Source organism: Pipra filicauda, unplaced genomic scaffold, assembly GCF_003945595.2.
Source record: "Pipra filicauda isolate LSUMZ 115617 unplaced genomic scaffold, ASM394559v2 scaffold471_size599564_pilon, whole genome shotgun sequence".
Taxonomy (NCBI): domain Eukaryota; kingdom Metazoa; phylum Chordata; class Aves; order Passeriformes; family Pipridae; genus Pipra; species Pipra filicauda.
In genome coordinates, this window is record NW_024104611.1 from 345,336 (window position 1) to 489,514 (window position 144,179).

At 45.0% G+C, this 144,179-nt stretch overlaps 1 protein-coding gene across 2 annotated transcripts; it reads right to left on the reverse strand.

The window, feature by feature from the left end:
- Window positions 1-8,537: 8,537 nt before the first annotated feature.
- On the reverse strand, window positions 8,538-82,896 carry PRR5 (proline rich 5). 2 transcript variants are annotated; one of them, XM_039386206.1, is made up of 10 exons: window positions 82,756-82,896; window positions 65,152-65,290; window positions 50,766-50,879; window positions 41,766-41,846; window positions 36,267-36,315; window positions 35,562-35,619; window positions 31,504-31,595; window positions 29,146-29,286; window positions 12,570-12,708; window positions 8,538-9,901 (listed from the first exon to the last, which is right to left on the reverse strand). In XM_039386206.1, the coding sequence occupies exons 3-10, from the start codon at window positions 50,867-50,869 to the stop codon at window positions 9,351-9,353; spliced, it is 1,215 nt and encodes a 404-aa protein (XP_039242140.1). In that variant the 5' UTR covers window positions 50,870-50,879; window positions 65,152-65,290; window positions 82,756-82,896; the 3' UTR covers window positions 8,538-9,350. The 2 variants fall into 2 exon arrangements, with proteins under 2 accessions (XP_039242140.1, XP_039242139.1); XM_039386205.1 differs by having other exon boundaries at window positions 50,766-51,003.
- Between the last annotated feature and the right edge of the window lie 61,283 nt (window positions 82,897-144,179).

The window sequence follows — 144,179 nt, forward strand, 5'->3', positions numbered from 1 at the left end:
GGAAAACACCTTTAAGATGATCCCTCAGCACTGCCAAGCCCACCACTAAACCCACGTCTCCAAGTGCCACATCCACAGGGTTTTGAAATCCCTCCAGGGATGGGGACTTAACCATTTCCTTGGGCTTAACCACCCTATTTTCCAATGCTTAACCACCCTTTCTGTGAAGAAATTCTTCTTACAATGCTCAGGTTTTCCTCATCATTAAGGTTTTGCTCAGCATAACAAGAATGTCATTGTCAAAAAGGTTCACAGAGTTAATATCAGAAGAGGTTTTAGGCACAAGCAATCAAGTTAATACCCATGAGAGGAGCAGTGTCACCAGAGGAAATAGAAATACCTGAACTGTGGCTTTAAGGTGATGGGCTAAATATCAAATGAACTGGAACTTCTGGGCAGTCAATCCAAAGTCACAATAGAGAATTAGGGTCCACTGAGGCATCTGACAACACAAAGAAGAATCTGACTGACTGAGCAGAGACCTGCAATGTAAGCACAAGCTGTGGCAGGTCAGGTTTGGGGAAACTCCCCCAAAAACCTCAGAGGAGACCCACTGGAGGATCTGAACACCAATTATAGGGTTTCCCTGCCTTGCACAAGGCCTGAGGCAGAGGATCTATATGTGGGAACCCTGGTCCAAACCTGTAGGAGGGTCAGCTGGCCTCTCTGTATTAATGGATGTGTCACCGAGCTCCAGCAGCCCTGCAGCAGCCCGTGCCTCAGGCTGCTGGATCCTGGAGTGGGGGACAGGGACCACAGCAGCAGCTCCAGGCACACCTGGGCTGAGAGAGGTGATGTCTGGGGTGGAAGCAAGACAGTTATTGCAAGAGCCATTTGCTCCAGTTCATTAAAAGGCCTTTCCACACCCCAATTCTCCACATCCCAGAGACGGCCCCGCCGTGATGGATACGTTGTGCAGCCTGGACCCTGCCTTTCTGTGCTGCTGTTTCTTCCTCTCACCAGGGTCTTTCAAAAGAGCAGTTGGTTCTCTAAGCTGCTCAGCCTTCTCACCTTCACCATGAGATGAGAGACCACGGACAGGATGTTCTTCTGAAGCAGCTCTTGCCCAGCTCTTCACCAGACCGTGTGTGTGGCTGAGTACACCACAGGAACCAGGGCCTGAGGGAATCAAAGGTGGTTGTGTTTCTCATCCCCACCAGCCCACAAAGATCGACCAGAAGCTGATTTTCTTGTAGCAGGCTCAGCATGTTGGTGCTGTTCTCTCAGAGGGACCCTGGGAAGCAAGAACACAGAAGGTGTTTCACACACAGAGCTGGCTCTGCTCTCAGGAGCTGCGCTGCTTTCAGATGCATTATTTGGAGCAATGGTGCAATCCAGTGGCCAGTTTGGATAGTAACACAGAGATACTGCACAAACTCACCCACTGCAAACCCAGGAAGCACCTAAAGGGAGCTGCAATACCCCTCAGCCTGCAGAGCAGCAGTGATATCTGTCAGTGAGTGACCTGAAAGAGCCACAGAGGAGCTCCATGTTTCCTGAGCAGAGAGGCCCAGGACTGAGTTGCTGGAATCCATAAATGGGGCAGCTCTTCTGAGTCCTCACAGGACTGTACAACCCCCACTGACATTTTTCTGAGTGTAGATAACAGAGGTGATCCTGTAGATTCACTTTTTTACCTTGCTCCATGTGCTCTCGAGGCCTCTCATCCCAACAGAAAACGGTGTAGGCTTGTAACCACTGCTCAGGCAAGGAATCACAGAGGTTAGGCCATAGAAAGGGATTTCTGTGACAAAGACAGTGGAAAATCTTAGTCTGAAGCTTAACTGCTATACCCAGCCAGTTGTGAGGAAGGATCTCCCCTCTGAGAATTACCTTTGGACTCCTGAACTGTGAAAACATCATCTGGTGGCAGTGACTTGGGCAAGCCTTACATGGTGCTCCTGAAAAGCCTCTGCTGGAAGGGGAAGCATCTATGCTGAGTAGATTCCTGTTACTCTCCACACTCCTACTACTCTGTGTGCTTTTTACATATGCTTCAGTCTGGAGAAAAGAGAGAGGAAGGGCTGCTGAAGGAAGCTGATCATCAGTTTTTAGACCACATGAGATGAGGAACTGTCTTCTGCAATTGGGCTGCAACACGAGCACCTCCAAGGAAACAGACCCTGCACCCCAACGAGATTATTGTGGTGTCTTTCTCTGTAGCTTGTAGATTCAACCAGCTTGGTCAGAAAGGCAACAGCAGCTGGATTGGTGATGGAAAGAGGAATCCCAGTGGAAAGAGCAATCAGCAAAGCCATTCTGAGCCAGTCCTGTGTCTCAGCTGGCATGGAGCCTGGCCACTGGCACACTGCTGAGGGAGCATCTCCTTACATGAAGCCAGTGGTCTGCTTTTGTCACAGTGTCCCAGAGAAGTAGCTGGCAGGGTTACTGTACAGCAGAAGAAATAATGACACTACAGCCATCTGTATTAGAAAAAACAGAGGGATAACCCCAGCATGTGCCAAGAGAAGAGGAGGAGGACTACAGGTTTGGTTTAAAGAATCCTCTTGGAAAACAACAAACGAGTAAAAAAAAAAATCCCACACCACACATGTAAATCTCTGAACTCTACTTAACAAGTAAGTGGAAAATACATGACAGTTCCAAGAATAAGGAGAAAAACAACTTTATCTTCCTATGTATGGGACTGTTTAGCAGTGATTTGGGGCTATATTTTAACTCTCCTACAACCTGAACCAAGACTACACATCCGCTGGGAGCATTTGAAACGAAGCACTGAATTGCAGCATTACCAAGAACCCTCACCCACACACAGCATTTAAGAAACAACTTTTGGAAGATGCAAAAGGTGAAATATCAAATTTGTGCTTCAATGTGAGCAAGTCTTTAGGTGATACTTGCTGACAGAAGGTCGGATTTGCTCAAGTCTGCAGAGTAACCACGTGCGTGGTCCTCGAGACTGCACATGCAAAGAGGAGGAATCCACGTGTGGCTTCTTTCCCTGCTCGGTGTGGCACCAGCTTTACTCTCCTCCTTCATCATTTGACAATTCCAGACTGACAGGACCAGATCCTGAGCTGTGCAGAGGCTGCAGTCTCCAATTGCAGAAGGCTCCCTGATGCTCCATGGATGAGCCCAGTGGAACTATCTGGATGGATCCCCACACTGTGGATGCATCTATAGTACCTTCCAGGGCTTGACCCATGCAAGACCACTTCCAAAATACTAAAGCTGTTTGTCAATAATCAGCAATTACTTGTTTATAGGAGGTTGAAGAAAAGGAGGGACTAGTGCTGCCATGGATATGTTTGGCTCTGACAGAGTAAAAATTCAAATGCCACCTTGGGCCTTGGCACCCAAATCCCATTTTGTGCAGGAACAGAGTCCTTGGTGTTTAGTCCAAGTAGGGGAGAAGTCAATCTGGAAAATAATTAATGTCTGGAGCTTGTTTTTCTTGGCACTGTTCCTCATATCCCGGAGAGAGCAGCTGATCCCCTTCCCCCTGGCTGTGCACGGCAGCAGCTGGGGAGCTGCAGGAATGTTTGTGCAACAAAGCCCTTTCTTCCTCCTCTCAGTCAACATGCCCTGGGAATCTGGAGTTTTCTTCAGAAAGCTTTTATCCACTTGAGCCCTGCCTGGTTTGCTTGTGGTGCCACGTACCCGGCTGCCACCACTCCTCACTTCGGGAGTGGATGACACAAAAAGCTGTCGAAAATAAATTTAAAAGCCAATTTTGCCAGAGATTGAGAACATTTTGTATGACAAATCAGGGTTTATACTGAACCAGTGAAACTGAAAATGCTTTCCACCCTTACCCTGAGAAATTCCTCCCCTCATAAGCCTTACAAAATTCTCCATTTGGGAGCTGTGTACAACCTTTTCCTTCAGAATAATTTCTGCTCACCTTCCTCCCCTGGGAGGCTTGACCAAGATTTAAGAACAGGGCCATTACGAAGGTGCTGGCCAAGATGTGGGGTGAGATATCAGAATTATAGAATCCCAGAACAGCCTGGGTTGGAAGGGATCTTGAAGATCATCTCATTCACCCCCTGCCCTGGGCAGGGGCACCTTCCACCAGCCCAGGTTGCTCCAAGCCCTGTCCAACCTGGCCTTGGGCACTTCCAGGGATGGGGCAGCCACAGCTTCTCTGGGCAACCTGTGCCAGGGGCTCCCCACCCTCCCAGGGAAGAATTTCTTTTCTAATATCTAATCTAAACTGCATTTGAAGTCAGTTGAGTTTTACCTCAAATGATTTGCATCTTTTGTCTGCTCTGGCACCCACATCCCATTCTGCTTCCAATTTTTAGGTGCAGCATTTCCATTTCTACTTTTCCTCCTCCATCTTACCACTTAAAGGGATTGCCTGTGGATACCCCAAGGGTTGCCAACTTTCTCCAGCTTCCTGTAGTACGTTGCCATCCCAGATGATTCCGTACCCACGAGGTTTAAGAGTGAACTGGCTTAATAATTCACAGCCAAGGGAGCATTTCTGACAGACAGGCATTGCCGTAGAGAACTGGAGAGCACAAATACTATATCTGTATTTAAACATATGCCTGAGGCTATGATCCAAAAGCTCACAAACTAGCAACCTTTACATCTATATCTGGGAAAAAGCCCAGTTTGAGTGATCATGAAGAACAGAATATTATGAGCTCAATTTTCCACAAAACTACTGCAAGTGGGAAGATAAATTTTCGTCTTTGGAAATCAATTCTAATGCCTTCCAGTTTTTTTGATTGGAAGAGATGAATGAAGTATGAGCAGAGATATTTGATCCTGGGGGTTACAGACCATGAGGAATTGCAGAGGGAACTATTTAGAGTAATGGGCAAGAAGAAGCTCAAAGCTGGTAAGACAAAAGTAAAAAAAAGAGGAAAAAAAAAGTCATGGAAGTGGTCAGAGCTCACAGGGTATTACAAAGGTAACATCAGCTAAAGAAAGAGAGCTTAGTGACATTGTAAATGTGTCAGTGAAGATCACAATTAGGAGGAAAGACAAAGACATGTAGATAGATAGGGAATGCGTGATAAATAAGAATTAATTAGCATGTACAGACCTAAATTAGGGATGTGGTTACATTAAAAGAATATGATGGCACCACAATTAAATACAGAAATGTTAGGGGTGCACTGCTAATTTACAATTCCCCAATCCACAGCCTCCTTTCCTCACTGTGGACGCTTTATCAGAAAACCTTTAAGCAACAGACAATCCACTAAACAATTTGAAACGAAGAAAGACAGGTAAGAACATTATCCCCATGTTCTGAAGAGGTATAGAGCTATTAAGTGACTTAAATCTATGCAAAAAGCCCATGGAGGACATGGGATTAAGGCATCTCAGCCTCTGAGTTCCAGCCCAGCAATCTGATCCTGACTAATCTTCATGGTAAAGACAACAGCGCCCTCAGAATTCTCTTCAAATCCTGGTTTCCAAACCCAGAGTTCAGAGGGCGAGGATTTATAAAGCTAAAACTCTGCCTAAGACTATTTGCTTTTGCAAGGGAGAAAAATATTTCATCAAAAACCAATCAGGAAATAAATACACTTGGGAAGAGTTTGCAATCTTAAGGTGAAAATGCTGATGCAGACCCTCAGAAACACAAGCTTAGCCCGCAGTACCTCATTTTACAAAGACAACTAATAAACTTCTGGCAGGTTTATTAGCCCAGCACTTCCACGGCTGTTCACACCCCCAGTTTTCCTTTCCCTCTCTCCTGTGGCTTTGGCAGAGCATCCTGGCAGCTCCTGTCCCAGGTAGGCAATCCAGCTGCAGGCAGGAGAGCTGTCAGCTCCTAACCCAAGGATGCAACACAAGACCCGAGGGGGCACTGTTTGTGAAAGAACAGGCTGTGCTCATTATTTAATTACCAGTCAAGTTACCTGCCTGGAGAATATTAAAATGCCAGAATAATTGTGACACTGAGACTCGGTCAGAGCCAGGTCCTCTCTGCTGATCACCCCAAGAGGTGCCTTCTGAGGGTGGCACAGAGAAGGAGCACTTTAAGAGAGGCAGGGAGATGACTCATTAGCTTAATTTATGAAACCAGTCAAGTTCAACCCCTGGTTTTGATGGATCAACCAGGCCAACATGCAGCATCTGGGGGAGTTCATATCTGCTTTTCTGTGGTATCCTGGGACCACACAAAACATTTCAACCACTTTCAGGGACTTCTCTCAGTAGCTCAGGGAGTTCAATCATTTGGTGTCACCTCCACCCCCCAGAGATCCCTCATGTGTCAGTAACATCAGAGAACAGCCCTGAGGTCCTCCAGGCCAGATGGAGTGACCACCTTGGATGCCTCCAGCTGCTCTTCTCCAGTGGGCTGGAAACTGTGCCAGTGCAGCCCGAGAACCATCAGGCAGCCTGTGGTTTTCTGCAGTTCAGGCAAACTGCCTCGAGCAGCTCTGAGCTGGATTTCAGGGGACACAGTGGCCCAGCTGCTTTCCTGGCACCCATCACCCTGCCCCCAGCTCGAGGTGCTGGCCAGCTCCTCCAGTCCCAAGTACCATCTCCTCCCTTCTCACAGAAGAAAGAGTCTAGCACCTCTGAAACCACTGAGCACAGCAAGCTGCTGCTGCTGCTACCACACCACATGAAGAGAAAGGGATGCTGGAAGGTTCTCTGACACAAAATACATTTATTCTCCTTTTAGAAGTGTGTTTTTTCCTTTGGGGAAAGGTGCAAGTAAGACTTCAGCTGCACACCAAGCATTTTGTTCTCCTGGAGAGCACAGTAGCACTGATTTATGTATTATTAAAATGGCTACATATGTTCTTTGCAGCACTGCTGGCTCGACTGGTATCTGGGTTTCTGCTCCCTGCCTCCAAATTTTGGTGCTATTCTCAAAGTTCTGGAATGACAGTCACATTTTTGTAGAACAGAGCTCAAAAATAACACTAAAGGCTTTCTGACATCATCATTTCCAAGGTGTTCTTTGAGCATATAATCATAATAAAGGGGCAATCCGTACATGTCCAACAGAACTGTAGAGAGATCAGTTATTTTCACACCCTCACATGTCTGTATGGTGGCCCTGGAAGGTGGCCCATAGCTCTCCTGTCACCACAGCTCAGTTGTTCAGGTGTTTTGTTTTAGTCAAAAGCCCCATCAAAACCAGGTGCCAGCAGCTAACTGAATAATGGGAAAGTCATTTTCCCCGTTTCTCTGACAGAAAAGGCCTCTGTTTGGGCAGCATTATCTGCAGCCAATTATTCTGCTCTTTCCAGCAGTGCTCCAGGGAGCTGTAGCACTTCTCACAGGGCTCAGCAGCTGTTCATTAGGTTGGTCTCCCAGTTCCCCTTGCTTGCTTAATGCTCACCCTGCAGTGCCAGATGACAGGAGCTGTACCTGCTATCTGTTGCTCTGTCTTATCCCCAGCAGGGCTCTGGAACCTGTCCCAGCCAGGGAAAGAGCAGAGAGCTTCGATTCTTGGATTAGGATACAAAATGCCACAATTTATCACAACGAAGGAAAGGTGGCCAGGAGTAACTGGCACACTGAGAATGCCCCCTTGGGGCAAAGCTCCAGTACCACTTGTGCACTGGGACACTGCAGCTGGAAGCCAAAAAACATCACTTCATTAATATATTTTGGCAAGAACCTGCACTATTCTCTTTGATACACATCTTTCCTTCGTAAAGACTCCCTGGTTTGTCTCTGAAACCACCACACCCCTGACCTGCCTGCACTGCGATTACCAGCAGGAGCATCACAAATTTGGGTGGTCTCTCTCATCTGTGAAACATTTACAGCCAAGGAACACTCCTCAGAGGAGGATTTTGACTGTGCAAGGTGGGAGAAGTCAGTTCATTGCCAGCATTCTCTTCCATCAGAGGGGAGGGCACTAACCATGCAAAAGCTCAGGTGGGAAGGGTCCCAGCAGTCCTCTTCTCCCTTGAAACTGTGCTTAAATATTCCCCAATAATTAAATAAGCTTATGACTCTTAATACATTTGTAGTTCCTTGAAGGAAAAAGGTGTGCAGAGGCCTTGATCCACTGGATTTTTTTATGTTTTCCTGTAGAGGTCTGAATCTTATCTTTGGATTTTCCTCAGAACACGGCTGTGGATACCCTTTTCCTCCGAGTTAAATAATAATTCAGAGGGGTAGTTCGGTGCCTGCTTCCTAAACCATTACATCTGTTGGACCCCAAAGATCCTCCCAGGCACCAGAGCTGGTCCCACTGAGCGCATGTTCTGCTGCCTGTTGGTGTTAAGCTCCCCCCTCCTCACTGATTCTGCCCCACATTGTGTGTTCCCTGGCTGTTTGAGACTGCTGGGATGTAGGAGAGATTATTTATCAATTATTTATCTCTGCCTAAGAGAAACCTTTCAGTATGACTTAAGGATTTGACAGGATTTCTATTTCACCTCAGTACCCTGTGCATCAGCCCTCTGACACAGCTCTTACACCACGTTACTGCCAGGGGGAATCCCAGAGCTGGGAGTGCTCAGGAGGAGAGGGGCTGCAAGGTTCACGCTCCCCAAATATCTACACATAACTGACAGCACGTGCATTATGGCATTTCTTTAAGAATACAGATATATAATTAGGATTTCCCCCGAGAGGCCTTAATAAATTGTCATTTATTAAGGAAACGAGTACGTTGAATTGTCGTGGAATCTCTCTGCACAACGGATGCTCCAGGAGCTGACAGCGCAGATTTCTTGGAAGTGTCACATTCACAGCAAATTAACACACAATTAAAAGCCAGTTTTGAGACAACTCTCTCACAGACACCAAGCACTGGCTGTGACACAGGACATGAGACACGAGGCATCGCGTGACATCAGGAAGCACATTTCTGTTTATTTGCCTTTCTTCAAGAACTCTCACTCACCATCAGGCCAAGGAGTACAAGATGTACAAGAGAAAGAGTAAAAGAGACTTCTTTATCACTGTATTCTGTGGTATAAAGGCCCACAGCCTCTGGGGTTTGTTTGGTTGGTTTTCCTTTTTTTTTTAAAGGATACGTTTTTACCCTGGCTGAGGTGTTACAGTTCAGAGAACAACCCGTTGTCTGCAGGAAATCTCTTTAGAAAATTAGAAGTGAGCACAGCTATTTGCTGGGCTGTTTTACTGAACAAACACTGCCAGCTGCACTGAGAGCATTTTACCAGACACTTGCCAGCTCCTGAACGCCCCAAGTTCATAAAGACAAGAGGAAATCCGACTGCAGAGTGACAGGGAGAAGTGGTCGGAGCTTCTCCCCCCTCAGCACATTCCTGCCTGCTGCAAACTTGGGTTTCTTCACTTCAGCAGAGCTGTGGTGACCTACAGCAGAGGTTCTGCCCTGGAATAAACAGCTGGCCCACAGTCTGACTCCTCGTGTTAGTAACTTCCATATATAATACTAAAACCCAAGGTTTGTCTCCCAGTCTCCTTCACATGATGCTCTGCCTGTTCACGTCCACGTTGTACGCCGAGGAATTGGCGCAGCCCCGCCCGAAATCGATAAAAATGCCTTCGGGATCCGAGTCCATCGACTCCAAAATCTGATCCACTATGTTCTCGGGGCTGGAAGAGGGAACTGGAATCAAGGAAGGGTCTCTGTCCAGCTCAAAAGACCTGTGGGGGTCGTCCATGGGGTGGAAGAGTCCTTTCTGCTGCTCGGCCGTGCTGAGCTTGCCGGAGCACTGCCCCGACCCGGCGCTGGGCCGCTCCTGCTCCCCGCACAGGGAGCTCTTGGTGGTGGTCACGGAGCTCTTGGAGCCGTTGTCCATGATGGTGGTGAGGTTGGAGTAGCCCTGGAGCTCGAGGCAGGAGGTCATTTCGGACACGGAGTGCCTGCGGATGCCGGCGCCGTTGGAGGCCATGCCCTCGGTCTCGTACTCGGCCACGGGCGTCAGCAGAGGGTTGTTGTAGCTCTTGGACCTCACCACGGGGTTCTTGGCCAGCACGTCGCCCGACTTGGAGCGCCTGAAGAACCTCTTCTCTGTGAACACAGGAACACCCAGAGTCACACCCACAAACTCCGTCTGTATGGCTCTAACAACCACGAGTGCTCAAAACGCATGAGCTTTTCCTAAGTGACAGAAACTTTTACACAAGAGCACGCTTCACTGGTTTTGTAGGTCTGCAGGCTTCACATTTCCTGCTTTTCTTCAGCACGCTGAAGCCCCCAAACCTATCTTCACAAATAACAGCTGAAATTCACTTATATTTACACAACTTCAGCAGCTGGAGCAAAACAGTAAATATTGTGGGAGAGGTGACATAAAATTGTAAATATTTTCTTATACAAGAGCAGAAAGTGCAGTTCTGCTCTTGTTCAGGCTACAATCACTCTTTTCTAGCAGTTGAACTTTAAGTTTTCCACCTACCCCAGGAAAATCAAGTCTCTTTAAATGTGGGGCAACGAGGATTGAGACAGATAGTCTTCTATTAATTCTGGAAAAATTAGATTCAAAGCATCATTCAGAGATCACACGTGGGGACAGCACCAGGAGTGTTTGGAAATGTTAACTGGAGGGCAGTGCCCACAGGAACCTACTTTTGGGGAACAAACCTGCACTCAAGCCACTGATTGCCCGAACGCTGCTGTTAAGCAAGTGGGATTTTTCCAAAAAATAGGCAGCAGGTGGCAGCACGGGAGCACAGAGCTCCTTCTCCAGCAGTGGTTTAGGGCTGGAGTGCTCTAAAAATCACCACCAAGCAAGCAAACTCTGTGCTCAGACTCACTCGTGCTAACAAAAGAGAAAGTGGTGTGAATAACAGGTCTCACTTTGGAAGCTTTCTTCCTGCTCCTCTCATTTTGCCATCCATGGCTGGAGCAAGGGATCAAAACACCCTCTGGAAGTCAACCACAGGCACTGCAAATACACTGTCTGCTTTAAATCAGGATGCTGGTACATGTTCCCTGCAAACCAGGCAACTTCCTGTAACTATGTGCTTACCTGGACACAAATCCCAATCATATGCTGTACTACTTAAAAGCCAGTTTTTGTACTTAAAACTGTATTTTGCTGTTGTGCCTGTGACAGCAGTGAAACATCTGAACCAAGTTCACTTTTGGACTTTTTCTTTGTTAGGAGTCTGACCTGGCAAACAGAGAAGGTTTCCTGGGGCTGCCCTGCCACAGGAACTCGGGCTTTTGGTCACAACATGTCACGTGTTGCCAAAGCAGTTGGACAGAGGTGGATGCATCAGTTCAAAAGCAGCAGAGACTCCAGCACTCAGCTTCCTTGGATCCAGGCTCAGTGACTGCAGTCAGACCTATTCAGGGGTTCTGCTACAGTTCCACACCCCAGACCACAGCAAGAGGCCCACCAGAACCTTCCTATCTTCTGCAGTCATGTAATACAACATTTATTTTCTAACAGTTCATTTCACTGGTGTTTTATTCTCTTTGGGTGACTTTTTTTCCCCTCACATACAAAAGCTTGTATTGAGAAAACTGTCAATTTGGGGCTCCATTTAAATGCTTGTGGCATTTTAGTGGCAAGCAATGAATACAAAGTAGTAATTCTGAACCATTTTCCATAAATAACTGGCCTCTATTTATTCACCTAAAACTGATTTGTTTCTTAAACTGCAACACAACCACTTTTCCATTCAGCTTCAAGGGAAAATCAACTTCCTTACTGACCGTTTCTGACAAGCAAACAGATTAAATTGACTGCACAGAAAACACACAATTGAACTTATTTTCCCCTCTGTTTGCTCTATTCGAGCAGGCCATCACAGCATTTACATTAAAATGCTCAGGTGCTATCACATTTCCTATTTCATTTACACTGGTTGTATCCTTCTTGCATTTTCAACAGACTGAATTGCTATGGGGGATATTCAAAAGGCCTTCCTTCATCTTGGCCAAATCTTGCCTTCACAGAAGTCACAGGATGCTTCAGAGCTCAAAGAATCACAGAAAACAAGTTGGAGGGGACTCCAGAAGGTTCTGCCTCAGCCTCTGTCACCAGGCTGGCCCACTTTTACCCCCCCCTGCTCCTTATGGACGTTGATGTAGGTGACATGTACGAAGTGCCTCACAGTGAAGATTTAACAGCCTCCAGAGGCAGTTCATGTGACATTAGAGATTTTTCCTTCCATGTAACCTGAATTTCCCCTGCTACGTGTGGCTCGCTCTATTTTTCTTACCTCCACTGGGATGGAGAACACCTTATTACCTTCTACTCTGCAGAAAGCTTTTACCTGTTTGAAGGCTTATGTATTAGTCTGCTCTAAGATAAATTCCTGCTCTCTTCCCTAATTTTAACAGCCTTGTAGGATCTTTGTGTAGTAATGAACACTAATGAACCACCGAGCACTTCAGAGGTGGCTTCTTGCTTCTTTCTCTCCCTGTCCATAAAACACCCTGTGTTAAAGCTGTCTTGTTAAAAGGCAGAATGGAAATGCTAAACACACTCTAGATTCACTTTTACTGATTTTTATTACTGAGCACTGTTATGATGCTCTGTTTTCATCTTCTGCCACTGGCAAGTTTCACTGTGACTCTGCACACTGCAAAGAGCAGGGGCGCAGAAAAGGAGCCTGACTGCCTCCTGTGAGTACTGCAAGCTGTCTCTTGTGAGGATCCTGGCCCTGTACGGAGCAAGGTTTTGGGGAAGCCTCTGTGCTGTGCCAGACAGAGCCCAAATTCTTACCCAGGATGCAGGAAGAGTGCGTGAAGGGTCCGTCGCTGGAGTACAGACCGTACGTGCCCAGGTAAGGAGACACGACCTTCTGGATCAGGGATTCCAGCTTCAAGTAATCTTCAGTCACACCTTTCGACTCGTGAACCCCCTGAAAAAGAGAAAATACCCAGGATGAGCCCCCTCCAGCCACGAGCTTTCCTGGCTCACCAGGGCAAGCATTCTCACTGAGCCATGGCAAAGGTGCACTGTGGTGTGATCCAGGTTTGTTCCCACAGCTGATTCCTCTCACTGTAAAGCCAAGAGATGTGAGTCAGGCCAGAGCTACTTCCAGGGCATTTAAATCCAGGAAGGTGCATCCTCCTTAGTGCAAAGGAACTCAGGGATGATGGAGGGTCTGGTCCAGTGAAGAGGAATTAGAAACATCCCGGACTTTCTGCTCATTTACACTGGTTGTATCCTTCTTGCATTTTCAACAGACTGAATTGCTATGGGGGATATTCAAAAGGCCTTCCTTCATCTCGGCCAAATCCTGCCTTCACAGAAGTCACAGGATGCTTCAGAGCTCAAAGAATCACAGAAAATAAGCTGGAGGGGACTCAACTCCTGAACGACAGCATCTGGTACCACAGGGTGTCACTGCCACCTCAGCCATACCAGCAGCACTAAGGAAAAGGTGAAACTGAGACCCTCAGAAGTATTTCTTCCAGGGTATTTTCAACCATGAATATTTACAGTGAAGAAGCTTGTTCTCCTTCCTCACCCCTTCCCTGGCACTTGCCATTATTATCCAGGCAAAAGTCACATAATTAGCAGGGTAAGAGTCACCCACAGGGAAAATCTTTGGCCTTTAGCTGTTAACTCTGCACTTCCAGTCCTAAGTGGGCTTGTAAGGCTGCAGAGGTGATGGAAAAGCCCTGCAGAGCTGTTATTCTCCCCTTGTGTGCTCCTGCACTGTCTGAGCAGAGCCCTGCACACTCACGTGCAGGATTCCTCCTGCAACACAGAGCAAATTCACATTTTAGTGGGTTGCTATGTGGCCATATGCTTGACACACCACGTTGCAGAATTTAAGATCCTAAATGCCACGCTCAGCAAGAGCTCTGCTTGAATTTTGCAGAATCCCAGATTTCATAACGTGCCCCTGGAATTACTGTAAGAAGAAACACGTTGGGATGAAAGCCTCCAGAGAGCAATATGCAGATCAAGTGAGTAAAACTGCAACACTTCCTTCAGCATGTGAAAGGATCCTGACGTTCAGGATGTATTCAGAGCTCAGTATGACTCATTAACCAGAGTCTGGGGTGACTGTCAGAGGTGTTTGTGAATGGCTGACTTCACCCCTCGGCTGCTCGTCGCTTCAGAGAAGTTTATGAATGGAAAATGAATAATGGCCAGCAGAGAATCTGAATTTGGACAGAATTGGAATTTGGGTAGAATTTGAATTCCGTGTGGGTCACAGATTCACCTCATCCCCACCACTGCTGCCCTGCAGCTGCTGTGCCTGGAGAGCCCATCAGCTCCTTGCTCATGAGAAACACCCTCTTCTCTCAAAACCCCAAAATCACCTCAATCAGCTGCTTCTTTAGTCTTGCCCTCAACCTTCACCCCTGCTCTCCCCAGAGCAGTGCTAATCCCCACCCCCTTCTCCCTTCACCCTCTTTCAGTTCACACTTTTGCAGTGCAGAGGCCACAAAACACCACCTTTACAGTGTAAACCCACCAGCACTGACACAGCCTGCCACAAGCCTTTTTCCTCAGCTCTGCATCCACGGGATGCTTTTAAAAACGTCCTGAAAAGTCACAAAACAACAGCTGGTGTCTGCTGGAGCCGTGCTGACTTCTCTTCTGCTCTGCACATTGACACAAGTGCTGTATCCACCTGCAACATCCTTCCTGCTCTGGCCATTGTTCCAGCCTTTCCTGCAGTTCCCTTAAACCCTTTAATTGCTGTGGAGCTTCTGGGAGAGCAGGAGTGTAACAGGCTCCTGAACCTGTAAAACAGTGGTTTTCCTGCATTTCTTTCTGCTGTGCTATTTATTGACAAACGCCCCCTGGGCCTCTATTTAACCACACACAACTACATCCTAAAGTTCAGCAAGGACTATTTCAGCTTTCCAAACCCAAACTTTCCATATGATCTGAAGGACACCATCACTTATTTATGAACCAGCCCAGCCCAAGTACAAAGTTTAGGTTTGGAAAGCTGAAATAGTCCTTGCTGTATGGGGCAAAGGAGCTTCATGGGGAAGGACAGACACCCCCTAAAGCAGATCAGCTTTTAGGAGGTCAGGGAAAGCTGCTGTTTTGCTTTGTCTGCCAGCCCTGAGGGTGCACTTAAACTCTTATCTCTCCACCAGAGGTTTCTACCCCATCCACTGTGCCACAGGCAAAATGACTTGTTTGTGTGACACCAAATTCAGTGGGAAGGCACTTCTGGTGGAAGTTTAGGAGAGAGGAAAGCATGGTTATAACACTTCATATAAATATAAAAACATAAATATTTCATATATCTGTGTGTAAAGATAGATACATCTAGACATTTATACATCTATTCACATCGATATCAATATATACTTAAAGTTACATGAAGTCCTTTTTAGACCCTTCACCAAACTTGTAAGTGATTGTGCTTAGAAAGGCAAAATTAGCTTTAGAGTTAAGCCAGCTTGGAATAGTTATTAGTGCCAAAATAGTTTATGAAAAACTGATGACAGGACTTAAAAGTCACCAATAAAAAAAATAATAACAATAATAATAGTATTTTGCTGTTATTTTGGCAGCTCATGGTGCCTTACTGGTTTGGTATGTCACTACAGAGCAACAAAGCAAAAGTCATATCTAGCAGGCTGGCTGCTCAGCTGGCAGGAAGCTCTACCACAGTTTGGAGGAAAAAAGAAAACTTGGAGCATTATCAGCAAAACAGAGACTCTCCCCTTATCTTTAATGCAGTATTTGCTCTGCAGACATGCAAAAACTTGCTTTAAAAGATAACTGTGACCTTTCATGAACCCAATTTCATTTTAGCAGGAGAGTTTCATGCTTCTCTGTGACTGTGAGATGTATCTATTAAATTCCTTTCAAAGGCCTTGCCTGACCTATTTATTTCTCAATTGAGGGCCAAAATAGCTCAATATCAAATATCTGCAAGTACCTCAGCACTTTTGGAAGAGTGGAGCTGCTGGATCAAATCCTCATCTCAGTCACAGTGTTTTGAAACGCAACAAGAGTCACATCATTATCTTTGGAAGGATGACAATGTTATATTATGACAAGAGCCTGCCTTGCTCTCAAGGCACGGAAAATGAGGATTTGAGTCCTGAATAAGTGAATACCATTGCAAATGGAGAAGGTCTATCAAGAACAAAGACATGTATTTCTGCATTTAACACAGTATCCATGTCCCAAACTTCATTAACCTGTAATTAAATCATTTAGGACCAAAAAATTGTATACAGTAGTTCAAAAGCATTAAAAGGGCCCTATGCAAGATTATTTTTGATATGTAAATATATAAGTACTCCTTGAAGGGCCATATACCCTGAAGACTACAGGTTATTGATGCATCTACTTTATGAAGATGCTGCCCCATCTGCTGAACTGCTGGAACAAAACTTTTCTTCTGCTTGAGAACAAAACCAAAGTCAAACCTATAACTCATTCCAGGAGAATGGATCCTCTAAACTGCTCAGGTTTCTGTCCCTGTTAATTCTGTAAATTAACCACAAACTCCTACTGTGTTTTTAAAGGGCACAAGGGCTTCTTGCAAAAGCACAGAGGAAAGAACAAACACATCTGTTCAGAAGAACAGAGGGAGGGTTTTGCAACCCCACATAAGGTCACAGTCTCCTTTTTCCATGTGCAGAATCAGAGAATGGTTGGGGTTGGAAGGGACCTTAAAGATCATCCAGTTCCACCCCCCTGCCATGGGCAGGGACACTTTCCACTGTCCCAGGTTGTTCCAAGCCCTGTCCAACCCGGCCTTCAACACTTCCAGGGATCCAGAGGCAGCCACAGCTCCTCTGGGCAATCTGTGCCAGGGCCTCCCCACCCTCACAGGGAACAATTTCTTTCTAAAATAGGACTTCTCTACATGTCTCTATATGTCTCATATATGGCAAGAGACTAGAACCCAACCTCTGCTGGCTGTTCTCTCTGCTCCCTGGCTGCTTTTCCTTGCTGCCTGGCCGTGTAACTCCAGTTCAGTGGCTGAGCTGGATCTCCCCCTGGCCAGCACTCCCTCATGCCTGATTCCTTTCGTTTGAACCCTCGGCTTTGTCCCCTTCACATCTGCAGTTCCAAAACACCCCACATCCATCCTCAGCTCCTCTTTCAGGCCCTGGGCAAGCCCCCTGTCATCTGCTGATCTCCTGTGCCACATGAGCCTCTCTGCATTCATCTTTACTGCAGCTGCTTCAGCTCTGGCTGGACAACTGCCCATTGTCCCAGGTAACTCCTCACTCATCTGTGTCTGAAAACAATCATAAAGAACTCTTAAACACCAAACTGCTTTTAACTGACCAGCAGTAACTCAGTGTTTTGCTGAGTGTTTATAAAAACCACAGGCCCTCTGTGGTTTCCAGTTCTGACTAAAAGCACCCACCACCAGTAACATCTAGAAATGGTGGTACTGCTCAGTTGCTTTTCACTTCCCTCTTTAGCACAGAATACTTTAAGATCATTACCCTAATAAATCATACATTATAAAGTATCACCAGTGTCTAAGGTTTGTGCCCTAAAAACTGGCTGCAGTGGAGGAACCACTTCACACCCTCCTGCAGCTCATGGATGTGCTGAAGTGTGCACTGGCCATGGATTAAAGGATGCAGCACTCAGGCTGAGCTGAGCAGCTGAGCAGCACCTCTACATGAATGAGTGTCAGTGCAGAAGGCTGTCTTCTGTTTCAACTGGCAAACTGCTGCACAGCTTTTAAATTAAGAAAAAAAAAAGAATAAAATAAAACATAAACAAAACCTGCCTTTCTCCAGCCAGGGTGGGCAAAGCAGGGCTTCTGGAGCAAGTCCCACCCTCTGCCAGGAGCAGACATGGCACTGAGGGAGGCACAGCATGTCTTGGTCCTTGACAAAGGGGCAGCTTTACCCCAGGACACCAAGCAGGACCAGCTGTGAGCCAGTCCCTGGGTCACCAACTTCTGGACTCAGGAGAGAAAGGAGTGAAAAACAGACTTCTGGATTATTAATGATCATTTCAGCAATGATCACTTCTGGTACCTTGATGGACCAGAAGGGCAAAGCCCTCTGCCCATGGACAAGAAGTGACTGTGTACAGCTCAGCTCAGGGACAAATAACACCCCCTGACCCTCAGTCTGTGGGGCACCCTCGGTGTGGGTGCACAGGGGCACCCTTGGTGGCTGCACTCATCCTGCTCGGCCAACGAGGAGCTGGAGCAGTCCTGACCTGGTGCTGTGTGACAGGAAACACACTGCCAGAAGCATTTACAGGGTCAGGCCCCAGAGCAAAGTGAGGTCCTGGCCTCATGTCTTAACCACACAGGAAAACAGCTCAGAAATGTAACTGCTTTCTGCTCAAAAGCAGCAGATTCCTCTGAGGAAAGACAAACGCATCCAGAATCCCATTTCTTTCTCTAAGTGACGAGTCAGATCAATATGACTGAAAGAAACACTCATGCAGTGGTGATAATCTGACACATACTGGATAATAATAGTTGCCCAGCCACTCCCAGGGAAAACTGAAATTAGAAGTCACAAGACACACCGCAAGGCAGACACGGAATAATATCTGGAGTGAAAACACACGTTATCCAGCCAACATACTGGAGAACTGATAAGGGTGTGCAGGCTGCAGTGCACACCCTGCTGACCACAGGAACAGTGAGAGCTGCTGCTTGGTTGTGTCAAAGAGACAAGCCTTGCTTGTAAGAGCTTGGGAAAGCAGTGCTCTTAGAGGCTGTGACTGCTGGTTATCCCACTCTGGTGCAAGTAACAACTTTCACTGCATCACATCTGGAACCTGAGCAACACAGACCAACCCCACCTCAGGGCAGGCATGGGCATAAATGGGGCCCCAGTCCTTGCCACTTGCACCACTGGTGGCACAGCACAAGCCCCCAGTTATGCTTTGGGTCACATCCTGGACAGAGATCTGCAGCCCTCCCTCTGCCTTTGAACAGATGCATGCACACACTTAAAGGCTAATAATCCAATTTTTACTGATCTTGCAATGCTCTCAGACAAACCTAAGGCAGCAATGTTATGCTTTGGTTTACCTGGTTGAGAAGAGGCTTCAGGAGTCGTCCCCAGGTGTGTACAGTTGTTTTCTCTACAGCACTGTGGCCCTTTCATTGACTAAGCCCACCCAGCCCCATTTTCAGTGGACATGCACAGCACTCTACTGAAAAACAGTCCTTGCTCTTATACCCTCTGGGCTTCCACACAAATCAGAAAGCCCAAGCAGAAGGAGGTACCTGGCTCCTTCACCTCCAACTGCCCACCATGGTCCCTGGAAGTCAGCCCTGCAGAGCAAATCTCCCAGTATTACACAAACACAATTACTTCTGTGGAGCAGCATCTCCATTTACACATGGAGGTATCAGATGTGATAATGGATTCTTCTCAGCCTTTGCAATCTTGGCACTGAGGGTAACCCAGGGCACAGAATCAGCCGTGCAGTGTCAGACTAAAAGTTAACTTAATTCAATGTTTTCTTGCCAACAGTGGTAGCAGGACAAATGCACAAGCAAAGAAAAGAAATAAGTCATGCTCAGTGCAGGCTTTCTTGCAGAATCTGTTGGTGCTTCTGGCAAACAGGGATGTAAAAACCTGCTGCACGGGACTTTGTGGTAGCCCTTAAGCATAAACAATCTGTGCTAGAAATTATTTAACCATCAAGATGAAGATGTTCAATAATTGATAGAGTAACTAGTTTCCAGAAATAAAGAACCAGCTTAACTACTGAGTCCTCTGAACATGGAGAGGATGGACTGTTCTGCTACTTTTGCCAAGTGCTTTTCTTGACTCCTTCTGCTCAGTCACCTTCACAGTCACACAGTGTTTCCTGATGTTCAGAGGGACCCTCCTCTGTTTCAGTTTGTGCCCATTGCCTCTGGTCCTGTCACTGAGCACCACAAAAAGTCCTTGGCTTCATTTCCTGTACATTCCCCCTTCAGGTGTTTGTAACAATTGATAAGATGCCCCCAAGCCATCTTTTCTGCAGGCTGAGCAGTCCCAGCTCTCTCACTCTTTCCTCACACGAGAGATGCTCCTGTCCCTGTATCATCCTCGTGGTCCTTTGTTGGATTGTCTCCATTGTGTCCATGTCTCTGTCGTGCTGAGGAGCCCAGAACTGGACACAGCAGGTGTGGCCTCCAGAATTGCAGAGAAGAGGGGAAGGATCACCTCCTTCAACCTCCTTCTATCCCACTTGTCTGTGTTTGCCAGGCTAGAAAATGTCAGGTACTTCCTCCTGGGTTTCCCTGATGACTCAGGCCACTTTCATCCCAAGCAGACAACTCTGACATTTTTTAGCCTTTAGGAAACAGTTTCAGAACAGGAGCAAAACTGCTTCAAGCGAGGACTAAATTTTGCTTTGTCAAAGCCTGTGTTGACTAAGCTGAACCTGATCTGCTTGAACTGTGTGTGCCCTCCTCCCTGTGGGGGTTTCTCTGCTGCAGTCCAAAAGCAGAACACGAAAATGTGCCTGGGCTGGGAGGAAACAGAGGTCACACCTTTGCAGACTGCAACAAGCTGGAAGAAAGCAGTCTGCTCTCTGAGAGGGCTCTCTGAGCCCGGTGCAGGGGGCTGAGAATTCACAATGAACCCATTTTCAGTAAACCTCTGTTTTGTGTTCACAAACAGGTATTTACCTCACAGTAAAGAACAAAGCGGGAAAGGTAAGACTTACACATCAAATTCTCAAATGCTCTTAAATCAGAATAACCCCCATTGGGTGAATAATTTAATACCAGTTTACAACTGCCCTGGGCATTACATCCCCATTCCTGGCCACTGGTGTCCTTTCTGCACGTGCTGGACAGATGCAGTCATTATGAACCCATGAGAATGGTGCCTCACAATATCTTTTCCTCTCTCCATTTTATCCTAAGTCACTGGCAGACTGGTAAGGCCTCTGCCTTTCTCATAGCAACAGCAGTCAGGGCAGGGAGAGAAGCTTGCCACTGCCACATTGACAGGAGTCAGCACTTCAGGGCCCTGTGGCTGCCTCAGAAATAAAGATCTTGTCATACTCCCTCGACTCTCCAGCACGTGCCAAGTTGTGTCACTGTCAGGGGGAGAAGCTGCTCTGTCTCTCCCTTCCTTTCACTGGTGGCACTGAGACACAGACAAAAGATAAGGATCACTGAACACCCAGACAGGGTTTGTGTGCAGCTGGTGAGAGGTTTTCAAATGGCTTGGCTGCACAGGGAGAGCCAGCAACAGGATTCTGCTTCCCAGAAAGCACCAAACACTAATAGAGACAGGCCAGTCTTCCCCTGACTCCCCAAATCCTATGTGTTAATTTTCTTAACCTGTCACTAAACATTTCATATGAGACTGCAAAGGACAAAGCAGAGGATGAAGATTAATAAAAGATATGAAATGACTGGAAGCAAGGAAGTTACTTTTGAGGCTTTAAATACAGTGCTTAGAGTCCTGAAGCAGAGGCTGAACAGCTGGTTTGCTAATAAAGTTCCAATAGAAATAATGGTATGAATTTCTGCCTTTTAGAGGTTTAGGGTTAGAGGTTTCTGATTCCCAGCCGAGTGACTCCCCTGAGCACAGACCAGAGCACTCAAATAACCTCATGTGACTTTGAAACAACCCACCAAAGGAATCTGTACGAAGGTGAGTGTCTCTGAAGAGCTCCTTATGGAATAAAGTCGAGCTGGAGTCAGTTTGTGTGCATTTACAAGTGCTTCAGGACTGTCACATTACACTCCCAGGCAAGCACACATGTGCACAGAAGGGCACGTGCAGCCCCTGCAGAACCAGCCTGTGACTTACCAAATTAGATGTGATGTTTCATGTCCAAGAGAATAAATCTCTTTCTTTTTTTAGGCTCCCTCCTGAAGTTCTTGCTGATCTATACATGTTAAGCTCATCGAACCTTGCTGGGGAATTGCTGACTTTGAGCATTCAAGGCCTTTACCTACTCTTGGCTCTGACTGTTTTCTCATTTATTACAAGAAAATCCATCTCACATTTATTTTCAGGTGGATACTCAAAGACAAAAAGGATGGCAGAGCCCTCCTTCAGTGCATCCAGGCTGTTTTGATGCTTTTGTGGAGCCACAAACATTCACTTGGCTGCTTTGACCTGCTTGTGAGGATTTCTGACACTGCCTTTCAGAGTCACGCTCCCCTTTTAAACCATTCATGAGCATTCCTCCCTCAGCATCCTCCAAGCTGCTTCACCCTTCACAGGTGACTGAATCTACTCCAGGAATCATCTTCTTTTCTGAAACACACTTGAATAGACTGAGCAGATGAGCTCTGCCTTCTGGATTTTTAAAATTTTCGCTATTTCTGGTGGCCACACCGTTTCCATCACCAACACTCACCCCTGTGAGCCAGGAAGCAGCAGATCACCTGTTTATCCTGGCACATTGTGGTTATTCTCCTGCCCAAGGAGGCTGAGCTTCCATCAATCCCAGAAGGCAATAATTTAGGAGCCCAGGTGCCCAGGCCTGAAGGAGCCCTCCTGGCTTGTAGCTAAAGCTTTGTTGAAAGCAACACCTTTCTACATAACAGTTTAATTTCAATAAAAATGTCTTGACAAATTCAAAATACTTGGAAAGTAACTGATTGGCTCTAGAATGGATACCCTCCCTCAGCAATCCAGTGTGTAGGGAATAAGAGGAAACACAGAAACACAAGCACACAAAATCTGTCCACAGTCTCTGGGGGACATCAAGAGCAGCGAGGCCAACGATGTGTGATTTGTGTGGCTCACTGGAAACAGGAGGAGGCTCCCAGGAGATAATGGTTTAAATCAAATAATGTAATCTGAGTCCTGCTCTATCACATGAAGAACTGTTTACCTTTTAATTGCTTGTAGTAATTGGGTAGTTAATGAATTTCACAGTACATGTTGCACATCACCCTGTCACATAGTTGTTCCTTCTGCAGCTGCAGCAAAACTAAGGGTGAGACCGTGAAATTACTGATAGAAGACAATTAGCCCTGCCCACCCAGCAGGGGAGAAAGGATGCCTCCAAGAGACTCATTCCATCCTTCCCCTACCTTGAGCAAATTATAACAGATTAGCCTTTTTATTTTTGGGAGAAACACTCCACAAAGCAGCTGCCCTTTGCAGAAGTCCCTGTGCCACCAGCCTGGTACCCACTGCACCCACGGGCTGCTGGTTCTGGCACCTGCAACCACAAAGCAGGAGAGGAAAGGCCTGGGGATGGGGCTTAGGTGGTGTGGCAGAGCAGGAGCTTCCACACCTTCCACGACTCTTCCCCCTCTCAGTGCACCTTCTTGGGAAGAGACAGAAGCTGAGACATTTCATATAATTTGTTTTGATCACCCTGACAGTTTAAATGGAAACACGTCTTCCCATAAGAGTAAAATTCTATAGCAGAGAAGCAGGCAGGCAACAGGCTGCTACTGGGTCTTGACCCAATTTATGGGCATAACCAAAGCCAGCAGAGGGAAACTGAGATCAGAGAAGGAGCTGCCTGCAAGGATGAGCCTCCAAGCTGTGCTCTGTGTGACTGACATGCTGCCAGTCACTCCCCTCTCTGCCTCCCTCCCTTCTGCCCCAGGGGAGAGCAAGATGGGGATGGGGAGGAAAAGAGGCAGAAGGCAACATAGGTGATGAAGCAGCCAGGAAGATGATGGGAGAAGAGGCTGTTACCAGTGCTCAAAATGCAGAGAGCACGTGCAGCTGCAGGAAAGGTTTGAGGAGCAGCACAGGCACCTGGGCTGGCTCTGGAACCCCCTGGCAGGAAGTTTCTCTGCCAGGCCTGTGCTCAGACAGACAGCTCTAGGCAGTGAGAAGGCAGGGGCACAGTGGCACATGCACAGGGGACCAGCCAAGCTGCTCTGTGCCCAGCAGGTCTGACTGGAACCCACGGCCACTTGTCTCTGAAAACCACAGGAAAGCCCACGCTGGAGACACTGCAAAACAGCCCTGCACAGCCTCTCTGTTGGAAACTCCTGCTGTTCTTCCCGTGAGCAGGAGGTGCTGCACCAGTGACCCCAAACAGCACCAGCTGACCCTGTTACCTGCACAGACACAACCCAGCCCCCCTTCTGTGTCTGGTGCCACCACTGCCACAGCTGGGAGACACCACTCACGGTGCTGGTGGCACCTGGGATGGCTCCCAGCTCTGTGGTTGATCCTAAAAGTGAAGAAGTGAGAGCCACCTCCTGAGGACCTCACCTATAGTGCCCTGGGCAATTCAAAAGCCACTATTCCCTATTCCAATTTGCCTATCTGGAATTAAATTAAATTAAAATGGAATTACACTAACTGAATTAAGAACAGAAAGCTGTTAAGATAAACTGTGCTTAAAGCCTCTGATGTAGAACTGAAGTGCCATTAATTAAACTTCCCTCCCTTCCCACTCCCTTTAATTGTCAGAATAAGTGTCCATACAGAGTTGTAATGAGGTTTAATTAATCTTTTTTAAAAGGTAGCTTAGATTAACTTTCTTATGTTCCCCCTGTAGACAACCCATGAATTACAGTATTAAAGCACCCTGACTCAAAGGATTCTTGCACCGTGGGAACATTCCTTGCTCAGAGCTTTTCAATAGTCAAAATTTCTATGCCTTTATGCCAGTTTTAGTCTACTGGCCCAAACGGGTCCACAGAAGTGATTTGTACAGATTAATGCAATTAGTTAAAACCTTCTCCCTCTTACTCAACAAAATTATAGGTTCTGCAAGGACTAATTCAAGTTAAGAATAATTTTACTGATTTTGCTCTATTTTAAGGATTAAGGATTTGCCTACCAATGAACTTGCACTGGTTTAAATAGGCCACTTTTATTAACACAGGCAAACTCCAGGAGACATTTTATATTTTGACCAACTCCACCTGCAGCCATGCCCTTGATTAACTAACTGGTATCCTGCACAGAACTGACACTTTACTTGTTGCAAGGTACTCTTAAAATGCACTGTGAGCACACACCCAAAGGGAATCTGCACAATGCAAACTGCCTTGGAAAACCATCATATTTAATTGGTATGGACAAGGTTACAGTCATGTTCCCAAGAACTGTCCTTCTGCTAAAGATGAGGGACAAGATGCACGTTTAAATCACTGTGCCATGGTGTTCATGAGCCAGGGTCACACGTAACAAAGGAGAACTGTACCATTTTATGTTGTTTCCTTGTTTTTCCACTGCTTAAGGTTACAGAAGTGTTAACACACGGTGGTGTCAAGTATATTGAGAGCTAGTTTGGGAGAGCACTCGATCTCAAAATGAAATCTGTTCCCTCCACGTGGCAATGGCCTTCCACTGGCCTTGGCTCCAAGGGAGGGCCCCAGGAGTGCAGATCTATCCGTGTCTGTGGGGGTGAAGCCCAGGTCAGGTCACTGCTGCTGTCACTGCTCTGAGCTCTCTGGTCAGTTCCCAGCTTCTTGTCTCATTAACACAGCACATCCCAACCTGCCCCAGGCAAGATGCAGATGAAACAGTTCCAGCATTTCTGCTACTTCCATGCAGACCAGAAAACCACCACACTAATAGAGACCACACGAAGGAACTCAAAATCAAATGTGACAAGTACTCCTCACTGGCCAAAAGGTCAAGATTTTCTTTTAAAAATATCTTTTTCCTACAACAAATAAATGCTGTGCCTTGCTAAAAATCCCAGCAATACAAATTCACTCCAGGATAACAAACTCCTGTCAATTTAATTACTGCAAACTGCACTTGCTGATAGAGACAGTAAAGAAGACACAGCAAGAGAAAATATTGCACAGAAGCAAATGTATCCACAAAATACTCCCAAGTGTAAATCTTGAGGGCCAGATTCTCAGTTTTTGCATATGTCAACACAAAGCAACAAAGGACTCTTCCCTTTGTGTCAGGCCGTGTCCTGGCTGCAAGATTTCTTCCCTTTTGTGCCTGTGGAGCTGCTGGAAACACAGACAAGTCACCCCTCACCAGGAAGGAAGGAAGGAAGGAAGGAAACAAATTTATGCACAACCCAGGGGAAGCACAGGTTTTTTGATATGGTGATTTGCATTTAAATAAGGTCTGCAATACCTGGGTTTCTTCTTTTTGTGTCTTCTAAACCAGGAATTCAGAAAAAAGGGAAAGAGAAACTAAAAGCACGTGGAAACCTCACACCCAGACCACTTTGTTCAACCAATGCCTTCAGGTAGAAGAGACTTTACAGTAGGACAAGCTCTCAGAAGCAATCACCGAATTTGAAAACATATGGCCTTAAACAACTGATCCCAGCTGACACACACTGCAGTGCTACAGCAAATCTCAGGCTGCAGCTTTGTGATAGCAAAGGCTATTTTGTTTTTTAACCACTAGGCTGCCTTTGGTTTGCTGTGTGGCTGCTGAGATGAAAAAACAGCCCTCTTTGCATCTTGCTTTCAGATCTTGCAATGTACTTTTTCTGCCCCCTTTAAAGTGTAAGGAACTTTCCAGAGATAACAAATAGGTCCCACTGGGCAGTTTTATGTATTTATTTTGTCTTCCTTTACAGACAAAGACAACGGGCAAGGGAGTTCAAACGAAGCTCAGAGAGTCAGAAAGGAAACCACAGGTTTTATTTTTCTCTTCAGAGCTTATGTTTAGTGAGGCCTCATCCCTCAGCATGAGATATTGTTTTCTGTTCCGTGAGGCCTCATCCCTCAGCACGAGAGATATCATGTTGTGCTCTTCTTGGCTTTTTAAATACCCCAGGTCACCCAGAGAGGTTCTCTGAACTCAGATAATCTTGATGTCAACTGGAAGATGCAGATAAACACTCTTTAGTTCTTCTCTTCCAAATTTCTCAGACCTCAGGAGAGATACCTGGAGATCGGATGTTCCAGTTTCGGTGGCAATCTCTGACAACGCATCTTGGGAAATAAGTCAGATTGTTTATCCTCTGGTGGCAGTTTTGCTCTCTTTGGTTCACAGAGCACAAAGGAGATAGCTCTTTTCTAAACTCTTCTCCTGTCTATCCCTCTCCCTCCAGCTCCCTAATTTCACCCAAAGTGAAAGGTCATCAGGGTAAGACTTACAACTCACTGCAGTCTCAAGAGCTCTTGAGCATCGCTCACTGCTCAAAAGCAGTTTTACTTCTTTTACTTCCCTCTGCTCTTGAAGGCCCTGCAAGTGCAAGGGGAGCATCCTGGAGGCCTTACATTGCCTGTAAGCAGCCACAAAGGATGAACATTTCAGTGTGTGCTTCCTAACTGGGTCACGCTGCGCAGGCAACTCACACTTTGAGTGGTACAAGGCCCTTCTTCCAAACTGTGACAGAACTGCCACTGACTTTACCAGCACAGGAATATCCCTCCTCCCCCCAGTTCTGGGGACTGCCTCTTTCCTGGCAGATTGCTGGTTTGTCATTAGATCAGGTTATAGCACTGGTGACACTGAAGAACCCAAGTATAATGATTAACCAAGGACTGATTTCTCTCCTTTCAAAGGAAAGTATCTTCCAACAAAGCTTCAGATATACAAGCTGCTATTATAATACTCATCACAGCTTTATCCCAGAGATGAAGGTTCTTTTAGTCCTTCAGAAGGAGACATAGGGAAGATACATTTTCTTTCTCCAAGGCTTTTTAATAGTCTGAAACGGAGGTATTTGTCTCTCTGCACAAATTGTGAGATCTGTGTCAGGTTGATGACCCCATCTGTCTCAAAGTATATCCTCTCTCATGTGTGCCAGAGGACTGGTGTGGGTGCTGTGTCCCACACCAGGGTGTTCCATCCATGGCTGGCATGGAACTCCAGCAAACTGCTCACTGTGGACAGGAGAAAAGACGTGATGCAAAGAAGGGAAAACAACCCACCACACAACAGAGTAAGGGGTGCAACCTAGTTTCAGGTTCTTTTATTCAGAAGGTCTTTGGCAGGGATTGTTTTATTCTCCCTGCCAGGGCCCAGACAAGTGAGCAATGTGTGCACCTTGCAGTAGGTCAGCCAGGGACTTCCCAGAGGTCCCTGAAATCCCACACACGTCTTTTCCTGACAAACGGACAGAGCTCTTCCCCTACACTGTGACAAGCTGAAACATAATACCAGATGCATCAGTTACCACATCTGTGCCACTTTAATCCAGTCATGGTGGACACAAACAGGGATTAGACAACATCCACATCAGGACATCATCCCTCAGTCTGGGAAATACAAGCACCCAAGGCCACCACGTGCTCACTGGACAGCTGATTTTTTATGTCCCTTCCAGCCCTATTAACACATGGAGTTAAACTGAACCAAGAAAATTCCATTATTATGTCACAAATGTATAAAATTTGCTGTTGTTTAATGTGACATTTGAGTTAGGAAAAAAGCCTTTGTTCTGAAATCCAATTACTGACTAACACTGCTAAGCATGTAAATAGATAATTCCCAGATTTTCTTCTGACCTTTTCCCACAATTTCCATTAGACTTTAAACCACCAGTTTGGCAGAACAATTTCCGAGAAAGGACTTTCACCATCCCCACCACACAACCAGAGGTAACCTATGCAGAAATAAACACTCAGGGGCAAACTCCCTCTCACTTGGTTATTGATTTCCATCAACAGCTTTGCAACTAGAATGCATTTGGCCTTTTACCCTAAACAGGCAAAATGAGAAAACCAGGTTAAACACATCATTATACACTCCAAGAAATGGACACTGAGAAAATCCCACTTCTTGACCCAACAGAGAGAATCTTACTCCTTGCCTCCATTTTCATCACTGGCCTGATTAGATTATTGTGCTCTTCAAAAAAATTTCAGACACAGAACTAATTCATACTGTGAACAGCAAAGAAACATATTTATAAAAAAAATAAAATCACGAGCCAGGGACATCTCAATTTCCTCAACCTCTAAGAATCCACTGTTGATTCTCTGCCTCCCTTCTGCCTCATCCCCCTTCTTCTCGCATGCTCATGCTTTTCTTTAATTAAGCAAGTAAAAAAATCTTTGCCTGGAATTCCTCATTTTGTTTCTCCTCATTACTACTAAAAAATTAATCCAACACTGAAGGCAAATAGCACTATCTGGTCTTAATATTTTTGTATCACCAGCTTTGACAGAATTTGGTTCCAGTGACCAAATATGACCACGATTCAACCATAAATTGCATATTCACTTTGCTGCCTGCTCCAGATGTGAAGCTTCATATCCTCAACTGCCAGTGCAGCAAAACCCAGCATTTAATGGAAATCCTGCCATTACCACACACACGGCTCTGTTTGCAAAACCTGGTGTTTCAAGGCCCACAGTTTCAAAACAAGTCTGTGCACTCAGACCCTCTGGATCTCAAGGCATCTCTCCAGCCTCCTACTTTCAGACAGCAGGACCACAGCTGATTGTTCTGGAATTCTGGGTCAGGAGTCTTCAACGAACGAGCAAAGACTTCAGCAACGCAGCACAGAAAGACAGAGGGGAAAAAAACCAACCTGAGGAAAGTAACCAATTTACCTGGAGTATTAACAGCATCTGAATGATAGAGGGTGGAACTCTGGCTCTGGAACGGGACAGTGCATCTTCCAGCTTTATGTTGAGGGTGATGATGTTCCTGAAGTGCAGCAGAGCCAGCTGCCGGACCGAGGGCTCCTTCCCCTGGCACACACAAACACAGCAAGGCCCAGCACGGGCAGGGTGAAAAACAGCTTTCAAAAATCCCCTGTCAAAATTCCTTCCTCCCCTTCTGAGGGACTGCAGGAGTGGCAAACCCAAGTGAAAAGCCAAAGAAACATAACAAAGGCCGGGGAGCAGCCTACGAGTCTGCACAGTAAATCTGATTTGGCAGCAGTGAAGGCTACAGGCAATGACTGAGTGTGTGTGCAGATGAAGGGCTGGGGTGAGCACTGAATTACATATATATTCATATATATATGAATATTTTGTACTTAACAGTATATCACTAATGAAATGTATCATATGTTTGAAAAAAAACAATAAAAAGCAGGGTTGCAAACTGGTTGAATTTCCATTATTTCCTAAGATTTTCAGTACTGGTTGGCTACTGTTTTCAAATTATGGCTGGAATCCTGACTCAGCCCCACCTGTGGATCCTCTTTTCTCTCCAGTTTGAGAGACTTCACTACAAGGCAGGAGGAGCAGAGCTGAAGTTTCACAGTGCATTTTCAAAGACATCTTTTTGCAGTTCAGCATTACCATGCCATTGAAGGAACTCCCAGCTGAAGAACACAAAAGAATACACCACCACCTCTGTCTGCAGAGATTAACAGCTCCTGCCTTAGGAGGAGTTGTAAAACTGTTCCTCCTGCTGGCATTAGGGGTTTTTCCTTGGGTATACATGGCTGCACACATATATTTTTGCCCGCTGTTGTGAGAGTTGTGGGCCAAATATTAACACTTCTGGAAGGTCTGGTATTCAGGTGGTGTTGACTTACCTAAGTCTGGACTAAAGAAGCCTGACCCAACCCCACCCATTCCTTTTCACTTTGTTAATATTTATACTGAACACTTTGTTAATATTTATGCTGAAGAAGAGAAGACCCCAAACCTGCTTCAGTTGCTAATGAACAGAATTTAGAAGAGCACATAAGCACCAGTTGGGCTTTGTGAAGTAACCTCAGGACATCAGCAACTAGATCTACTTGAATTTACCCCTCAAGGTTCCTTTAAAAATTCAAGTAATTATTTCCATCTGATAGGGGAGGAGACTCGTGTTACTAAAATATTTTCAAAGGCCTCAGAAACACTACAGAGAAAAGGAGTGTTCAGTGCAATTTCCAAAACCTAATTTAGTTAAGTGCTTTGGAAAACCAGGCTGAGAGCCTGCTTATATCTCTAGGTGCCCAAATAACTTGGATTTAAATTATGAGGCACTTAGAAAAACCTCCCTTTGTGTTTCAGCATGTTTTTAATACCATCTTATTTCTGTTGTTTTGAAGTTTCTACTGGTAAGACACAAGCCTATGAGTGAAGTAGCCCTCTGTGTTTTTTGAGCTCTTCCCTTTCAGAATCAAATTCTGTGTGAAGTTACAGCTTTTCCACTGAAATCAGATTTCATGTATCTGTCACTATCTGCAGATGCAAATGGTAATATTGTGAATATCTGGGCATTCGTTTTAGGCATGAAGTTCACTTGAAAAATGGGAGAAGGTATCTGAAGTTTCCCCAAATATGTTCAGGCACCAAGCTCCCACTAAAATCTGAAGGCACCTATGAGCAGCCCCAAAAAGTCACTTGTACCTCTCTGGTACAGATTTCCTTGGGACCTCAGTGATAAACAACACTTTGTGGCCACCAGTAAATTAGAAGATTGAGCCTTCACCCAAAGCAGATCAAGTATCTGTGGTGGATTTAAAATTACTGGAGTCAAAATCTGTGCTCATCTAAACTGGTGTAACTCCACTGGCTATTGCTGTCCCCTTCCAGCAGCACAGGATTTGATCTCAGAAACATAATTCCTTTTCAAAAGTGGAAACACTACAGGAACAAATTCACAGTGCAGAGGAGGAAATGCATATACTGAAGTCCACACAGCTCCACTTATTTCACCGTGTGCATATCTCAGTTTATCAGTCACAACACTTTTTTTCACTTTTAGTGTGAATTGGCAGAAGGACTAACCAGCCTCCCTGCACTCCACTTTTGTTTGCAAAGTTCCCCTTCACGTTTTCCACCCAAGCACTTCAAACCCATTTGCATAAGGAACTTATTTGCATGACATGACTGCACAGAACAGCTGCACTGGGAGGTTGGCCCAAGGAGAGAGAATGAAGGATTGCATCAATCTGCTCATGAACCAGTAAAGTTGCTTTTTCCAGTTTTTCAAGATTCTATAGTAACAGAGTAATTTTTTACCTGCACAGGATAGAAAATAGCCTGGAGCATGGGCAGGACATCACTGAAGAAAAAATCCCAGGTTTCAGCTAAGGTATCCAATAGTTTCTGCCCTGCAAAAAACACAAAACAAACTCGTGAAGTATTTAGGTTGTAACCAGCTCACTGCCAAGAGTAAAACATGCAGGAAACAATGTGAATCTCCTATTAAACACTAAGATGAATCACGTAGCAGTTACTGGCAGCAGTGTGGAATTAGTACCCTTTTGGTGGCTTTTCTGGCTTTTCAGGTGACACATAAAATCAGTAAACTAATAGTAAACTAATTAGTAAATTGATAGTAAACTCTTAGTAAACTCAGAGATTCTGAGGTTACTCAGGAGCCCAGATCCACAGAGAGGAAACGTGGCTCAACAGCTGGATGCTGGCTTCAAATCCCTGCTCCCCAAAATGGCCCTGTGACTTTTTGGACAAGCTCTTTGCCATCCCTGTGCCCCAAAAACCAACTGTGAAAGGAGAGCAACGCCCCTGCACCTCCACCAGCGCTATGGAGATGAACACATCAATGATTAGGAGGCTTTCAGATGAGACAGTATGACTTATCAGGAAGCAAATTCAATGGCAATCAATCAATACTACTATTGGTGTCAGGATCAGATACTATTCTTAAGTTCTGTATTGCTCTGGGCCTCAGCCAGGGAACATTTTGCCCAGAATTACACACATATCACAAAGCAACTACGCATGAAAGCATCTCCAGTGCTAACTGCAAATTTAGCCAAGTGCCAATCTTGATTATGGGATACTTGATCCCCCTGCATTTTTAAGCACATGACCAACAGCATCAGCTCTGGCCCATCTGCAGCTCCTGAGTTATTCCTGGGCTGCTGACTTTAAGTGCTTTCAGTGACAAATGTGGATCACCAGGCTGTACTGCAGCTGCTGGCTCGTGCAGCACACCAAGGTCCTCGTTTCTGTACCACCAGGCAGGAGTTCTCTCTGTCCTACACACTGAAGAGGGTGTTCTCTGTTTCAGGTTTTTAAAACTTTCAAAAAACTTCTCTTCCAAATAGTTCTAATGAAACACAGCAGGGAACCAAGTCCAAAGTTTCCTGGGAGCTGTAGCAGTAATAATAATAATAATAATAATAAATACCTGTGCTGGTTTTGGTTGGGCTAAGGCAATTTTCTTCCCAGTAGCTGTAGGGGCCGTGCTTTGGGTTTGTGCTGGATCAGTGCTGGTAACACAGGGATCTTTTAGTTCTTGCTGAGCAGGGCCTGCACAGAGCCAAGGCCTTTTCTGCTCCCACCCACCCCACCAGCGAGGGGCTGGGGGGCACAAGGACTTGGGAGGGGACAGGACAGGAGATCCCAGCTGGCCACAGGGACATCCCAGACCACGTGGGGTGATGCTCAGCATACAGAGCTGGGGGAGAAGGAGGAAGGGGGGATGTTTGGAGTGATGGTGTTCAGCTTCCCAAGCCAGTGTTGTGTGTGATGGGGCCCTGCTCCCCCGGAGGTGCTGAACCACTGACCAACCACGGGAAGTGGGGAAGGAATTCCTTGTTTTGCTTTGCTTCCATGCACAAGTTTTGCTTTCCCTAATAAACTCTCTTTAGTGCAACCCATAAGTTTTCTCACTTTTACCCTTCCATCTCCTCCATCCCATCGGGGGGGTGGGACAGTGGCTGTGTGGGGCTGAGCTGCTGGCTGGGGTTCAACCACGACACCACCTTTGCATTTTAACACCCACCTAACCAGTGCCTGAAACACTGAAGTGTTTGCAAGACACCAATCTGATCATGAAGGAGAAGCCCAGCCACTCCATGCCTCCAGGGCAGGGTTTTAAAGAGTTAAACATGTTAGTTGCCCACAAGTTGAGGTTAAGTAGAAACGAAGCCCTTACAAATCTGGTCCTTTCCAAACCTTGCTGCTAGAATTTTATGAAGTCAAATTACCCTGGTGAGGGAAACATGCCTTTACTGTCACACACTTATTCCACCTTGTGGGCAGCTTGTTCTGTGAAGTGATGGATTTCTGTACAGCAGTGTTAAATGCCTTAGGCAGGCAGGCCTTTTATTGAGGGTCATGGAAGAATTCCTATGCTTTGCTGATGATTTCACATGAAGGAACAGGACTTACATGTCCTTTCAAAAATATATCTTTTTTTTTTACTATCAGGCAAAGGTCCCTACATTTACCATAAGCATTTGCTGGATTCCAGGAAACTGGGTTACTCTAAATGCTCATTTTAATGAAGCACAATATAATCAATATTGTATGACATAAAAAATGCATGCATCACTTTTCACGGGGCTTCTAAAAGTTAACTGAAACTCCTGAAAGAAATGTAAGAATAAATAATTAGGTATTAGGAAGAAATTCCTCCCTGTGAGGGTGGGGAGGCCCTGGCACAGGTTGCCCAGAGAAGCTGTGGCTGCCCCAGCCCTGGAAGTGTCCAAGGCCAGGTTGGACGGGGTTTGGAGCAACCTGGGCTAGTGGAAGGTGTCCCTGTTTAATCCCCACCTTACCAGAATTTCTGACCATATTTTAAGGGGGCACCCACAAAAGGACACACTAAATCAAAAAAACAACATAAGCTTAAAGTCAACAGTTTGCTAAAATTTTGTATTTCCTAAACACGTTCCTACATTTGAAAGCCCTTCAGTGGTCTCACATTTCAGTTTTTCATCTCAGCTTTGATCTCAAACACCAAATAAAGAATTTTTGATTTTCAAAATCAGTAAAATCAGAAAAAAATAGGGTTGGACCTTGCTAGGTCTCTCATTTGATGATCTGATCCTTAAAATCCAACTGTCTTTGTGATTTACAAAGCAGCTGTGAAGGCCCCGAGATCCTTACAGCTCCCCTTGTGCTCTCCAAGCTGTTATTTTATACCACTGAGGAATTTGGTGTTCAGCTTAAAGAGTTTCAGTACTCTTTTTGTGGGTTTTGGGGTTTTTAATGTGAAATTGGTTCTCTTTTTGTGGTGTCCAGGGCTGTTGTCTCTTCATCAGGAAAACTGGGTCCCACAGCACCATCTTAATCTGATCAGTGGTACTGTCAGCAATGAAAGGTCACATCCAGGATTTACAGAGAGCTGAGACTAATGGAAATGGTTGTCTCCAAGCTCCTGCTTGAGCAGTTTATTTAAACTAAGTGATATCATGGCTGCAGCTCTGAAAGAGGAGAGATGGATTTCTTTAAAATTGAACTTAACTTCCCAAAGGTCTTCAGGCTGTTTACATGGGCAATAATTCCTGAAGATACTCCCAAACCATTTCACACCTGATGATGTATAAAATCAGGAGAATCACTGAGGTTGGAAAAGACCTTGAAGATCATCAAGTCCAACCATTCCCCCAGCACTGCCCAGGCCACCACGAAACCACGTACCCAAGTGCCACATCTACACCCAGGGCTGGTAACTCAACCACTTCCCTGGGCAGCCCGTTCCAGTGCCTGAACAACCCTTTTGGGGAGGAGATTTTTCCCAATATCAGATCTAAGCTTCCCCTGGCACAACCTGGCATATTTAACAGCACATCTAAATGCACAGGACACAAAACAGGGGCGGCTGTAAAACAACCCATCAGGTGGAGGTTTATCCTTCACGTCCACTTCCATAAGGTGACACCTCCAGAGGGTGCAGACACTCAAATAAAGTGACTGCTGAGAAGAGACAGTGTCTTACCTCATTTATGGAAGCTCTTAAAACAACCTACTGCATTATTCTGGACTGAGATACTTTGACTAACTGGGATCTTCCTGCTCCTTTTTTTGTTTCCTAAGAGATCTCAGTCTATTTTTCCACTTTTCCTGAACATTAAGCAGGCTATAACTGAAGGAGGTGTCCATGGTGGAGGCAATCCTTCCTTTACCCCCTGGATGCTGCTCCAGGCAATCACCTCCCCTTGATGAAAGCTCACGAGAACACCAAGGCAGGATACAACAGGCTGTAGGAATGGATTCCTACACGCTAATCCATAGTCCCAGGAAGACAATGGAAAGCATCCCACTGCCTCCAGAATGCATTTGCTAGAACTCCTGTGACAGACACAGCTCAAAAGCCAAGTTACCTTCATAAAACCGGATCTTGTCCCTTAGGATCACCATGCCTTTTGTGAGCAGCTGATTCTGTAAATAAAATACAGACTACCTTTACTCAACTCTGCACTTCCCTGCAGCCATCACATTTCACATTTTGTTCATTCCTAACCTTTGACAATGAGGGGGATCTTTTATTTTATCTTAATGATCAATCATCAGAGGGCTCCTCCTGTGTCCATCCTGCTTAAATCACCTGGGACACTCGTCAAATGATGATGTTTTCAGGACACAGAATGTATTTTGTGCAGTACAAAGTGCTTCTCAAACTTCAAAACATGGACTCTATCTTAGAGAAGCAAAAAGAATATTGCTTCAAAAACAGACAGTGGTACTTACTGCTAAATGTCTTTCCTAGCAACTGTACTACAAGGAACTTCAGTGGTTTACTCAGGAACTTAAAATTTAAGTTAAAAAAGAGAATGTGTGAAATCTGCTGAAAGACAGCAATGTCATACAGAAATACAGGGGCAGCTCAGGCTTTCACTATCTAATTATATATATTTATATATAAAATCCAAATCTTACTAGCCCATAAATGACAAAAACTCAGAGAAGCCAGTGCACATCTCTGAATGGTTTCAAGGGTCTCCAGATCAGCATTTAGAGTGGGTGACATGATTTTGCTCAGTAGCACATAACAAAATTGGATTTAAATAAAGCAAGCACGTGCCTACCTGCAGATATTCAGTGAAAAAGGATCCCAGTTCTGTTTTCAGTAATTGCCTGTATTGAAAAGAGTAAGAAAAGAATCCGTGTGATCAGCTGTGCACTGCATGAGAGAGGGGAAGTCACTGACAGCAAAATATTTTTGTATGAGCACAGAGCCTGTCAATAATGACTAACTGCAAAAAGGGCCAACAGGATCAACAAATACCAAGACTCCCAACCAGCCTTTCTGTGTGTTGGAAAATATCTGCTGTGGTTTTGGATGGCTCAGTTGCACAAACACCCAGGAAAGGAAATTTAATATTTGATGAAAAGAGGACGCTTTCCATCCTGCATCCAACCCTTTTAAAAATGCTCCAGTTGTTCCCCTGCAGTGCCAGGGCTTCACTGGTGCCTGGTGACACGGGAGAACTCCTGGTGACCTCTGACCATCTGTGGCTCTGAGCCAAAAACTGGGCACGTGACTTGGCCGTCGTCTTCAAAGAGCCAAATCATCCCTGTCCTGCATAAGGGTGAAATACAGAGCTGTGAAAAAATACTTGGAGAGAAACCTGCAGGGGGATGATACTCTGTGTGTTTTGTTGCTGGTGTGAAACTTTTCACTGAAAGGGCCACAATTTTCCACTCAGGAGACTCAACAATTTAAGTTTTATATGCTTTCAGGGAAAAAGCAGGCAGGAATTGAACAGTTTAGCTCTGCCTTTCGTGATTCCTCCAGACTCAAACCTACAAAGCTACTCTGAAGAGCAAACAAAACTAAAAAAAAAATATATCCCACAAACAACCCTCAAATCCAGAAATTTAATTCAATTCAGTCCATGAGCTCACTGTTTGTATCCAGGGAAAACTCATTACATTGCTAAAAAGCTGTGTGTTATTTAAGTCTCACATATTAGTTCTCTGCAGCCAGGTCACTATTTAAATGCATAAATGACAGCTCAGGCCTCACAGAAATGCAGCCCCAGCTGGGTTTTCTGAACACGTGCAAGTCTGGCCTGGAGCTCTTTTGAAAACCTGTCTGTGTGACCACCTCAGGTCCCATGAAGAAATAAGGTCAAATTTGATTTAAAATCCAAACACCCACTGTAATTAGGGTAGTAATGAAATTCTACTTTCAGTAGCTTGTCATCTATCTCTTTGTGTTATGTCTTTGACTGACAAATAACTCCTTAATCAAATTATTTTACCAGTAAACAAAGAGACATCAAACCAATTCCATGAAAGTCTACAGGAGCTGGTTCTGATGTTTTTGCAACAGATGCTTTGGCACAGCCTCTCGAGAGCTCCTGAAAGTTCAGGGCAAAGAGGAGCAGGTCAGTCTCTAGCAGGCTGAAATAGAGTATCTGATTTATTTATCCTCAAGCACATGTCCACACTGACCCCACAGCACCCTGTGGAAACACTCCAGGCAGAAATGAAAGAAAAAATAAACAAAAAGAAGAGGGGTTTTTGGATGCTCACAGGCATCAAAATCCTTTTCAGCTTGAAACTTGATTGATTAAGACAAACTATCCACAGACAAGAATTCTAAAACCCAGCTCAGGCTTTACCCACAGGTCTCTCATTGCCATGAAGAGCCACTGGGTTGCCAGACCCTTTGGCATGTGGTTGCAATGGCACTAAAGGTTCATCTTGCTTTGAACATGGACACAGAAACTATTTTTAGGCTAAAATAACAAGGAAGTTGCAGTTTTGAATTCTCCTGCAAGAGAGAATTTATTCCCAGGCATCTCTTCATGCCACTGTCTCAAAACAATGCTGATACTCTCTGCTGACATTTCCTTAACTTCCTACCCTCTCCTCAAGCTGGCAGCTCCACCTGGATTCCTCACTGCCTTGAACACAGCCTTGCAAATACCTTCTCTTTTCATATTTTAGGTTCTACTGATAATTCCTGGCATTTAGGACAGGAAATTAAAAAAAAAAAGAAAGTTCTACTTATCCAGCAATAAGTAGACATAAACCAAATAGATAAACCAAACAGATAGACAGATAAAACAAAACCCCAGCACATTTCCATTCTTTCAGCTGTGAATGAACTAAACAACCTGTTTGAAGTTAATTACATGCACTGGACTGCACCACACCAAGCAGCACCACGGCCACACAACATCTCTGCTCACAGGGCAGGAGAACTGACAGCACAATTAATGCATCTTGCTTTTTGAATCCCTAATAATAAAGGTCCTTCAAGCTACTTAATTGATTTCTAGTGAAACAGTGAGGCCCTCAGGCCAGATCAGAACACTGGGGTTTGATGTTTTTTGTATGTATTCATTTAAAAGGGATCCCCAACAAAACTGGATCCAGGACATTGCTTGTGATTTCTTTTTCACCCTTGCTTCGTTTCATTTAACAGGAATCAGTCAGATCCTGGATAATTCCAATTACTGACCAACCTTAGACATGTGGACACCATGGCAGAATCCAGGGGAAAATCTGATTAAACCTGAAAGAGATCCCTGACCAGACTGCAGGGCTCATTTCAAATACATCTAATTTTTAAGCCACTCTTGTCTGCCACTGGCATCAGGTCTTCATTGCCTATCTAATGAATTAATAAATTAAGAAAATATAAATTCACATAAAACATGCTAAAGTAGCTCATGACTATTTTTCTTCCTGCTGCTGCTTTTTTGGTTCATTTTGAAATTAACTCTTGCAACATTACTCAGAATGGAAAGGTTAACACTGTGTAATAACTACTCAATACAGTTAAATGAAGCACATGGAAACAAGTGATTTGACTGGGTTTGAACTCTTGCTGCTGAAGAGGAAATGCCACTAAAATGTGCTTTGTTTGCATCAAATCAGTATCCTGAAACTCAGAAAAGAGGCAGCTATAAATATGTATTAGCTTTAATACAGGACATCCTGCTTCCACTGCATTTCCTTTTCCTTCCTCTTCTTCCTTGTTTTACAAGTGGTCAAAACAAACACTTTGAAATGGTACATGAAATAAAAAAGGACCACTATTGGATTACAAGCATCACACACTTGCACCAAGGGAAAACTAAACAGTACATATACAAATGTAGATTTCTACTGCCTGGCTTTTGGATCAAAAGTTACAGCAGCGTGAGAGAAACTCAAATCCCACGCTGGTTTTATTGGCAATAGGGATTCTGAGTGCTGTGAAACCGCATATTTAAGGCCACTTTCTAACACCAGAGGACTGCAAGAATAGTGTCAAAAGGTACAGACAAGTGGCAGCTCTTATGAGCCAAATCTGGAAGAAAAGTAAGTGGTACTGTATAGATTTGTACCCACTGATGTTTCCTTAAACCATCAGGGTTCAAAGCCTTGAGATGTGTGCTCAGAAAAGGAAGTTTTATGTATTTATTTGCATGTGTGTCATAACAATATAGGTGACACTCCTGAGCCAAAACAATGGTGAGCAAATATTGTTCAAATATTTACACTCGGGCTGGGAGTCAACTTGGACATTCAGGGGTTTATATTATGAAAAGTATTCCAGAATCCGTTGTAATTAAAGTGGTAAAATAAAATAACATCTTTTACTGTCCTGTAACTGTTAGAAAAAGTAACTAACTAATATTAACCGTTTACCTGAGTGCTGCCCAGTGGAAAATAATGGCTGTGTGTTTCTTTTTTCATTATGTAGTTGTGGGGAGAACGCACCTAGAACAATCATAAGGCAAGCATACACTTGTTCCACTTCTGAGGTCTTGCTAATGAATCTGATATTTTTGCACTCAATAATAACATGACCACAAAGAAAGTTATTTTGAAATAAACAGCAGTAGCAGTAGGACAGGTATTTTTGGCATGTGTCAGATCAGTAATTTCTTAGCTTAGTTTTGAGCTGAACTTAAGTGAGGCAAAAGGGCTTTGGGTACAAGTAGTCAGGTCCTAAAACATTGTGGACTAAAATGAGGTGCACAGCAGGAGTGCAGCAGCTTCTGGAAAGAGGTTGTGGCTGGATATGTGAAAAAAACCCCTAAAAATCAGTCTATTTGTAGTCAGCTGCCTGTTCAGCTGCATGGGGTGTTGCAATAAATTCAACACAACAGTTTTGTAAGGTGCAGGGTCTACACCCAGGTAAATTCAAGCAAAATATGGGCACAATTCTATCTGTCTTCTATTTGTTGGTTTGTACAAGATGCCATCAGCCTCTGTCACAGCAGCAGACAATCCTTCCTCTTTGTCCCTCACCAGGCAAATGCACTGGGCCAGGAAATCTCAGCCCAGAACTACTGCTTTTTGTCATTCAGATAAAGCTGAAGAATCCTAACTGCACTTACAGTAATGATGATTAACCATTATCCCAATAACTACCTCAGCATGATTGAAGGATCAGGCTAACTGACAGCCATCCTAGAGAAGCTATTCTCTGGATGTCATTTTCTCCCCAGAGAAGCAAGAAATAACTGAGTACGTTTCTTTTCATTTTAAAAAGACAAAGAGAGGGAAGAAGAGCGAACACAGGCCCAATGCCATTTGTCTGGACTTCTCTAAGGTATTCCCACAATTAAAGGCCAGCTACCCCAGACTGGGAACCAGACAGGGACAGATAAACCCAGAATATCTGGATATTTTGGGGATTTTGTCAGACTCCAGTGCCCAGACAGAGGAGGAATAAGCAGTAAGGGAAAGGGAATAACTGAGGCTCTTATCTGAAGACAGTCAGGGAATGAAATAAGCTGTCTGTCTTTTTGTAAGTGCAGATTCTTCTCCACCATTTATTTTACAAAGCACTAGGACAAATTTCTACAAGAAAATCTGCTGCCTTGCCCTCGCCAGCCAGAGAAGGTTTGGTGAGCAATACTAAGTGCTAAAAAAGCAGTAACAAGTGAAGTGCTGTAAATCCAGATATCAGCTTATCTCTCGGTAAACTCTTCAACTATACCTGAAATAACTTGAATGGTAGGATTTTTGCCCCCCCCCCTTTTTTTAAAAAGAAAAAAATTCCCATTATACACCTCTTGGTGTGCATTTAGTCTGTTGCAAACAGTGCCATCATAGTATGAGAAGGGAATAGGAACCTTAACCAATGTTGACAAGACAGCTTTGTAACTTCTACACATGTTCAGGCTGTGAGGAAGGAGCAGCTAAATCCAAGGGACCACCAGGCAGCACATCTTCCCTTGCCATGTCCCACTGAGTGCTTGGAGGCTTTCCCTCCTCCAGGGATGCAAGGGAAGCAGCTCAGAGCCAGGCCTGGCCTATGGAAACGGCAGCATCACTGCAGTGGAACAGGGCTGCATCACTAGAGGGGTCCAGGTTTTCCCTTCCTCAGTTTTAAACCAGCACATCAAGACAGAAATAAAGCCTCCCCCTCTTGGCTGGATTCCTTGCTGCAGGAGGAACCCAGCCCAGCTCTCAGAGCACGGCCAGGTGTCGACACACGTCAGCAACAGCGATTCACTGAGGCCAAACTGACTCAAAAACCACCACTGGGGGGGAAAAAACCACCTTAATAGTGCTGCAGGAGCTCTACAGTGCAAGTGCTGCCAACAACACCCCGCCAGAGCCGAGTCTCTTACCTGACTCCTTCGTTGAGGTTGTAGAGTTCATGGTCTGGGAGCCCCTTGCGCTGGAACACCGCTATTACTCCATTGTGGATGCTGCAAGAGGACACGAGGAGGCATCAGCACCAGAAACACTTCAGAAGGGTCTCACTTCCACAGTGAGCTCAACATTTCTTTCTAGACACTGCAGGACCTTTTTTAGAAGTCATAGGTGACTTCTGGTACCCCATCCATGCCCTAAAGGGAATTATTGCCCGGAAAAGAGATGACACCTTTGAAAATCAGCTCTTTTTGTTCTGCTCCAATTTCATAGCTTTAACAGTTGCACATCTGAAATCAGTAATTTCAGAAAACTTAGGTCTAAATATTTTAGGTATTTTAAGAATCTTAAGTGTAACTTTTACTATATTTGCATATTAAGTATATTTGAAGTATTTTGAAATACAGTTTTGTCTCTGTGGCTCACTAGAGAGACAATTAACAGCTTTGCTATGAGACCAGTGATGATATTCCCAGCATTGTTGGCATATATTTGTTTGAGCTGTGGTTATTTGATTTCATTATCAACAAATCATCATTTATACAGGCTAGACACTATACCTGAACTTTTACCCCTAAATATAGCATCTCTTTTCTAGAATGCAATCTCAAGAATTTTTAGTTCTTAACCCCCCACGAGCACTATTTAATTATGTATTTTAAGTCCATTTAACCCGTCTCTCATTCATTTTTGAAAACGGAACAACAGAAACGGGGCAATTGGTTACAAAGACTGTTTCCTATTACCACTCAGTCATTTCTCAAAGATTTACCCTTCAGCTAAAGCAAAGACAAGGCTGTGCTGAAAGAACTACAGGTTAAGAGTTTCTAAGGGGGACAGCAGGAGAGGAAGCGACGTGCTCAGCACAGGCCAACCATCTGTCCGACAAAAATGCTCCATTTTCGCTTTCAGTGCCATTTGTAACTGTTCTGGAGGCAGATGTTGCTCAGAGGTGATGACTTTCTGCTGCAATCAGGTGCAATCAATGACAGGACTGAGACCACAGAACTCTCTAGCTCAGTACAAAGCCACACACCCAACCTGTCTCTGGCCACCTGCCCTAAGAATTCCAGGATGCTGAAAGACAAAAACCTGCCAGGTACTGCAGGTACCTGGCAATTCACATGCTGAAGCAGAGACACTGAATGGTCTCTGACTGAGGCCCTGACCTCAACAAGACTGCACCTCAAAGGATGACTGAAATGAGTGTGTGCTTCAAAAGGAAGTTCTGAAATGCTCCTGAAATACACTGAAAACAATTAGTGTGGTGACACATCACCCTAATTCACTGAGCTTGGGTCTGAGGACAAAGGTGAAGCAGTGCCAGAGAAAAGTGAGACTAAACCTGTTCCAGCATTAGGAGAAGCCTCCTTCCCCAACTCAGTGCCACCTTTTTTAGCCTCACAGTTTTGACTCCAGAAGGAAAGAAGACTCACACAGTCCCTCCATCTGTCAGCTCACCCCCTTTTCTCAAACACTCCTCCACTCTTGTAACTGCTTAGCAACTTCTACCACATTTAACTATGGAATGGAAGTCCCCAAAACATTAAGGTCTTTTAGGTTTCAGCTGGGGTAGAAGGAGCTTCTTTTAGTGACTAAGAACATTGTGCAGGGTGAGCTCAGCCTTTATTTGACATGCACACAGATGCTTTTATAGCTTCCTGACACTAACACACAAAAAAAGCAGCTTTTATCTGCTCCACTGCCCGTGGTACTGCTACATGGATTCCAACATGACTGCTCTTAGTGAAGTGACCCAGTCAGTGCCAGTGGTGGGAATGAAGTTATTTCTGTCTGACTTTACCCCGTGTGTAATATAAAGATGATGCCACAGCTTCTCTGGGCAACCTGTGCCAGGGCCTCACCACCCTCACGGGGAAGAATTTCTTCTTAACATCTAACCTAACCCTACCCTCTGTCAGTTTGAAGCCACTCCCCCTTGTCCTGCCACCACACGTCCTTGTAAATAGTCCCTCTCCATCTTTCCTGTAGGCTTGGTCAGCTCCAGGGCCACATCCAGCCCCGTGGGGCTGCTCCCCCTGCAAGGGGATGTCCCTGCAGGAGCTGTGCCAGGAGGCAGCACTGTGTGCCTGGGGCCCTCAGGCACCCACACTGAACCTTCCCAGGTAAAACAGTCCCTTCCAGTGCCTGCTGGGAGCACAGGACTGGGGTGGGAGGTAAACCCACCACTGTTCACCGAGAGCTTCAAAATGCAGGTACACAGCAGCAAAGAGAGGCACTGCTGGGAAAGCTCTGCCACGTTCAGCTGCGGGAAAAGGAAATTAAAAGTGGCAGGTGAAGGATAGGATGCACTGTGGAGAAACCCAGAAGCAGATAAAAAATAAGAACCGTTATCCTCTTCTCTCTTTTGAAGGTGTTTCCCTTACCCACTCCCCCCACCCCAGCAGCCCCTCTTTCCCCCCTCCACCCACGGGCACAGACACACACTCATGATCTCACCCTGCTTGTTTTGGCTGGCTCCAACAGACACACTCAATTTACGATTATTTGAAAATTGGCAGCTAAATGTCTCTGGTACACAGGGAAGTGACTTGGGTGTTTTAATATTATGAGTAATATGGGAAGAACGATTAATGTAGTGAGTAAAACAAGCAGTCTTTACACGCTCCTCTGATTCGGAAATGAACTTTGCAATGTTCCCTGCCAGCCTTCTGCAGAGAACAATGACTAAATATCTCTCCTAAAAGCCAGCCTGCTCTCTTTCTCTTTCTCTCTGGCACTACTTTCTGAATGAGGGGGTGGTTTTCTCTCTCCAGCTTAACAGGTCCATTATTATTCCTTAAAGAAATAAGAGAGAGCAAGCTTTTTAAGCAATAACTAAGGGGGACAGGTTGTGAGGATTTAAGTTATTGCCTGCATAAAACATCCCAGCAGCCATCTTTTAACCTGCCTGGGATCTCCCTTGTAGTGAGGGACAATATCCTTGTCTGGAAAACAAGTCTTGGCCTCACTATGTTGACCTTTCCTTTCCATTGCAGACAGCAGTGCTTGTATGGAGGGTGCAGGATTACAGTCCCTGGCTGCAGGTGACATGGGAATGCCACCATGATCTGGCCCTCCACTTGCCCAAGAGGCAACAAAAAGGAACTGGAGTAACCAGGATGCTGTTGGTGGCCTCGGTGTCAAGATATTAAAAGGTTGGCTCAAATCTTCTCAGTTACATTAAGCTAATGAAAAAACCCAACCCTTGCTTGAATCAAAGCAATTCTATGGTTTCTACGAGTGATTGTTTAAAAGGGTTTGGTCACAATGGTATATAACCTTTTGGTGTAAAGAAAATCTGAGCTGCTGCTTACAAACCAAAGTCCTGCAGGATGCTTGAGGTGGGCGGATCACCCTTACTGTGCCTGTGACCAGCCTTCACTGAGGCTTAAGCCAATAATGAATGCAATTAAACTCACCTTGTAATAGTTAACCTGAACTGAAAATGCCTTGTAAACTCCCTGCTGTGACTCTTTTACAATGTGAAAGTTAATAATGGGGGCACTCGTGCACTGATATTACTCTGAACACCTTCCCTGTAGTTGCTGTGTTTGTAAACGTGTGCACAAGAACACAGGAAACAAAACAGAGCCCAGAGAGCTCTACAGAGCAGGCTGGCTGTAGGAGGGGAAATCAGGATCAGAAAACAGAAGAGACCAGTCTTTCTGGTGGGGAAACAAAATGTCAGATGGCTCCAGCAGTGTATTGTACTTATCTATCCCACCACAGGTACAGATCGCCAAAGGAAAACTACGTACAACCAAGGCAGCACTCACAGCCACAAAAATCAAGCCAGCAGCCTAAGGAACTTCACCTCTCTGGAAAGACAACTCGTTCTGGATTTGTCTGATCCTCCAGAGCAGGAGGAGGCAGCTCCAGGACTCGTTATTCAGCTGTGCAGGATGTGGGGAATGGCAGCTCCAGCACTCACAGCACGGACCTTCCCCACCTTTTGCTTCAGCACAAAGGGATCAGAAAGGTGTAAATTCCCAAAGCAGAGAGCTGGATCCTCACTGATGTTCTTTCACTGACATTTGGAAGCCAAGAAGGAAAAACTACTGTGATTAAAACACCCTTTTCTGCCAGGTGAGAATCAGTTTGGCCACAGAGATGAGGAACAACTCCAAAGCTGGACTCCAAGTCTCTAAATCCTGACCTGTGTGCTTCAACTGAGGCCACAGTTCTCCCAGCTCAACATTTCCTGGGAAAAGCATTTAGACTGGCCCATGTTTACATTCCTGCACAGCACACAGGTAATTTTAGTTCTCTAAAGCAGCCCCTGCCTTTGTATGAAAACAGCATGGGTGAAAATACTAGGGTGATTTTTATGTAGTGTTTGCAAATTCTCCCCTTCCCAGAGCTCCAGGTGAGGTCCAGGAACAAAAACAATGCTGTGTGAATAATCACACCCTGTGACTACCAGGCAGTTAAAGACAACATTTTCATTTTCAAAAGGGACTAAATGACTGAGGGCTCGTTTCCTCTGGACAGTTACAGGAACAGCTAATTAACAACAATTAATCTGATACACTTGCATCAAAACCTTCTTGAAGACATCCTTGCTACAGAATAAAACCTCACTTTTCTGAACTAGCCTAATCCAATTGGGAAGAGCCCATTTTCAGCACAGCTTCAGTCCAGCTGCAACTCCACAGGCTTTCCATGAGGCTTTGACCCCTTCCAAATAAGCTTCCAGCTGCTAGTTCACTTATGGTCCTGGAATTTCTACCAAGGTAAAGCAGCCTGCAAAGAGGGATAGGCTTCAGTTTTGCACTGGATCATGCAACTGAAAATAAGCTGGTCTGCAAAACTCCTTCTTCAAAGAGTTTGGGAGGCATCAGTTCACTGACTTCACCAACTACAAACACTTGTCTTACACATGAAGAAGCTGAGACAGCCAGGTGATGGGATTTCCCAGAGGTGTTACTGAGTCAGTATTTCTATGGATTGTAGGACAAAGGAGACTTTGGCATCCAATTATAACTGCATTGAAGGAAGGATAAATAATTAGGGAGGGCTATGGGGAGCAGCAATTCTCCATCATCACCACCACTTGTATTACTGCAGTCAAGGCTGGAACATGCTCTGTGGTGCAGTGGTGGCTTGACCAGTGGGAAGTCCCTTCAGCAGCCCCATTCCTCCCCCTCACTCCAGTTAGGCTCTGTCTACCCTCCATGCACACACAGTGTCAAACGTTCCAAATAAAGGGTCAGGAAAAAAAAAGGGTGATCCTCAGACAGGCAGGATATTTCCAATATTTCCACAAAATATTGGAAGAAGTAAAATTTCCTAGTAGTAGAAGTCACAGATAAATAGGCTAGTCTAGAATATTTTCTCCATTAGAAAAGCCTCCCTGTGATCTGAAAAAAACCCATTCATTTTTAATTAGAAGATGAAACATGGTTTGCATAACTGTAAAAATTACTTTACAGCAAGTTATTGTGCTTATTACAACCCCATAAAAAATTAGCCCTAACCATAAAACCCTCTGTGATTCCATATGTCTCCTCGGATTTACTGCTGATCCCACTAATGTCACAAGCATCTCAGCTGCGTTTTCTTCGCCTCCTCTTTGCTGTCTCCCACTCCTTCATGTTTCCGTGGATTTTCCCCGTTTTCTTACACCAAAAAGGATCTAAGTGCCTTTGACCAGAGGCTTTTCCCACAGCACAACTGAGACAGCATCAGCTCCTGATTAGGCAGTCTGCGTGAGCTCAGTCAGAAGGAAAAGCTCGTATGGATTTTATTCGCCCTGAGAGGGCCCCCCTGGCTTTGCAAAAGGCTCAAGACTAAAACCCCGGGTTTCTCAGTCCAATTGGTTTAGTCAGCATTCAGCCCTCAGTTTTTGCCTGAAGCAGAAATAGGGGGGGAGGGGGGAGAAGAGGAACAGGAGACAGTGCTAGTGAAAAAAAATCTGAACTATTTTAATACAATGCAAATTCTGTGAGCTGTGAGGAAACCGGGCAGTTCTGCTGTTGGCTGCCAGTTAACGTGCACTGACGGTGCTCTGCTGCACACATCTTCTGGGGTTCATGGGAAAGCCATGAGATAAAGTCTCATTTGCATAACAGCAGACAGCAGCTCGGCATCACTTTCCCTTTGATCTCACAGCTGTGGAGAAGTTTTAGTTTGGAGGTGAAGGGAAGTTATCAGGGAGGAAGAGACTTTCCTTGCTTCCACAGTGCTGCTTGACCCCCTGCACGCTGAACCCGACATTTGGCTCCTTCAGCTTGTCCTCCCCTGGTGTCAGAGAGCAGCAGGAACCCTCTGCTATGAACAGTCTGAGGCTGAGACTGGTCTGAACAGAGCGGAGGTGGCGGAGGGGACATCGCTGGGCAGCCGGACTGCGGCCACACACCCGGGCACTGCAGAGGGGCAGCTGCACGTCCTCCTCAGAAGGACCCCACAGTGACAGAGCTGCTAACACACCCCACCAGGATGACTCCAGCTTGAAGATTTTCAGCTTTTCCCTGGCGTGGCTGGAGCAGCATCCTTGGTCTGCCTCAAAAAATCTTCCTTTCAGCTCGGGACCCACAGACCCGCGTAGGGCCGGGCCCAAGCGGGGTTGTGCTCTAACTCTCCCCACCTTGGTTTTGATGAGCCTGGTTCAAAGCCTCTTTCAAAAGCAGATACACACATGCCACACCCAGGTAAGGCTGCTAACATTAGGCAAGAAACCAGCAGACATTTAAATATAGAACAGCCAGGCTTGGTGAGAGGGAAGAGCTCTGCCAGCGCACCTCGGCTTCTTGATCAGCAAGCTCTTAATGCTCAATATTGCACAGAACAAAACAGCACAGGCAATCCTTTTGTTTGGAAGGAAAAATATCCCTGTAAAAGGAAGGATGGTGTGCTAGTCCTGTGTTGTGTCGTTTTAAATTTGCAGTGGAAAAATAAAAAAAAATCTTCCACGGTCCAAGATTTTAAAAACCTGGACGAGATTTCTGGTGAGTCCAAGTTTAGATGCCCACTGACATGATGGTCTCTCCAGGAGAGATGAACTCCCTCAAGACCAGACCCTCCTATACATGTCAAGATGGGCACACACTGGTGATAGGCAGAAGCTACAGTGGGTACCTTCTTAATACAACTAATCCAACAACATTTAAGCCCTGGCTTTCCTGAGGATAAAGCCCCAGTTTTACAGCCTGTAGATGACCTGAGTTCCTTAAAACCAACAGAGGATACAAGCCTTTCTGTGCCTGAAAGAGGCATTACCCTCACTCTCTCTTTCACTCAGGAGAAAGCCTTGCACTGTTAAATAAGAAATAAGAGGCCTTCCCCCTTTGCCCATGGCTCGTAATCTGCAGTACCTGCCACAGCTTTAGGCAGCTCTCAGTGCAGGCACACGGTGCCCACTTGACCTGACACCACACAACAGCCCTGCCAGTGCTCCCAAGGCGTTTTGGAGGCACGTGCCACCAAAGAGCAGGGACAGCTCAGCAACCCCTGCACAGGGAAAAGCAACCCAGGGCAGGAAAACACAGCTAGGTCTGAATCCATGCAAAGCAGGGACAGGATGACTGGCGGGCACCCATTCCAGGAAGAGGCAGTGGGACAGTTGTTTAGTTGTTTGGATGAAAGGTACAGATGTCTGGTTCAATGACACTTCTGGCCAGAGTTATATTTGTCCTGTCCAAATTAAAAGTAACAAACTCTTGCTCCATCTCAGTTAGGAAAATCCTCTGGTTTGAGTACCAGCAGCCCCTGTGCCTGGAAGGTTCCCCCTCCCAGCCAGCCTGGTGCCTGACCTGCTCCCCATTCACATCTGCCTCCACAGCTCCCTCCCCAGAAGCAGGACCTGGAAAAGCTGTCAGAACACCACCACAAAAAGGCTCTTACTCCCTGCTGCTTCCTGTGAGGCTGCTGGCCAAATGAAGTCCCACTGGCACAAAGGTTGCCCAGTCTATCCTTTAATTACCACCACTGCCCATCCAGACCTCAGGTGCAACTTTGGGTCATATAAACAGCATGATATTTGAGCAGAAACTCAATCTCCTTTGTGACCAGCACAGTTTCAGTGCACTGCTGCCATTCAACAACTAATTCTTGATGCTGACATGAAACCACAAATGAAGAAGTGAGAAGGACAGAAGATGTGGTATTTTATATGGTTCATTTCTCTCAAAACTGAACCACCTTTAACAAACGTGTCTGTAATCCACTGGTACTTTTCTTCCTACACTTGTACTGCCATACAATTATAAAACATTACAAGTGACACTTGCCAAGCTGTGACCCAGGAGATGACATTTCATTTTCAAAAATGACTTGAGAATTTAATTCCTAACAACTTAGAGACTCATGTTCATCTTTTAAGAGCGTCACCAAGACGGTCATTAAGATGCTTTCTGAATATCTGGGCTAATTCCCGTTCACAACAAAATGTTTGTATGGGTTTTCTTGTAGAACAGTCATAAAATTCAAATGTATAAACACAATAAAGGAAACAAGCAGGGCTTGTCCAAAGTGCAGGTGCTTGCGTGGGCACATACACATATAGAGAGTAAATATTTTTTGTAATAATGGGAGCAAATTGAGTAGACTTTGTCATATCTGTATCAACAACCGGCAACATGGTTATGCAGATAAAAACAGTGTGTTTTAATAGCCGCGTGTAATTTTTAAAAAAAGAGCAAACTAAAATAAAACCAAAATAAACCTTGAATGAGAGTATCTAGATAGACACAAAGTCACATTTGCGGCCAGGCAAACACGAAACAAGTGAAACAAGTCTCCGTGTGCCAGGAGGAAGGCTGAGCCATCTGCAGGGAAGGCTCTTCGCTGTCAGCCTTTAGAGAAAGGTCGACAGCGACGGGGGGAACGCGCCGCTCCCGCTTCCACCTGCACGAGGCTGGGATGGGAGCCAGGCATTCCAGCCTGGGAGCCAGGCATTCCAGCCTGGGAGCCGGCAGAGCGGACAGCCGAGCGGACACCGGCACGGGAGGGCGGCACGTGGAGCGAGCCCTTACCTGTTCCAGGTAGCGTTGGAGCAGGCCCGGCGCTGCTGGGTCCCCCGCTCATCCAAGGCTGCCTGCTCTCTCTTGCCCAGATCACTGAGGCTGGGCGAACTCATGAACTTCAACCTGCGAAGAGTCCTCATGGTCAAATGTGTGTTCGCGCGTGGCTACAGATACACCATCCTGCTCACACACACACGCGCGCCGCGGGCGCGGGGCAGCTCCCTCCGTCCGCTGTGCAAAAAAGGAACTTAAAAAAAAAAAGAAGAGAGAACCAGTCTCTACGGAGCACACCTTCTCTGCCAGCAAGAAAACAAACCTTTAATCAGATCAACTCTGACGTCATCAACCGTGGTTAATAATTTTCTCCAGTCCTTTTTCAAAAGAAAAAAAAAATAAAAAAGTCCAACTTTTCTGGCGGCTGCTGCTGCTGCTGCAGCGCTTTGAAGGGGCCCCTTGGTGCCCCGGGTGCGAGGGCTTCCCCTCCCCCTGTGCCCGGGCACCACGTCCCGGGAATGTCGCTCAGCGCCGCGGTGCTGTGCTCCACCTGTCATGGGAACTGCTCGGCTCCTCCAGCAGCTTTGGGGGCATCAGGGCATTTCCCAGTCTCTCTCCCCCCCTCTCTCTCTCTCTGCACTCATAAATGGAAATGAAACTGGAGGGCAACGGACAAGAAAAAAAAAAAAACAAAAAACAAAAACCAAAACAAAAAAGCAAAGCAACCAAACCCCAAGCAACCAATACTGACGCACTGAGACTTTATTGGGAAGTTTCATAACTGGCTGTGCCCTGCCACGTTACGACACTGCACACACGCTCACACAGACACATCCACACCCTCCCTTCACCCTACACACTCAGCTCCCTCCCAGGCTGCTCCTCCTCACGGTGCCACAGAGCCACAGGACGGCAGAGGATTCACAAGCAACGCGACTGCGGAGTGAAAGTGCTGGCTTGGGGTTGAGCATTTTGAGGAATATCTGGCGGTGCACAGAAGAGCCAGATGCTTTGTCTTTCTCTGCCTTTTAATTGAGATAACAGCTGCACAACTCAGGGCATACTTCGTTTCTACAAAAGCCCCAGGTGTCTTATCTTCAAAGGAAAAATCTCCTTTCTCTCCCTGACTGCAGCAGTCAGCTGAAGGATACGCTGCTACAAGACTCCAGCCTGTGCTCAGCTCGCTGTCACTCACTGGCAGTTCTGGTTTAAATTCAGGAGTGCCTGGCTCATCTGCTGGGAAGTAACGTAACAAAACAGTGATTAGCTTTCTCAGAAAAGGAATTGTTTGCAATAGACTGAGCCAGAGTGTAAGAACTGCTCTCTGTTGCTACGGCATTGGTCTGCGAATAGTCTGGTAAAAGCCACGAAGGCTCCTTGCAGAGTAACCTCCCACTCACTGCAAAGGGGCTGCAATATAGAACTTATCCTTTCTTTGTCTTTTTTCTTTCTGCTTTCTACTTACTCTTTTCGTCTGTGATAACCTATTGTCTAGATTCAGGCTACAACTGCATTTGCTGGTGTCCAAATAATATGGCAAACCTTACACTGCAGGAGAGCTGAATTTCTCAGAGAGAGCTCTGCCTTATGTGCATCATTTACTGACATATTTAGTAAAAACCAATTTATCTCACTATTCACCCTAAGTCAGATAAGATGATTGCATATAAACATTCACTTCCAAAGTTTGTATTTGGTATTACCTCCATGTGAACCAGCTGCAGAACTACCTAGGGAAATCAATCCATTTTTACCTTGTGCTGGTTTTAGCAGTAGTGGTTTTATCCAGCTGCTTGGATTAGCGTTATATTGACTGCCCTTCCCACACCAAAATCCTCACGTATAGCTCTCAAGTTTACAAACAAGCATCACAATAGATGCCACATAACATTTCACTTTGTAAGGGACCTGCAGCTCCTCATCTAAGCCATGGACAAAGACATTGCTATCCCTGGTCTCTTCCAGATGTTTAAACCCTTCAAACAAACAAACAAACAAACAATTCACTCTGTACACGGCAGCAGAAGGAAAACAAACACAACAATATATGGCTGTATTCTAAGGAATGAGATGGCTTCTACAGCATACAAATCAGGGCCCAAGCACAGCTCCAGCACAACACTGCCCTGTTCAAATCCAAGGAAGGGCACTCCATTTCTGTGGATAACACAGCCAGGGAGCACAGCTCGGGCTGAGCTCCTGCTGAGGCCTCAGATAAAACCTGTGTCTGCCCTGCTAAGTGAAATGACTAGTTAGATAAACCCGTGGCAACATAATGCCACCTAATTTCATTTTCCACCTAGCTCGGTTGCTTTTCTGCTTCTCACTTTCCATGAATTTAACAGGCCTTGCAAAATGTCATTATACTGGATTAAACCCTGGGAATTTTTAACTCTTTGATCCTTGGCAGCACCAGAGACTTTACAAACTGTACCCTGATGGTGCCAGTATGTCAGCATCTACCTGGTAATGTTTCATCTGCTTTTTTTCCCTAAAATCCCCAAGTAGCTAATTGACTAAACGCAAGGAGCTGCCGTGTCAGCCTTGGATACGCCAGACAACGCTGCAAAAAGCAGTTCTTTGCTTCCTCATAAAATGCCAAATCCCAAGAGAAGAGGGGAAAAAAAAAAAAGATCTCTTTCCTTCTGTATGGTGAAATATTACACCTATAGAAGTCAGTCTATTTTTATGCCACCCATCCATCTCAGTAACCAGGGCTGGATTCAGAGCCTGTGCATGCAAGTACACGGGAGAGCCAGCATTCCAGCCGCCTGAAAAATTCCTGCTTGAGGTAACAGGCTTCCCTTCCTCTATACTTCTTTCTCCTTCCCGTGATTTCACCTGATCAAACACTGATTTCTGATAAAATAACTCACTTTCAACACGTGTTACCTCCCCCCATAATTGCTGGGTGACACTTCACGTTCGCCTTGTGCTGTGTGTCCATGGCCACCCCTGACTGCCCAGCATCACCTCGGCCTGAGTAGCCCCTGGGAAGGAAGGGAAAAGATGTGATCTGCACTTCAGCTTTAAGAGTGAAGAAGACAAAGGGCCAGTGACTTGCCCCAGGCCACCCCATGATGTCCCAGGGTGTCTGCCTCCTGTTCCAGCACACTACGCCCAATGGATGCTGCCAGGAGGGAGGGGAGGACTGGGGAGTCTTCCCTTAGGCTCAACACAAGCTTCTTAAACAGAACAACTGCACTCAGCTCAGTCAGAGAGCTGAGAGTGGAAAGCACTGTCACATCAAGTCACTGAAACCCAGCAAGCCCTACCCGGTGCTAATTCCACCATTTCCCTCGGCTCAAAGGTCAAGTGACTTAATCAGAGCCACACAACCACCTCGGTGTGGAAGGCACATCCTAACTCCTGCTCCCTCTCTCTTTCCCCTCCAACATCTCTCCTCATAAAACCAGGCCTGTCTCTACCAGACAGGTAGATTTGTGGGGCCCACGTCCCTTGGGGACTGCACGGCAAGTCCCGGAGCCGCCGCGGTGCCGGGAATTTCTGCTCGCCTGGACTTTCTACCTGGAGACCTAAAACAATAGGTAGGTTGGGAGTCCAAGAGGATTTATGCTGTTATTAGAAGACAACATTAGCACACAAATCCAGGACCTTGCAGTGAGCATGGCTTTTAAAACAAGGGTAACTCCGCAGTCACCTCCTGGTCCGCCTGTAACGTCTGCAATATTCTCCCTGGGAGCTGTGGTTTTGAGACTGTGTTGCAGTCCCTGGCAAATGAAAAAAAAAATCCAGGCACCCCAAGTATACATGTGGTTTAAAAAGAATGAGATTTGCTAAGAATACAAACAAACAAAAAAAAAGAAAAGAAAAAGAAGAGACCCCCCCCCTACATTTTATTTACGTAATGCTATGCTAATTTTCGCAGTATAACTGTATTGTCTCCTTACAAGTTTCTTTTTGACCATGATGAGGGGGGAAAAAGAACATTAAGAAATTCATAATATATGAAATTTATAGTAAAGCTGCCAGTGGTGTGACTGTGATAGGTCAAAGGTGTCTTAGGCCACACCACTCTGCTACTGCAATGGCAGGTGAGCACTGCAGTGACATCAGTGCCAGGGGGAGGATAAAAACAGCAAGAGAATTTGCCATCTTGGCTTGCCATGTAAAAGAACTTGCCATGCAGAAGAACAACTCAATAAATAAAAATTTTAATTGGAAAAAAAAGAAAAAAAATGCCCCCTAGTTCTCTTCGTGTCCCCATCTCTTTTGGAGAAGAGAGCAGAACTCCCCATGGTGATGCTGAGTGAGCAAAGAACAGAAAGGTAAAGCACATCCATGGCAGAAAGGAGTTAAAATCCTCCCTAGACAAATGCACTTTAGTTTTTCATGAAACACACCACCAAAGTGAGGGCATGCCTCGACACATGCCAAAGCTCAGGAATTAGTCCTCTGACAAAACACTTCTTAAAGGCACAGCACGTCCTGCTGCACCAGCAGAGGAGGGGAAAGGCAGAAAGGAAGGAGATGGGACCATCAGGAAAAAGTAAAGAGAGCCAGGGGGAAATGCAGTTGTAAACCTTATGACTCATCAATTCCTTTGCTGCAATATCCACATAAAGCTCCTTTATGGTCAGAAAACAAAGAATAAAGAGAGTAAAGAAAGTACAAAACCAAGCAGGCTCTATTGACACCCTTCCTCCTCCATCCCACTGACTCTCTGCAACCTCTGGAGATAAAGGCACTCTCAAGGACAGCTTCTGGCTGTTGTTTATTGAGGCTGGTCATAGGACAGCCTTGCTTTTGCCTGATTTTTGCCCTCTCCACAGCCAAGCACTGATTTGATTTATAAGAGGGGGCTTGGGCTTACTTACACATCTTCCCAACCTTTGGAACACCTCCTGTGTACTCCTGTACTTCTGCATCCTGTGACCAACCCTGCCAACATGACCACAGCTGCCCCCAACCCTTTGGACAGAGTTGGGCTCTCTGCCCCTCCACCTGCATGAGGGACACACGTGGGGTTTGCCTTTTATGTTGTGGAAAAGAAATGCCCAAGACACCATCTCCTCCCTGAGCACGCAGAAGGTGACACCTTCTAAGAAGAGCCCTTTGGCTACAGTAGAAAGAGATGCTCTGGCAGTTTTTAAATATAAAGGAAAAAGGAAAGGGAGATCAAAATGTTGGTACTAACACAGTGTTTGCAAACCACTCCTCAGCTGGCTCAGGAGAATCAAGGCTTCATGTTTGAATTGTGAGTTCTTCTTTACCCTTTTCTCTTGGTGTTTGTGCTCCAGGCAGCAAAACAGGGCCCTGAGCTCAGACTAAGTCCCCAGTCCCCAGCCTAATCTAGCCCAGGTCATGAATCGAACAGTGCCTGCTCAAAGCATCCATGAAATCCCACCCCTTTGTCAGCAGCAGTTCTGGTTTACAGAGCACAGCAACATAAGCAGTTCTTAAAATACACTAGACAGCTAAATCTTTTTTCCTTCCCCTTCAGGAGAAAGGCATTAAGAGAGAATTAGGATAGGAACAGGCCTGTTACACCACCATGTCAAAACATCAAGCTTTCCATCACACAGCAATTCCCCTGGCTGGCAGTACCATTCCTTCCTACCTCTTTATGGGTTCTGGGGATTGAAGCTAGTGCAGTGATCAGAATAAACATAATGGTCATGCTGGAGGAGGTGAGGATCAACGCTCTGGATTACAGGGCCTGTGGCATTACCACCTTCCATTCACCCCCCCCCCCCCCCAGGGGAGGAAGGAGGTGGATTTCTGAGCACCAGATGTGCCTATTCCAGGTTTCACTGCTGCCCACTCACTGAACTCACAACCCATTGTAACCACTGTATATTCCAAAGCAAGCTCACGACTTTGCTGTTAAATGGAAGTCAAACCTTTAATTTTGATTTAGGAAGTAAAGCCTCAAGAGTCCTGATCAATAAGTAAATCAAACGTTTAAAATACTTTGTGCTCTTATTACAAGATCATGAGATAGTGGAAAATTAATCTTGCAAAGTAACTGAGCTCATAACGCACATGACTTTCTTCCCTTCCTGAGCTCTATGTGAATTCTTTCCTAAATTGCCTATCTTGCATAATTTTAATTGGATCCTGGAACACCCTGACCTTGATGCAGCCGCTACAGTATCTCAGTGCTGTCTTCTACAGTTATATATGGTACAGTGCCTTCCAAACCCGTGAACCCTGAGAGATCACAAGTGTGTGCTGCACAGGGCTGGTTTTCTCCTACCCAAACATTTTTTGATTCAAGGTCTTCCAAGAAGGCTCTGATTGCTTTGGAAGGTCACCAAGACAAAGAACCCACTTCAGTAACTAGCTGAGTTTCTAATCAGCTGCACTGGTGGCCAGCTGGTAGTTCTGAGTGATAATCCTGGCTTTGCTCTGGAAGATGGGATATCACTTGTGTGATGTTGTCTCTCAGAATCTGAGCATGGCTGGAAACATAAACCACACCTTGAGGCTGCTGCCACCTCCTGTGCCTAAGTCAGGGAGGTCACTTCAGACCTGAGCAAGGCAAGAGACAGCTCTGCACACTTGGGGGATCTCTGGTGGCACTACACTGCTGTTACTCAAAGGGTACTACAGCTCTCCCGAAGTCCTACAAAAGCCTTGCCTTCGATACAAATGGATTCTTACCGAAAATTTATCTTTCTCCCTTTGCATCACAAGGAATGCAAAATTCACCAGAAAGACTTAAAAGATAATCCAAAATTGCAACAACTCGCCGTGCACTTTGGCTCTGCAGCATTCAGCACGGTGGAACCTTTCATTAGGAACAGAAAAATGGGGCCTTTTTGCCACCTTTCATCCAAACATGCTGAGACAGTCCCTGCAGACTGAGACATGGGGCAGTGGGAACAGCAAGAGTAAAAAAAGGCTTCTTTGCACACATTATTTTACACTTGTACCTATAAATCTCCATTTCACCGGGACAGCAGGCCCAGTACTACGACCTCTCAGCATGTATCACATCCTGAGTGTTTTCTCAGGGTGCTCTGCGAAATAACTTATCTCAAAAGGCAGAGTGATGGAATTTTCTAAACTCCGCACCAAGGTTTGGAAAAACTCCTTCCACTCTCACTCCAGCTCTTAAGCCTGTCTCAGTCTTCAATCAAACATCACCATCTGAGTTATCACCACGAAGGAATGCCTCATTATCAACGAGGTAAGACAAATTCCATTACATTTCCATCAGGAAAACACTCTTTTCCCCACAAGGCAGCAACAACTAGATAACTAGTCAAGGTACTCCCTAAAAACAGCATTAACACCAACCTCCTCAAGCCACTGAGGGATGCATGGCAAGAACAGAGCATCATTCAGAAGGTTTGTGCACCTTCACCAGCTTTATGGTATCGTCCCTGTCTCTCCTTCCTGACGAGTCCTGCTGCTCCAGCTCTTGTGTCCACCAGGCTTCATTTAATCATTTCAAATGATCTGTTCTCCAAACTCAGGCTATAGTGATCTTCCATTGCAAAACAGTTCAAGCTCTCTAAACCTACAGAAAACTTAAAACTTTTTTTTTTGGTCCCCCTCAGAAAACCATAAAGGTTTGAGGCTTCCTGGCATCAGGAGCTGTGAGCCACGCAGGGTCTTTCAGGTTGGCTGCTCCAGGGCCAGACTGAGCTCCCACACTCCAAAACAGAAAGGCTGAAGGACTCAAATCCTGAGCAAGGCTCCCAGATGCCCTGCTGAGATCCTGGTACCAAAAGCCATGTTTCTAGGATGCACAGCTCCTCCACACAGAAAGCCCCATAGGCCAGGTAGTCAATGCCAGGCTTGCATCCAGCACTTGTGTGAACTGCTTCCTTCCTTCCACATTCCATTTTGGGAATGTCATTGGAAAAATAAATAAACTGAAAACCTCTCATGAGTGGAGAAGTGGTGAGCTCCACACTCAAATCTGTCTCTCAAGTCCTTCTGAGATACTTTAGTCTTTACAAATATGTTCACACCAAACTCCACAGCTCAACGTTTTCCCAGTGACTGGAGGATCACAGGAGGGTGGACAAAGCTCGGCCCCAGGAGAAACTGCAGCCTTTGCTCACCCTGACTCTTAAAAAAATCTGCCAAACCCGCTTGTGTCAGCCTATATTTTTTTACATTTTATTTCAGGCCCATCTGAGCCACGTGCGGGGTTTGGGTGTGATGATACCTGAGGTGATGAGGCCACTCGGGAGGGCTGAGCTGGGGCTGTGTCCCCATCTCTCAGATGCATGGGGAGGGAGCCCTGGAAAACAGCCATGTACAACACAGAAACCCCCACAATAAAACCTGAACCTTAACAGCTGTGAGCACCTGCTCCCTGGCACGTTGCTTTTAACAAGATTTTAACTTTTTAACCGAGCCCCTCCCAGGGTTAAACAGCTTAACTCCCACAAACATTTATAAATCGACCTCTGCTCTGTCACCTGTGGGGGTTTTTATAAAAGGTGTCTGCCTTTGGGCTTTCCAGATGGTATGAAAGGGGCAGTGGCTGCAGGGCAAACACGACAGGCAGGACACATCCCTGGCACCCTCTTCCCTCAGGGAGCTTGGGGGAGCCATCCCCGGTTTAGAGGGGACAAAGCTGAGGCCAGCACCCCTCCTGGGTGGGAGGTGCTTCCCACAGGGCACTCTATGACCCTGGCAAACAATTAGAACCTCCTCACCTCACACTTCTGCTCTGTTCTCCACAGGGCTCCCCCCCCCTGCTCCTGGCACACACCTGAGCAGGGGCACTGCGAGTCTTCCAGCTCTGCTGCATCCTTAAAGCTTCAGTCCCTGCTGGGATATTTGAGCACTTGCAAATTGGAGGGGCATCAGTCAAAAGATGGAAAAGGAAATAAAAAAAAAAAAGGATCTCTCTTTCCCCCCCCCTCAGTCTCAGAAAGGTCAGACTTGGAATTAATTTTATCCTGTGTAATGTTTTGGCTTGGTTCGTATTTATTCCAAGTGAGTTCACCCATTTCTACTGCAGAAATAAAAGGTCATGAAACCAGTGAATTCTCTTTCTCCTAAAAGGGGTGAATCCCTTCTAGGGAGTGAATCACCAGTGAAGTGTAGGGAAAGAAAAGAAGATGCAAAAATATCTTCTGTGGGACTGTAATCACAGCTGGGTGCAATTACCAAATGCACAAGGGGACTTTGGATGCCATTTGTTTGCATCAATTTTTAAGCCATCTGTTTAATTTGATTGATGAACACAGGGAAAAAAGTAAACCAAACCTTTTATCTTCTTGCTAAAACCAAAAAAAAATAAATAAGGCAGTTCCTTTCTGCAATATTTGTCTGTGCAGCAATAGGAGCCAGCACAAACATTTGACCAGACAGGGAGAAGGGAGGAGGACAGGGCAGGGACTTGAATCACTTTTTCATAAGATAAATCTAAAATGATCCTGGCCCTCAGCTAATACTCCACATGTTAAACAGGAGATATGTGTGTGCACATATGTGCAAGTCATTATGCTGGTTTTATGAGTCATCTGTTATGGAGATTGGTTCCAACAGAAAGTTTGGGCTCCAGAGCTGAACTCTCTGAGGAAGGACAGTATCCAGAACTGAACTTTTGACTCAGACTGGCATAAATATAAATGGCTTCTGAATCCAGGTCTTTGGTTCATTGACTCCATTTGGGTTTCCTTGGTTTGTTTAGTGCAAGAATTCCAGCGTGTCAGAAGAACCGTAAATGCACCTAAACTTATTCAGCTGGAACAGAATGAAAAGTTTCAGTGCTGGTTTGTAGTGCATTGTTTTCCATCTGATGCTTTCAACAAAAAAAATCTTCTTGGTTCACGTGTTTTGAAGCATTCTTTTTAAAGGCTTCCCAACTCCACTGTTGGTACCCAGTAGTGTTAAAAAAAAACCCCAAACCAAAACAACAAACTAACAAAGCATAGGAGCCTTAATTTTTAAAGGCTGAATCCTTAATAGTGTAAAACTGTCCCTCCCTACGAGAGACTAAACCTTTGTAGTCAAAACCAAAGGCATCCAACGTTATCAGATACTTTGTTAAGTCCTAGTTAAGAGGTTTAATGAAAATATGATCAGGACCCACTTGCATGTCACACTTTTCTTAGACCTTTATTAAAAAATGCTACCTGGTTATCAATGCTAGGTGTTGAAACATGGATTTTTGTATATTTTAGCGAGAAAAAGATACTGTAAAAATATCAGATTCTTGGCATGTTTGTAGACAGAACTTTAAGACTACAAGTTGCTTATTTTAAAATAAGGTCAATCAGTGCATAAACTGAATTTCCCATTTCAGTTCAAATGCAGAACCCAAATTCTAAAGACATTAAAAAATCCCAACCAATTTTCAAGCCCACATTATGATTTTTTTTTTTTTTTGGTGCCAGGCACACGACCTTTTAAGGCCTTATTCTGGTAAATCCTCATTATTTAACTTCTGGGAGATTATTCTGGCCTCATTGAGGCGACCTGTTCTCCTCTGCTCAGCTCTATGACAGTTATTTGGGTTGCATTTGCGTGGAGTTGGGGAAGAAAGAGGAATGAAAGCTCCTATTTTCACCCTCACTTAGCAAAGTTAAATGTAATAAACGTAAGTCTTCAGCTGTTATACTGAGTTATTTTATATAATGTTAGATAAGTAGATGTACAGATAAAATATTTACGCTTTTATCTACACTTCACTACTGCCTGTGTTTTAGTGAGATGGCAAGTAAGTAACTGGAATAAAAGTGGAAATAATATTTGAAATAATTCCTTCCTTTTGATTAAATTCTCTGCAAGAGCTGGGAAGAGAGTCAATCACTGCAGTGACAGCAGTGCAGTGACCTGGGAGGTCAGAACTCAAAGGTCCAATTAAGACACTCCCGTGATAAAGTTCGGCCACTCCAGTTTGTTCTTCTATTTTTTTTAAGCTCATTTAGCACTAACTACTGGGAAGTGAGGTGATGGACATCAGAAGTGGGTCTCAAAAGTAGAGGTGTGCGGAAAAAACCATTTCTCACTGCTGGAGCAAACCGAGCACGTCCAGGGTGCACTTCAGCACGTCCCAGGAAGGGTATTTCAACCTGGGCGAGGAAAGGCACACTGGGATGTGCCTGTTCTCTCCACTGACTCCAAAGAGAACATAATGTGAGCAGCTCAGATATGGATATGGCATCCCAAGCTGTAAATATCTAAAATTAGCTAAGAAGAATGTCATCCCCAGCCTCTTATTGCCTGATTGATCATTACACAAGTGTAAATAATCTGGCGTCCAACTAATGAATGTTTCATTTCCTCGAGCACATGCCCTGACCCTCAATGAAGAAATCTTTGAGAGCTATCTTTGGTTTACAGGCTCAGCTGGTATTTCAAGTTGGGAAGTATTAAATCAGTATTTCTAGAAGAATCTGCTGCTGACCAAAGGCACTGAGGGATTGAGAGAAAAGGACAAAGTTTGCAGCCTGAGTGGGACAGCCTGGCCAGGGAGTCAGCTGAAAAGTTAGAGTTAACACCCCCCAGCAGTGAACAAGAAGAATTAAACAATAAATAAAAATACTGCCAGGTTCTCCTCTTTGTATTTGGAGGAGAAGAAAAAAAGGGAGCAAACGAAGGGTTAAAACTTCGTCAGGAACTTCTCAAAATACTAATTATGAAAAGCATGAGTGCTTATCCCCTGTGACCCAGCAAACATTGCTAACCTCTTTTTTATCTCAACACTCTCCTACTGACTTCTGTCCCCTTGTGAGGAAGGCAAACCTATTATTTTGCTGCTTCTGATTGGGCTCCTGCCATTCCAAGGGTTCTGTATGTGCTTCATTTGAAACCTGTGACATTTCCATGGAACAATACAGGGCTCATCCAGAAAGTAAAACCTCTATACATCTGTCTACAGAGTCCATGGCCTGCAGATGTAAATTAATGGGGGCCTGACACCTTCAATACCTGTTTTCTACGGTCTCTGTTACGGTAGGGCCAGACTCCTAAGACCTTTAAATTATACCACACCACAATAAAGAGCAAATAGTACTTGTGGGTTTATGCCCACTGTTGGAATATAAAATTTTAATACAATCAAGCCGTAAGCATCACTTAAGGTTTACTATATTGCCAGCAAGTTATGGCTTTAGCAATGAAAAAACCCCAAGCGATTATAAAACGCTGGGTTTGCAGCAGGCAGGCAGGGTTTTTTTCAGAAGGAATTGGTATTTCCAGGCAGCACACACTCTGTCAGGGTGGTGGTAAGCTGCTCAAGGGATGATATTTGATTATGACTCCTTGCATGGTGGGAAGTCTGACTGTCCATCACGGTACAGTTAGAGATTACACAATAATCTATAAACAGTTTACAGTGGGATGGTTTGCAAACGCTCTGCTAAAAACAGAAGGTTTACATGTGTGTTCTCTGTTTACTCTGCGGGGCAGTTATTTAGAAAACCGAGAATGAAAAGTTTAACAACGAACAAAACAAAGATGGATTGTTCACAGTGAGCTTTCCGAAATATTTCAGCGAAGCATTAAAGCAGCTTTTAGCTCTGCTGGCAGGGGCTGAACCCTCCCAGGAGCTGTATTTGGAGTTGCTGCTGACAGAACTCATGTTTGGGAACAGATTAGTTGGTAGACTGGTAACTTAGTTAACAGCAGATGTGGGTGTTTGTCTTGGAGAGGGTTGTTAAGTTCAGGAGCAGAAATTTTCGGGGTATACTTGAAATAATGCGGGTCGGGAGAGCAGGGATTTCCTGCCTGGGTTATTCTTCCCTCACCTCTTCCAGAGGAATAAGGAGAAAAGCAATGCCCATACTCATATTCTCGATGACCTGGGACTATCGAGTTCCCCCTGTGCAATGCCCCCTCTCTGCTACTGATGATACCCTTAACCCACCTGCCAGGGAAAGCAGAGCAGCAGCAGCTGAACAACACCCTGGAAACCCTCAGGGAAAAAAAAAAGTGCAGCTCAAGTCAAAATGAGTTCTCTCGTTTTTCTCTCACTTAGAAACATCTGTGCCCAGGTCACAGAACAAGCTCAATTCTGCTCTAGGTCCCAGCCTTGCTCACGTCCCTGGAAATGTCCAAGGCCAGGTTGGATGGGGCTCTGAGAAACCTGGGCTAGTGGAAGGTGTCTAGTGGCAGGGGGTTGGAACAAGATAATCTTTAAGGTCCCTTCCACCCCCAAATTGTGACTCTGTGAGTGCCATGCAAGGCCCTGACAAACTGCAGGTTATAGGGGACCATTCACTCTTGAAGCCTGGGATGAGACCAACTAATGCTGTAGGAAAATCCAGCTATCACTGCAATAAAGTAGCATAGAACAGGAATTCCCATCATTTACCACTGGATATAGATCGGGCAGAAAGCATCCATTACCATCAAGTAAATCAAACCAGAAGTTTGCAAGAGCCAACCCTTCAGAAAAGACCTTTTTCCTTAAAAAAAACAGGGAAAAAGCTGTGGTAGAGATTATATCCTGCATCTTAGTAATAAAGTAAGTGTTTAACAGAGAATAAACCACTCAATACATTCAGAAAGAAAATTCTTTTGGAGGAGGAAACTGGCAACTGTTTTCTGAGATTTCTAAAAAAAAATAACTACATGCAACAATGATGTTAAAAGCAAAACAGAACAACATCAAAGACAGATTAGGCACATTTACTTTCCTTTCACATAAGTGCACTCGCACACCCCCATGCACACTCTCCTTTGATGACTACCAGCATTTACCGAAAGCCATTTCAAGAAATCTTTAAAAAGTTCCTCCTTCCCAAAAACCTTCAATCTCAAACATGACTCCAGTTCCAGTGAGGAACATTAAGGAACTCTGGAGGGCCCTTCCAAGCCCCTCTGCAGAAACAGCTGCAGCTGGGGAAGACATTCCTCCTGCTCGGCTGCTCAGTGCCCCTTCCTGCCACACCCACGGACCCATCAGTCATCCCCAGGTCACTGGAGAATCCCTCCCATGCTCCAGTGCACAGCCAGCCTTAATCTGTTCCTGCAGCACTCACTGGGATCTCGGTGAACAGCATCTGAACCCTCTCTGCAGCTCGAGGTCGCCGTGCTGGGTGACACCCAAGCTCTCCCATCACCCACCCTGGCCCTCCCCTTCGGGGCTTTTTTTCCCCCCAGGGACATGAAAGTTATTTAGAGGCTCCTCTCAGACAGCAGAAATTCGAGCAATTTTCTGTATGGCTTGCTCACAATCCTGATTCAGCTGTAAATAGACCCCCAGCTGAAAGTCCATGCACACCATGTTTTTAAGCTGAAACAGAGCTAGAGGGATGCAGGCTGACATGCACTGATGCTAAAAACCCCCCAGAGTGCTGCACTGTGATTCACATATTTCCCTGTGGCAGAAAACGCAGTGGGTTTGGGGGAAATTCTGGAGGAGAGGCATTAACCCTACTGAGTCCAACATAACTCTGCAGGTGTCTGAAATCAGAAACGTTTTCCAGTTGCAAATAATGTCGCAGAAACATGAGCTTACCTGCTAAAGGGAGAAGAAAACGGGGATGAATAGCAAAAAAGGAAGACTTCGCAGCAGGTTTCCGGGAGTCACATGAAAATTCTTGACAGGCGACACAAACTGGTTGAAAAAAATTCAGCCCCTTGCAAAAAAGGCAGCTCTGCAACAAGAGATGAAGAGAAAAGCAGCATTGCAAATATTGCTATTCTAGAATATGGTTCAAGAGTGCACTGATAACCCCCTAATGGCACACAAAGAAGTAAAATAAGCAGGATAATCGGTGCTGTTCCACCTCATCACTGACACAAGTATTTCTTCTTGCACTTTTCCCCTTTGTTTTATTTTCTTCTGGGGGAGCAATTAACTGGCACCAACGCTGAGAGCTACACTTATCACTAAAGAGGGTAAGAGAGTTTCCAAGAGCACACACAGTGCAAGTGGTTCTGTGTTCCAGCACTAAGGGGGTGACATGAAGAGGTTGGAAATATGCTGCACGATCTGCTGTGATCAGCTCTGGAGAGCAGCTGCCCTGGAAGGCCCACAAAAGTCTTAAATGCATCATCTGGAAATACTGGAAATTCTTTCTTTAGGGCTTCAAATTATGGCTGCAATGTCACTGCCCGCCCTGCTCTGGTCTTGAAGTGCCTCTCTAAGATGACTATTAACACAACAAAAACACCAGAGTGGGTAACTTGGTACAGCAAAGAATTTAGAATTATGTGACTTGAATCCAAACATTCTCATAATTTAAATATTTTTTTTAATCAATAAATATCAAACACTATTAGGAAAAAAACTCTATAGACACACATACATATATACATACATATACACAGTGGTATTCACATGCATCCACATTCTGAGTACAGCTCTTCATGCCTTGCACTTTGCACAGTCATTAGTAACACACTGCTAAATTTAACTAGAAATGTAGAGCTGCCCTGCTTGGTTCAGTTCACCCTGGGCACAAACCACTCTTGCTTTTGTTTTGTGGCGTTTCAGACCCACTTCCCAAGGATGTCACTGCTTGAGTGCAAAAATATGTATTTTAAGGTTAATCTTTGCTGTGCTTGAGAGAACTGAATAATCCCCTTATACTCCCACCTTTTGTCTGAGCTTCACTCTGTTACCACTCATTTTAGGGTGTTGGTTTGAGGCAGAGCTGTGTGGAGCCGGTTTTTTTGCCTGCAGCGTGTTCAGGAGCTCAGACGTGAGCAGAAACGGGGCCATCACCCCCAGCCTGCAGGATGCAGAGCCACAAACTGCTGCTTTGGGCACCTGGGGGCAAGGCAGGGAAAGCAACCTCTCAGTGGCCCCTGGGAGGTGACACATGGACGGATTTGAAATGAGGGATGTCAATGAAAGCACAAGATGTGAGCGTGGTACGCTGGGCGTGGACACACCAGGCCAACAAAAACTCCTGTGGACACAGCTGGATGTGGCACCAGCACATGGAAAACTGCCTTAAGCAAACAAGCTCTATCAGGGTAGAGCTTTCTTGATAGAGCTGGGTTTATACTGGCAGTGCCTGGCAACTCCCAGAGTGGTCAGGACACTGAGGGCTTCCAAAAGATCGACTGATCTCAGCTGGAGTGGATCCTATCAAAGCACACACCTAAAACAACAGGTTTCCCTCTCTGGAGGTTTTCCAAACCCACCTGGACGAGTTCCTGTGTCACTGAATGATCTCCAGAGGTCCCTTCCAACCCCAATAATTCTGTGAGTCTTATAATCAGTTTTGGCTTTTTTTCCCCCCTCCCTGTTTAAAAGGCAGACTGAACAAGATTCATCATTTTCTGCTCAAAAGTATATGAGAAATCCCACTGATTTTAGACAGATATTATGGACAGAAAGTGCAATAATAGTTAATCAGTTCCCAGAAGACTGGATACCTATGGATATGGAAATACTGTTTTGCTTGGAGATCGTGCTTTGACATTTCTGTGCCAGCAGACAAAAAAAAAAAATCCTCCATTTTGCCTATAACTTGTGATAATTTGATTAGTCAGGATAATAAAACTACATCACAGTGCTATTCTTCAGGATTTAAGGGGGTCATTTCAGAATGAAATTCCACTGCCTTTTTTACTTAAACCAACCTAACTTTGATGATCAAAGCTCGGCTATTCCACCAGTGCAAGCACGAAGGATAAATTATAATTTTTTTAAAACTTGTGAATTACATTTATCTTGCTTTCATCTAATATCCTGTATATCTTAAACTATTTATAGGTTTGGGGGAATAAAAAAAAAAAAGAAAATGCCTGAAAAATCCAACCCATGATGCTGCTGTACACTGTAATTAAGCATATTCCTCACTCCTGCTGAGCAATCAGTGCGTTACTTTGGCAGATAAAGCAAACGAAGAATTCATTTGTTATCAAGTACTGATGCCATGCCTTAAACCAGGCACCTCCCAGAGGCAGAATTCCAGAACTGCTTTCCAGTTTCCTCAGGCACACACTGCTTACCCACCCCTCCACCTGAACACAGGGAAAGCAGCAACATGAGTCTCCGAGGAGAACCACTGGGAAGGACCCAAAATACTTTTGCAGGCAAAAACATCAGGTTGTAGCTTTAGAGACCTCCTGTCCAGCATGGAAAAAAACCTGACTCTGGAGGGTCTTGGACCCTAAAGCTGCCACAAAGTCCAGATTCATCTCAAGCTGCTCTGAGCCACAGGGCAGTGTCATTTCCAGGGATGTTCCACACATGAGGCAGAGGAGGAAAAGATGCAGCAGATGATTCTTGGCTGCTGATGCCACTTGAAAAATATAAAGCTGTTTGGGAATTTGTTCAAAACCAAAATGCTACTCCTGGTAGAGAGTTGTCCAAATGTTAGAGAGTATTAAAAACCAAAGGGTAAAACGCAGGATCATTCCTCACAAGTGCATGACAAATAATACAACTGCCCTCCCTTTCTAAGTGACTGCATTTTAAAATTAATTTATTTGTGACTGTGGGTGAAATTTGATTTCTCACACAGCGTGAGCTTGCTCAGTGAAGGGAATGTCAGCTCCTCCTCAGGACTGACAACAGAGCTGCTGTAAATCAGCATTTCAGCGGAGCTGACAGAGTTGCCCCACTTATCACCTACTGCTCAGGCAGCTCCAGCCCGAGGAATCGGTCACACCGACTCTAATTTCGGGTATTACTGTGCATGTCTTTCAATCCAGCCCTGAGTGGCCAGCAAATAAGCTCTATAATTTCAGTGACTGCAGCCTACAAAGGTCCAAGCCAAGAATCAAAGCACTGGTGATTGCAATTAAACCCCAATCAGCCCGGCGGGCTGACCTGATCCAGGGCTGGCTGCTCAAACCCAGGCAGCACCATCAAGGACCTTCTCCTACTGGGAGATTTTACTCTGGGGCTGCAATGACAGGGCAGCACGGCCATGGCTGGGAATTGCAACGGCTTGCTCACCTCTTTCAGGATTTTACCAGCTCAGCTCAATCAACCAGAAGTGTGGGGAAAAAAAAGTGCCCGTGAAGAATGAAGTGCAAAGCCATGAATGTAAAATGTACCATCTGTGCTCTTGGCTTCATTCCTCCAGTTACATACGTGCAGATTTTCCTCTGGGCCTGCTGAGCTTTATTTCAGACTATGAAGCAAGAGGCCTTTTGTGCTCCTGGCCATCCCCTCCCCAGCCATTTAACTGGTCAGTCTACAACTGGTCCCAACAAGCAGAACCACAGGGTTCAGCCTGTGCTATCCCTGGCTTCCCAAAATCTTTCAACCTCTGAAGGACTTTTTCTTCCTTTTTTTTGCCAGATATAAAAAGATGGCACTTTGTCTTCTGGACTTTCCTTCCTTGATCTTTCTCCTTTAAAAAAAAATTTCCTCTAATGGAATTAAAGCTCACACTGTAGCTTGAAATTATAACTAAAGGATGGATTCTGATGAGTTCTGGCCACAGAAAAGCTCCTGTTGACTTTCCCTGGGGCAACATTGTACCTCAGACAAATAATTAGATTGTTTTTAAGGCTGACTTCTCACTGCTGATTTTTTTTTTTTTTTGCTGACAGCCCATTTCTGCTGCATGTATTGCTGAGTTTCTTTTCTGCTGCAATAGTGGCACTTAATCTGCTTTTATATCTCCGAGGACATAAACTAATGAAGATCAAAACCTAAAGGCAACAATTTCTCCTGAAAACCCTTGGTGTTACTCTTGAAAGAAGCCAGATGAAAAAGTTGCAGAAAGCTCTGCATTAAAAAGTGTTGACTTTAACTCTGTGGTGACAAAGAAAAAGCTAGAACATACCAAAAACAAAAATGAAAATGTAAAGCCAGTCTCTCTTGAACAATTCCAGGGATGGCTCTGCCTTAATGAAAATCACAGTAAAATATTCAACAATTTCAGCAGGCAAAAGACTAGAAAATCCTATGGCATGTATCATTTTAAACTAAATTCACACTGGTGCCCTGTTTAACAGGCTGCCCATTTACAGGGCTCACGTGAAAGTCAACATCCCACAGTGATTTCAACACAGCATTAAAGCTTCAGGTTAACTCAGGAAGAAGAGTTCTTGGATGGGTGAGTGCAGCAAAACTAAACACTAAAAGTTCCCTTTGAACTTTCCACATCCTTTTTAAGGATGAGACAGAAAAGCCTCTCCTTTGCTTCCATTAAAGCACTCAAACTCATGAATTTTTGAAGCAGCATTTGAAGGGTTTTACTGGAAAAGGATGCAGTGAGTGTAAACGAGAGCATTTTGGAAGAATTTCACTTGAGCCCCTGCTGGGTCTCCTTTGCTGGCTCAGTCACTTCAGGCAATCTCAGGCACAGGAACTGTCAACTGCTTTACCCCTCAATTCCAAAACTGAACAAATCCAGGCAGGATTCTCTGCACAGCAGCTTTGCAGTATCTCTGCAGCAGCATTTCTCTCCCCACCACCCCCCAAAAAAATAAAAGAAAGCAAGCATTCCACTTCAGCTGCCTTTGCTTTCCACTGAAATGCCAACATTTCTTCGTGGCCTCCTTCCTCATTCCCAAGAACTGTGGGAGGTGGGAAGACAAAAAAAGGGAACATTTCAACGTGTCCCCCCTATTTATAAGCAATTCCTGCACCTCGGGAGGGCCCTGCCCACAGCCACCCTGCCCACAGCCACCCTGCCCCAGCCCCTCTCCCAGCCCCTGCCTGCAGAGCTGCCAGACCACACAAAGCAACCTGAAAAACATCTGCCAGGACAGCAGCTTCCTCCTAGGAACAATGGAGAGACTAAGAGACTGGTGGATCCTGGGCAACTGAGAGTCACAAATCTCCCCCTCCTCATCCCACCCCATGGCTTCTGGCACGGCCAGCTTTGGATGGAGCATCAGGAGAGGGAGGGAGAGGCACCTGACAGCAGAGCAGAGCCAGAAGTGACTTCCAAGGCAGCAAGGATTTAAAGTCCGTGTGGCAAAAAAAAGGAATGACAAAGTCCCGACCCACAAACCCCCTTGACAACTTTATCTGCCCCTTTTCCCACATCTGCAGACTCTGCTGGACGTGCTCTGAGGCTCACCAGCGTTATCCTGGGCATCTCTACTCAAACCACCAAGCTGCTGGCTCAGCACCCTTCAGGCACACACCTCTCACAGGTCTATTTTTAGAGCAGAGCTGGGGTCACTTCTGGCCACTGTAGGGATCACAGAGCCAGCACTGGCACCAGACTAGAGACATATGCAGAACCTGCAGTGGAGTTTTACAAGAGATGCTCACAAGGCCCGGGCTGCAAAGAAAAACTGCGGTTGGGTGGCACGGGCTGGGCAAAAGGAATGGGAAATGTTGCAATCCTCCATTCCCATGGCTGCTAGGACTGCAGGGAAAGAGAAAAAAAAAAAAGGATAAAAAGAGAGTCCAATCCTTACACAGACAGCACTCCACAGTCAGGAATCCTGAAAGCAGAAGTAATTGTCACTTGCGTTTAATAACGAGAGGGAAACGGGGAAAAAATTAATAAGAATAATAAGTAGGCAGCTCATCCTAAGCTCATTACAAATGGTTTCCCAGCCTGCAAAGAGAGATTTAAGAAATGATGACACTGCTACCCCTCCTGCCCCTCCCTGCTCTGCCAAAGCAAGGGTGGCCAGGGGCTGTGTTTTACTGTCCCTGTGCAAATCCAGTGGTGCCAAGGGGGGTGAGGATCCGGTGAAGCTGCCAGATGCAATACTGAGATACTTTCTGCTCCACCAGCCCTGCAGATTTGGAAGAAAGGTAGCAAATAGCTGCAGGCAGCAACTTCTTATATTTCCTCTGACGTTTCTACTACACTCTCAGACTCAGATCGTGACTCTGCACGAGGCAGCAGCTGCTTAGTCAAAAGCTTCCTGAGGAAACCCAGAAACATGAGAATACAGCTCCACAGCCTGCATCTGCTGCCATTCTCAAAGCACACACTGCTGCCTGAGCCCCTGGGGAATAATGGGAGAAAAGGGTATAAAAGCAGTATTTGACTCCTCTCTAGTGAGGATGACACGCCTGGATATCAGAGGATAAATTACTGGGGGAGGAGAGAGACCAGGTCCCTCACCTCTTAGCTGACAAAGTTTGGGGAGATGTATTGGGCTTGGACTTACACAGAAGTTGGCAAGTTTCTGGCTCCATCAATGCTCCATCACTGGATAAACTGTGCAGCAAAGTCAGGACCTGGTGTGCTGGAGGCACCGTGGAGGGAAAGGTTTTGTGGGAATTAAACTGACTTCAAAAACAAGAGGTAAAGCGAAGTAGCAGCCATTACAGGACAAAAAGCACCTGGATCCAACTCATCTTTCTGTGTCCTGCCATCACTAATTTATAGTGCTACAGTGCAAACACCAGGGATGTAAAAACTGTCATCTCATCATCACCCCTGAACAGTTATGAGAGACACCTTGAGCCTCCAAACAATATCCAGTTTTTCAGCAATAACTCAGTTGCAGAGCTATTCTCAGGGATTAACAACTGCCCAAATGGTCCTTCAGGCTCGGGAAGGGGCACTTGGCAGTGACTAATCTCTGGAAAATCTCTGTCATGTTAGTAACACCAGGAGACGAGCATCAGAAGTAGTGTTGTGTTGGATTTTTCTGTATTGGGTACACAAGGTATTCTTCTATTGCTGTCAACAGATGCTGGATCAGGACCCAGGCTGTTATGAGACCACCCCAAAGAGCCTGTGGCTCTGGGAGAGGAAAGGTGGACTCCACACCCCCTGTGCTGGGGGAACCCCTCAGACACCTCTTGCCTGCCCAATGAGATTCCAGCAGAGGTACCTGAAGCCGTGCACAGAAGCACACTACACCCTTGGTGTTTTTGGTTAGTTTGGGGTCTGTTACCCTGCACTCAGTGTTTGCCTGTTCTCCACAGCACTTGATGCAGAGTGCATTCTCCTCACAAATAAAAGGAGGGCGTTGTCCACACGCCCCCCGAGCTGGGACTGTCACAAACTGGGCAGCCCCAGGTAGCAGATGGAGGCCCTGAGCTAATGAAGCATTTAAACACATCTTTAACTAATTTTAAGCACCGAAGTAGTCCCACTTACAGCTCCAACTGGCCATTCCCCTTTGCTTCTAGATAACCTTTTCATGTTCCAAAACTGACTGTGCTGCATTCAGAGGTATGGGATTCCATCCAGAAAAACCATGTGTGTTGAAATTCTGCTTGGCTCCCGAATTCTGAGAAAATCCTCGATGAAGAGAAGCGAGAAACGAGATAAAAGGGAGAGGATACTTAAAGGTTTGAAGCCGCTGGAGGCTCTGCCTTGGGGTAGTTTTTTGTGACCAGGCTATTTACCAGCATTAATCTTCGGTGATTTGTGCTCACAACTCGGGTCACCTGCCTGTCTGGGCTGGGTTCAGACACAGCAGCGTGTCAGTGGCAGAGCAGCTGCACCAGTCCAAGTGCACAGATGGTGAGGACGCAGCTCGATTCCTTCCTCCCTCTATTTCCCTCCTATAATTTTCTTTTCTCCACCTCCCCCCCTCCAATTCTTTGGTCGGGGAGGGGGAAGGAGAGCTACTTAGACCTCAACGTGCCTGAAGAGCAAATTAAATTCTCCTTCTAATTACTTCCTGAGTCTCTGTCCTGGCAATCTGTCCTCACCCCAGACGGAAGGCAACTGCTGCTGCACAGCTGGCCTGGCCCTGGCAGAGCTGGGGGGTGAGTGGCAGGCAGGTGTGATGTTGGTTTGGCTCACCAGCTGCAAAGAAATCGAGGGGGGAAACCCTGCCCATGGGCCGAGCAGAGTGGGATTTGAAAGCTCTTCCTGCAGGATGGCTGGTGGTTCAATCACAGCAAAGCCTGAGATGTATTTGTCCATTAATTCCTGGATCGTGCCAGTTGACACATTTACACTTTTGCTACAGCTAAAAACTCAGTGCTAAGTAATAGATACCTTTGGCTACTGTAAATGCATGGGCATCCCTTGACTTCACATGTGTTCATGTAAACCCTGCATTTATAATTCCTTCCAGAACTTCCCCAACTCTGCAGCACGACAGCCCAAGCCCTGGCTCACCACCTGCAAAGCAAGACATGAGCACTGAGATTTGTTTGCAACACCAGAGTCACCATTCCCAGACATCTCCTGTCACCACCCAAAGCACCACAATCCATTTAACCTCCTCTCAGTAAGCAAAAAACACAATAAATTAGGAGCTAAACTGAGTCTTGGTCTGAGAGGGATCTGCAGCACCAGCATGCTAAAGGTTTTGTTCCCACGGCAGGAAGAGGGGGGCTTTGCTGTGGTCAGCAAAAGAAGGTGGTTTTAAAACATAAGCAAGTCTCTCTTCACTTCAAACACCCCCTGTGACTTTGATCACCCTGACCAAGGGCATCATCTCCCAGCACTTTATTCCAGCACACCATGCTGGGCTGCTCAGCGGCCTGAACTGTCTTCAAATTCCACTAAATCCACAGTTTCTTCCTGTTCTTTATCAGCTTAACAAATCTGCTCCGTTGCTGTCTCATTTGTAGGGGCAGGCAGGACACTGTCAAGGCAGCAGATGCAGGAGTTTGAAAAAAATAAATAAAAATCAGTGGGGAGGGGGACCAAAGCAAACAGTTTTTATTTGCTTCTGCCTGGGATCTCTGAATGTGTGCACAGAGCTCTGGGGCAGCCCAAGCAGTAGCAATGGCTGCCTGAGCTCCCTCATGCCTCTCCAGGAGTTCTCCTAATCACTGTGGCCACCCCAAACCACAGCCCACCTCTGGACTTTATATGGGATCATCCAGTGGTGGAGAGTTGGGTCACACCCAAAGCTCAAACCACGGGGGATCCTGCCCCCAGTTATGTGAATATTGCTCAGCAGGGCTCCTGGATAAAAAGCCATTCTGAGGTTTTCAGGACTCAGAATGTATCTGAGATATCAGATACATCTTGCCAGGCTTTGGAAAGCTCAGGTTGAGAGAGCAGGAACCCCAAAAGATGTGCCTGTCAGCTGTTCCACTGGGCTTCGTGACCGTGCAGCATTCTCCACATTCCCTACAAGAGCATGAAGGAAGGAGCTTTCATGGATGTGTCCCAGCTGTTCAAAGCCACATCCAACCCTCCCAGCAGCTGATGCTGATGGGATCACCCCACAGGGGCCATCCAGGGTCTGTCTGGACGTGCCTTTTCCTGGCCCAAAGGAAGGGCAAGCCCCACACACTTCTTCCACCAGCTGTGTCAGCATAAGAAAGACATCATCCAGACACCCAGTGTGTCTTTCCAGGAGTCATATTCCATTTAATTCCCCAAACAAGGCTGCAGCAGGCTCTAGGGAGGACATGTGAAACCTGCAGAGGGGTGGTCACTGTTTCAAGAGCAGAGGCTCAGCCATCTGCCACCCACCATGTGTCGGCATGTTTACCCACATCCATCCGTGTGCAGATGAGCACCTGCATGGAAAACCAAAGGAAAAACAAGGAATGCTTAGGAAGGAGCCTAGTTCAGTTAATTCTGAACCTTTGCTGCCTACCAAACCCACTCCAGGCTGGAGCCTCCAAAGGGCTCAGAGCTCCACACACAGGAGCTCGTGCTCAGCCATGCAGTGATCTGCAACTTCAATCTGCTTTTCTCATTCTTCCTGCCACCACAGATTTTAGGGCCAGCAAGGGACTTTTCTACTTTGCCCATCTGTGGGAGAAGCAGAACATCCTTCTTTCACATGAGGCTGACAACAGAATATCTTTATTTTTTAAGCGTTTTTCTTCTCCTGTTGTTTAGCACTGAATGGAGAAGCTGTTGAAAGAAGGCGAGCAAAGAAGACAAATAGGAGGGACACATTCCTCCCAAGCATTCATCACCCCCCTTGCTTGAATGAGAGGAAAAGCAAAGCAGGGAGGAGAGGAAGGAGCACCACATTTTTGCCTAAACACGCAGATCATGGGTAGTCTCTACAAACTTTAATTCTTACAGCTTCCAGCAGCACAAGGATTGTTCTGGCAACAGTGGTGCTCAGTTTTAGTTCTTTTCCCCCCTAAACTGGAGATTTAACTGAGTGTCTGGAGAGGTCTGAGTACCAGGTAATGAAGAGGAATTTCCCTCATTTAGTCATAAAAAGCAAGTGTTAATGTGCAGGGCAGGGTCTGCACTTAGTTTTGTGTCTCTACTCTGCCTAACACAGGGTGGTCTTGGTGCCCCAACCCAGGGGCTTAAAGGCAGAAAAAAAATCATCAATAAACAACTAAGGCAGATAAATGAGGGACTGGAACTATTTGTTAAATAAGCGTGACAAAGGCTACCAGAATTAGCATCTATTAGCATCTAGAAGTTCCCATATGCTACAAAATAATTATGAGAGCCGGGATTAAAATGAGAACGATCAAGAAACCTTCATGGGAGTTTAGGAAAGACCTCAACAGTATTCAGAGGGAGATAACAGATCTGCAATTCACTTGCATCTCTCATTAAACATTGTTAAAAGCTCCATGAAAGGGAAATGAAGTTAACCGAATTTAAATCAGCTAATAAATATTCTTTTCCCAGCAAAAAAAAAAAAAAGTCAAAAGGGATGATGCCAGGAGTGTATTACCAATGTAAAAAACTTGACCCTAAAAACAGCAGAAGAATTTATTGTATGTGAAGATGCTAAGCATAAACCTTGCATCTTGTTCCTGGCTGGGATCATTCTTCAAATCAAATATTCAGGTAAACTGAGAAGTCCCTGATGACTCTAACAAAGTATAGACAGTGCTGCAGATGGGAAAAATTCATCTTTTAATCTGGATTACTATTTTCTCTCCTGTCTGTGTAACTGTAGACAATTCTGGTAGTCATACAAAACACACACTTAAGCCTGAGTATCTCCAGGAAATTGTTTAATAATGATAAATGAACAAAAGTCATGCAGAATAAAATGGAAAATCGACTCGTGCTGGAATTATGCATTACAGAATTAATTTGGGAAGGATGCTGCAATGCCAAATGTGATCCATGCAAGCAAATCTCACTAGCTGGGGCCAACATCTGGCTTCTTATCTGAACCTTCCAAGCTGCTTCTCAGTTATACAAAACTGGCTCGGATATTTTATGAGACTCTCAAATTTTCCAATACTTTCTGTCTTCAGGGATGCCAGGATTACTACAAGAATGTCTTTTTCCTGGCACTTTGGAGTGAGTCAGACCTCCCTGATAGGACACACTACGGGATAATTCATACCAGGAACTTTATTTAGGAGGAGTGGTTTTGTCATGCCAAGCCAAACCAATCATCTGTTAAGTCTGATAACCCACTGACAGCAGCCTTTGCCTAGTCCTCCAGGGCAAAAATGGAAATAAACTTGGAAAAAGAAAACAACCACAAACCCCAGCAAAACAAACAAACAAAGCCACGACCACAAAGTCACAGTTACCACCACAGAGCAGTCAGGGGTGCACCAAGGCTCTGTGCAGGATCCTTAGGGCCCATATTTTTAAAAACTAGTTGATGCTACAAACCCAAGTCACACCTATGCAGACAGCAGTGGGTGCTTCCTCTTAGAGGGAAAACTGGATATGAAATTAATTTACTCACTGTAATCAATGAAAAATCACCAAATGCAGTTTGCTGGTATTTCTCCAGATCAGGATATTAAGTAGATAATCAAAGGAATAAGAAGTGGCCCTCTGTTCTTCCTGGAGAGAACCTCACCAGAATATTTTACAGGAAGAAAAATTAATATAGTGCTGAAAGGAAAACCAGCAGTACTGGATTACAGAGAGGCTGGATGAGCACATCCAAACTGGGTTAACACACTTTCTGGAAGATCACTTAACTTCTCTCAGCTTTCTGATCTCCTTTGCAACCAAGACAACAAAATTTCACAGCTCTTTTTCTTCTAAATCTCCACATCAAATGGACAACACAGGAAGTGAAAACCTTGTACCAAGTCACCAGATGAGGAAATTTTGGGACTCAAGTTACACTTAATTAAAAGAGGCTCATCCTTAAGCCAGCTCTGTAAATGCTTTTCAATGTTTTCCCTGCCTGCCCTCCAATAAACCATTCATGCTGAAGACAAACAGTCTCCAAACTTTTAAAGCAGCCACTGTGAGTCAGAATAAAAATACTCCTCCCTATCTAGCAACAACACACCATCTTGGAGCCCTTATAACTCCACCTGTTCTGCAGGAAGAGCATGTCTAACTTATATGACTCTGGTTTATTCTGGGATACAACGAGAAATCTGGTGGAGGAAAGATGGCATGTTATGGCACCAAACCACTCAGGGGTCCCATCAGGCTTTTCATGAGCTGACCCACCTCGAATATGAAAACAGAAAACCAGCACACAGCAGCACCATAACAAAACAATTAAGTTCAAAATTGCAACATCTTTATATTCTTGGAACCACGTTCTAAAATAATAACCCCAAAGAAAGTGATTAATTCCAAACACAAGCAAAGGTGAGACCTTGGACTGAAGACCTGCTGGGCCTGACCCAAAGCTGCAGCATCTCCCACATTTTGGATCATGGCCCTGAGCCCTTCCAATCCCTTTATGCATCACCTACAACTTCAGCAGAGCTGCACAACCCTTTAACTTAAGCAAGAACTCAGTGTTGTGTCTAGACTCAGCAAAGGAAGAAGCAAGAATATCCAAGAATATCCATTAATTTTTTTTTTCCCACCAGTAATGGCTGGAACGTAAAGCAGGAAAACACCCCGAGCCTGCTGCTTTACAGCTTTTCCTCCAGAGGAGAATCCCACATGGGTCCAAGGACACAAATTAACAGAGTCAATGCAAACCCAGCAATATTTCCAGCCTGGCCTGCTGAGCTCACCGCAGGAGTGTCTTCCATCACTTCCCCACTCCCATATTCCCTCCCCGCGTGATCAGAACGGCATTTGTTTTAAAGTATAATGGCCCAAGGGTCAGCTGCCAGCAAGATAAGTGATCAACTATCTCCTGGATCGGCGGCTAAGGATGGAATAATATTTATTCCTTCATCCAGTCCATCTCCTTCCATACAGGAGGCAGCAGGGAATGACGGTCCCTTCCAGCAGACCACAGCGGGCAGCCGAGCAGAGGAGCTGCCCTGCTGACTCCAGAGCCTTGTTTCCAAAACCTCCACCCTGACCCCCGGGCACTAGGCCAGGGGAGATGTGACCCTGAGCCACCAGCCCTGCAGAACATCTTCCAGGGCTCTCTGTGAGCTTTACACAGCCCTGACCAACAACCCAACCAGCAGTTTTCAGGGAAGATTATTTAGTTTCATTCCAAGCAGCTTGTCTTGATGTTCAAGTTACCCTCTCTAAGTGAAATCTAGTTGCACCCTCTTGCAAAGGCTAAGAGATTGAGTACCCACACCTGAAAGATAATCTAAGAAGCAAAGACACCAGCACTATGTTAAGCATTTTTAATCACTCCCCAGAAATGCCCCTTTGCTCTCCTAAGCAGCTCTTTCCCTTCCCTCAGAAACTTTCGAAGGGCAGGTGTCCCCATATTTAAGCCAGGGAGCCAGATGCACCTACACTGCACATATAAAGCTTGTTATTCTTCCATTCCTAACTGGAATATCACGGCCAACTGAGCTGTGTCGTGTCACTGCTTCCCTGCAGCCCTGCCCGACCACGGGCCCTCCATTTGTTCCAGCCCTGTGACTGCGGGTGCTCCTTCACACCCAGTTCACACGTTAACCCATCATTCATTTGCTTTTCCCAGTCCCACTCCTCAGCCTCCTCAGATTGTTCTGCACCAGTGCTCTGCCTGCCCGGGGACAGCTTACTGCCAATAACTGCAGACACACGAGTTTCACACATGAAAAGGTAAAACCCACTGAGCTTTGTTCCCTCCTCAGTTGGCATCGCCCCAGCTTCTCTATCACACCACCCCGAGCAGAAATGCTTTACTCTGGTACAGGAGAAGCTTCACCACATTCCCCAGAAGAGCTGCTGCTTTGTCTGCTCGCACCATCAACATAAGGGTACCTCTGTGGTGATATCCAATATCTCTGGGATCACCACTGTGCCCCAAACCACTCCTCAGCCTCCCAAGCAGATTGAATTTCAGCCTGAGTGACACAAAGGAGGATATTGTGGCTATCTGATGGGCAGAAAGGGGTTTGGGGTTTACGGTTCCTGGGAGTTTTCAAACAGTCACAGGGAAACGTGACAGAAAGTAAACATTGTGCCGCTGAAAACAGCTCAGAATAAAACTGACATCTCATTTTTGTCAGGCTCTGTCTTTGTTTCAGATCCATAATCATTAAAAGAAACAGATTTCCAACTCAATTGTCCAAGCAAAGGAATGCCCAGCCCGGCTGTGTGGTGTTTTCAGAGTTAGCTGTCAGGTTTTGTTTAGCATTCTGCACCGGTCCTACGCTTCTGCTCGCCTGGAAATTTTAAATGCAAATGTATTTGTAGGGTGGCATGTGAGAACAATATCAGAATTTTACCTCACACAACAGCTCCTCTCTCGGTTCCATTCAACTCCCTTTTCCTCCTTCCCTAACACAGAGATCTTGCAACTACTAAAAAAAAGGCTGAAACAAGAAAATCTTTACCTATTATTTTTTCCTACAGAAAGACTTTCCCAGGCCCCTCTGCTAAAACAAACCTAAACAAACCTAAACCACAGTTTAAATAATGCTTTAAAATCGCCTACGACTCCAACCTGAGATGCAGAGCAGGCAAGCAATTTCTTTAATAGCAGGGAATAACAGCACTTGATTCAAATCATCCCCACATAGTATTTTCCATTTTCCAAGGGCTAAATGAGCACTAGATATTTAATCATTGTTCTATCCACACCCCAAACTTGCCAGTGGTATCCTGAGGAACCAGGGGAGAAGCAAACACCTCGGAGAGGATGTGCTGCTGGCCAAGGATTTGTCATCTGCTCCTGCTCTTTGTGCTCAGTGTCAATGAGTCCCGGGCCACAGATGAAGGCAGATAATTACCAGCTCTCATAACTCAACAGTTCCTTGAGAGGCTGTGACAGGGCTGTTGGAGAGGCGAGTTTTTCACTGACCTTATTACGAAGGCATCTCTCGGGCAGTGACGCTGGACCACTTCAAACAGGGCTCAGGGATCAGAACCAGAGCTCCTGGTTTTCCTGCTGCTGGGAGGATGCTGTTGTTGCCCACACGTGGGACCAGCCGCTCGTGCAGACCCGGGCACGGCCCAGCAGTTTGTGCTGAGCTCCACGGGATCAGAACACATTCTAGAAATTACAGTGCCTCCGTGCTGCAGCAGCAGAACCTCCAATCCTCCCTTTAAACACCAGCTTTTTGGGTTGCATTTGTGGTTTATTACCAAACACACGTGCAAGAGTGATACTTTAAAGGATCATAAAGAAGCAGGTCGAACGGTCAGCAGGCACAAGTGATCAAGCCTCCAGCTCTGGACCCATCCACCTTGTTGCAGTTTACATCCATTGCAATATTTAACTCTATTGTTGAAAGAGGAAATACTATTTTTAGCCACTACCTATCACTTTTGTTCTGAGATTAGGTGCCACATTGAGTTCTGTTACTGATCTTGCATTTTTTTCATATGCATTTACAGAGCTGTTCATTAATCCTGATGGCTTCTATATTGAAAAAAAGAATTAAAGCAATTTTACTGGCGTGCTTTATTGCAGCTAGAATTTACAACTATAATTCTACCTGCTGTAAAAATTAAAAAGAAATGCCTCCAGAATGGAAGTGGCAGGAGGTCTGACTGCAACCCAAGGCTCAGATTTTTTTAAGTGCTCAGGGCTTGATCTTCTTAAGCACTGAAGATTCAGACCTTGGGTTACACAGATACGTCTCCCTCACTGTCCCCCAAAGCACTCTGGATATAAGACTTTGAAAACTGAAAAGAAAGGCCTGAAAATCCAGCAATATTCTCTGGAGCGTAAGCACAGGTCTAGGAGTGTTTGAAACCTGGCTCTGTCTCGGGTGATGAGCAAGTACTTCTGGAAACTCCTCTGACACTGTCTGCTCTGTAATGTCTTTTTTACTGTGCATCCAATGGGAATGTGTCTTAATTCCATATTCCTTCCAGAGTCTTCCCCTAATTAGATTACTGATGAGAAAGGCTGAAGTATTAAGTCATTCAATCAATGGTGTATGCTATAAATATGAAACCCCTGTCAATACACCTTCCATAGTAAGTCCCATATTACTCGCCTACCCCAGAGGAACCAGAGTATTCACCTGACTCCCAGAACAAAGTTTTACCTCCACTTTGGCTACAGAAGTTACAAAAGAACAGTTTTGCCAGACAGCACCACAGCTCCACATCCAACTCTGCACCAGATGCCAGGTGGGTCCATTATCCTACAGCTCTCCTATACTGAACTACTTATTTTATTCAAGTGGTAAGAAAGCTGCCTAATCACCACCTAATAGTCGTCTTTTCCCTAAAAGCTAATAGGTGCGTGAGACAGAATAAATTACAAGTATTTATTTTAAATGAAGCATCGACATTTAGCTTTAGACCTGTCTTTCCATTATTCATCAACGTGTTAGTAAACACATTGTTTCCTGCAATTTACCGTGAGATGCCTACAAGTACACTGCCTGGAAACGATGAACATCAGAAGAGCTAAATCATTTCCTCGAACCTTTTTCTAAGGCTCTTGTGGCTTTTACAATATCAAAACACTGGCACACATCCACTTTAATGTATTCCTGAAGAATACGAAGACGCCGGACCTTTACCAACGATCGCTTACGAGCTGCCAAAATTAACAGGGACCGCACACACAGAGAAAGGGACAAGCCCATCTCCTGCAGGAGCTGTCGGAGATCGTGCACTCCAGGGTGGAAACATGCAAAATCATCCTGCAAAAACCATCTCGCTCAGGCACAGAGGTCTTACTTGCGCGAACAAGGCTTACAGCTCCCAGCCCCCAGGAATCACATCGGGAGCCAACTCCAGCTACCTGAGATCGCTATTTCAGACTGGAAGAGAAGGAGAGCAGCGTCTGCACAAACACCGACTGAATATTCACGCAGGGAGCAGAACCTGCGAGCCCGAGCTCCAGCATCCCCAGGGACCATGGGAGCGCTGCCAGGGCTGCGCTCCGCCGCCGCGAACAAAGCCGGGAGCCCCCCGAGCCCACCCCGATCGCCGGGAGGTCCCCGGGGCCGCTCCCCGAGCCCCGTGCCCGGCGGGGAAGGGCACAGGGTCAGCCCCTCTTTGCCCCCCCACAGCTGTGCGGGGCTCGCAGAGCCGGCGGTGGCATCGCCCGCTTCCCCCCGAGCCGCACTCACCGCGCACGACCCCGGGCAGCGCCGCCGGGGGCAGGAGCCGGAGCGCCCTCCTGACAGCCCGGGAGGGTGCGGGGGCCGCCGGGGGCCCTGCCCTGCCGAGCCGTGTCCCCGGGGCCGGGAGCGCTGCTCCGGGCTCCCGGCGATGCTGAACGCGGCAGCCGCGCCGGCGGGGCGGGGACGGGCGGGCCGGGGACGCCCCCGCCGCCGGGAGGGGCACGGGGAGGGACCCGCCGATACAGCAGGACCGCAGAAATCCCCAATCTGCCCGGCCCCGCCCCGGCAGGGCACGCCCGGACACCCGCGGCCGGCAGCGGGTCGCGGCGGGGGCTGTGCCCGCTCCGGCCGGGCATTGTCGTGGCAGCCCCGGCTTGTCACAGAATCACGGGATGTGCTGAGTTGGAAGGGACCCACAAGGTTCATCGAGACCAACTCCTGGCCCTGCACAGGACCATCCCCAGGAATCACATCCCTGGAGCTCTGGCAGCCTTGGTGCTGTGCCCACTGCCCTGGGGAGCCTGGTCAGTGCCAACCACCCTCTGGGGGAAGAACCTTTCCCTGAGATCCAACCTGACCCTGCCCTGACACAGCTCCAGCCATTCCCTGGGTGCTGTCCCTGGTCCCCCAGAGCAGAGCTCAGTCCCTGCCCCTCCTCTGCCCCTGCCCAGGAATTGGAACTGCCCTGAGGTCTCCCCTCAGTCCCCTCTGCTCCAGCTGAACACACCATACAGCTCCTCATACTCCTCACACAGCTTCCCTCACCACCTTCGTTGCCCTCCTTTGGGCACTCTCTAATAGTTTGATAATATCTTTCTTACAGCCCAGCTGAGAGGCCCTTTCCCTGCTGCAGCCAGGGAAACAAGGGAGGAGCGGGCAGGCAGCCACACACACGTCATGCCTACCAGGAAGGTGCAGGTGGAGCAGGAGCACATCCACACAAAGGTCCAGCAAAGGTGGTGTTACTCAAGGAGACACGGTGCTGCTCCAGCTGCTCCAGTGCTGGAGGAGCTGGAAGGCCCCTTCTTCTGTCAGCACATGGACCTGTGTGTGGGGAGATCCACAGCAAAAACTTGTGGTTTTGCCAGAGCTGTAGTTCGTAGATTTGCTCTGATTTACGGGATTTTAAGTACACCCCGCAGGGATTCAAAGCAAAGGAAGTTTTACACAAATCAGTTCCACCTCGAGTTCCAGCCACATCAAATCATAGCCAGGTTGGGGTATCTGGCAGGCACATTGCTTTGGTCTCCTACCTGCCTGAGGGAGTGACAGTGCCAAGAAAGCTCAAATGTTTGGTGTTAATGACACAATTTCATGTCACAGTACCATAGGTTTCAACACATGGAGTCTCCTGATCTCAGAAGGGGCTGCTTCACAGCCTTCCCCTTCCAGAGGAAGCTGGACATCAGTGACATACTATAATGATTTGATCTAGTTTATGTTCAAACTATAATGACTTTGACTGGTGGCTTTGGTGAAGGAATGAAGAGGAGATGAAGAGAAGTAAGGATTCTACAAAGGAGTCCTCCTTGGCAGCCGTCAGGTGAAATAATTGCTGTTGAAGTGCAACAAAGTGCCCTGGTGTCTTATTTTCTGACTGCAAAGAGAACAGCAGCAGTGTGTGAGTTGTCACCGGGTCATTGTCATACCTGCTGAATTCATGGTGCCTTTTGTGATTAAATGGTGAAACCACCAAGTTCGTGACTAAGTAGGCCAAGAGTCACGTAGCCTGTAAAGATATAATCCAGCATTAAAAAAGCCATGATTTTTCATCAGCTTAACTGACCCAGAAATCTGGGGAACACAAGTTTGCCCTTCTAGTCTTTGTGGAGGAATGAAAGGAATGTCCCTGACTGCCCTTGTCCCTGAATGCAAAGAAGAGTTAATCTTAGAATCAGGGAGCAGTTTCTTCCCCAGATCTGGCATTTTTTTTCCAACAGTAGGTCCAGAGGACAAACTAAAGCCCTTGGAAGAGACATTTTCATCACTGTCTGTTTTCTTTTAAGTTGTGTCTGTTTTAAAAATCTAAACCAAATGATTAAAACACAATTATGTAACACGCAAAGGAACCTGAGTTGAGTCTTTGATCCACAAGTGTTACAGAATCACTATTGAGAGAGGCTTTTTTTAGTAGGAACTGGTATCTGAATTTGTCATCACAAGCCTCAAATACATTCATTTGTTTATTCAACAAAGCAGAGATGTGCAGGTTACATTCTCTCTGGAAGTTTTCCAAAAACTTTGCTTTAAAAACTACAAAAAAAGCATAAAAATGAGAGAAATTGGTACTTCCAATTAATTCTAATGCTGACTACCAGGATCATAGCCACAGCTGAATGAGCAACCTCTCTGCACCTCTCCACAGCCCAGCTGGCTTCCATCAGAACTAGCATGGAAAACAAAACTTCTCTTAGGAACCTCTTGCAGGATCAGAGCCTCATTTTCCAGGATTAATTTGCACATTATGCTGGGTAAGTGAAATATCACCCCTCTACAGTACCTTGCTGTGAGAAATATTTAGTTAAGCTAAGTTTTCACAACAGCAAAAAACTCCACAGGATTCAAATTAATCCTGGTGCCAGATGGAGTCACATCAGTCAGAATAATTTGCTAACAGCCAGAGGAATCCAGTTGCATCAGAAAAAGACTCACATCTTCTGCTCAGATCTGATCCTGAGTGGCACAGTAAAGGCTGAGTAAAAGGCGCAGTAAAAGCAGTGAGAACACCTCTAGAAGTTGTGCTCAGCCAGGCTGCCAAGCTCCAAGGCAGCTCTGCAAGAAACCTGGTCCTCCACGTGTTGTTGGAGACCCTGTTGGAGACTCTCAGGCTGCTAAAGCAAGAGGAGACTGGTAAAATTAGTTTTCAGCAAATATTTCCTGGTGCCCGATAAGCTGAACTGGCACATTTTTCAGATGTCTCAGCTGTGGCAGCAGAAAGAATACGTAGGGCTTTGGGAAACGTAGGGTGATAGATATTAGTGCTTTTTTTTTGTGTCCTCAGCAGTTCACAGCTACCAAATCAAGGCAAACCTCCGGCCTCCTGAAGTAAAAGCTGCACGACAAAGTTGTGGATGGAAGGAAATTCGCCCCAGAACAAGCACAGGAAACCACAGAGCGGCAGAAAGGATGAGTTCATGGAAAAAGGTTGATGTCCTGATAGCGGGTAAAGGCTGTGGAAAACTCCCAGCACTCCCTGCCAGTGTCCTCTGCTGAGCCACAGCACGGCCACTCCAGGCAGCCTCATTCCACAGACATTACTGGAGGCACAAATTTCCCTCCATCTGCAAGAACAGTAACTCACAACCAGTCCTTTTTCTAAACAATGAAGGGACAAGAGCAGAGACAGCTCAGTTTTCACCAGCTGGTTAAAATTACCAGGAGGCCGGATTTACTTTGCTGCACACAGTTACTGGGCTTGTGTGCACACTTGTTTTACACATCCCAGCTGCTCCATCTCCCCAGGCGGCACCAGGGGTTCTTGGCAGAGGAGCTGAGGATGGGAAGCTCAGGGGAAGTGAAGAGGAACCACAATCACACCATTTTAAACAGCGTTTGTGCTACAAAGGCACAGTTGCAGACAGTGGAAAAGGAAACCCACCTGGGAAGCCAAATGATTAAATAACTTCCTCAACTGTAGCACAGCTGAGATAAAGACCTCTAACTTCTGGTTCTTAGTGGAGCTGTAGGTCTTTGGCTTCCTTCATAACCTGAGTGGCTTACAAGTGGGATGCTCCTCTCAGGCTTCTTCCCTCCTCTATCCACAAAGTAATTACCTCCTATTTAACTTATCATGGGAAGCCTTTTCTTTATTGTTTCTTGGCTAGTGAAATTGTTCACTGTAGATGTCTTTTCATCTGAAAAGGAAAGATCTTCTCTAATTAAAGATGCCCTCAGGCAACTGTATCTTACTTCTTTTTTTTATGAGCTGTTGGTTTTAGCTATCAGCCTTAGATAATACAAGTGTTTAGGAACAGAGTGGAAATCTTGATTTGCAACAGAAGGGGCAATAATTTGTTTTTCTGTAATGTCTGTTATCCAAGAATACCAAATGCTTCACTAATGTTAATTAATTGGCTCTCTCAAAGCATCCAGTTGAGATGCTGATAACTATTTGGCAAAATGGGTAAAACACCAAAATACACCTAAGGGCACTTAACAACAGGAGAGTTGTAAAAGCAGGTATGAGCTGATGAAGGGCACGTAGCAAATCAGGGAAGTACCATCTCATGTTGCTTCTCAGAGGTCCCAGAACTTTCCAGCCTCAGGATATCTCCAAGTGTTCTGATGAGTTAAATAGAAGTTAAACAGCAGGAGATGATCCTTCCTCCTGTGTTCATCTTCTCTTGTAAAGTAACCAGGGCTGGGTAATTTTCAAATATCAGAAACCCAGGCTGAAACTTTTCACGCAGATCAGGGAATTAGGTTATAGGACTTCTCTGGCCATCCTTTCCTAGATTTTGGGTGATGAATCAATTGGGACTGCTGTTTGCCTTACCACTTAGTGGTTGCCACACTCTATGCCAGGGCTGGCTGCATTTCCCCAATTGCAAAAGGGATCCTTGCACCTCATATGATTAAAAGTTGAAGTGCTAATGGTCTTTGTCAAGATGAGATGTCTCTGGCTAAAGAGCCCACACATATAATTTGCAGGGATTTCAGGTTTTTACAAAAATATTTTCATTTTGATATTTTTCAGTTTATATTTTCTGATTTGTTTCTATAAACAGTTTGTTTATTACACTGCTGAGTTTATTACACACTCTCTTCCTTGAGAGAGTCTCTTTCTTTTTAAAGTACAGTTTTTAATACCCTGAAGATCAAACTCACAGCAGCCCTATATAATAGATTTTAAGTGTTAATAGCAGCACATTAGTAATGCTGTAGGGAATAATATCTTCCTCAATATCCATACATGGAAATGACTTTAATAAATAACATTATGACTCTGATGCTGGACTAAAAGCGATAGTTATAAATTCACATATTTGCTCCCTTATACCCACTGTTGCAACAGCTCTTCAAAAAAAATTACCTTAAAGAGATTTGAAATTTGTGTAAGATTCCAACAGCGTATCCTATTTGTCTTTGCACAGCCACTGCTGTTTCCCAATAAAAAAATAAAACAGTGTTTGCTCTCTCTTCATGTATCCAGATACTTTACTTGCCTGATGACTAGCTGCCCAGGACTGTTTAGACCACTCCACTTCACTTATTCTTTGGCTAACACTTGTTTGCAGCAGCACCTGCAGCTCACCTTTCTCCAACAGCAGATACAGATCAACTCAAATCTTATATATTTGAGAGTTAGAAGCTCTCTGAGTTTAAGCTGCTGGCCCTCTACTGCCCACGAAAAGCAGTGAGGCATCAGTACAGACACCTTTGAGCAGTTCACTGTGAGGGAGAGGAGCAGTAAAGGCAGACTGAGAAAATTCCAGCTGTTCCCGAGCATCACCTCTCTCAGGGAATGGCTGAAGAGTCTGGGATTTGTACAAAGCAATGTCAGCAGGTAGCTCAACATTCAGGCAAGATCCAAAGTCTGCAAGGTTTCTACTTTCAAGCGGTTGAGTGGTGCATCCATGTGGATAAGTACATATATAGATAGTTACGTGGCATTCCTGCCTAAGGGACAACTTTGCTGCCATGAGCAACTCGGCTCCCTGATCAAAACACCAGGACACTGGCAAAGAACAGCTCTGTGTGAGAGAAATAACCTCAGTCAGGGAGCAGTGTACAGTTGTTAAGGAGTTTTTCTAGCTTATACCTTGAAGAGAGTCAGTTCAAGGACATTTAAAAGAGAAAAACATTTATCAGCACAGAAAAATGCCCAACCTCTGCAAACAACTGGAGGAAAGGCCCATGTGCCTCAGGAATGCTGCCTGTGCCACTCAGTTCCTTTGGAAGAGTCCTGTGCTCCAGGATGTCCATCATCAGGCACCCAAAGCACACAAGCCTACAGGTATAATAACCCTTCCTGCTTTCATCCAAACCAAGTTTTTCAACCTCCTTTTGCTGCTGAACAAAACCCCAAACTGGAACACACCGAAAAATGAGGTGGAAAAGCACACTGGGAGCAACAGCCAAGGATGGATGGGGTGGGTGGAAGCAGTTGTAGGGCATTTGCTGGCTCCCAACTCCTCCAGCAGTGGAAAATCTGCGTGTTCTCCTCAGGAATACGTTGTCCCTGCCACTGAAGGAGCACAACCTGCCCTTCACACCAAATCAAGGTGTGCTCCAAGGAATATTTAGAGCTCCCCCACCCCCCATGCTGGAGATGTTATCTGTGCCATGTGCTGCTCTAATAAATACCTTTGTTTAATGAATAATATGTAGGGGAAGATTCCATGATGTAGAAGACTGGTTAGACCAGCTGCAAACCCACTGAAGGGTTTCAAAGTGATATTGTATAACATTTTTCAAGTTCAGCTGTGTACCCTTAATGCCTTTTTTTTTTTTCCTGTGGGAAGTACCTACTTTCCTTCTACTGTGCTTCTTTCTCACATGGACAGGGGGGATTTAATGGACACCAGCATGTTTGTGAACACTGGGTAGAAAACACTCCCCCTCCTTCTCCCCAAGAAAGAGGGATGGAAAAGCACCTTATCTTCGTGGGGATCTAATGATTCAATCCCAGGATTTTCTGTGGAGTCTGGTAACGTGAGAACAAGGTGTCATTTACTACTACAACTGATTCAGTGGGCTCAGATTGCTAATTCATTTTATGAAAACCACAAGACCATGTGATGGGATCCCACACTAGCCCAGGCCTTATACAGATCTATTGACTTTTTCTTTCACAGGGAGCTCCTCAAAGACAACCTAAAAGGCATTCAAATTTGGGAAAAGCCAGTTTTTATTACACCAAAAACCTGATTTGTTGCCTTTTTAGCTCAGAAGACGCCAAAGTGACCAGGAGTCACTTGGACAGAGGACTTATTTCAAAGGTTTATGAACAAATCTCCCCCTGCACATTGTATCCAAGGAAGGCAGACTCTCAACCTTTATTTGGGAGGTTTTTCTGGTGGGTTGCAACAATGCACACTCAGCTCTAAGACATTTTCTCTCCCATCAGCAGAGCCCTTTGGTGTCCTCACTGTGCTCAAGCTGCTTCCTCTGATCCGCCCCAGAAGCCAAACCTCTCTTTCCCTTGGGCACATTCAGTTGCTCCCTAAGGGAAGGAGCATCCCCTCTCCTTCCAGAGAGCTCTTCACCCAGCTACTCTCTCCTCACAGGGGGAGAAGCTGCAGAGCCAGAACAAGCCAAGCAGATGCCATGTCACAGAGAGCTGTCGCTGTTAGTCAGCAGATGGCAATTAATATCTGTCACTCTCTGATCACCAGGTGACACAACTTCACTTCCCAGCCTTTGCAGGTGCCCCAGCACAAGGTCCTGCTCCCAGGACCAGCCCCCAGAAACTGCCTTTCCAGCCTCATTAACACACACAGGCAGGCAGGAGGGGTGCAGGGCAGGAACGACTGCTGTGCTGCAGATGAAGAGAAGAAGAGAGGACATCACCAGATCCTCCCACAAGCTAGACTTTGTCAATCTGAAGGGGAACTTTCAGCATCCCAAACTTGGAAAGAGGACATTTCTAAAGAAAGCCACTTGCTCTGACAGTATTTTGGGGGTGGTGGGTGTGAGATTCACAGTGTTGAGACATTGAATTTGTCAAAAGATTGGGAAGATGCTCTAGCCAAGAAGCCCCAACAAATATCTGTAGGGAACAGACTCCTTGTCAGGTCTGATGAAAGCTTTCAGAGGAGTCAGCTTTAAAAGGGTATCACCATATCTGCTGCCAGCAAATGTTCTGGGAGAGTGATAGAAAACTAAAATACATGCATTTGGAAGTAAAGGAACACAAGAATTACTCTATTAGATCTTATTTTCTGTCACACTGGACATCAGAGAAGGCTGCAGGATCACACAGGAGGCTGCATAAATGTATGGGCAGTCATTGTGTGTGTGCTGTGCATGCCAAAACCATTGTCAGCAGCAGCCTGGTGACTGAAGGAGTAAAGAACAGGCTCTTCCTTGTTCTGCTAGCAATTCAAGATATTAGTACTTCAGAGCACATTTTTTCCCCCAAAACTACTTTTATTTAACCTGTGCCTGAGGAAATAATTCCCACCCAGGCATCTACATCTCAGCTGCACTGTGGAGATCTCTGGAGCACCACCAGGACAACTGCAAAGTGGGTAGAAGCTGTTCCCCAGCCCCAAATGGCCCCTGCAAGGTAAAGGCTGTAGATTCTTGCAGGCAAAACTCTTCACACCATGGGACCACCCCCACACAATTTATTCCTCCTGCACTAGCACGTTTTTAATGCAGGCAGTAAAACTCCTAATCCTGCCAAAGTGCTGTCACCTTCTGCCTCTGGGTCCATTTAATCCATTGTTCCTCCTGGGGCTGTGCAGCTTTCCCAGTGTGGTCATATTTTTAAGGATGCATTTAGCTGTGTGCAGCCCCAGAGCAAAAAAACCCCCTATGACTGAATGAAGACCACCCATGGCAGGAATTGGGCACACCCAGAACTCAGAGGGGGGCTGAAATCGGGGGCTCTTGTGAGTTCCACCCACCTTGCTCCTCCAGCATTTTCACCCAACAACACTAAATGAATTAAGAAAGCATCTGGGAAAAAACCCAACTCAGCAGTGCACAACCTCACTGCAGAAAATTATTCCTCACTCAGCAGAAAAGAAGAGGAAAGTGAGTAAAACAATGCGAATGATTTATATCATTCCACTTAAGCAGCTTCTCGAAGGGCGGTGTGTGGGCACGCCACAGTTATTCATTTTTTAACTGTATCTCACTACTGGTATGAAGTGGATTCTGTGAACTGGCTGGCTCAGGCACTGCAGGGCTGAACCTGCTGGCCCTGACACCCTCCCCGAAGTTAAACTCAAAACATCTCCTCGTTAAACTGTGCGTCATTTGCACGATAAAAGTTATCACTGCCTTGCCCACAACGGGAACCACGAGCTGTGGGAATCCTGTGTGCAGAACCACTCAAAACAGCCAAATTCAGCTTTTTATACCAGGTGGCCATAAGACAGGAAAAAGCAGGTGAAGTTTGTGCTTTCAGAACTCCTTCCACCTGCCACACTCCTACAAAGGGGGGCAACGCTGTGGAAGAACAAAAGACCACAGCCTTGAGAAGATCTTTTTCTTAAACTTGCCATATATTTGTTAAATCACACTGGTATGTCTAAGCACACACATGTGCAAGCACGTGGACCCAGAGGGCTCAGTTCTCAGTGCAACCAGCAGTGAAGAACATACACCACTTTTAGCCCATTTTCACTCTAAAACCATATAAGGCCACTTCTGACACAATGTTTTATGGCCCCAGTGTAGACAAAAGTTCTCTTTTCCTGAACTACTTGGGCAGTAGATCACAACACGTGTTATATGAAGGGTGGTGGATATTTAATTGCCCTCCATCCAATCTTGCACATCACTCATGGGTGTCTCTGCTCCATCGTCTGGACTGTGTGCAAGCACCCTCTAACGAGCCCCTCTGCTAACACTGAGCAGTTTTCAAGCCTACATGAAAGAACTGATGAGAATCTTAGATTTTTTGCTTGAGCTTTAACTGATGTTTTGCTTAATTAGAGCATTCTTTTGGTTTTGAATTTATTTTTTTTCCAAACGTCAAAGCTGCGTTGCTTCAAAGGATCATTTCAGTCGCCCCTGCAGGAGGAGAGAAAATTGCTCAGAGAGATTAAAGAGAGTGTGAGAGAGGGAGGTGCAGACAGACAGACAGAGCACAGAGCAAAATATCTGACTGATCCTACTCCCACCACAGTGACTCCGCACAGAAAACAGAGATCAAATACAATTTCTGCATCTAGGACACATTCATGACAACACACCAGAATAGGAAATGCGACTTCTGTGACATTTTCAAGAGGTTTTGGGTGAAGCTCCTCTACTTGAATAAGATCATGGTAATTCTGTACTCCAGGTATCCTACTGCTGATACTCATTCCAGCTCAGGAGAGCTCCAAAAAAAGCCAGTTTTAATTCTTCATTCTCATTTCCTTTCTTCTTTCTCCCAGCAGTTTAACTTAAACAAGCCTTAAAACCCCAACACCTCATTTTTCAAATACACACCATGTGATGCGTCAAAGCTTTAGGGCAGAAATGTATTATTTGACATATTTCCAATATTCTCGTGCTCTGCAGTTGCTTCAGTGGGTTTCTGTTGTAGGTCACACTGACAGACAGGAAAACATGCACGTGTAGAAGAATCCAGAAGGATGAAGCCCAGCTGCATCGTTGTGAACACGTCTAAAAATCAGTCTTGCTTCAGCCTAGGCTGCACTGAGGTCTCTCTATATTTTAACAGCCAAGGAGGTGGACTTGATGCCTCAAAGAGTTTATAAACACAGAATCACTGACTGCAGTGGGCCCCTGCATGGAAATAGGAATGCCTTGGCTCAGCACTGCCCCATGCCATGCACAGGTATCCAGAAGGGAAAACTCACACCAGCTTCTCCAGGCCTTCAGCTTAAGCTGCTTTCCTATTTGGAGTAATGCTTGTGCTGCCTGTGCAGCTACTGAATAACAGAGGCTGCATTTCCTGCTGGGGGAAGGGATAATTCAAAGCACTGAGGTTTAGTGCCAAAAGCAGCTGATTTGATTAGCCTTTCCCAAAAATATTCCGCTGAAGTGCTGCGAAGGACCATTTTAAGGCACTAAATAGACACAGACAGCTCCAAGTTCTTGGAGGAAAAGCCTACCCACTTCTAAAAATGTCCTTAGAAAAACATACCTGCGTTGTAGGACGCAAGTAAGTCTAAGAACCATGGATATTTCTAAGTCTGGTGTTTTCCAAATACTCAGCCCCCAGGAAAAGACAAATTCAATGGCAAAAATGAAAAGGTTCAAAGATCATTGTCTCTCAACTTCCCTTCTTCCCAATTACAAGGCAGCAGTTCATACCAGACCACGTTTCAAAGAAGCCAAAATAAGGTACGAGGATAAACTGTGTGACTTGAGGACTGGGAAGCCTGCCCTCATTCCATCACCCTGGAGGGGACCTGATAACCAGCCTTGCCAAGCTCCATACAGAACAGACTTGTGAGACCAGGTGGATAATTAAACTAATCCCAGAATATTCCGAGCTGGAAGGGACCAACAAGGATCCAGTCCTAGTAGCAAATAGTTCTACAGGATGCAGTGACTGGAAGTAGAAAAAGCTCAGAGCTGGACAACAGACTTCTCTTTCTGAGGTATCCCACCACTAAAATGGTGATCTGCTGCACTGGCATCACCTGCCAGCTCCCAGCTCTGCAGTGATCTAAACACACTCCAGCCTCAGGCACAGGAGTGAGCTGGGTGCTGTTTGGCTTTTGTTTGGCTTACAGTTACTTTTGGGATGGATTACAGGTGTAAACCCGTGGGTGCAGTCACACGGGCACATACCCAGAAATGCCACATGAATCTCGCAGGACTCCTGCTTTTCCTGGCCCTAGCCAAGAAATACATGGTCTAGACAAAGTAATAATCCCCATAACCACCCTTGCCTCACTTCCTTGCTCTCCTGTATTCTTTAGTTTGGACCCAAGGCTCCTACTGAAAGCTTTTCTTTTGACCTTTCATTCTTCCTTTTCACCTGAGTATTCCTGGTCCTGCAGCAAGATCACAGGCAAAAGCCTTGACCCAGGGAATTTTTATTTCATTCAATTTATTGCCTATTAACACACACTTCTGATCATTAATTGAGGTCATTAATTTAAAGGGAAAAAGGAGTGCAAACACTTGAGACGTTTTCTTTCTAAGGGTATTTTAACAGCTGAACGTGCAAGGCCCTCCCTATGGTGTGTCCAATTTGGTACTTTTTCCAGAGAAACTTTTGCACATCTAGTGAACATTTGAGTTAAACCAAACAGGTTGTTGCAGACAAAGCTCTACAAGGTTTAATTAGGCTCAGAACAGAAAAAAGCTACGTGGGCACCTCACACACAATGCAGAAATAGAACAATAACTGGGAGGGGGAGGGAGGAAAAAAAGAAAGGAAAAAAAAAGAAAGAGAAAACACAGAATGGGAAGGAAGGCTGGGCAGGCAGCCTTGCCCAGTTGAACAGAACAGGGAGGCACAGCCCCATTCAGAAATATTCTTAGGGCAAAGAAGAGCCCAACCTTCCCAAGAAGCAACACCTTCAGCTCTTCAGGCAATTCTGGGCACAAGATGAAGACAGATTCCTGGCTGGGATCCCTAACACTAATCTTTACATCTTTTTGGCCTCAGAAAGAATTGGGTTGGATGTACAGGATAGGTTTGTTAGTTTTTTTACCCTCTGCCAGTCTGAGGATGTTGTGCTTGTCACAGACTGAAAAAAATTACATGGGAGAAGCTGCTTAGATTATCTAATAGCTGTGAGCTTGAAAAGAGAGGCCTTTTGATCCATTTTGTTGCTGCAAAAACTTAGGCTATTTTGCTTGGCCACGAGACCTGAAGCCATCTGCAGCCAGGGTGGAAATTCTAATGATATTCCAGTGAAATGCCCATTGTTTGCTCCATAGTTACCTGCATTTGTGTCTGCTAAGGAAGGAGACAAGTAAACAGTGAGGGCAATGGGCTTCATAACTGATTTTCTAAAACAAGAATAATAAAAACTCCACATGGCTGAAAACACAAATGCACCAGAAGAAAGACAATGAAGATACTTGGCCTAAAAAAACCCCATGGCTAACAAGGCAGAAACACTTTGCTGCATTTCTTTACTTGGCAGGCACATATGGCAAGTGACATTCCCAAATCTTTGCCACACTTCCTAGTTCTTTACATGTGCCAGGTTTTGCTTTTCCCTCCACTCCCAGGCATTCTGAGGCAGCCCCCTTCCTACCCTGCCTCTTTTAGGAAGATTTGCAGATGAAAGAAGCAGGAGGTATTTTTAGGAGACCTACATCACTTCATGCAGGGCTCCTCCAAACCCTCCTCAGTCAATGCTTTCTTCATCTGAGCTGTTTGTCGTTAGATTAGGCAAAAAAACCAAACCAAAAGCAAAGAAATGTGATCATGAATGGGAACACTGCCATTGACCTGCTTGCAGAGCTGCACTGGTCATCCCTTGGGATACAGAGCTGACCTGAGGGAATGGTGACTTGTCTGCAGAGATGCAAGTTTGAGATAAATGAAATCCAGATTGCAACAGAAATACTTACTGAGACAAAACTCTCAAGAGTTCCAAAAGAAAAGACTGCTTTTTTTACAACGTGGAGAAAGTTCTGTTCCCTCTTTGGAATGAAATCCTGAACAAAATACATATTTCATACAATGAGCTCTCCAAAAAGAAGTGACATACACTTTACACCACCTTTCCTTTTTTTGTCTACTTGTAGCTTGGACCTAAGATAATGGTTTTCAGAACACAATTACAAGGAATTAAATAGTTAATTACATTAGCCTCTTGTTAATTTTTTTTCCAATTCCTAGTTTCCTATTCGAGGATTTAGGAGCAACTCATCAGAACAACTGCTTTTAAACCTGCCAATAATGTTAATTTTATTAGTGGCACTTAGTGGTGTAGTTTAATTTGATTCCTCACCTTGTCTCTCCTCTCTTGGCTGTGTCCTCCCACTATTTTCATTGCATCCAGCACAGATTTTTGCAGCCATGGGCTGAATCAGATCAGTTTGCAGAAACAAGAAAAGAAACCTGTTGGCTTTGAGATGAGGGAGGTGATCTCCTGCCAGTGAGGCTGCTGCTGAGGACAAGGCTGCCCTTCTCACCAGCACATCATAAATCAGAGAGGGTGCCTTGTGAAGTCACACCCTTGGATAACCAAGGAGGGAATGGAAATTCTGTGGCCTGGGCTCCACATCTCTTTCATCCCTGTGAAAGCAGGAATGCAAATCCCAGGTACAAACCTTGACATCAGCACCCAGTGAACAGAGGGCTGGCAATGTGAACCACAGAGCCAGTGCTCTACCCTGAAATCAGCTCGTGAAACATTTGGAAGCCATCAGAAAAAAACCCCAACAAAGCCAGGAAGGATTACTTGGGAATGCAGTGCATTGGCTGTGGCTGTCAATCTATTTTCAATTATAAACTCCTAAAAACATCTCATATGTCTTGTCCTATTTACAACAGAGCAGTGATGGTGCTATTAGCTTTCAACAGCACCTAAATTATGAGCATGAAATTAAAGCAAAGAGCACACTAGGCTGGAATAACAACTGCAATCACCAAGAGGTAAAAGATGAAATAATTGCAGGTGAATTGTCAGGGACAACTCATAGACAGGCATGTCCCCCACGTGAAATGCCAACTTGTTTCAAAAGGGAGGAGCCATAACACACTGCTGAAGTTGAAAAGGTGAAAAAATATTAAATTAATTGCCCATTTTATTCACAGTAATATTTAACTGCTGAGGAATAGCAGCCCTGATAGGCCTTGCTTTGGCAGGGTGAGAGGGATACCTTTATGCATATACTGACCAATACACCAATATTCTGAAGGTTTTTGAACTGCAATCTGTGATCAAAACCTGTATTCAGCAGACTGCCACTCTGAGCTACAACACACCCAGAAAAGACACTAATAAAGACCATAACTTGTAATAAAAAATGTTAAATACCCTGTTTTGGGTCACAGAAATAATGGTTATAACAAATCCATGTTATTGATGATATAGTTCTGTACCATTCATCTATAAATTGAAATACAGAATTATAGGCCCAGTGCATTTCAGAAGAGTTGCATTAAAAGTGAATTGCTACACCTGTTTTATGAGTGAGCTGCATGCAACATGTGCAGTGAAATATTTTTCTTTTATTAAAATTCCCTCAACTTTCTAGAAATGCCTTTTTCTTGTCAGACTGTTTTTTCTGTCCATTATTGCTGTATCAGGACAGTCTGGAAACTCAGTGAAAATCACAAAGGCACCTTAACAATAGACACCCATATGTACCTGATAAATTCCACATGATTGTCTAATCTGGGACTTGCATTAATTCACTTTGCATTGATTATTGTTGATTTGCTCTGGAAGATTCCCAGCAGCCCAAAGCTAGAGTGCTGAAGAAAGAAAAGAGACTTTATCCACTTTTCTTCCAAGAAAAGGAAAAAAAAAAAAAAAAGAAAGTGAGCAAAAAGCAAAGCTGGTGACAAGCAGTCATGAATAATTCAATTTTACTGCCTTGGCTGAAACTCAGATGATTTTTGAATGGGTGGTCTGCCTGCATCCCACAGAATGAGTATTCCCAAGACATAGCAAGGTATGAATAGCAAAGCCAGTATGGCTGTGATTGCATCAACTGCATCAGATTATCACTGACATCCCTCCTGTAGCTGCACCCACAAAAGGAGTGAATACCAGCACTGCTCACCAGGAAAACCCTGGGAACTATCTACAAAACACACACTCTGAGGGCAGACCTGCTGCACTGCATTTGGACCAGTGACAGGTGCCTGGGAGACCCCAAATTCTCATTTTTCCCCTGGAACATTGTGCAGTTTCTGGGTGCTCTCTGAAGGTGGACAGGCTGTGGATGAAGGTTTTGGAGCTCTCTGTTGAGGCTGTGAGTGTTGCACTGTACTGTGGGACTAGAAAATCATTTAGCCCACCTCTTCAAAGGCAGAGAGCAACCTTGTTGGAGGGGAAAGTTTGGCCACGGGGGCAGTAAAACAAAAAGCCAAAACGTTTGGCTCCCTGAAACAAAAGCCAAGTGAGGTGCAACACGTGGCTCATGGATGGGCTGTAAGGGATGAGCAGCCTGCTTGGCTCCACTCCGGGGGGAAAGGGAGGAACAGAGAGGCTCAGGAGGTAAAAGTGTTGGCAGTAGGAGCCCTCCTGAGTGAAAGCAGGACTCAGACGAGGGGAGAAGAAAACCTGGACTCCACTGGCACCAGATTTAGAGTCCTGCAGCCCAGCACAAGTGTGGTTCTGCCTCACCCTTTTGCTCATTTCAGCACAGCTTTACACTCCTCCAACACTCCCTTTGCTCAGACGTTTGCAGCGAGCGGTGCAACGCTCCCAGCATTCCCGGTTGGATGGAGCAGCCTGCCTTTCTGACAGTGTCTCCAACAGTCGTTGGCACTTCCTCCCAGAAAAAAATGTCTGGAACAAGCGTTTGGCTACACATCAAATGTGCTGTCTGCCATCAGTGGGACAGCTCAGAGGCTGCTGTTTTCACTGCTCCCCTTCGCTGCCGTGGTTTCACAGAGCGCCTGCAGCTGACCTCCCCCACACACCGTGCCTCGCAAAGCACAGGTGGGTTCCCTTCATCTTCTGCAGGGTAAACAGCTGTTTGGAAGGTAAAAGCGAACAGCAGTGGCACGAGAAAGCAGCCAGGTTTGTAGGGCTTGGTACCCAAGTGTCGTTTGTAGCAATAACATTTGTTCTGGCAGAACAGATGGAGAATGGGGGGAACGTTTCTGCGTTGCACCAGCATTATTAGCAACGTTGGTACCTTATAATTACACAGGGAAATACTGAACCAGAGTGAGCTCTTCTGAGTCACCCATGCAAGAGTTAGTCAGCAATACTCAGCAGAGCTGGCTGGAGTGGAAGTAGGTGTGGGAAGGGAGCTATCACAGTGAAAACACCTGACAAATTCATCACTCAGGCATTCAGCCCATTTTTTTTTTTTTTCTAAGATGAGACTTGAGAGCATCCTACATTTCCTATCATCTGGCCATGAGTTAACATTTACAGGAGCTGTTGGATCTCACAGTCAAGCCTCATCATGACATAACAACTACACATAAAGATCAGGAGTATCACATGGACTGGCTCTCCAGAGTCTTTCTCTGTAAAAGCAGACTTTGGTTGCAGAAAGGAATACAGGCTGGTTAGACCACAGGATTATCAGCTGGAGGGTTTATAGGGGAAAATTAGGAGCTGCATACCCAGTTTGCATTTGCTTCATTGTCCATAAGGTGCCTGGCACTTAACCACCCTTAACACCTTGACCATTCTTTTCTAGGTAAATGGCTCAAAAACTTGCCACAGTTGCTGTTGAAAGACTTCCCCTGAAGGAAAGTCAGTTGTAGAAGAAGCTTTGTGTACTCTGGGCACACTTAACACAAGGGTTTTTTTCCAGTGCTTTGTTAGAGGCAACAGAGTTTTAAAGCATCACTAATGCAACAGTGGTTCAGGTCTCACCCAGAGGTCTGGGGAAGCTTAAACTGAACATTCCAGTTCTAACAACTGCATGTTTTACTCAAGAGCCAGTCCTAGCTCCTGTGCCCCCAGGGAGACCAAACAGGTTAATATACAACACCTAATTCCTCAAGTGCAGCTGTAAACATCCCCGAGCTCTCTCCTCTGGGCTGCTGTCATCAGGTTGTGTCCTTTTCCCAACCTTACCTGTAGGTCCCAGGTCAAGCCAGGAAGTCAGTCCATGCCCTGAGACCCAGATCAAGGGTGGTTGTAGCAGTAGCTGTGGGTCAGCACTTCTCCAGCATGGCTCAAAGGGGAACAAAGGCCTTGGGGCTGAGCTTAAATTGCACCCATGGGTGTGGGTGGAGGCCCCAGGTGAGGCTGCTCAGGGTCATTGAGGTCTATCACTGACCCCCAGGGCCCTTCCAGAAATCCTCTCCAGGAATGTAAAACTATAAAGGCTTCTCAGACCTTCCTGTCTTCCTCCAGCTGGAGCTGTGCTCGATTTTGGGCACATGGAGAGGACATAAATTCTCTTTTAGGCTTCAGCTGAGGAATATTCCTGTTTCTGTCCATCCTACCATCCACAGATATACACACAGCTGTGCTCATGTTTTAGAAGTGATTGGTACTGCTTAGCAATGGAGTAATGTCTGTAACAGAGAGAGGGTGAAATTAAAAACATTCCCTATGTGCTGACACGTAATTCCAAACCAACTGGCTCTTGGATACCTTTCTTTTTCCCCTGAAATGCTGCAATCTGGTTGCTGCTGCACTTGGAGTACAGGAGCAGCTGGACTGTGCTCGTGGTGGACACATCCTCCAGTTCCAGCAGAATTCCCTGGGTGAGGAGTATCCATTCCCTTTCCCTGAGGGCTGGGGCTCTGTTTCAGATTTAGACCTGCCTCTGTTACCAGAGAGAACAGCACCACTCACAACATAATGAAGCATTTGCATTTGGAGCGTGAACCCCTGTGTCCCCTGTCACAGCTGCCTTCCTAAAGCAGCAGGACAGCCCCTGTCCTTGGTGCATCCCTGTGGGAATGCCTCCATGGTGCCTTCACCAGCTCCAACTCCAGGCTGGCCCTGGGCATGGGAGTTCCCCTCTGCTGTCACTCTCTTTGTACCTAACAAAGCTTTTTGTACCTAACTAATTTGGCCAGAAATCCCTCTGACCACAGAAGTGCTGGTGCTGTCACCAGTGGGAAAACAGGACTGCAGGTGAGGATTTACACATCCCTCAGGGGAATGTGCCACCAACCCCTAATCTGCCTTCCCAGCCATCGTGGAAGAGTTGGAAAAGAGCTTAACTCTAGTGCTGAGATCCACCAGGGAGGCTTTTTGCTCCCCACATTCTCATGCTCTCCCCCCACCTTGCCTCTAGAGAGGAGAGAATGAAAGTATGCCCACGAGGCAGTGGTGATGGTGGGAGGAACTGATGCCATTAATTAATTACTATTAATGTGCAAATTATTGGCTAAAGACCTTTTTAAGAGAAAAGCGTTTTATCTCTTCTTCATCTCAATTTTCTGCCTTTTCCTGTCAGGAGAGAAGAAAATGTGCAGAAAACCCTGTTTTCTACACCTTTTCCTGTTTTTCTCCCCTTATTTCTTTCCTTTGTTTAGCAGGTACAAAGACTGGGAAAGGATACAGGGAGAGACAAAAAGGGTATCAAAGAGGGAATATTAGAAGACAAAAGAGCATTTTGCATGAAAATGTTTGCAAACTGTGACAGACACACAAAATTACTTCCTTTCAAAACCTGTAGGCTGAAAAGGACTTAAAAATCAGCCCGTTTTTTAAATCTTGATTTTTTTCCCCCCCCTACCGATTTTGTTATCAGTGTTTCCAGGGACACATTTGTGTAATAATGACTTTTCAAATGATAAAATCCTTCAAGGAGCAGCCTGGCCTGAAGCAGAACTTCCCAGAGCACAAACCAGCAAGGTAGATAAGGTCTTCATTGTGCTCAGGTTCTTATGCTCCCAGCTGTCACTTTTAATAAACACATCTCAGATCAAGCCTTACGGGGTGTGAAATACAGGAATAGTAAAGGAGGAGAAATAATCACTGGGATACTTTTTGAATATAATCAATACACATGAAATATTGCCTTGTGACAAGTAGAGAAGGGATAAAATGTAGGCAGCTGTATTTTTTTAATAAACTGGTATTAGGGGACATGAAAGCAATGTGAGTTATATTATCATGCAGAGTTGCACCATGAATCCCAAATCTCTATTTCTCCTCCTTGCATCAAGGTATTCTCCAAGAATCTTTGACACATGAAGCTTGTTTAAAAGGCCCAGAGCCTCAAGCAGCATAAATAGAGCTGCCTCCTTGCAATTAATGGGGTTGTGTCAGATTCTACCACAGACTACACGACCTTGATTTTTTTATGAGCTAGTAAAACAGGAAATGGGATTTAAAATAAGTCCAAACAAACAAAACCATGGCTGTGTCTCTTGTTCTGATATATTAAGATGAGCTCATAAAGCTGGATTTATTTTTATAAACCACAGTGTTCCCCCCTGGGTTTGATGGTGGAAGTGTTAGGACGTTTGTGGCCTGATTCCTCCCTGCCTCTCCAGGGATCTTGGCAGTAGTGGAGCTGCTGGACATGAAGACTAAAGTGCAGCTTGTTTTCCAGCTGCCAACGGAGAGAAGAGGCCATCAGGAATCTGGTGTCTCTGTGTCTTTTCTCCTCCCTGCCTGGATACCAGGAGCCTGTACCCCATGGGAGTTCCCCCCCTGATGCCTTGGAAATCTGCGTTACACACTCCAAAAATGCTGCTGTGTTTGGCAAGGAAGGAAATCCACTACAAATTGTTGCATGTCCAACATAAAAATAATCATGGAAGGCTGTATAGAAGCGGAAGAAAACCAAACAGTATTTGAGGAGGTCCTGCAGCAGACAGGGTGGAAAAGTGTTTTCCCTGTGCTGTTAAACTGGGATGTGTTTGTATCAAGGCCCTCCGGAGCAAATAAACTGAAATATGCTGTCTGCAGAACGTGTTGTCATATTCCTGCCTGATGAGGAGCTGCCTTGTGGTTCAGGAGATCCAAACCTTCTGAAGAGAGACAAAGTTCTTGTGGTTTGTGCTCCCTAAAGGATCCTCAGGACACTTATGAAGGAGGCAGATGTGAACCAAACCACTGTGTGCTCGATCACTTTGCACTGGATCTCCCCCTGTACCCAAACTCCATTAAAGATGTATCTGACAACATTAATTAAAGTTATTAACAACATTTCTGCTGCACACGTGTCATAGTCCTGCTGCTTTTCAGGAGGGGGGGAGGGACTGTACAGAGGGCTCTGCACAGATGCACTTTTGACTGTATTTGTAGCCCCACTGACTTGTCCCAGTTGACACAGGATTATCCATGTGCCTGAGCTCCATGGGCAGTTGTGACATTCCTGCTCCAGGACCTTTCAGGACGAAAGATGTTAAATGGTCTAAAAGAGAGCATGAATTGGTTCCCAAATTATTACAGGTTGCTGAGCAGGGAGTCTTCCAGGGATAAAGGAAAACTGGGCTCTCCTGAGCTTTGCAAACAAACAAGAAGCCATTTCAAGTGTAGGCAATTCCAAGCTGATCTGCTGAGGAACTGCACAGTGAGCTTGCCTGACGCTGGCACTGCTGCTGGAAGTGAACTGAACATCTGAAATTTTATGGGAGTGGAAGGAGGAGCCTGAGACCTTTTAATACAGATGGTTGTCATTCACATAGAATTGTGTAAAATGCTTTGGAATGAAAGCTAATTGAAGCTAAAGGGAGCAGCAGAACTAGGAAACAAAAGTATTCAACTCCTTACCAAAAGGATTGCCCTTTCTTTTTTTTTTTGCCTCATTTGAGTTCTAATTCAAAGTTTTGTTTAATTACAATTGCTATTCTTAACCCAAATTTCAGACAGCAGTTTAACAGTCATTGAAATGTTGGGTGTATTGTTTGTGCAGGCACAAGCCACGAGAGGCACCACATGAATTCCTCCTGGCATTGAAAAGCAGCTCAGATGCAAAGCAGCCAAAGGCTCTTGGCTGTGACAAAAACTGATGCATGTCATTAGACAGCTCTGCATTGGACATGTTTTTCCCAGCTGAAGGTGTGCAACCCCCTCCCCCTTTTCCCAGAGCAGCTCACTCGGTGCTGACTGCACAGATTTGATTGCTGTGGTGTGGCTTTTGCCAAGTTTGGCTGCAACTTCTTAACTACTGCCCTGGGGCCCAAAGATCTCCAGGGAAGGTCCCTCATTCAAGATCTGGGTCTGCTCTTCTTCAGCCTTCAGGTGTGATCCTGGTGCATTCAGTGGGGATGCTCAGGTCTTTATCCTCATCATCCTTTGGCCCTGTCTTCATGGTTCTGTCCTAAACAACATATTTCTCCTATGTAGCCCTTTCATTCCTGCAGCTTTGTTTTAACATGGTGTGAGTTCAGACCAGGTGACACACTAGGAAGGCACTTCAACTCAGTTAAATTGCCTCACTGTCATTCATTTCAGGGTATCTTTACTTACTGGACATTGGAAGTAAATGTATATTTGTGTTATTCAGACTGGAAACATATTAAAGAGTTGGAAAAAAAAAAGACAGGAAAAGATTGAGGTTTTGTTGCTACTAACACAAAAATATTCTTTTTGATGGTAAAGAACATTCACTTTTAGTAACAGAGCAGTCTACAGTAAAACCCATTCTTGTGCTTGCAGACATCTGAACAACTCTTCTTCAAATGCAAGAAGTGCTCCCGGTGCTTGCAGTGCCACTCTTTTCTCTGCACCCCCACGTGTGCCTTGTGATCTGGACAAACAATTTCACACCACTGCTCAGCCATCCTGAATTCAAACAGACCCAACCTGTATTTGCAGACTTATTTGTTCCCTACATTTTCTGTCTGTTTTCCTTTAATTCTAATGCTCTTCCCTCCTCCTCAGGGGAAGGTCTGTCCTTGCACAGCACTGAAGTCAGGTGCATGTTGTGCATAACAGCTTCCAGGACACAGCTCTGGCTTGCTGGTACCCAAACAAACTTGCTCTCAGAACACAACAACTAACTATAAGCTAAGAAATCCCAAACCAGTTTTGTTTTCTTGTATAACTCAGGTACCTGAACAAACCAGATCCTTTCAGTATTTGCTTCCCCTAAATCTAAAAGTATTTTTCTGGCCAATAAAAGTGACATTTATTTCATACAAAATATTGACTTCACTACTCCTACTCCAGTTGGTAATAATGTCTTTTCAGAGACATTTACCTAATCATAGCTCTTTTAAGTGAATCAACAATGCAGTTGGATAATTACAGTGCAGCAGAGCCAGTTAAATCAGAGCATCTAAAAACAGTACTGCTGAAATCAGAAAACAGCTAGTTTGGAGATACCTCCTATTTCCTAGTCAAAGAAAACCAAGTGAGAAACCCACAGTTTTGCTGGGCTCAGTGAAAGAGCACCAAACACACTGAAGAAATTAAGGGGTTGTATCAGGCAAAACTTGCCACCATCAACGTATACAGGAGAGCATCATTCTCTGCCAAAGGAAATGCTGAAATCTCAAAATGGACTGGACTAACCACTGGAAAACCTGCTGTCTTGGTAGATCCTTCCATAGCAAAAGGTTGGCTTAGGAGGTTGAATTATTCTTTTGTATTTCTAAATTGGTTTAACAAACACAAGAGAAAAGAGTTCCTAAGATTTGCTCCTGTAGAGGCTCTGAAATAAATGGTGTGGTTTTCATCTGTTATTTCTGTACTGGGCCCACTGAAAAGCAAGCACTTAGTTAGGGTTGTACTGTGAATCACAACAAATCTTTAGTTTTGGCTTTCAAATTTCGAATTCTGACTTGCCCAGGCTTTCAAAAAGTGCTGCTGCTAAGCCAAGCAGCCTTTGAGGCTTCAAGCCAATCTGAAATGGCCACTGTTGTGTAGAGAAAAATGGTGCATCCTAATTGCTGAGGACGCTGGGATCAGAAGGAAGAACTAGGGATAGATCAGTACTGCTGGAATAAAACCTTTCACAACAGTTTCTCTGGAGTAGCCAGCATGACTTCCTCCTTCCCCTCTCCTCTAGATACATCAGGACACCCCCCAGAATTACAGGGCAATCACAGAGCAATCTGATTGCTCTTTGGGAAGTTATGTTTCCTTGAGCCAGGCAGATGAATCTCGTTACAAGCTGCTCATCTCATCTCATCTCATGTCGTGCTGCTTTCCACATTTCAAGTACTTGCAGCCAAAATGTCCATTAATCAAATTAGAAGTCAAAAAAAAATGCTGCCCTGCAAATGTTCTTTGTAGCCCTCAGGCTCCTGAGCTCTCCAAAATCTCTGTTTTGTTGAGTCTGACTAGAATAATATTTTCTTGTACTCCTTGCTTTGTGCAGGACTGCAGGTTGTAAAAAAGGAATACATTTTTTAAGCTAAGAAGAAAACTCCCTGCTCAGAAAAGAAAGGAATTCCAAGTCTTCTCAAGGGGTGTTTGTTTTTTTTTTTCCCCCACTGACAGCACTGAGCATTTGATGAGCTCTTTAATTCCTCTGCTATAGTAGGTCTGAAAGAAGAGAGGTAGAGCTGCATTTCCCTCCAGGCCTGCTGTGGATTCATTAACTTTTGCTGCTTGGATCCAGGGTCACAGAATTAAGAGAATGCACTGAAACAGTGTAAAACCCTCACACCTGCAAACCTGCTTATGTCTGCTGTTAAAGGAGGGCTGGCATTACATTTTATCCTTATGACATCATATATTCATAAATAAGAGCTCAAAATGGTTCCTTTCTAAAATTAGTGACAAACTGGCCACTAATGCTTTCTAAGTATTAAACACACACTTAGAAAACCTGAAATCCAGAACTCCTGATTATTTTAATGATCTATTCAGGATGCTAAACAACTCCAAAAATACCCCTTCCTTCCTATGCTGCATGGAAACAGAAAATGCAAACTCAGTTCCTGGAGATAAGTGGGGCTGGAGCAGTGGAACCCAGCAAACAGGAGCTTGCACAAGGAACAGTGTTCTTGATGCCACAGTGCTGAAATATAGCACATTTTTGACTTGTGTTAAGTTTTCCCCCCACTACATGCTGAGGAGAAAACCTTCAGTTCCTCTTCTTGCGTAAAGGTATTCATTGCAGTGGAACTGAAAGTCAAAATTGTAACAACCACAGTAAAATTTGGAGCAAATCACAGGGCCCCTCAGCTCATGAGATCTGGAGAGGCACCCACATTTTATAAACAAATGCCATTTATTACTCTTGCTATTAGCAGGCAACACGTGGTAGTGAATATTGCAAAATCCTCTGTAATTGTAGCTTCCTGCTTTCAGTTCCCTAAAACTGCCTTCAAAGGATCAATGTCACATTAAAAGTTTCTCAAGTTTAAGGAATATTTTATCACTTATATTTGAACTTGTATTTTAGCAAATTATACCTTACACCAATAGTATTTTCCAAGGTGGAATCATGGCAGCAGAGCAAGTGACAGAATGAACTCTTGGATGTGTTAAACATTAAAAATAGATTCTGCAACTGGCCTGCACTGTAAAGCACTGGCAGCAAATTAGAAAAAAGCCAGAAGAACTCTTCAGTGCGTGCCTGGGATTCAGAAATGGCATCACAGAGTACTGCTGAAAGAGAAAAACTCTAACTACATGAAGGATATGAAAGAAATGTTCCAAAAATACTTGTACATGGCAGAGAAGGCAAAGATGTTTGCTCCTTCAGCCAGTTGTGATGATGCACAGGGGACACACAGCAGCTGAAACAAGGCAAGCAAGCAGGATGCTGGAAGTCCAAATGTAGTCACAACAAGCTACAGACTTCCCCAGGGCAATGCAAAAGAAGAAAGCAAGTAAGAACCAAGCTAAAATGATGAGACTGCACGTCCCCAGTATTCCCACAGCAGTTTAAATTGTGAACGGGCTGCCTGGAAAAGAGTCTGGATTTCACTCAGTGCTTCCAACACGGGAGTTGGTGGTGACAGCTGAAATAAGTGAAAACAGCAAAACTGGCACGAATGGGGCATAGGATGGGTGCACAAGGGAACCCAAAACACGTGCCCACAACAGACAGTGCACTATCACAGCCTTGCTGAAAGATTATGCAAAAAGAAGATCATTCCCAAATAGGTTTCTGCTGGGATAAAATTATTCAGATGGTTAAACAGCTGCTGCTGAAAACAATGATTACGTGCAAAGAAGTAAGTAATGGGAGTAATAAAGGCAATGGAATAATCAGAAATCTTTCCTAAAGTGCTATCCCACGTTAACAGAATATTGGATATTGAGGAGCCCAGCAGCTTCACCTTTGCAAAGATCAAGCAACTCTGTGCCCTAAAAAGATCTCCTTCCCAAAAGTCAAGAATATTCTGTAACTTAGCCTAACCTAGCACACTGACAGGATTTCACACCAAAGAGTTACTGTAGAAAAAATTATCCTGATATCCTCGTGTTTGGACACTGCTCAGTAGACAGACGGGTGAGAGTGTTGTTTAGAGATCAAGCTGCCAGCAGAAGACTATCAGAGTTGCCAGGAAGATGTTAATGGGTCTCAGAGGGATCAGCATCATCATTTATCACATTCTTGTATACAAACATTTGGAAAAAGAGGAGCAGAAGCTGCAGAAGGGTCTCAATCATAGTACCACCTCTACCACAAAGGGGCCTTGGGAATTCATCAAATACTGAAGAAAGAACGTGGCACTCTGTGCTCTGGCCTAGTGGAAAAGGTAGTGATCAGTCACAGGTTGGACTCTGATCCCAGAGGTCTTTTCCAGCCTAACTGATTCTGTGAAAAAAAAAGAGGTAAAATTGAAATAAAATAGCAAACCCATTCTGGCTCACTTTTACAGGTTCTATTTTAGCCCCCCCCCAAATTTAAGAACTGCAGGACAGCTCTCTGTACCTAATGACACCAAATCAGTGTCAGAACACAAAGGGGTATCTGTAAAAAAAGCTTTACACCCAAGGTCTGACTGTTCTATCCAAAGATATGATTTGAAGAACGGAAAAACTATTGAGAATTACCCCGGGGATTTTACAAAAGCCATCTCTCACTAAAGGCTTTTGACTCATGCTCTTGAGCTCCACTGAAGAGCATTGTGCCTTCCTTCCCAGCACCTACACCCAGCACAGAAATGCAGAGGCAACAGAAAAGTTTTATCTGATACCCCTAAATAAGCCAGTTTAGTGCCATTTTCGTAGCAGGAGTCAGAATGAATCATTTATAGTGCAGATTTTCCCAAGTTCACACCCAGGATGATATTCCCAGGGCAAGATGCCCATTTGTCCTTCATGAATACTTGAACTGTTTGAAACAAACGGAGCAAACATGACAAAATTGATATGAAAGAGCTGTGAGAGTCAGACCACTGATAAGTCTTGACACACTCCAGCATTTCCAGAGTGAAAGAATTTATCTTGATAAGCAAATCATGATTTGAGGTCCTGGAGTTAATTTCCTGGGGAAATGCAGGCCAACTGCAGACCTTCAGGGAAAGCAGAAATGGTCTTTTCCACTGAAAACTGTCCAGGTGTTTTCCTTGCTTTTGCTTTCAGATGTCTGGGAACCAGGACTTGGAGCATCAGTGACCACTGCAGTGCTCAGCTGATGTTATCAGCAAGCAGGACAGTTCTGCAGGACAAACAGACAGGCAACTTTTTGGTAGTGATTTCTAGGAAGCAGGAGCTAAGTCATGTCCTCTCAGCCCTAAGGCATTGTCAGTCCCAAGGCTACAGCAAAACTAAGCTGGCAGTTTTAATGACCTTATTTTAGGATGCTGTAAGCTGGTCTCTTCTAGGAAGAAGACCAATATTGCAGCTTGTTTGGTGAAAAGGAACAATTATACCTTGCTGCCTGTAGGAGCATTGCCAAACTGGCATTTTAAAATAAACTGGTGCCTGGCTTACGAGGGAAGGGTAGCAGAGAGCCCTGTGCTGCACACAGTATGTTCATGGACTCTCAAATCTCTCCAAAAATCTTACTTTTCAGTTATGTGCACAGGCAGAACCAGAAATAGTACAATCCCTAAAAAATATAACCAGTTTAATCTGATCACATATTGCAATCCAAGGCACAAATGCTCAGTTGAACCCAACCCCTGGAAAGCAATGAAGACAGTGAAGGATGAAGACACAAGGCTCACAGTGAGGAACTACAGAGCTGTGAATGACCATGGCACAGGCAGCTGTCACTATAGATCAAACATGCAGAGATGCAGTTCCCATGTCAGCCTTCCATCACACAAGGAAACAGTGCCCAGAGACAAAGCCAAATTCGTTCTGACTCGTTCACTCTGACTGCCTAGAGCTCTGGACCAGGACACTGGACACATCCATCATCTTCCCAGCCCTGCTACTGATGTGTTGGAGCCAGGAAAGTTGTCCATTTCTAACCCAAGGAATCACATTGGCTTCAAGCATAAAATCCTGTGGAATCTGCTGGTGAAGGAGATTCCACATTACAGTCACATGCTGTAATTCTGAGTTACAGTGGTACTAAAAAAAAAAAACAAACTACAAACACAATAGGAAAATCATACAATCATAGAATGGCCTGGACTGGGAGGGACCTTAAAGCCCATCTTGTTCCACCCCCTGCCATGGGCAGGGACACCTTCCACTAGCCCAGGTTGCTCAGAGCCCCGTCCAACCTGGCCTTGGACACTTCCAGGGATGGGGCAGCCACAGCTTCTCTGGCCAACCTGTGCCAGGGCCCCCCCACCCTCCCAGGGGAGAATTGCTTCCCAATATCCAACCTAAACCTACTCTCTGTCAGTGTGAAGCCATTCCCTCTTGTCCTGTCACTCCAGGCCCTTGGAAATACTCTCTCACCATCCCACTCTTTACTGCTGTGAACTTTATGGCCCACACAAAACCAGGACTGCATTTCTTGCCCTCTTCCTGACACTCCAATGTACAAGAGGCTGCCTGTTTACAGGTTGGAGGAATCACAGCTCCAGGAAGATGCTGTAAGACACAGATTACATTTCACATGCTCACTCTCTTTAGTCATACCTTATTTTTATCCTGAGTTAGAATGAAATCTGTCCTAGAAATCATTGATGCGCAGTTGCCGTTGCAAACGTGGCAGTTTGCTGACAGCATGCTTCAAAATATCCCTGAGAAGGAGCAGGATGGAGGAAGAAAGAGGAAGTTAGAAGGGTGCCAAAGGCACAGGGAAGTGGCAGGTGATCCAAGAAAACGCTGAGAGCCTTCCTATGTACTGTAATTTCTTTCATTGCAATGAGGAAACTTGCAGGACGTGATCGGTGCTGTCCTTCCGAGATCTCAGCTGCAACTGCAGCCAGCAGTAAAATTTCCATCCACTTCAGCAGGATGAAGATTCCACCCCAAGCCAATTTGCAAGGCAGATGTGTTTGGGGTGCAGTGAAACTAAGGACAACACTAAATGACACGTCCCTGGCACGGAGCAGCTGGAAGGGATCCCCAAGCACCTCAGAGGAACAACCATCTCCCCCCGTCACATCACTGCACGTGTGGTACACGGGTCTTAATTTGAAATGATGGCAAAAACTCCTGGGGGGGAAAAATAAATCCCACAGGGGCAAACAGAGACGCAAACATGACTTTTCCAATTAAAGTCTTCTGAATATTTTGTTCTTGCTGGTTTCAGAACCTCCTAGGTACAGTCTGCCCAACTCCTGGAAATCGTTTTATGCCCTGATAAAAACTCGGTTGGCTTTTCTCTTGGGTATATATTCCTGTTTAAATTAGCTTAGTGCAAAGTTAGGATGAGAAAACACCAAGTATTTTCATCAATAGTAAGTAGAATATGGAAAGTAATCTTAAAAAAATAGAAAACAGGGAAAGAAATACATGGAGACAATAACATTGGATAGAACTGGTAAAAATAAAAACTGAGTAGGTACTTGCTTCACTAAAAATAGGAACTGTTTTGATCAGAAAATTGAGATTTCCTCAATTTTATTCTGGCTTTTTGACTTGCTTTAATATCAGGTGTTAAATACTGCACCCTCCAAATGGCACCCAGTGTTTAGCACTGCATTTCTTGTTGCATTTTTCTGTATTTTTCTCATACAAAAAAATTCAGAAACAACCAAGAAAAAAACCAAAAGGCAATACAGGCAGAAGTACCACCTTACCCAGTTGAAATATGAGCCACTAGAGAAAAAACATTTAGATTTGCTAAAATTCAGTAAAAATGGCAGGTTCTGTAAAATAATTTAAATACCTGCTGAAGTCTTTGTCTTCTTGTTGTTATTATTCTCTTTTCTTTCTATTCCTTGCTGGAATTGGGCTTTCATGTCTCGTGAGTTATGATAACTAAAGATATAGGATGTCCCAGATGTACAATGAAATGCATATTAGATTATTTGGATTATAAAAAATAATATTTATGAAAGTTCGTGGGAGAGATTTTTGAAGAAGGAACCTTCTGAAGTCTGGTCCAATCCCACACCTGCTTGTAGGTTAAATACACATGGCTAAGAAATTTAAAGGGTTAAAAAAGCTGTTTGTCTTCACCAAGGCACTATGAAGTTTGTGTGTTTATAATACGAAAGGATATTGGGAAGGCTTAAAAATTGGGTGGCGTGAAAATGGTGAGGAAATATTTACTGATTTATGTCTTGTTTCAAGTACTTTTGGAAAGAGAAAGGGAGAAGAGTGTGAGAACATAAATTCACAAACAGTTCTTCTGCTACAGAAAATAAAGGGGTTTTTTTGAGGCTTTTTTTTCTTTTTTTCTCTGCTATTCAACCATTCTGCTATAAACAGAAAACAGACCTGTGTGGAAGAGGGGTGGGATTGTGTGGGTTCTTTTAGAGAGGGGGCAAATACACTAATATTTTGATAGAAGTGCTGCCACTTCTTCCATATATCAATCTTTCTCTGGCACAGACCCGAGAAAAGAGTATTTCTTCCAAGCTGTTCCAAGGTATTCCCCAAAAAGAATAATGCCTGCACTAGGTTTCAGTTCATCAATAAATGAACTAATAGCACCTCATTTTGACCTGTTCACATCAAACAGGAAAAAAAAATAATTAGTAGGAATTACTACACGTTGCCAAGTCAAAGGGATGAAAGTACAGGAGGCCTCTTGAAAACAATGGAGTCAAACTGGTTCCTACTTAAGGTCATAATTCTGAGCTTTTCAGAGTCAGATTAGCAAGAGCTTCTCTGTGATCACGCAAATTAAAACATCTTGTTTTTAAAGGAAAGTTCGTGTTGCCACATTACCTGAGACCCTACAAAAATATCATACCTGTAAGATGGAATGTATTGCCTAGGCAGGGATATGCTACATGTGGAGAATCTCTCATTAGGAACCTTATATATCAAAACAGCTCCTTTCTGTAATTGGGCAGAATTTATCCCAAATTTATAGAATCCCAGAATGGTTTGGGTTGGAAGGGACCTTAAAGCCCATCTCATTCCACCCCCTGCCCTGGGCAGGGACACCTTCCACTAGCCCAGGTTGCTCAGAGCCCCGTCCAACCTGGCCTTGGACACTTCCAGGGATGGGGCAGCCACAGCTTCTCTGGGCAACCTGTGCCAGGGCCTCCCCACCCTCACAGGAAAGAATTTTTTCCCAATATCCAATTTAAACCTCCTCTCTGTCAGTTTGAAGCCATTCCCCCTTGTCCTGTCACTCCAGGCCCTTGGAAATACTCTCTCCATCTTCCTTGTTGGCTCCTTCAGGCACTGAAAAGCCACAATCAGGTCACCCTGAAGCTTCTCTTCTCCAGGCTGAACAATCCCAACTCTCCCAGCAGAGCTGCTCCAGCCCTCTGACCATCTTGGTGCCTGCTCTGGACTCTCTCCAGCAGCTCCATGTCCCTCCTGTGCTGTTCCCCAGGGCTGGAGCAGCTCTGCAGGGGGGTCTCACCTGAGGGGCAGAGGGGCAGAATCCCCCCCTGCCCTGCTGCCCACGCTGGGGGATCAGCCCAGGGCACGTTTGGCTTTCTGGGCTGCAATTTATACTTTGATATCCATGGCTCCCAAAAAGTTCTCCCACGTGAGCACCTGACGACGGGGAAGCAACTGGAAGGAATTCAGTCCTTTCACAGCCACGTTTGCCTTGGCTGCCATTTAGGGGTGTCGGGAGTCGGGCACGGTCCCTGCGTGGGTGGAAGGCTGGGCAGGAGGGGGATGAGGAATTTGAGATGCCTGGAATGGGGTTCATCCCACAGACAGCAGTGCCACGTATGTCCTCCATCTGCTGCAGTCTCCCAGCAGGGCAGAGCCTCAGCTGGTCCCCAGCTGCCACAGCTCAGCCCGAGTGTCACCAAAGGCCACGTGTCACCAAGTGACAGCAGCACCTGCTCCTGCTGCTGATCTCAGCCACTGCAAAGTGGTGCCCAGGTGCCTCCAGCGCTTCTCCCAGATGTAACTCCCACAGGGAATTCTTTCCCTGCACCCCTCTGAGCCTCAGGCTAACATTGATGTGGGCAGGGGGAACTGGGGCACCCGTGAGCAGCTGCTGGTTCTGTACCTGATGGTGCGTGAGGAACTGCTTTGGAAAATCAACCCTCTGCAAAATTCTCCTTTCAACACCGTCGTAAAGGCTGAACTAAGAGCTGGGGTTGAATTTTCATGGGTTTAAATTGATCATCTTTTGGTTCACCACAGGAATTGTCACGATGAGTTCGCTCTTTATAACTCCAGTTCTTCATCTTAATGCTTAGCAGGGAATTTGGAGTGGCTCTGGAAACCTGGGAACCTCAATTAGGAGCAGAATAACTTCTACTAAACCTTTTTCCTCCTTTTTTTTTTGCATAGAAATTGTAGATGGAATATGACTGAAATGAGGCAGCCACTAGGGTATGCAAAACATTACACAGGCATAATTCATATTTCATGAGATCCTTCACAGAGAACGGAATGGTTAAAGGGAAGAGTAAGTTATATTAAATATTTAAGAATCTGCTACACTCCATACAAGCCTTAGCAGTGCAGTAAGCAGCTAATAGATGCTTATCATTGTTCTTGTCCTCTTAAATTACTCTTAAATATTTAGATTAGGATAAAAATAATGCAGATGGCAGAAAGCAAGCAGTGGAATGCAAAGACAGAGAAGAACGAGGTCAAACCTTCCAAGAAAAAAAAGTTATTATTGAGCAAACAATAAAAAGCTACATAACAAGCTAAACAAGTGTGTTTTTTACTTAAATAATGAGATCCTTGACTGAGAATCAAGTCAAAGGATCCCACAGAGATCAAATACTCTACAAAAGTCATTGACACTTCTGTTTCTCTTCCACTTGGGCTTTTTTGCAAAACGGAGGCGTGACAGGTGCTGTGATGTTTGAAAACATCCTCATTTGAACTGGAACCTTTGCCGTATCAGAGACCAAAATGAACAGTTTAAGTTTTAAGACTAGTTTAATCATCTTTTTCCTCAGTTGGCAGAGCTTTGTACTGAATCGGTTTTTAAGATTTGTTCATTGCTTTTTCATCCCACAGAACCAAAAGGCCTCTGCTGACCAGCTCTCCCAGGGGCTGCAAAGATGGACCACGATGGTCTCCACAAGCTCCAATGTTTCCACCTCCCCATCCCCTGTTCATATTACCTGGCAGGACAGACTCTGGGCTCAGTACCAGCTCACTGTCTGGACCACTATCTCCTCTGAGCCCGGGCTTACACTCAGCAATATTTATACACACAGCAGAAAACATTCTGTGATTTGAACACCCATGTGTTGGATGAGGAACAAATACCTCAGAAAACTCAAATAATTGCCTGGGATATCAGCAACAACGACCACGGACAAACAAAAGGCAGGCAAAGATGAGAAGGAGGGGTGGAGGTGAAATCAAGACAGCAGAGTTCCTCAGCCAGGTTTTTATTTCAGAAGAAAACTTTCTACCCCATCCCCTGGTTATCTTTTTGCTTTGTTCCTTCTCCCTTCTCTCTATCCCTCCCTTTTTTCTTAGGTTTTTGTCACTCACCCATCCCTCCCCTTTTTCTGCTTCCCCAAGTCTCACCAACGTGAAAAACACGTAATTTGCAAGTGTTTTAACAGCATTTTGGTGCAGATAAAGCAATCCAGAGGTCTGGGACCATCGCTGAGGTGACTTTGAGAACATTTGAACACATTTGGTTTGATTAATCCCTAATTCCTGAGTCCTGTTTGTAAAAATAACATCTGCACCACAGTTCTGTCATATCACAAGGTTAGTAATACACTTACACCAGATGTTTCTTTCAGATTTCTAGGACCAAAAATTATAATGATACGGAAAAAACACAAAAGCTGAACAGCTTTCATGCCCAATCTGTCGTTTCTATTGGAGCTGTGGAACCTGAGAGTTAATGGAAAGAAGACAACTAGAAGAGATGGAAATGGGCTAATATGCATTTATTACTGGGATACCATAAGGAATTGAAAATAAGGATTTTTGCGTGTTTTTTCCCGTATAAGAACTTGACATTTTCTAAATAATTTAAATTGTTTTGACAGTTTACAAACTGATGGCTGTAAATATTCAGCAGCAGAGGTGCAATGTTTCACAATATTTAAGCTGAGAGTGAAAAAATAAATATTCTGCACTGTGAATTTCCTGGCTTACAACATGCAATCATTCCCAGAGTGGGAAAACCAGCCATTATGGGATGGGGGCACTCTTGCTGGCAGGGAGAACTCAAAATGAAGGAGTTTATGGGGAAATCTTTTTCCCCACAAAGATAACTTTTCTTTCAAGAGGCATAACTCTTCTACTAACCCCTCAGCAGAACTAACAGGACGAGGCAACACACAAGACAAATCACACAAGCACTGAATAATTAAGCCTATCTGACCTAATTTACGTAGAAATTTTAAATTTCTCCAAGTCTGATTTACAAACAACAGTAAAATTTAAAATATTTATCCTAGAAAAGGTGAGGCAAATACATCTTATATTTCAGTTTTTGTGAAAAAGGGAGAATTATTGACCAGGAAGGAAAAGAGATGATCCTAAAAATGATGGTAGATTTCTCTCCATCTTTCACAGTAGTTGAGAGATAGAAATTATTGATCTCTGGTGAATGACAGCCAAAAAATTTTCATGGATGAAGGTAGTTTAAGAATTTTGGGAAAATGCCTGCTAACTCTGTAAGTTCAATAATAAGTGGTGGAACCTTAGGAAAAAATACTCAAGTAGAAAATCCAGGCGTGTCTTATTCAACCACACAAGAAGGTAGAAAACAGCAATTCCTTATTGACAATTTAGAAAAATCCAGATTTCAGGAGCAGTGTGCATCTTTCAGAGGAGAGGGAAAAATAACTGGGAGGGGGGAAAAAAAAAATGAAATGCTCTTCATCGCTGCCAGTTTGCAGCTCGTGTTTGCTGGCTGCTCGAGGAGAGCTTTACTCACAGCGGCAGCTAGTGGTTGTGGGGGAAACCGAATAAAGACGGGAACGCAGGAACTGATTTTCTGGAGTACTTGTGAGCTGATGCCAGGGGTGTTCTGATCAATCTGACCCACTGTCTGCAGCAGAATGTCACATCTCCCTTCAGCCTCAGCCATCCCCGGGCAAGACTGGCTTTTGATATTCACTTTCTGATCTTACACGGGTCGTGTAGTGTCATCATGGAATGGTTTAGGTTGGAAGGGACCTTAAAGATCATCTCATTCCACCTCCTGCTTGGGCAGGGACACCTTCCACTATCCCAGGTTGCTCCAAGCCCCGTCCAACCTGGCCTTGGACACTTCCAGGGATCCAGGGGCAGCCACAGCTTCTCTGGGCAACCTGTGCCAGGGCCTCCCCACCCTCACAGGGAGGAATTCCTTCCTCATATCCCATCTGAACCTCCTCTCTGTCAGTTTGAATCAGAGAATCCACTATATTTGTAAAGGACCTCTGAGATCATCGAGTCCAACCTGTGACCGATCCCACAGGGATGGAGGGAAGGAGGGAAGAAGGACAGTCTCCTACTCTGGAGAGATTCAAACCCCTCCTGGTCACAGTCCCGTGCAACCTGCTGCAGGTGACCCTGCTTGAGCAGGGGGTCGGACTGGGTGATCTCCAGAGATCCCTGCCGGTCCCCCCCATCCCGGGTGATCCTGCTGTGCCACCGCCTGGGATGTGGCCCTGCCCCGAGCCCAGCGCTGACCCCGCTGTGGCCGCTCTCACACACCCGCCTCTGCCCTGAGCTCGCACAGAACGCTGCTCTGGGATGTCTCTGGCTTGGGTGCGGCACGCTCTGTCCCTTCTGTCCCTTTTACCCCAAAATAAGGGGTCTGGGGATGCCGGGCCGGCGGTGCCGCGCGCGGCCACCAGAGAGCGGCATAGACCCGCCATCGACCCCCGGGGGGCTGCGGGTCCCTCCCTCCATCCCTCCACTTCATTCCTGCCTCCTCCCCTCTGACCCTCCTTCATCTCTTTCTTCCCTCAATCCATTCCTCCCCTCTAACCTTCCTTCCTCCTCTCCATCCATCCTTCCCCTTCATCTCTCCTTCCTTCTATCCCTCCTTCCCTCCCCTTCATCTCTCCTTCCTTCTATCCCTCCTTCCCTCCCCTTCATCTCTCCTTCCTCCTCTCCATCCATCCCTCCCCTTCATCTCTCCTTCCTTCTATCCCTCCTTCCCTCCCCTTCATCTCTCCTTCCTTCTATCCCTCCTTCCCTCCCCTTCATCTCTCCTTCCTCCTCTCCATCCATCCCTCTCCATCTCCCTTCCATCCCTCCCTCCCTGGGAGGGCTGGCTCTCTCCCCCAGGAAGCAGGGTCAGTGTTCTGAACTCCTGACACACATGTGCACCCCCTTCCTCCTCCCCCAGCACTGTGGGTGCATAAGGCACCCGGGAACAGGGCCACAGCACTGGGATGTCTGATGCAGAGCCAGGAGAGGCAGGTGCTGACTCAGCACTCACACCCCACATCCATCTCAGGGGCCTGGAGAGCTGGGCACTCCCTGTGGGGCCACCCAGCAAACACAGTCCCTGAAGCCACCTGGGTTAAGTGACTCTTCCCAATAAACTGATTTGCTGTTCCAGGCTGGGTCATTTCACGAGTGTGACTTGCCTTTAGAAATGTGTTTTCCCTCAGCTCTGGGGTTTCACTCATACAGTATCCTGAGCTAGAAAGGATCCACAAGGATCATCCAGTCCAGCTCCTGGCCCTGCACAGGCACCCCAACAATCCCACCCTGTCCCTGAGAGCGTTGTCCAAACCCTCCTGGAGCTCTGGCAGCCTTGGGGCTGTGCCCACTGCCCTGGGGAGCCTGGGCAGTGCCAGCCACCCTCTGAGGGAAGAACCTTTTCCTGAGATCCAACCTGACCCTGCCCTGACACAGCTCCAGCCATTCCCTGGGTCCTGTCACTGGTCACAGAGAGCAGAGACTGGAGCTGCCCCTTAGGAGGAGCTGCAGACCCCCATGAGCTCTGCCTTCAGTCTCCTCCAGCTGAACAAACCAAGTGCCCTCAGCCTCTCCTCACAGGACTTTCCCTGCAGGCTCCATGCTATTTAATAATTGAAATAATTTGGGTGCTCATTAAAAACCAACAAAGTGTCCTGCTTATTTATATTTAAGGACCATACAGCCAGACCAGAAGGAATTCAAGTAAGTCCTCAAGCCTTTCTACCACCTCTAAATTCAGAGGCATCACATGCTGAGGAACAAAGGCACGTGATTTGTTTTCACCTGTCTCTGTCTAAGCCTTGTCTCTTTTCCATCAGCTTTTTCCTGAGGAAATGTCCCAGGGACAGTGATGCTGCTCTGAGTGCACCTGCTGATAGTGCTGTGCATGCACAAAGGCCAAAGCACAGCCCAGCCTCTCCCCTGCTCCTCTTGCTCCAGAACTGACACACTTCCAGGTCGGGAAGTACAGGGGGAATTAGATACGGGGATTTATTTGATTAACTGCGCCTAACACAGCACTCATGAGGATGTTCTGAAAGACAGTAACATAATTATGTGCAAACATAGTGCTCGTTGACATTTCCTTCCTCTGTGAGCAAATTACCCCAGCAGCTGATTGTCAGCAATCTGTTATTTAGCAGAACCTGCTCTGCTGCTGGAAGCCCAAACACAGCTTTGGGCAGTAAGTCAACATTAACAACAGTCCAGTCTTTACTACACAGAAGAAAAGCTGCTCTGAAAGAACACTGAAGCTACAAGATCAAACACTCATACTGTAAGAAATAATAGACTTGAGCTTTTCTGGGCAAACTTTACTTGGGACATTGTCCACATGTTCCAGTATAGCTTTAGTGAAGTGATAATAAGGCATTTCTCTGAAGTTCTCCCCATCTTTTCTCTGCTCATACAAGGAAAACTCTTTCTGAAAAGTAATAAACGACATTGGCTTATTTTAAAGCCCAAGCCCTCTGATTTGCTTTAGCAGACTGCAGGCTCACAAGGAGTTAATTTTAGCAATTCAGCTTCCCTCTAATGCCATGAGATACTGAGGAAAGCAAAGCACCTGGAGGAGATCAGAACTTAAACCAATTATAGATAGAATTTGAAAGCACCATTTGTCTAATTCCTGCCAGGGTCACAGGAGAAATTTGTGCTAAAAATAGTCATTTTACTATTCTGGAGAAAAGCAAAAAGATTAATTTTTAATTATAGAAAAAGTATTTAATTTTAGAAGCTCATTGAGGAGTGCAGCCAAGAAACAAGGCAAGGGGAAGCACAGCAGTAGAAAATCTGAAACCTGACTCCAGGTCTTGAGAAAATTCTATGTTCTACATAAAACAGTGTGCAGGATAGAGAAAGAAGAAAGCAGGGTTATCAATATTTCTGAAATATAAGGCATGGAAGAAATGAACCCTGCAGAGACAAAATTATTTGAAAGCTTTTAAAATGGAAATTGATTGAATTCGAGCTCTTCGGATTTAACACTGATTTGAAATGGAGAGGATGGGAGTTGCTCTGAACCTGGTTTAGTTCTGCAATACCAATACAGATTTTAACCAATTTCTGATACAGGATTTTTCCTAATGTTTTCTCAGCATAGCTTTTGCCAATCCTACCCACAGCAGAAAGAGTGTGCACATGGGCTTACACCTGATGATTTATATTGCTGGTGGATGTGCTGGGCAACATTTGCTGAGATTATAAAGCCTTTTTATCATTCAAAGTCTCTCAGCAATGCTGGAAAACCAGCAGTGAGCTGGAGGATTACTGAAGAACAGAAATCAACACACAGTGGTTACATTCCAAAGAATTAACTGTGTTATTTAGGGACTACTAACAGGATTCTCCAAAGAAAGGTGAACTTATGAGTCATATCATGTAATTTGTTGAAGTTTTGATATTTGATGAAATACTAGGTGTAATCCAAAGCAATTGCACGTTTTCCTTTGAGACCACAGCATATTTTACCTTCTGTATTTCGTGTCTGTACTGTGTTTATACACTGAAACATTTTCCAGAAGTACAAATAAGCTTGGGATTAGGATCACTTGCATGAACAATTTGATTGATATGAAATCTGGAGAGAATACCTGCAGTTATGCTTAAATTCTTAAATACCATCTGATATTGAGAGTTCATTCTGGGGAGTGAATTAAAAAAGCAAAATAGAGTGAGAGACATTTCGGAGAAATACTGGAGAGCTGGTAGCCAATGCTTAGTGCTACTCTGCTAATTAGATTGCAGCTTAGAGAGGGGAATTAAGCAATTAATTTCCTCCACAATAACAGTTTGTGCTTCCACTGGACAGTGATGTATCATGCAATCTACTTTTTTTCAGGAAGAGATAAGACAATAACATTCCACCATCAAATATTTGTATTTATATTGTAGCTTAAGGCAGTTAATGAGATGGGGAGCTGTGTTTATACAACAACTATTGCAAGAAGACAGAAAAAGCTTTCCCTCATTAATTGAAAGGATGATAATTAAAGCCTGATCCAGTGACAACAACCCCCTGCAGCTCCAGGCTGGGGCAGAGGGGCTGGAAAGCTGGGAAAGGCCCTGGGGGTGCTGGTGACAGCGGCTGGACATGAGCTGGGTGTGCCCAAGAAGGCCAAGGGCACCTGGTTTGGATCAGCAATAGTGTGGCAGCAGGACCAGGGCAGTGCCCGTCCCTGTGCTGGCACTGCTGAGGCCACACCTCAAATCCTGGGGGCAGTTTTGGGCCCCTCAGGACAAGAAAGACATAAAGGGGTCGGAGCGTGTCCGGGGAAGGGAGCTGGGAAGGGTCTGGAGCAGCAGGAGCAGCTGAGGGAGCTGGGGGGGCTCAGCCTGGAGAAAAGGAGGCTCAGGGGGGACCTTCTGGCTCTGCAACCCCCTGACAGGAGGGGGGAGCCGGGTGGGGTCGGGCTCTGCTGCCAGGGAACAAGGGACAGGAGGAGAGGGAACGGCCTCAGGCTGTGCCAGGTGAGATCAGGTTGGACATCAGGAGGAATTTCTCCCTGGAAAGGGTGGTCAGGCCTTGGCAGGGGCTGCCCAGGGAGGTTTGGAGTGCCCAGCCCTGGAGGTGTCCCAGGAAGGCCTGGCCGTGGCACTCAGTGCTCTGGGCTGGGGACAAGGTGGGCATCAGTCATGGGTTGGGCTCCATGACCTCGAAGGTCTTCTCCAACCTCAGTGACTCTCTGATGCCCTTGAGGGCAATGAGGCTTGGCAAAATTCACTGCATTTCAATAAAGTGCTAAAAGCATTGCAGAGTCAGAGTGCCTGATGACCCAGAACGTGACAAGTTAACTTTAAGTTTACAGTAATTCATGTTTGTGACAGCATTAAGAGGAAAGTAAGACTTTGGTAATTTTAAAGCTTGACAGCGAAAGGCTTGGTAGCTGCACAGTTCTGTCAGATTTTTTCATTTCAGCATTTTCCTTAGTTATTAGAATTGCCCCAAATCAAGTAGCTGCCTGTTAAAAGCTCCCCCACAAAACACTTGATTTTCTTCTGCTAAGCCCCTTTATAACAAACAGATTTATGTGCATTCACCATTTATTGTGACACCCACTACAGCCATATAAACTCCAAGAATGAGAAGCTCAGCAGTTATAAATTACCATGCACAGGTATTTTGACAGAAAGGAAGAAAATGGAAGGGGCAGTTTTGCTTTCAGCCTGATGAAGTTTAGCTGGAAACAATTAGTTTCATGATTTGGAATAAATGTGGGAAGCCAACAGCAAAACAACATTGATCTCATTCAGTTGCTGAATCTTCCAGCCTATGGCAAACAGAATTTAAAAGCCCATTCAGTGGTCCTGATCAAAGGTAAAACTTCTATGTTCAACTGTGTAGTTGTCATGGTTTGAGATAGCCCCAAAATCCAATTCCCTAGCTCCATCCCCCTCCCACATCTCAACCTAATGTGAGATGGGTTTTTCCAGACAAAACACACCAGACTCAAAGTGGGGAAAGGGAAATATATTACAATGACTGTACAAATAAATACCATATCACATTATACACATGATCACAAACTATCTCTACCATGACATATGTATTTACAATGGATCAGATCTCTTCTCTCCTCCAAATAAAAGTCCAGGAGGGAAAGAAGAACAGATCCCTTCCAGTCCTTGAACAGCAGCATCCTCTGAGGCAGCAGGTTTCTTCTTCTCATGCATGCAGCAGCTGATAGCTGGCTTTCTGCCAGCACTCCATGAGGGAGGTATTCAAGCTCCCCCGGCCCCATCGCCTCACAACCGAGGGGTCTTCCGTGGACTTCGTAACCCCAGACAAGGTCGTATCACCACGTCATATCACGAAGACACAGGGGGGTCTCCGTGACGGTCTGGTATCTCCAGGAGATTCAAGCTCCTTGCAGGGCCTCTGTGCCCTGTCTCTCAGGCTGCCACCGTGGCAGCAGTGCAAGGGGGGGGGAAGCCAAGGTCAACTCCCCCTGCATTCCTCTCGGAGCTCTCTAGCTCCTTTCTACAGTGCATGTCGCACTTCAAGGCTCTGTCAAGTAAGAGTCCATCATCTTCCTCCTTCCAGGAGGTCTCAAAGGAGTTTTGGGGATCTGGTATCAGTCTTACCCCCAAGAACTCTGTAGCTCTCAGCTGCTGGCTCTCCTTTCCTCGGCTCTCCTTCCAGGAGTCTTCTCTGTGGTGCTGCATGTGTGCATGTTGCTGCTGCTTCTTCAGTTCAGGTCTTATCTCTGGCTCTCTGCCACTGTTTCTCTGGTCAGCGTCGGCTGCTGCTCTGTGCCCATGGAGAAAACATCTCCCGGCATAACTACAGGCACCTAGCCCAGCTTTATGCTGTTCCAGGTCCCTGCAGCCCCCAGCCAGGGGCTGGGAGGGGGCCAGAGGCCCCAAGGGGCTCAGAGCCCCTTCCTCGTGGCTCTACAACATGGCCACCTCTCCTACAACAACCAAAACTACAACTCTTCTTTTCCGGTCTGGTTGTGGTATGTTTACATTTCTGCAGGAGCGTCCATTGGGCAGAATTTCAAAACTTCCAGGGGTTTCCACCCCTTGGGGTCTACCACTTCTCTTAGCCTCTGGGGAGAACAAGGTTCAAACCACTACAGTAGTGCATTCTCAAAATCAGATTCTTCTCTTCCAGTAAAAACATTAGTTGTGTGAGAATTGAAAACTGCACTAAGTTATTTATAGATGAAGACTAAAATGTTTCTTCTATCAAAATAAAAAAATACTTTCTAGAATCATCTTCTGGTGAGGTGACCAGAGCTTTTGCACAGCTAAAACTCAGTGGTGTCTTAGGTAATGCCTGTGTTGAAAGGCTTTTAGGATTGAGTTATTTTTCTGAATTGAAACATTTCCTTCAGCCAGACTTAAAAAGACTATCTTAGGTATTAAATACATCTCAAGAACTTCCCTTTAAAAACAAACCAACCCAGGCTGCATTCCCTTCTTGCTCCCACTAGTGCTGTGAGAAGGCTTCAGCAGCAAGATTTCAGTTCACTCTAAGTTAAATTCCATTGAAGTGGAAATAAATACACCTTTTCAGTGAGTTAATTCATGCTCCTGCTAAAATCATCTGAGTTAACAGCTCTGTGAATTGTTAGGCAGTGTTCAGATTTGTACTTAATGAAGAGGAAAATCATAAAATTATGATAATGGTGAACTTCTCTTCTTAACCCAGCATTTCCTTACCTTCCAATTGATCTATTTTGTTGTTCAAAACCGTCCTCAGAACACTAGTAGGGTAGTAACCCAATTCTTAGCTCCGTGGAGGAATTGCAGAGTGCACATACCAGCCCTTCAATTACCTCCAGGGATGGCTGTTTAATTTTAATAAGTGCAGACTCCTCATTTTGATTTTCAGGAGGTGTTACAGCAGTGCAACACTGAGCACTGGGGATGAACTCACGGCACAGCAGGTTACCAGGCTTTCAGAGTGTGCTAAATTATTTGGAAACAATTGCCATATCTCTGAGGTGAATTTGTGAAATAGCCTTATGAATACTTGGAATCCTTTCTATTTCTTGTTCTAAGGTTTTGCTGTATTGTACCACAAATCCCTTTACTCCCCGTTACTTAGACAGCTATTAAATAATTCATATATATATATACACACACATAAAAGTACTTTACAGGGCACTCTTTCTCCTCTATTCCTTGTGCCTCAGAAATTGTGTCACCTGGACCTCATACCCTTTGGATAATAAATTCTGGTGTGTTTTCCATATAATCAAGGTTGATAGGAAGCACAGTTAATAAAACAATGTTAAGACAGCAGCTTATAGGCAGGAATGCTCTACATTTAAAACTGCCTTCGCTATAATATTCTTACTTTGTAGGTCACATGACAAATTTTTTTTGTCCTAAGCCAAGTTGTGCAAGAAATTCTATTATAGTCCACTCTCCCTTAGGTTAAAGTTCAACCATAAGACTCTAATCTGTCAGAAGGGAAGTGTCCACAGCTCCATTTGTCTCCTGTGCTGGGTGTTCTCTATAAATAATGTCATTTCTATGTGAAATTATCCTTTTACTTCTCATATGAGCACATCTTTTGTGATATGAGCTGCATCACTGGCAAAATCTGAGCTGAAGATAGAGCAGCACTCAGGTGTCCCTCAGGTGACAAAATCTAAATAACAAGGACAGATTTCCCTCCAATCTGCTCTCTGAATTTGGTATCACTTGCAACTTACTGTGAAACTTCTTTTTTTTAACTCTTATTTTTCAGCCATTAATTAACTTAATTGAGTCTTCTCTCTTTCCATGTCTCATCCACTTCTGTCTTATTCACTTTAATATCCCTTTGAAGCAGTGTTCATGTGAGTGGTCAAAAGAACGTGGGAAATGACCATCAAATAAGCAACAGAGTATGGAATATGTTGCTCCTGTGTTTGTTTTCTGACCTGTCAGTGTGCTGAAAGGCTGAAATCAACTGCTGTTCCTCATTTTTGTTGAGATTTTGAGCACTAAGAACGAGCTGTCACCATGATGGGATGGAGCCAAACTGAACCCCCAAAACCCCTCAAATAAAGTGATTTACAGAATGTGAACTTTGCTCCTGCATGTCTATTTTTACTGTAGAGCTTCACACCTGTAAAAATGCTGTCAAAAACCATTTAAAGACAGTGTTTTGCCATCTAGAAGTGACTGAGATTCACAGGTGTCAAGGTGTGAGACAACAGGGGCTCACACCCGTGACCTGGAGACATCAGAGGGCAGAATTTGAGTGCAATCACAACTGCAAGTCCCTCAAATCAACCTGACACAAACACAAGCTTCTCATGGCTATTCCCTCTCGGTATTTAACATCTGGATTTTTTTTTTTTAAAGAAAGCTAAATGGATCATGAAGAAAGTAAACTCTTATAACACCACATAAGAAGGAAAGTTAATCAGCTGTGAGGAGGTAGTTATCATCCCCAGAGTAATTAGTGTCATCAGAGAACTCTGACCTTCCAGAGTATCTGCAAACTCTAAGATTGTCCTCACACATAACAGGCAGAAAGTAAAGCACCTCCTTCAGAGACCCTGAGAACATTATCAGCCCAGCTTGCAAACATTTGCAGAGTTATTAGTTCTGAGTCTTTGTGACAGGAAGCCTAATTATAGCTGAATATCTTCTCATAAAAAGAGGAGTTACTTGACACCGTGTCAAAACCACTCATCTGGTCTGATTACATTGGGATACTTTTTTTCAGGTTGCCCTTTTCCCCTTCCCCTCTTCTTTTATACAGTGCTTGCAGGGCACACAGGAGGATCTTTTGTTTCATTGCTTGTGATACTCTGCTCATGGGGGACCTGTAAACTTATTTAAATAACAAAAGCAGAAGATTGTGCTCCTGAGGCCAATTTATTAGAACCACCTATGACTCCTTTCAGGCACCATCTCCTGGCTTATTGCACTGCAAAAAGGAAGCTTTCCTTAGTTAATGTTTGTGCAGCACCTTACGAGTACTTCTGCCTGGGAAAAGCACGGAATTCAGGCTCGGAGCAGACGGTGGCAGAGAAACACCTGAAATCCACGTGGTTTCCAGTGAATTTCAATCCCACCCAGGTTATCTCACTACAGGTGTAGACAGTAGCTTTGCTCCCACTGCTCTGTTGTGCAGCACATCCTTTCCACAGCCAGATACTCGCCTTACTAAGAGGCGACCAAAGCAGCCCGAGGCTGAAGCTGTCCAGGACAAAGAGGGATTAAAAGATCGATTTGGGGTTCAGATTGCAAGGAATTTTGTCGGGACTAGGTTGAACATACCAAGTGCATGGTTAGAAAGGCCATGTACCTTTTGTGGGAGGTGCAGGCTCTGCAGTCCCTACCCCTGCTTAGAAACACAAGCCTGTCAGGAGGTTTGAAAACTGACTCTTCCATAAATATGGACCAGATAAGAAGGAAGCTCCTGTTTATGCTGTTCTGATTATTCACTCTGCTGCAGCAGTTGCTGATTTGATGTATCACAACAGCCCTTCCAGTCAATACAAATAGTGGGAATGTTGTTGAAGGAGTTCCAACTCAGCAGAACTGATGGCTGCAGGTCGAGAACACATTGCAGAGAGAATCCTCACTCTTCCAGGAATTAGCTTTCCCAGCCAGATTTCAGACTACCTCAACAGTAAAACCTCTTGCAACATGGCCATTTCTTTGTGAAACACCTAAAAGGAAGCTTTGCACATTTTACCTGAAGCTTCTGTGTATTCTTGTAATTCAGTCAGAGAAATATAACTTTGTTGGGGTTTGGGTTTGTTTGGGGTTTTTTTTCATTTGCTACCAGCTGAAAGAATGGAAGTGGTTTTCCTGTGCTCTGCCCTCTGGAATGCCCTTTTGTCCCCCACATCCTCTCTCTCTGAGCACTCCCTCAGTGCTGTCCTGCTGCCTGAATTTCTGGAAGCAGCTGGGGATTAAACTCCGAGGCTGCCATTGTGCTGAGGGAATCGATTAGCACATCCCGCCAGCTGCCTTCAGGACGTGGAATTTGTGGTGTGCTGACTCCAGAGGATGTCGGTGATGAGCTCTGTTCCTAAACCTGCCCCGAACCCGGCAGCTGCTTTGCAAACACGGTCATTGGAGGGTTGCACATTGAACACTGACTGTGGGAGGCTGTAAAAAACGGTCAAGGTTTTTGGGGTTACTTACTTTGCTCAGAACCTGTGCTTTTCTTATCCCTGTCAATCTGTCTCATTGAAAGAAAAAAAAAAAAATCAAACTCTGGCTATGACTCAACAGCAGACTGAATAAATTAAAAATTAAAAATAAATGGCATCCTTATCACTGGATTGCAGCGGCTCTGAAGGAGTAACACATAGTTCTCACAGTCATAGTGTTCTCTCTTTGGGTGATGTGGGAAGCAAAACCATTTAGGGGAAATAGGGGCCTTTGTTTAAAGTGATGTCAGCTTAACAAAGCTTTTAAGCACATGGGGGGACTGAGGGAACTATTCAGGAGACCAATTTCCTAAGGTACAACTACACATCTATAAATATGTAAAAATATCTGAAAGTATGAATAAGTACACTGCTGGTGCTCAACCTAAAAATCTTTTTTATCTCTACCAAAAGAAACAGACCTGGGAAGGCTTGCACTCGAGCATATCTTCAAGCAACTAAAAGGAAATATTTCCATTTTGAACAGAAAGTCACTCTAGGGAAGTGATTGCCATAAGAACATTGGTAAGACATTGTGTGGTGGAGTTTTTGTTTAAATAAACAAAGAAGGAACTAAATATTTACAGGACAAAAGACTATGTTAGAGCAATAACTTAAGTGCGCTCCAGAGCTCAGTCTGATTAGTTTTCCTCATTACACAGCCAGGTAGGACTTCTCTTTTTCTCCTCTTTGTTTCAGAAGGATTTCAGAGTCAGCTATCAAAGACAGGATTTTGAATTATGTCTGAGGCTGGAATTAGAACAAGTGAAGACAAGTGAAAACAACTCATAATCACAGGCTTAGCTTTTCTCCTGATTTAACTGAACTGACATGAAATGGCATTAAGTTAATGCTGAGCACAATCTTCATGGCCTTGTTCCCAGGGAATGAGAACATTCTCAGAAGAACATGACATGATCCTAAATATTTCCTCCTCTTCCTTACCCAAGCAGTATTTCCTCAATCAGTAGATTTCTAATTCATCTGTGATTGCTTTTCTGGGCAAAGCTGGCCAAATTATCACACTGCTGCCTGGTGCTCTGCCTCTGTTCTATCCCTGCTCAGGGCTTCTGGGGAGCTCTTGAACCTGCTCCAGGCATCTCCTTAAAGGGATTTGGCTTCCTAATACTCTGTGAACACATCCTGGGAAATACCAGGTGTTGCAGGAGTTGCTTGTGTCTGAGGAGCAGAATGAGAGAAGGGGGAGCAGAGACTGCAGCAACTATTCCAAATTAGTAGCCACTTTCCTTAAGCCTTTGACAACAGAGACTTCATTTAGAAACAGGAACAGTCATTTCTAGGCGGTAGAGGTCCCACTGAAAGTTTTTGGTGCCTCCCTCTACTTGCCAGTGCTCAAATCCTGGTGCAGAGCAGCTGCTCCAGGTCCAACCTCCCGACTGCTGTGTGAGTGAAGAGCTGGCTTAGATCTCTCATCAATAAACAAATATAAGGAAGGCTTTTTCAGCAGTCCTGTTACCAGGTAACCACGTCCTTTCCTCATGGATCACTATGGAAACCCGATTCCCTCCTTCTGTTTCCCCTAAATGAGAAAGCATTTTTCCCTGCCGGCAGAGAGGGGAACTCTTGGATTTCCTATTCCAGTCCTCGACTCCACAAGAGCACGGGGTCACTTTTAATTCTGATGTGAGGCACTTAAATTTGAGCAGTGTTGAAACAGTCACCCCAGGCAGTCTCACAGCTGCTTCCAAACAACCTGCTCAAAATTGATTGGAGAGAAACAGAAGCCTTTATTTCTCAGAGAACGGTGCTATTCTGTGCAGACAAAGATGCAGAACACGGCTCAGCTCCCATCCTTCCACCAGCCCTGCCTGGGTCACAGGGTGTTTCCACCTACACATTAATTGCCATCGTGCTCAGCTGATGCAAAAGGAGTTCCAGAAAACTTCAGTGAACTGAACTGGTCTAAAGTCAGGATGAAACTTTCTGAGCACATCTCAGGATGATTCCCAAACTGCTCCTGTCTGCATTTGGTCGGGTCTTTTTCTTACCAGCTGACATGGAGAAGTGTCATGATGAAAACAGACCTACTTCACCTTTCATTTTGGCCAAAATGCCCACCAGACAACACTGATTTCACCTATACTTCCATCTTCACTTCAAAAAAAAAATAAAGGCAGTAGCACATCCCCCAGCCCCAAACACAATCAGGTGCTTAACTTTTGTTGAAATGCTTCTGACCACAAAAAGCTGATTTTGGTTTTGTTTTTTTTTTTTTTTCCAAAGGTTTCCAGGGTTCTGTCTTATGATGTTATTTAAGTCCTGCAACATTAAGGGGTTTTGATGACCAAAATCTGTGGCTTTGTTTCTTGGTACTCCCCAGTTTTTAAAATGTATGGTGGTATGTCCTATCAGTACCACAGATGGGTATATCAGCATGTTTCCCTACTTTCTGAGCTTGCATACTGAGATCTTAACATCTCATGCATTTCAACTTGTATATTTATGTGTCTTTGTCCTGGGATCTCTGCAGATCTGCAGCCATAAATGACATTATCCATTCACCCTTTAATTATCATCATTATTGCTTTCTTTGGAGCACTAAAGATGCCTAGAGGCATCTGGAGTTTCAGACAAACAAGTACAACAAAACAGCCCTTTCCTGTTATTAGCTTCCATGACAATCAGAAAATTAGTTTCCACTCTAATAAGTTATTTCCAACAAAATTCCTTTGCTCTTTTAAGTTGCTGCCCCTGAGGCTGAAGCAGGGAGAACCACGGGCAGGCAGCATTTTTGCTCCTTTGCTTCATGTTGCTTTACCATGATTTTTCATATTGAAATTCCTAATTTCCAGACAAGGAGAGGCTTCCAGTGAAAAACTTACACTGAGAGCCAAGAGTTTCAGTATTTTTGCATAAAATTATGAAAATTTCATAGCTTGTTCTGGCTGGAATTTTTTTTTTTTTTTCTAATTTGCGAGCAACCTTAATATAAAAAGGGTTATTTTACCTGATCCTTTTCTGGACACATTTAAAGCCACTTTTTATGCCCCTGTGAGGATGTTAGAGTTGAAGTTGGCAGAGGCCAGTCATAAATCATGTGCAGTGTTGGTCCAGTTCTATTTGGAGATGCACCCAAGGAGAAGCAGATGTAGCATAAGCAAAAAAACCTGAGAGCTGTTCCTAAAAGTGTATTGTTGGAGCAAGAGGAGACAATTTTGCAGGCCTTGGGAGAGCTGTGTGAGTCTTGTTATAGACACTACAGATGAAAACCTTGGAAAAGAGCCTCGTTTGGTCACTGCATCAGAGGACTGACCTCAAGCAAAAGCTCAAAGCCCCTTTCCTGGTGCAGGGGGTGGTTCTCTCCAGCAGAGACACCACATAAGACAGAGCAGAGCCCACTCCAGATGCCTGTGCATCACTCCCCTATGAGGGAGTTTAGGAATAGCAAGCTCCACTCTTTGAATTTACTTCAGCATGAGACTGCACTCCTTGGCCCTCAAGCATTGGCTCTTCTCAGCACAACAGCCCAGTCCTCAGAACAGGACAAGTTTGGGAACAACACTACAGAAAAAAAATGAGCTTTGCCCTTGCCTACATGCACATAGCATCTGGTCCAGGCCTGAAAAGGTATTTTAGAATGATATTGTCAGATGCTGATTGCTTTGCATTATTGAAGGAGCTTCTCCTACGGTAACCCAAGTTGCTATTTCATATATTATAATAATGACAATGTGGAAAAAATACTCACTGTGTCCTTCCACCTTCCATTGACTGTCCCTCTTGACAGGCAGCAAATTCCCCTTTGTGCTAAAGGTAAGCACAAGCCAGCAGGAGAGGATATTAGAGAGGGGCTTCTGAGTCTCTGATCAAGCTCCACTTCAGTCTCACCTCAGACTTAGTTACTGCTTTTGGTTTTGCGCTGCAGGAGCAAAACAGGCAGGAGCAGCAGCCCTGGAGGGTTCTTGGGGTTGTTTCCATCTCCCAAGGAGGAGCAGCTGCTTCTCTATGGGCTATATATATATGTGGGCTGGGCCTTTGGCAAACCAGATACAGCTGTAGAGGGCCAGTGGGATCCCAGGGGCATTAGGAGGATCATTGCCAGCAGGTGATCCTGCCCCTCTGCTCAGCCCTGGGAGGCACCTCTGGAGTGCTGTGTCAAGTTTTGGACTCCTCAGAATAAGAGGGATATGGAGCTCCTGGAGCAGATCCTGCAGGTTGTGAAGATGATTCAGGGACTGGAGCATCTCTGGGAGCAGCAAAGGCTGAGGGAGCTGGGGCTGTTCAGCCTCCAGAGCAGAGCCTGAGAGGGGCCCTCCCCAGGCTGTGTCAGGGGCTGCAGGAGGGGGCAGAGGATGGCCCAGGCTCTGCTCGGGGGGCCCAGCAATGGCACAGCAGGAACGGGCAGGAACTGATGCCCAGGAAGCTCCACCTGGGCATGAGGAAGAACTTGTTTGCTGGGCAGTGACCCAGCCCTGAACAGAGAGCAGAGAGGGTGTGGAGTCTCCTCCCTGGGGATATTCCAGACCCCTCTGGACACAATCCTGTGCCGTGTGCTCTGGGCTGGCCCTGCCTGAGCAGGGAGGTGGGACCAGATGAGCCACTGTGGTCCCTTCCAGCCTGACCCATCCTGGGATTCTGCAGGTTTGGAGAGTTTACATGCCACGTTCAGTCTTGGAGAGGTGTCAGAAATATTAGGAGGAAAAAGAACTAACAACAAATCCATTTCTTTTTTTCTCACAAAACACAGAAAGCAAAAAAGCTTCTTAGCAAAGATCCCTTGCACTCCAATAAATAACGTTGATTGCAAACATAAAAATTTGAAATAGAGAATAAGTTCTTAGAACTAAAATGCGTTTTTAACAAAGCCACACAAATGAGTTGATGATGTTTTTAAAATCTATTTTCTCTTCAGTTCTTTGTGAAATAACTTACTGTTTTGGTCAGCTTTGGAAGATGTGCTGGTGGTTTGTGCATCAGAAAGAGAATAATAGAGATGATCACATTGACAGTATGGCTTGGCTTGTGAATGAGTGTTTGCAAAAAAGCAGAACTGAGAATCTTAGAAGCACACAGAAATAAAAAAAAATTAGCATAAGTTCTGGAGAAAGCTCCTTCTGTAATAAGGCTAATTTGAACCTGGCTGGTATGAAGTACAAAGCTTTTCCTAAAACCAACATGCAAACAAAATCAAAGAAAGTAAACAAAGTATTAAAGAACTATGTAAATCACTGTACTGTATAAACCCAAAAGGGGTCACTTAGATTTTTAGCTGTTGCTGCCTTCATAGAAACTTAGTGGCACCTTATGAAGTGTTTAGAAGTGTTTAACTCGTGCTCCTGAAAATGTTATCCATGAACCACCCTACCAATTTTTTGTGTTTACTGTTCATTAGAAAACTGTTCATTAGAAAACTGTTCATTAGAAAACTGTTCATTAGACCACTGACTAAGCTCATCTTAACCAGCCAGTACCAGAAATTTCAAAGGAGATGAAACCAGAGCAGGTCCTAAACCTTCGTGTTCCCCTCACTTATTTTCCCCAGTAGAGAAAGGCTGGTTTGTGGCCCAGCACAAGCATTTCCAGCAGGGATTGCAAGGAAGGGAGAGAGATCTCTCCAGCCTCATGCCTTGTAACCCCAAAAACCTCGTGAAACTTTCTCCAGTTGCAAACAGAAGCTAAACTGGGAATCCTGGAGGGAAAAGAACTTTTTAGGTGCATCCAGCCAGTTTTCCCGTCCCAGCCCCTCGGTGCAGTGTCATCTCCCTGTGTTCCAGCAGGTAGAGCTATGGCTCCAAATATTTCCCGGAAAAGCAGCTGATCTATTCATTTGAGCACCGTCTGTCTCCCCAACCGCGGGACTTCGTGTTTTAGATCAGAGCTCTGAAAACAAACCCGGACCCAAGCACATCCATCGTGCCCGCCCTTCCAGAATTGGCAGGAGGCTGAAACCGGGATCCCATCGGCTGGACAAGCCTTAATCTCGCTGAGACAGCTCTGAGACTGCCCATAAACAAATACTTAGTTCCATGGGCTGAAAAGCTGAGCTAAAAGCCTGGCTGTGTCCACCAACAGTGAGGCAACAGGAGGTGACAGCATTTTCTGGCATAAACAGAGGTGGAACATCCACCCACCCCTGTGAACTCCTGAAGCATCACCAGCAAAAGCAAACCCACTGATTCTCCCCCTCTTCCCCAGCAGGAATGGACACAAAGGAAACTAACTCTTCAGGATGCATGGCAATCCTGGGGATTAATGTATTTTTTAATTACTATTTTTTTTAGCTAAGACTCCAAACACAGAATAAAAGTGAATCTGGAAAACTTTCAGTTTTTTAACTTGTCGTTTGTTTAAGCAGTATTTAAACATTTCACCCCCTCCCCAGAATATCCATATATTTCCTAAGTCAGTCAGAACTGCCTGGTTTAGATAAAGTACATAGTACTGTTGCTGTTTGTGGATTATCATGGATAGTTTCCAACCTCAAAATTTTAAGTTTCTTGACAGAGCCTTTTCTGAACCTGGACCAGGCCTGCAGTGACTGTCAGACAGAGGTTTAGTGGCTGGAGAGAATTAGATCTCTGGTCTTGTTTCAGTTTCTGACTGTACCAGAAAGAGAAACATCCCTCCTCCCCACGAGAGAGATCCCACTGGACAGGAAGATGGAACCTCCAGATATTTGTCTCTAGCCCAGCCCTCAGGTGTGACACCAGACAAGTAAAAGGGGTGGTTTCTGCACACAGAAACCTGCATGAAGGTGCCCAGTGAGCCACATCTTTGGAGGCTGAATCAAGAAAACACCTTGGGATAGTAAATTAACCTCCAAACAGAAAGGGGCAATTACTTGCACTTTACTACCCTTTCTGGATTTAGTTGATAGCCTTATGATAATTCATTTATTCCTTTTGAACAATATCAGTCCCACCCAAGGCACAATAGTTCTGTGGCAGAGCTGTAATTATTGAGCTCTTTGAAGTTGCTTGCAAGTCACAGTCAGAGGCCGTGCAGGAAAATATGAATATTGAGTATTATAAAGAGAAAGAATGTCATTTGGAGTGTCTCCAGTGCAAGGCTAAAGAGACACTGAATTAATGTTTTCTGGCATCAGTGGACAGTGGCGTTTTCAATGCAGGCAACCTCAATTCCATTGCTTTTCACTGAATTAGTACAACTGCAATCTGTTGGGGCTGAGGTCTCAAATAGTAGAAATCGGTGCAGTTCCATGAAAAACAGTGAATGTCTGTTTGCAGAGGATCAGAGGAGTAGCTTGTTGCTTTTTTCCCTGCAGCCTGCTGATATTCCATCATTTTCCTCTGCTGTCTTTTGTCACTGACACCCGTTGGTAACAGTTCTGAGCGTGTCTGCACATGCTAGGAGATGATGTGTTACCCTCAGTAGTATGTCTTCCTTAATCCAATATTAGAATTGCCATGGAAACCTCTTAGCAACATGGAAGGGGAAAATGGAATGAGAAAGGGAAGATGCAGTCAGCTCGAATGAGAATTCCAGGGGCAAAAAACCCCAAACCACAGAAACCTACTTGCCTTGGGAAAACACCAGCAACCAAACTAAGCTGCATGTGAGAAGTTCAGTTTTCAGATTCCAGGGTGGATTATCTGCACCCTTTTTAGCATGCTCCTTTAAGATGCTCTGTGGTTCAGGTCCCCAGCCTATCTTTTAGTTTTAACAGCAAACCCTTTTACTAGAAGCTCAGCTTCAAGTCTTGAGCCTGGTTTTTATTTTAGCTGTGGGAATTTTATTCTGAGAGTCCACGGAATACATTGAGCAGCGAGCAATATACATTTATTCAGTCGCTGGCAAATGTTTCCTGTGTGGTTTGACAGATTTTGACAGCATGGGTAAGATTTAAAAGATGATAAATGGCATTGGACAGCTAAACTGACACATGTTGAAGGTACCTGAGGAAACACCTACGGCACAGGGGCAGACAAATCCCACCTCTGCGTTGGTTAGACAGGAATTGGCTCCAGAATGGGAACCATGGAGCTGAAAAGATGAGCTGCTGGGGTTGGCTGAACAGAGAGGGTTGGCTGGAACTCAGGGAAAAGGAGAGTTTATGACCTCTGGAAGAAGGAGCAGGTAGTGCAGGAAGACTATGAGGATGTCATGACTTTGTGGAGGGAGAAAATTAGAAGGGCCAAAGCCCAGCTGGAACTGCTGTCAAAGACAACAAAAAGTGTTTTTATAAATACAGCAGCAACGAAAGGCAAACTAAGGAAAATCTCTGCCCTTTCCTGGATGTGGGGGGAAACACAGCGATGAAGGATGAGGAAAAGTCTCTTTATCTACTTCCCTAATTTTCAAGTCAAGGGAGGAGGGACACCATTGGTCTTCTTTTTTGACACTTCCACAGCCTTTGAAGTCCAGCTCAGCTCTGGGATCAGAGGAGCACACGTTCCACTGGCTCAGTTTGCAGCCCCCCAGCACTGGTGGAACAGCACCTCAGCCTCTGGCTGGGAGAGGGACGTGCAGAGAACAGAAATGCCTGCCCTGAATACTCAGGCCATTCATAAAAAACTGCATAAGACTTAAGGCTCTGCTGTGCCAGACAGTCTCATCAGATATTTCTGACCATCTCCCTGAAATCTGCTCGAAGGAACACCACTAAGTTATTTTCACTGGGTTGGGGAGGTGTAACAACATTTCCACCCAGCTCAGGACACGTTTAAAGAAGCTTGAATTTATCTTTCTGCTGCTGGATTTCAGAGGCCCAGTGTTTAGTGTCTTCTGAGAAATCAGCTGTTGAATTTGATCCTTATTGTTAAAAGCAGTGCATTCACCTTCATATACACCCTTTGGTCTCCCCACCTCTCCACCAAGTGCACCTTCAGGGCTGGTTCTCCTGGGTGTGATCTTCGACAGGAACTAAAAGTGGGCTTTGTAAATGACTCAGAAATTAGGATTTTTACAGGACTGACAGTTGACATAACGAATTATTGTACAAGTAAGTCCCACTCCTACAGGAATTCACAAAGGAGACTCACATAGTGATTAGTGTTGCTTTCAGCAAGGCCAATGTAAATGCTGCATAAATGTCTAAGACAAGACAAACTAATAATTGTTTGTAGATGTCAGATGTCTAAATGCAATGTTGGAAATCACAACAAAGTGCTTTCTTTACCATAAACAAGAAAAATACATTTTATAGGTCTTTTATAGACTCAGAGACTTTGTTTTTCATTTCCAAGAGAGGTCACATAAAATAAATCCAGGGCAGAAGGACAAATGTCTTTAAATATCAAACATAAATTACCCCATAATGTCAAATTAGGTTAAAAAGTAGCATTTCACTAATAAGATGTAAAATAAGACATCCCACTAGATGGCCAAAAGCTCCAAAAGCATCAGTGTGTGTGTGAATACTGAAAAATAGATATTTTCAATTACCAACAAGCTTCTAATGTTCTTCAGCTTTATCAAGAGACATTTATTAATGGATAGAATGGATAGATAAAGGCAATTTTGTGCAGGTTCATCAAAAAAGTAGTGTTGGGGAAAATCAATAAACTTTCACTTAGTTATACCAGACTTATCATACTCACAAGATTTACTGTCAGGTTAAACCTTTGGATATCTGCATACATTTACCATAAAAGCTGATGTCCATTGTCCACTCAGAGAGAGAGGTAAAAAATGCTGTCCTTAAAAGTCGTTGTAAATTCCACTTTTACTATATTTGCAAATCACTTTCTCTCTTACATTCAGACATAGTACAATTTCACCTTTTTCTTAGTGTGTCATCCCAATTCTGCTTCGAGGCATTTGCTAATCCTACTTCCTTTAAAACGCTGCTTTTTATTCTTTATTCATTACAGTTTGTGGAACTTCGTTCATTAATAAATAAAGACTATTCTTACATTTCTAACACGCTAGTAAGTGCATATAAAAAAATACATGTTCCAGTCTTTGCAAGGAGTGAAGGTCTGAAACACCTGTCAAACTGTTAATAGGGAGAATTGATCACCTATAAATGAGAATATACCATGTGGCTGCCTGAGCAGCAGGAGACTACATATGATGGCTCAGAAAGTCACTGGCAACAGGGCTTGATTCCCTGACCCTACAAATAAGCTGATCAGTACTTCCCTTGTTGGTCTAGAAAGCAGCAAGGTAGTAAACTTTTAATATCATGTTTGTTCAAAACCCAGCTGCTCTGCTGCAATGGTTTAGAAGCCAACTTATTTTGGGGTGAGTTTTTTTTCTTGCTCTTGCACCACAGTGCAATCTAAATTTTTAAGTATGTGACTGCTGCTTATAATAAGGCTGATAAACAGAAACTGATTCCAGAAAGGCTTGTAAAATGGAAAAATACAGATAGTCCCAAAAAAATCTCAAAAAGCCTTTCGAGCTGGCAGTTCAGAGCCTTGTGGTGTGGGGTTGGTTAATGACAGGGAGAGTCTGACACTGCAAAATCTTTAGAAGGGCAGTTTAAAATGGTAAAATCTGGCTATTTCCTTCTCTTTGCATCTGATCATACCCTCAAATAATCCAGTGGGAGAAGAAATTAGTTTAATTTAATTAAATACAGCAGATTAGCCTTAATTACTCTGCAGAGGATGGTTGTATGGACACTGCCTCCTGAAATTGGAACTTCCACGGAAAGCTGAAGGAGAAACTTGGTTAAGGCTGTCCATGAAGTTATTTATACGTGGAGCTAAAATTGCAGTTCTGCATTTGTTAACTCCTGATAGTAAGCAGATTCTGAGCCAGTAGAAATCAGCAATAAAGCTGGTTTATGTGTGGAAACAGGAACCCAGAACTGGAGCGAGGGGAGGCCTGGTGTGTTTGTTCCCACCTGGGAATACCCGAGCTCCTCAGATGTTCCTGACGTTGCCACACACAGTGGAGTCACAGGGATGATCCTTTTCAAGGCACAGGGACACTATTCCTTTACAATACATGCTCTTTGGAGGGAAAATAATAATAATATTGGATGCATCTGTTTACAGAACGTTTTAAGAAATTGTGTGTAAAACCAAGTGCTTTGGGGGTGAACTATCAAAGAACAGACACAGCAAAGAACAACAGCAGAAGGGAGGATTTCGTTTAGCCAAAGGTGGAACTCAAACCCTGCACTGCATGAGGATGCAGGAAAAAGCAGCCAAACCCTGGGAGTCAGCCCAGCAGCTGAACTCCAGAACTGACCACGTCTCCCAAAGGTGGGAAATCCTGGGAGAGTTGGATGAAGGTGCCCCCGAGGATCAATCTGAGAAGCAGAGCTGGAAGTAAGGGCTGAAGGAACCCTAAATGCAGTTATGCTCCCCCTTTTTGCATCTCTCTGAAACTGGATTTCAGGAAGGGGAAAGGATTTGAGGCGCTGATTGCTTCGCATTGTAATTACTGACCCAAAATGCAGTTATTTACAAGAGGATCTGTTAAAACAAAAGCAAAAGGAATAGAATCTGAAGGATTCCTGAGCTCCAAATGCTGTCATTGTCACTGTGTTTTCTCAGCATGTTCCCCCACCAAAGAACATTCCATGGGAATGGGTTCCTGCTCCAAAAACACGGCATTGTTTCTGTTCTTTTGCATTTGCTTTCCATCTCTAACTGCTCAAAACACATGAATGTGACAAGAAAAAAGTACCTAGACCACACTTGCAGAAGAAAAGGTGCTTTCTCTTTAGACAGACCCCAAGCACTTCCTTTCCATCACTCACCCTTTGTCATTCCATGTCTCTTTGCTCCTCTTAGGAGCTCATATCCTTCCATTTAAAAAAATATTTTTTTCCCCCTAATCTTCTTCGCTATCTTTTGAAAATGTGATAGAAAAAATTAATACTTTGTTTAATCTTCAGCTTTAAAGTGACCAGATATCCAGAGAGAGCCAACACAGCCCTGCTCCTGCACCACAGTAAATTCAGCACAAAGTTCCTGGGTGAAAAGGGCATGATTATATAAATTTATAACTGCTATGGGGTCACAGCACAATATTCTGTGGTGCTCTGTTCATATATCTGTATCTACAATGTGTCAAACAGTGCAGTAGAGTTATGTCACCTGGCATAGAAAAAGTTAAGACAAGCAAATAAATATCTTATTTTTACAGTGAGTGAAAAGTATTTTAACCTGCATTAAATATGTCAGGTGTTTGTTTTTTTTTTTTGTTTGTTTTTTTGGGGTTTTTTTTGGTTGTTTTTTTTTTTTTTTAGATTTATAGCAGATTCCACCTCTTAAATCTGTCATTTAGTAAATCCATCAGGAAACAGCTTGACTGACTGGTGATATCTTCTGCTGAGTTTTTTGTGCACCACTGCTCTTACAGGGGTAGCACAAAGGGCATTTCACTGCTGTGTTAAGCACTACTCAGAAATTAAAAATGACACCCCTTATTTTCATGGAGGGGGGTATGGATGCTTAGCAATGTGTCTTATACACACATTTATTATGAGTCTGGGAAAGTTTTTAGATTTTGTACTTCCTTGAAAACACTCGCCCAAACCAGAAAGCAAAGAGACAGAGCTTATTTTTTAGTGCCTTAAAAAAATCCTCATCAACTTTGAATATTCATGAAATTTCAACATTCATTGAATATGAATTTTGAATATTTCCACTGAAGTAGGTTAGAAGAAATGCATCATTGCCATCTACTAATCCCTTCCTTCAGTTTAACATTACAAAAAACCCCTTTCCTTATTTAATATTTAAATCATGCTTCTGTGTGATCTTTGTCCCCAGTATAAGATCAGCAAGATGTTTCTCCCTCCAGTGCATTTATGAAGTTATTGATATGCATTCCATTCTCACTGGCTCACCTCCTGAGTTCCTCTTGCCTATAGATATTCTGAAGGAGCTCCTTGAGTGTTTGGTTTTCCAGAGCCCCTATATCCAACAGGGCAGGTGAGGCTGCTGCTCACTGCCAACGTCAGGCTGGATATTCCCGAGTAAAGGGAACGAATGGATGCTCCCCTCTTCACCCCCAGGACAGCACTTGCTGCTAAGCAGGGTTGGCATTGGCTATTAAACCAGAATACAGCCAAAATCACTGAGGAAAATGCTCTCAGAGGGTAGGAGTGGGCAGAAAAGGGGAATGAAAGCAAGAGCACATCTCCAGCCTATCTGTTGTCTCATGGTCTGTGCCTCTTGCTGTGCTTCACCCAAAATACAGTCCTAACTGTACTTTACCTGATACTCATGAATATTTTAGCTCCTAAAGAAAAAACTAGATCTTATATAAAGAAAATAGATTTTATATGAAGAAAATAGATTTTATGTAAATAAAAAAGCGTAAAGCATATATGTGTATAGCTATATACACATATATAGATATATATTTATACATATTTCTACCCTTCTTGTGGCAGACAACTGGACACAAACCTTTGCCAGCCTTCCAGGCAGTGAGACTTTTGCTTTATAGCTGACTGAGAATTGTCAAAATGGGTGAATGAGCCTGTGCTGAGCTCCATTCTGCTGCAGTTGTGCTGTCTGTACCTGAGCTATCTCATTTAAAGTTACCTCAGACATGTCTGGGCACCCCTTACAGAGAGTTCTGGGTCATGCATATATCACATCATCCCAGTAATACCTTCCATGGCGAGCAGCCTGATTTTCTCCCTGTAAAGAGAATTGTCACTGTTAGGAAGAGTAACAGAGGCAGGTCAAATGTGCAATAACTGTGTGCACTTACAGTAGTCATTGCACCAGCAACATATGGAAAAAAAAGGTTGGCAGCTCTCAGCTGTGTCCTTTCTACTCTGGTGAACATCAGAAAACATTTGGAGGAGGCAGCCTGATGATCTGTTTGAATGCTTCATACACTTAGGAAACAAATAGACATGCCAAGCCTCAACATACAATTTTTTTTTTTTTTTTTTTTTGGTGGAGCTTCTTCCCTAAGAAATGAATTTCAGCTGAACTAAATCCGAAGAGGGAATTATTACTGGAGAGAACTGAAGGGTGTTTTTATGCTGCTGCTTTAGGCTCTCGAGTGGATCAAGGAGCTTTTACTGATAATTGTGCCAAACAAATTAACTCTGAGATCCGGGTTTCTAAATGTGACTCTCGAAAAGGGCAGTGATCAAAGTCTAGGCATCTTGATCTTGCTAAAATATATTTTTGCTGCTCTTCAGGGCAGCTTGGACTTTACAGAGCGGAAGGTTTGCAGCAGGGTGATTGTGCCTGAGGGTCTCCAGAAGGTTCCTTGTCCAGGGTAGTTTGTGCCTCTCCAAGCTACAGAATCAGTAAGAGGTGGTGGCTGCCACATGAGTGCTGCAGCTTGGCCTGCCTCAGAATGCTGGATGACATAACAGCCATTAATTTCTCTTATTCCACCCACTTTCCTGTCCAGATTTTGAAACTGTGTAAAACAGAAGGAAAGCTAGGAATTCTATCAAAACTAATTTAGTGTGCATTAAATTACCAGCGTGACTGAGGCCTCATTGCTTTCTCATACTTCACTCACCAGGGTACTTGTGGGGATATTTTTTTTTTGGTTCAGAGTCAGTAACACAGGGACAAATATCACCAAAATTGCCTTTCCAGCCTTCTGGTCTGCATCCCTCTTCAAAATGCAGCTTGATTGCTTGTTCCTACCCTGTGCTGGCTCCAGAATGACATCTGGGTCTCTGCCTTGCTAGTGGAGTCATTAGGAAAACCTAAGAAAAATCATATATAGGGCTTGAGCTGTGTCCTAGACAGATGGGTTACATGACTTCTAAAGCAGATTCAGTCTTTGGGAATCACCTGGTGACACCAGAATCTCAGGGATGTTTAAAACACACAAGTGTGCACACACACAGGTTCGCAGGAATAATACACACATCAAAAAGCGAAGTCCAGATTCTGTCAAAGTCAATGAGAAAACTAATTTTAACTGTGCTGGAGCCAGGATTTCAGCCTGGGAAGCTTATAATTGGAAATTTTAGCTGAATGATTTAAGGTTGAAAAATTAATGCGGTGCTGAGATATTTGAAGATCCTCATTAACTTCATAATTCTGCTGATCATTAAGTCTGAAGATATTTACAGTTCTCTAACTGTAAGTCCAATAAAATAAGACTGAGTTTTGAAAGCCAACTGGTCCCCACTCTGCCAGTATCTCTTACTGTCTTACCAGCAGTGCACGTGCAGCAAAATAAGTTCTTTTATCTCACAGCCCTCATTACCTTCCTACTCTTTCATATATAATTAAGCACTGGTTCCAGACTTGCTTTAAGCAAGGAATGCAGCTTTTTAGAGCTAATCTCAAAGGTCACTCCACCTTTCTCTGCTCCCCGTTAGGAAAAGTAGCTTTGAGCTCAGGTAACGCTGGAAAGACATATTTGCAGGGGGAGGTATTTACCTTTGCCTGTTCTGACCATCACAACTTAACAAAAACCAGGGGTTCTTCTTGAGTAATTATAACTTCCCATTTTCTGCTGCCCACTTTATCGAAGAGCTGGTTCCCACATCCAGCTCATGAAGGTTTCTCTGTCACAGAAAGTGGAATAACGATCATGTAGTTTGGTCTCAGAATTTCAAGGGACAAAGGAATGTAAAGCTCTGCTATAAAAACCAATCATGTGCAAGTGCCTGAACTCCACTGGAAAGGAGAGCTCAAAGCAGGAGTTCCTTACCCGTGTTTCCAGTCCCTGCCATCTGTACACGAGGTTTGGGTGGTGACTGGATCCATTATTTCTCCTTCTGAGAAGCACTGCACAGGAGAGAACAGCTGCTGGTAGGGCTGTTCTCATGCTTTGTTAAAATAGGGAGTAAGCAGGGAGCAGAGGGGGTTTTTTAATGATGTGAACAGCACAGCTAAGAATTAGGACTTCCCCTGAAGATGGGACGGGCTTTGTGCCACGAGATGAAAGGGGAGTCAAAAATCAAGGATGTTTCTTAGTGCAAAAGATTGATACAACCATCCTGAGGCAAACTGCCACGGGGGCAATCAGAGGGAGCAGCCGTCAGAGAATAGGAATAGTCCTGGATTTCCTGACAGAACACGAC

Bases quoted from the DNA above. Each gene is read 5' to 3' on its own strand.
- PRR5 (XM_039386205.1), bottom strand. From the start codon at position 50,896: ATGAGGACTCTTCGCAGGTTGAAGTTCATGAGTTCGCCCAGCCTCAGT. The intron at 41,847-50,765 runs GTAAGGGCTCGC...GTCCTCTTGCAG, and splicing joins TCCAACGCTACCTGGAACAG to CATCCACAATGGAGTAATAG. The intron at 9,902-12,569 runs GTAAGAATTTGG...CTGTGTTCACAG, and splicing joins GCACTCTTCCTGCATCCTGG to AGAAGAGGTTCTTCAGGCGC.